Source organism: Martes martes (genome assembly GCF_963455335.1).
Source record: "Martes martes genome assembly, chromosome: 17".
NCBI lineage: Eukaryota > Metazoa > Chordata > Mammalia > Carnivora > Mustelidae > Martes > Martes martes.
The window spans coordinates 42,191,343-42,330,128 of record NC_137905.1 but is presented as its reverse complement, the minus strand read 5'-3'; the positions used below and the strand labels follow the sequence as shown (position 1 = coordinate 42,330,128).

General features: G+C 51.2%; 9 protein-coding genes and 2 long non-coding RNA genes across 17 annotated transcripts; 3 read left to right on the top strand and 8 right to left on the bottom strand.

Moving 5' to 3' along the window:
* Nucleotides 1–12,617: 12,617 nt before the first annotated feature.
* LOC308358353 (free fatty acid receptor 3-like) lies at nt 12,618–13,735 on the bottom strand (the record flags this gene model as incomplete). Its single annotated transcript, XM_080828533.1, is given in 2 exon segments — nt 12,618–12,791; nt 12,794–13,735. Coding segments are annotated over 2 exon segments (1,116 nt in total).
* Nucleotides 13,736–18,064: 4,329 nt separating this feature from the next.
* On the bottom strand, nt 18,065–18,964 carry FFAR1 (free fatty acid receptor 1; the record flags this gene model as incomplete). Its single annotated transcript, XM_080829550.1, has 1 exon — nt 18,065–18,964. The coding sequence occupies one exon, from the start codon at nt 18,962–18,964 to the stop codon at nt 18,065–18,067; it is 900 nt and encodes a 299-aa protein (XP_080685676.1).
* Nucleotides 18,965–22,931: 3,967 nt separating this feature from the next.
* Nucleotides 22,932–32,316, bottom strand: CD22 (CD22 molecule). Its single transcript, XM_080829501.1, has 13 exons — nt 32,256–32,316; nt 31,646–32,023; nt 29,962–30,279; nt 28,580–28,846; nt 28,198–28,461; nt 26,923–27,180; nt 26,457–26,720; nt 26,112–26,375; nt 24,871–24,967; nt 24,642–24,717; nt 24,349–24,473; nt 24,056–24,140; nt 22,932–23,742 (listed from the first exon to the last, which is right to left on the bottom strand). The coding sequence occupies exons 1-13, from the start codon at nt 32,287–32,289 to the stop codon at nt 23,611–23,613; spliced, it is 2,562 nt and encodes an 853-aa protein (XP_080685627.1). The 5' UTR covers nt 32,290–32,316; the 3' UTR covers nt 22,932–23,610.
* A 15,482-nt stretch (nt 32,317–47,798) lies between these two features.
* On the bottom strand, nt 47,799–59,029 carry MAG (myelin associated glycoprotein; the record flags this gene model as incomplete). Of its 3 annotated transcripts, XM_080829411.1 has the most annotated exons (10): nt 47,799–48,315; nt 49,273–49,372; nt 50,136–50,232; nt 50,597–50,884; nt 54,950–55,210; nt 56,380–56,637; nt 56,745–56,862; nt 56,989–57,041; nt 58,430–58,798; nt 58,984–59,029. In XM_080829411.1, the coding sequence occupies 10 exons, from the start codon at nt 59,027–59,029 to the stop codon at nt 48,151–48,153; spliced, it is 1,755 nt and encodes a 584-aa protein (XP_080685537.1). In that variant the 3' UTR covers nt 47,799–48,150. The 3 variants fall into 3 exon arrangements, with proteins under 3 accessions (XP_080685537.1, XP_080685535.1, XP_080685536.1); XM_080829409.1 differs by having other exon boundaries at nt 56,745–57,041; XM_080829410.1 differs by having other exon boundaries at nt 47,805–48,315; nt 49,279–49,372; nt 56,745–57,041.
* A 5,570-nt stretch (nt 59,030–64,599) lies between these two features.
* Nucleotides 64,600–67,665, bottom strand: HAMP (hepcidin antimicrobial peptide). Its single transcript, XM_080827868.1, has 3 exons — nt 65,963–67,665; nt 64,898–64,957; nt 64,600–64,813 (listed from the first exon to the last, which is right to left on the bottom strand). The coding sequence occupies exons 1-3, from the start codon at nt 66,050–66,052 to the stop codon at nt 64,712–64,714; spliced, it is 252 nt and encodes an 83-aa protein (XP_080683994.1). The 5' UTR covers nt 66,053–67,665; the 3' UTR covers nt 64,600–64,711.
* A 538-nt stretch (nt 67,666–68,203) lies between these two features.
* Nucleotides 68,204–78,474, bottom strand: USF2 (upstream transcription factor 2, c-fos interacting). 3 transcript variants are annotated; one of them, XM_080827866.1, is made up of 10 exons: nt 77,926–78,474; nt 77,609–77,655; nt 77,382–77,500; nt 77,046–77,246; nt 76,480–76,630; nt 76,268–76,355; nt 75,934–75,992; nt 69,252–69,346; nt 68,957–69,085; nt 68,204–68,850 (listed from the first exon to the last, which is right to left on the bottom strand). In XM_080827866.1, the coding sequence occupies exons 1-10, from the start codon at nt 77,985–77,987 to the stop codon at nt 68,761–68,763; spliced, it is 1,041 nt and encodes a 346-aa protein (XP_080683992.1). In that variant the 5' UTR covers nt 77,988–78,474; the 3' UTR covers nt 68,204–68,760. The 3 variants fall into 3 exon arrangements, with proteins under 3 accessions (XP_080683992.1, XP_080683991.1, XP_080683993.1); XM_080827865.1 differs by having other exon boundaries at nt 77,127–77,246; nt 77,926–78,326; XM_080827867.1 differs by lacking the exon at nt 77,046–77,246 and having other exon boundaries at nt 77,926–78,100.
* Nucleotides 78,475–79,174: 700 nt separating this feature from the next.
* Nucleotides 79,175–93,217, bottom strand: LSR (lipolysis stimulated lipoprotein receptor). Of its 2 annotated transcripts, XM_080828923.1 has the most exons (10): nt 92,807–93,203; nt 91,282–91,626; nt 86,262–86,381; nt 84,104–84,160; nt 83,433–83,579; nt 80,733–80,894; nt 80,521–80,580; nt 80,292–80,423; nt 79,407–80,035; nt 79,175–79,314 (listed from the first exon to the last, which is right to left on the bottom strand). In XM_080828923.1, the coding sequence occupies exons 1-10, from the start codon at nt 92,913–92,915 to the stop codon at nt 79,279–79,281; spliced, it is 1,797 nt and encodes a 598-aa protein (XP_080685049.1). In that variant the 5' UTR covers nt 92,916–93,203; the 3' UTR covers nt 79,175–79,278. The 2 variants fall into 2 exon arrangements, with proteins under 2 accessions (XP_080685049.1, XP_080685050.1); XM_080828924.1 differs by lacking the exon at nt 84,104–84,160 and having other exon boundaries at nt 92,807–93,217.
* A 4,713-nt stretch (nt 93,218–97,930) lies between these two features.
* LOC308358352 (protein FAM187B-like) lies at nt 97,931–98,647 on the top strand (the record flags this gene model as incomplete). Its single annotated transcript, XM_080828532.1, has 1 exon — nt 97,931–98,647. One exon carries the CDS (start codon nt 97,931–97,933, stop codon nt 98,645–98,647), a length of 717 nt encoding a protein of 238 aa, XP_080684658.1.
* A 15,650-nt stretch (nt 98,648–114,297) lies between these two features.
* Nucleotides 114,298–117,810, top strand: FAM187B (family with sequence similarity 187 member B; the record flags this gene model as incomplete). Its single annotated transcript, XM_080828440.1, has 2 exons — nt 114,298–115,013; nt 117,423–117,810. The coding sequence occupies exons 1-2, from the start codon at nt 114,301–114,303 to the stop codon at nt 117,808–117,810; spliced, it is 1,101 nt and encodes a 366-aa protein (XP_080684566.1). The 5' UTR covers nt 114,298–114,300.
* A 9,097-nt stretch (nt 117,811–126,907) lies between these two features.
* Nucleotides 126,908–129,279, bottom strand: LOC308358225. Its single transcript, XR_013968305.1, has 3 exons — nt 129,070–129,279; nt 128,152–128,584; nt 126,908–127,303 (listed from the first exon to the last, which is right to left on the bottom strand). It is a non-coding gene; the product is annotated as an uncharacterized lncRNA (long non-coding RNA).
* On the top strand, nt 128,272–129,789 carry LOC308358226. 2 transcript variants are annotated; one of them, XR_013968306.1, is made up of 2 exons: nt 128,272–128,482; nt 129,358–129,789. It is a non-coding gene; the product is annotated as an uncharacterized lncRNA (long non-coding RNA). The 2 variants fall into 2 exon arrangements; XR_013968307.1 differs by having other exon boundaries at nt 128,296–128,482; nt 129,179–129,789.
* Nucleotides 129,790–138,786: the final 8,997 nt, after the last annotated feature.

Below are 138,786 nucleotides of genomic sequence, written 5' to 3'. Positions count from 1 at the left end.
CTGCCGAATGTCCCAAGAGCTCCCAGGAGCCCTCTAATTTGGTAAAAATCCCATGCCTGCTTTTGCGGGGGTGGGGGTGGGGTGTCTGGTGACCAGTCCAGGGAGACACAGAGCAATCTGATTGCTTGTTAAAGTCACTGCTGCTGATTCTGTGTGACAGGTTCATCGGCCATCACTCAGAGCTCTCTGTGGGAGTGATTATTCTGGTAGTCACCCTTTGGGGTCATGTTGTCTACCTCCTATCATTGGGAGAAGTGGTAGTGTCCAAGGGCACGTGCTGGCTCCACTCGGAGGGTAGGTATTGAGACTCCCACAGGTGTCTCCTGGGTCATTTCTGAATGGCCTGTCTTGCTCACATTTCTACATTTCTCAGGGATAACACACTCCATTTTCTTAGAGAAAACCCTCCACCTGTTTTTAATGCCTGAGATTTGAGAACATTTAACCCCTCCCAGCTCCCAGGGTGGGGACAGGGAGGCCTGACTGTGTGAAATGATTTATCCTGTTATCCCAGCTAACCTCACAATGGCCTTGTGAGTTTTCAGGCAACTGAAATTTCTGTGCCCTATTCTCTCTTCTAACTTGGTCACAAGCAAGGTAGTGAGTGTTCTTCCACCATTATTATTCTTTTAATTTAAAAAATGACATAATAGGAGCAGCGCCTGGGTGACTCAGTGGGTTAAGCCTCTGCCTTCGGCTCAGGTCATGATCTCAGGGTCCTGGGATTGAGCCCTGAATCTGGCTCTCTGCTCAGTGGGGAGCCTGCTTCCCCCTCTGCCTCTCTCCTTACTTGTGATCTCTGTCTGTCAAATAAATAAAATCTTTTTTTAAAAATGGCATAATAATGTGAGAATATATCCTTACTGTAAGAGAATTCAACAATACAGAAGTGAAATGTGAAATGCTACTTCCCTTCTTCCTGACACTTCTTCCTTTCCAGAAGCAATCTCTCATCGGTTTATACCCATATATGTACATATATAAACGTGTAGTTTTAAAAAGTGCATAGATGGAGTAATACCATACATATTGCTCTGAAACTTCATTTTTCACTATTTACTATGCCTGGTGACCTTCCATGTCATCATAGTTTCCAGTGCTTTTGTTATGACAAACAGGGCTGCAGTGAATATCGGGTATAACAGACGGGTACATCCGTCTGTCTTTTTATCTGTCTGTCTATCTATGTAAATGTGTGTGAGAGTATTTGGGTTAGATGGATTTTTAGATATGTAATTGATATCGTTACTGAGTCAAAGAGATATTCTTTAAAATTTTTGATAGAGGGGCGCCTGAGTGGTTCAGTCACTTACGCGTCTGCCTTCGGCTCAGGTCATGATTTCGGGGTCCTGGCATGGAGCCCCGCATCGGGCTCCCTGCTCAGTGGGGAGCCTGCTTCTCCCTCTCCTGCTCCCCCTGCTCGTGCTCTCTCTCTCCCTCTCTCTCTCAAATAAATAAATAGATAAAATCTTTAAAAAATAATAAAAGTAAAATTTTTGATAGGTATTTCTGTATTACCTTCCTGAAAATGTTCAGCAATTTACATTCCTACCAACTGGGTATAAAAGTACCCATTTCTGTGTACCTTCTCCAATGTTGGATGTTTTGAATCTTTAATATTCTTTGCTAATGAGATAGGTAAAAATGATGATATCTTTCTGTTATAATGTATTACAGTTGATTACAATGTAATGGATTGCACTGATTGTATTTTGAGGCTTCTTTCTAATTAAGTGATCAAAACCCATTTCAAATCAGTGGGAAGGGACTGGTTATTCAGTTAATTATGCTGGGATAGTTGGAAGAGTTTGGAAGAGTGGCAATTAGACAACAAAAGTAAAATCCAGGTGTATTAAAGGTCAATTATGTCTTTAAAGACTATAGAAGTTATATTAAGGTATTAATTAAGTTGTGTAGAAGGTATTATATGAGATCATTTTTAAGCCCTGTAAATGAGAAGGCTTTTTTTCTAGCATGACATAAATGTAGAAGTCTTAGAAGAAATGATAAATTTTAGCACATAAAAATATAAAGCTCTGGGGGTACCTGGGTGGCTCAGTTGGTTAAGCGGCCTACTCTTGATTTCTGCTCAGGTCATGATCCTAGGGTCCTGAGATCAAGCCCCACATCAGGCTCTGCACACAGCAGGGAGTCTGCATCAGGATTCTCTCTCCCTCTGCCCCCTCCCTGTTTGCACCGTGTGTGTAAGCTTTCTCTCTCTAAAATAAATAAATAAATCTTTAAAAAATATATAAAGCTATGGAAAAAGTTATGAACAAACTGAAAGACACACTTTCTACATATATAACTGATAAAGGGTTTGTATGCAGACTCAAAGATATGCAAGTATCCCACAAAGTATATAAGAAAAAGGCAACTCTATGAAGAAATATACATCCATGTTTTCAATATGCAAATATTGGCTACCTTAATTTTTACCCAAGAAATTAAAGTTAAATTAGTTCTGAATGGATGTTTAATTTTATGCATCAGCTTGGCTTGGGCGCAGTGGCCATATATTTGGTCAGCTGTTATTCCAGATGTTTCTCTGAGGATGTTTTTGAATGAGATTTACATTTAAATTCTTAGACTTTGAGTAAAGCAGATTTCTCTCCATAATGTGGGTGGGTCTCATCCAATCAGTTGAAGACCTGAATCGAAAGATGACCTTCCCTGAGTCAGAGGGAATTCTCCAGCAGACTGCCTTCAGATTTCAGTTGCAACCTTGACTCCTGACTCTCAGCAAAGACTGCCTTTGGACTTGAATTGAACTACAACCCTTTGGACCTGAGCCTCCAGCCTGCCAGCCTCCTCCATCAGATTTGGGGCTCACAAATCACCATAATCACATGAGCCAATTTCTGAAATAAATCTCTTTCTATGTATACACACATTCTACTGGTTCTTTCTCTGGATCACCCTAATACACTGAGTTACTACATCTTAAATGTCAACTTAAAGGGACTCCTGGATAGCTCAGTTGGTTAACTGTCTGACTCTGTATCAGCTCAGGTCTTGATCTTGGGGTTATGAATTTGAGTCCCTATGTTGGGCTCCACCCTGGGTATGGAGCCTAATTAAAAAAATTAAATGTCAACTTAAAAAAATGAAAAAATGGTATTTCCCCTTTTGGCAAGGTTATGAAGTCTCCTACTGATGGTTAAGGAACAGAGAATTGATTCATCTGGAGAAGGTAATTTGTCAATACTTATAAAAAAATCAAATATATATACTATGTAATATTGCAGTACCCCTTAGGAAATGTACAAGTGCACTGGCATTTATGGGAAAGGATGTTCCTTATAGCATTATTTATAATAGTAGAAAATCAGAGATACTTATTATTATTCATTCATTTATTTGTCAAATACCAAATGCCTACTCTGTGCTAGGTACTGTTTGATTGAGGCCAGGCCAGTGCAGCAATGTCAGTGAAGGTGGCCCCCCAGGAACTTAGAAACTCTGAGAGGTGGGGCCGGGTGCCACATGGCCTGGGAGGGGAGAGGAATAACTAGTGGACAATGATCTGATCCAATTAGTGTTCTTCAACCGGCCCTCTGGCTGTGGTGTGGACTTAATGGGGTTAAGGACAAGAAGAAAAACCAGGTTGGAAGCTTCTGTAGTCCAGGTGACAGATAATGGTTGCCGTGCGTTCTGCCGAGGAGCAGATTCATGCAAGACGTGATCTGGAGATAGAAGCAGTAGGACTTGATGATAAATTGCCTGTGGGCTGTAAAGGAGCAGACATCAAGGATGGCTGCCTGCCCACCAGACACCTGTCTAAACGGCCAAAATAGAAACACCACCCCACATGTGCTGCAAGGTTGTGCAGCAACTGGATCTCTCGTATTGCTGGAAGGAATGCAGAATGGCACAGCCACCAACACATAGGCTGAAGGTCTCTTTAAAAGTTAAACATACAATTACCAGATGACTCCGCCGTCCGTCTCCTGGATATCTGACCTCAAGAAATGAAACCTTGAGTCCGCACAGACACCTGTACGTGAACGTTTCAAGCAGCTCTATCCATCACTGCCTTAAACAGCAACCACACCACTGTCCTTCGGCAGGTGTGTGGATGGGCACATCATGGTAGAGCCAGATAATGGAACAAACCGTGATGCTCACAGCAACCGAGGTGTATTTCAAGGACATTGTGCCCAGTGAGAGAAGCCAGTGTCAAAAGGTTAGCCACTGTTTGATTCCATTTAGGTGGCATTTTCGAAAAGATAAAACTACGATAGATCTGTGGTTGTTAAGCGGTCAGGAGCCAGGGGAGGATGTGACTAGAGCAGTTCTTTATCTTGCTTGCAGTGGTGGTTACAGGAATCCATGAGTGTTCAAATTCGCAGAACTGTGGAGTCCTCCCTGAAAAAGTTCCTTTTTATTATACGATCATTTTAAACATAAGAAAAGAAACCTTTAATAATAATTTAAAAAACCGAAGTGATTCCTGGGTTTCTGGCATGGGCAGATAGGTAGATGCTGTTGCTGCTGTCTGTGTTCTTCAGAGACATCTCTCTAACGTGGGGAAGGGGGACAGAGGATGGGGGTGGGGGGAGTGGAGAGGGGCAGGAGGCGCAGCTCTCAGAGCCAGGCTGCTAGGCTGCTGGGGAAAGGGGGTACTTGAAAATACTGAGAATGATTTTAGAAAGTCAGCAGATCTCTGCAACTGTTTGCCAGCTGATCTGGGCAAAGTTATCTCCAAGCTGCACTTGTGGCAAAACGACACTTCCTCCTACTTCTTTCCCCAACCATTCCCAGTAGACGAACCCTCCTCAGCCTCCCCTGCTGCAAAGGCCACAGACTGAATCCAAACCGAGGCGCCAGACCACAACCCTCAGGCTTGTCTCGGGTTCACCACACACAACACAAATGTTAACATTGTATTGGCTTCAGAAAAGGTAAGATCTCAAAACCAGCAGCAACGGCTGGGTTTTCAACTAGAAGAAAGGGAAGGTATGGCAGCCCCAAACGCAAAACCCTTCTTGGCAACAAGACAGAAGTTGAGTTGTGACGAGGGGTGCATTCCCTTGTCAGCCTCGTCCCTGCTACACCCCGTGGGTCTCCAGCACCAAGATAAGAGCCGGTTGCCATTTTCTCACCTGTTTGCACCATGGTTTCGGGCCTTTTCCTGAAATCTGGGTCACCCTCTAGCTGTCACTTCAGCAGAGTGGCACCGTAAAGGCAGAGACCTGCGTGGCTCGTCAAAACGGGGGAGGGTGTATTGCCAACATTATGTACACACATAACATGAAGTGACCCAGAGAGGCAGGGTGATGTGACTTTTGTAACTGTTTTTAGAAAGGCTAAATTTACACACAGTAAAATGCATCCATTTTAAGCATAGAGTTGGATTCGTTTTGACAAATTTAGAAATCTGTGTCACCCCCATCCCAATCAAGTTATAGAATACTTCCATCCCTCTCAAGTGCCACTGAGGCATCTTCCCCTCCCCTCCCATCCCTGGTTCCTGGCAACCATTCATCTGCTTTCTGTCTGTGTAGGAGTTCTGGTACCAATTCTAACCAGGAGTGGGACTGCCCCCCCCCACACCACCAAGCAATTCTCTGGACACTAGCTGGGTGTCTTGTGATTCGACTTAATACTGATGCTGTCTCCCTAGAGGTAATGTCACGTTCCATGGGTTAGGGGGCTTAGTCCTAGAAGACTACCCTCCCCCCACCCCGTCCTTCCCCCGCCATCCCACCTGTCCCATGCCCCACCATCACTCGAGACACCAATTGCTGGTCCAGCTTGTCCACTTGTGCTTCTGACCCAATGGCTGCAGATTGGAGGTTCCCATGACCCCCTTCTAGGGTCCAATTAATTTGCTAGTGTGGCTCGCAGAACTCACAGAAACATTTTACTTGCGAGATCACCCATCTATTGTAAAAGGCTATAACTCAGGAATAGCCGGATGGAAGAGACACACGGGGCAAGCGATGGGATGGGGAAGGGGTGCAGAGCTTCCATGCCCTCTCAGCATGCTGCTCTCCCCAAATCTCGACGTATTCACCAACTGGAAGCACCCCAGTTGCAGTTCTGCACCTCACCCTTTTGAGTTAATATGGAGGCTTCATTATCGAGGCAGGATTGATGAAATCACTAGCCACTGGGATTGATTCAGCCTCCAGCCCCTGTTCCTTCTCCAACCCTCTGATCCCTCAGCTGGTCCCGCTGGCAACCAGTCCCCATCCTTAAGTGGGGGTCCAAGAGTCACCTCAGTATAACAAAAGACCCTTTTGTCACTCTCATCACTTAGGAAATCCCAAGGGTTTTAGGAGCTCTATGACAGGAATGGGCCGCTGGGCAACTAAGACCCTTGGCTGAAGACCAAATCTATTTGTTATTATAAATCACAGTATCAGAGTCAGAGGCTGCATACTGTTACCTAGGTCAGCAGTTCATTACTTTTATTGCCTGGAGGTATTCCGTTGCATGGCTACATCACAGTTTTTAAATTCATTCTCTCCTGATGGACACCTGCACCATTTTCCATTTGGGGCTATGGTGATTAAAGCCACTATGAATATTTGTGTATGGTCTGTGTGCACAGGGTTGCTCTCATCCTCCCGCGTAACACCTGGGAGGACATTGCTGCGTTGTGAGGTCACAAGTAATGCTTCCAAAGCCCGTGTTTTTCTCTTCTCTTCTCCCAGATCCTGACCTGATGCCTTATCAGGCTGGCTGGGGTATGTTGGGAGGGCGTCCAACAGCAGGAACACTGTCAGCACCCTCAACCAGGGCCCAAGCTTGCTGGCCTGTTTGTTTAGTCCACTCTGCAGCGAACTTTCCCATTTATGTGTTCTCCAGCTGACCTTTTGACTCACAGCATATAATTTGATGGTTTTCCAGAGGATGAGCAAACAAGGAGTTATTCCGAAAGAGATTTCTAGGGTGTCAGAAAGATGAAGGTTGTGCTCTGAGCACTGAGAACCACTAGGCAACAATTATTAGAAGGGGGGGGCAGGGACAAGGTAAGCCACAAACTCCTAACCATGCGCACACATTGTTAAGTGGTGAATTAGGCATCCAGGAAGATACCTTGTCATCGTCATGTAGCCATTATGTGTGTGACAGTGACTCCACAGGCAAGAAGACTGCGTAGCTCTCCTGTTCCTAAGAACACTGAGGATATCGTTCATGATCCCCCTACCCCATTCAACCCTCTCTTGTTTCCATGGCAATCTGTGTCCCATAACAAGCATGGGAATTTTTAATCAATAAAAGGAGAAGTGCTTGCAACCCAGACTATCAGTCAGATGATACTCTGCCTCAAAAAAGGTCCCATCCAGTAGGTTTGGGTTTTTTGTCTTGTAATGCTGTGTCCTCACAGACCCAGCCAATCAGCTCCCATAAGCCTTCGAATGAGGGGAGTCCCAACATCTTAGTACCAGAGCTTCTGGACGGGATCCATAAGAAATCTCCCTTGAGTCCAGCTCTGATAGGTAAGATAAACACTAGGGTTTCATAGTTCCTCCAAAGTAAATAGTCAGAATTTAGAAATTCCAGGATCATTAAACAAGTTAGAAGATGAGAAGATGTCACCAAGTGGATTCTAGTAGGACATAGGATGTTTAGATAGAGTCTTGTTTAGAGACAGGCTTAACTGTAACAAATGCATTTGCTACGAGTGAGAGGGACTCTCTGGCTAATAGTGAGTCAGCTATAGGAATGTTTATTGACAACGAGTGTGGAGGTAGGGGTCCCAGCTCAACAAGGCCTTTTTATCCTCCTTTGCCACGCTTAGCTTGTTAGCTTCCTCCCACAAGTTCATGGCCTTGTGGCCCCCAAATAGCTGCCACAGCTCCAAGTATCACATCTTCATGCAAAAGTTTCCAAACCAGGAAGGGGGAGGGCAGCTCCTCACACAGCTATCTCTTTCAGTATGGAGAAAAATCTTTCTCAGACATCCTCCTCCCCCAGCAGACTTCTTACCTTTTGCTGTCTAGAATTGGGTCATTGTGTGTACACTCTGAGAGCAGTCGCCAATAAAGGGGAATGATAGTGTCGTGATTAGTGCCAATGACAATTTAATGCTGGGACTGGAGTTCTGCACCAGGGGATGGTTGGTTGATTTGGTTGTCTAAATTCAGGGAAATGTGTCTAAATTCAGGGAAATCACCTCCCTTCCAAAAACATTTCTGAACCCCATTTCCTCTTCTGCAACATTTTCTCTCCCCTCGCTCCATGCTTCCATGGTGTGTGTGTGGCGGGGGGGGGGGGGTGGTGGCGGTGAGCTCTGTGCACCAACCCATGCCCACCCACTTTCTCAGACTTCATTTCTTCTCTCCCATTCTTTTCTGGAATGTGATCCCAGCATCCTTTTCCCAGATTGCTGGCCGGCATATTGGTTCCTTGATCTCCCTCCATTCAAATGGTTTTTCAGAACTGGCCTTAAAGGGAAGTCAGCAGGCTTCTCATAGACTCTGCAGTTTTAAGGGCTGCAACTACCTATATTGCCTTGGGTTCTTTTTTTTTTTTTTTTTTTTTAAACCAGAGAGGTCATGTCAGAGAGAGGAAGGTAAAAAGTTGAGCACTTTCTCACAGTATTTCACTTTATTTTTTTTCCTCCACAGCAGACTCTGTGTCCCACTTAAAATCCTCATCTCCCAGAATCCATGGCCCGAGGTCTTCCACATTCTCTCACCTTTATTGCTGCTCTGCTTCCTGCTTTGGGTTGAGTTTTGCAACCAGTTTTTCAGAGTCCCAAGCTACTTGCTCACTCCCATCTGTCCTTCACCTCCTTCCTTGCTCCCCCAACCCTGACCAGCACCCAGCTGAGGCAGACTGACCTCTCGGCCCTGCACCACAGCTCCCTTTTACCCTGCCAGGCACATTCACTGGCTGAGAGGCCACTTGCTAGAACAGTGAAAGGCTCTGGTCTCAGGTGGTGTCTTCAACTTAGGAAAAGACAGCGAGTCAGCCTGCCTCACCGTACCATCTTCCCTCTGCTTTCCTGCCTGCCCCCTGCCCTCCTCTGATGGGCACTGGTCGACAGAGAGTTTGAGCTTGTTGCACAACCCTGCAACACTCACCGCCATCAGCCAAGCTGTACTGAACTGTCTCTGCCCGTCTCTCTCTCTTTTTTTCTTTAAAGATTAGTTAGTTAGTTAGTTAGTTGACAGAGAGGGAGAGAGAGAAAGCACGAGCACAGCAGGGGGAGTGGCAGGCAGAGGGAGAGGGAGAAGCAGACTCCCCGCTGGGCAAGGAGCCTGATGTGGGGCTCGATCCCAGAACCCTGAGATCATGACCCGAGTGGAAGGCAACTACTTAGCCGACTGAACCACCCCGGCTCCCCTCTCTGGCAGTTTCTTAATGACTTTGTGAATAGCCTCCCTCAGTTTCTGGTGCACTTGGAAATTTAAAACTTCTGGCCTCCCCTCTGTTCCCTATACGCTGGGACCTGACCTATGGCCCAGGGAACCTGTGGCAGGGATGAGTCATGTCTGTCCTTCCTCCCCTCCTTCTGGGTGGTGCTGCAGGGGGACCCTTCCTACTAGGAAAGAAAATCTCCTCCTCCATCATGGCCATCGATGAGTTCCTTTTGTAAACCTTGAAGAACTTGTTTTTTTAATTAACAAAATTATATTGCTGAGAACCCTTGCTTCCTAAAATCCTGCTGTCAGAAAATTGGCTGTTGGAAATCCGGTCAGTGAAGAACTGAACATCCCCCTTGCTGCTCCGAGAGTCTGAGCGGGAGCGTGTGACTCCGACAAGCAGCCCAGCTTTTCAACCCCCAGAGCTTCAGAACAAGGGTTTTCAGACACAGAATTCTGCCTTTACCTTTTCTTCATATTTTCCAGAAGAACAGGACCCGGAGTCCACTTCTCAGCCCGGACCTGACATTGACCTCTTTGCATACAGGTGTCTTTGCGCTGAGCTTGTCAAGCATTGCTTCACTGAAAGTTCACCCAAATATTCCCCTCACCCCGAATCCTAAAATACCCCTGTCTCTTCTCTGGTGAGGCACCCATGCTTCCTCTGGAATGTGGACTCCTTTGCTCCGGCAGCCTAGTAAACATCACTTCATTGGGCTACAGTTGTGTGAGATGGGCCTTATCACTCTGTGAGGTAAAACCGCTTCTCTAGCTCGTGCATTCTCAGCAGGGCCAACACTGTCCCCCAAAGAGGGGGAAATGAGTCGCAGGGGAGCAATGGTTTGTGGCCTTCCAAACGGCTATACCCATAAACAGGTATCTAGTGTGTGTGTTGTATTAAAATTTCACGGGCAGGGCAGAAGAAGGTGATGGATAGGAAGAAATACCCAACAAGGCTCCTTGAGGGGATGGAGACACAAAAAAGTTTGGGCAACGGTGCTTTAGCTAAATACCGAGTAGCTTTTGGTGTCCACTGTGCGTTGGATGCCCACTTACTGGCTTTCTGTTGTAGCTAGAATTGAGTTCTTCTGACCTCTGTTTTGGGAGAGCCAACCTGGTTTGACCTCTTCCAGCATCTAGAATTTCCACTTCACCCGTGGGGAGTTCTCACGTGCTTGCTCGGCCAGCTGGTGAGAGAGCACGGTGCTCGTCCCGCACACAGATGCTCCCATGCCACCCGTCTGCTGGTCTCATTTCTCTGCCTAGACAGGCACAGGGCAACAGTCGCAGAAGACACCTGCCATTCCCCGAGCACCCCTGTCCCTTGGCTTCCGCAAGATATGGAAAATGCCACCACAGTCCCCTCACCATGGCCCAGACAACCACCCAGCCTCTGACGACTTTTCACTCTCCCCACCCCTAGCCTTTTGCTTACACAGACTGGGAAGGGGTTAGTGCTGGGGGATGGTTGGAAGCAGCAAAGCCCTCAAAGCTGCCTCTTCTTCCTCATTGTAAACCCTGGGAGAGGAGTCAGGTTCCTGTCCTTCGCGGCTCTCTCTAGAACGTGGGATTTCCAATTCCTTTTTGTTCTGAGTTGGGTCCTTGTTACCTATTCTGGAGTCACAGGACTCCATGTCAACCTTTGTTCCCTATCTGGACCATGTAGACTCATGTTTTTATTAAGTTCTTAGCTGTCACCAGGGCTGAGTGCCTTGGGACCGAAGATGAGTCACAGTCAGAGAGACAGCGCATGCCTCCATCTCGGCGCTGAGATGATGTCTCTCCCCTTCCATCTGAAACCCAGCCCTGCCCGCACAGCCAGCTGTGGTTCTCCAGTGACCTTCACCCCAGGAGAAAAGCAGATGCTAAAGACATCCATATTAAAAGCCCTTGCAGTTCTCGGCCCAGCCAGCTGCACACAGTAGGCGCACAACAAATGTTTTTGAACTAGAGCAGAATGAGTACAAACAGGTGCCCGTGTTGCTCTGGTCGCCTTGCTGGTAGAGGAGGCTCTACCCCCACGCTTTCTCATGCACCACCCCTCAGTAGGAAAGAAAAGCTTACTAAATTGTCCCATCTTGATAAAAATAGCTCTTAAGAACATACATCTGCCTTTGAAGTCAACTGTGCTGACTGATAAGCTTTGTTTTTTCGAGTGGGTTTCTAATAATAAGGGAAGAGGACTTAGCAACAGCCGAGCTGCTTTGCATGTCGTTCCAGTTGTCCTCATGGCCTGTTTACATCTGTCCTGGGCAGACTGTCTCGCTGGCTCTGGAAGCCAGACTCGGCCCCCTCTCTGCAGATGACACACAGCTGGAGGCAGAAGAGGAGAGTGGGTGAGGGACGTGGGAGTCGGGGTCAGCTAATTCTGGCCTCCAGGCCTGCTGCAATCACTTACGGACTGTAGGATCTCAGGTAGGAGATTTCAGCTTCTTGGCCCATCCCTTCACCTGCAAGGCGGGAATAATAGTATCTGCTGTGGTTAGTGAGAGGATGGAAGAAGCTAGTGGGCGAGGCCAAGTCCTTCCCATAGAGTAGCTGTTACTTTTATTTCTCCGACGCAGATCCTCTCCTGACATCTAGGGATTTTAGCTCTTTTCCTTCGGAGTCTAGGTGTTTTATGCTTCCGTGCACCAATCCCATTTGGCCTAGATATACCATAAGAAAAAGATAGGGGCCCTTGGGTGGCGGTTGAGCATCCAACTCTTGATTTCTTGATTTCAGCTCAGGTCATGATCTCAGGGTTGTAAGATCAAGCCCTGTGTCAGGCTCTGCACGGGGTGTAGAGCCTGCTTGAGATTCTCTCTTTCTCTCTGCATCCCCGCCCCGCCACCCCACTTGCACATGTATGCATGTTCTCTCTCTCTCAAAAAAAAGGAAAGACCATTCTCTTTTACTTGCTACCAGATTTATTTAGGTAATTTTTCTTCTATTATTTTTCATAAATGTCCCTGAAAATCTGAATTTACTGAACAATGGAAACTTTCTGGAAAAATCCGCATGAGACCAGGATGCTCCCTCAAGCCTGGGGTTTTGTGTACCCACTCTTGACCTGCGAGTATGAGCAGCTCTGAAGGGTGGCTTCTTCTCCATCCTGTCCCAAGCCACCAGGCAGCTCCCTCAGTCTCTGGTCACTGCTCTCAACTCCTCCTCCAGCCACCCTGCTGCCATGGGAGGTCATTTTTCCCCAGAGCATGCTCTCATCCTGACTGTCTCCCAGGGCTCAATCCACAGCGTCAGGGGTGGGGGGCAGAAGGGGAATGGAAAAGGAGGGCAGTTGGGTAAGACCGAGAGCTAGGCTTGGGTGAGCATCCTTGGGGAGGCTGGGTGCCTGCTCCGCCCCAGCTGCATCGACCCCCGGCTCCCCCACCTCACTCCCCAGTCCTGCCTGACTCCAGCTCGGAACTGCCTGGCCACTGCCAGAGTCCGCTCCCTGTTTCCTACGTTGGACAGCTCCCATGGCTGCCCCCCTCCTCATTCTTCTTCAGCTTCGTGCTGCCCTCCTGCTTCCAAGGGCCCCTGCCCGCCGTCAGCCTTCTCAGCAGCTCGTGAAAGTCTGCCTGGAATCCGGATGATGAGAAGTAGTAGACAAGGGGGTCGACACAGGAATTCAGGGTGCTAAGAAGCAGCACATAACTTCTCCACGCCGGGCTTTCACCCTTGATGTAGCCCACGACATGAGACACGTTGTAGGGCCCGAAGCAGACAAGGAAGTTGAGCAGGGTGGCTACCACAAGCCCCACCACCCGCCGCTGCCGTCGGTGGTTGGTTCCCCTGCTGAGCACCCACACCAGGCGGCCGTAGCAGTAGCTGGTGATGAGCAGGGGCACCCCAAAAAGGACCACAGCCATCTCCAGCCTGACGGGGAGGAGGACAGCCAGCTGGTCCTCCTCGAATTCCAAGTAGCAGGTGCTGTTCATAGTCTGGCTGTAGGAGGAGTTCCCTGAGAATTCAGTGACGTAGACCACGCTGCAGTGAGCGCTGGCCAGGAGCCAGCAGGCCCCGCTGACCAGGCTGGCCTGTCCAGGCCTGGGCCGGGCCTTGTACCATAGCGGGTAGGCCACGCTCAGGAAGCGCTCAATGCTTACAGCTGTCAGGAAGAGGGAGGTCAGGTAGATGGTGGTGAAGAAGAGGAATCCAGAGAGGGGGCAGAAGACTAAGGGCAGGGGCCAGCGCATGGCACTGGCGGCCTCCACCATGCGGAATGGCAGGAAGAGCAGCAGGAGCAGGTCGGAGAGGGTCAGGTTGAGCAAGAGCACGTCCACGGCCACCGGGCGCCGCCGCAGCTTGCCCACGAAGATCACCAGGGCCATCATGTTGAGGGGGAGCCCCACGATGAAGGTGAAGAGGTACACGGAGAAGTAGAGCCAGTGATCGCCGGGGAAGAAGGACCATTTCGGACTTGCGCCCATGGTGATGGCCACTGGAGAAAGAGACAGATGGAGGGGACAGGCTCGCGGGTGGGGGGGACTTCATGCCCCGTGCCAGCAGCGTCTCAACCATTGGCAGGGAACAGTGTCCCCCGCCCCTTCCCGCAGCCCCCTCGTGCCCTCTGATGCTTTCTCTAACACTGTCAGCCTGCCTGTCTTCCTGGTCGTACCCTGTTCCCTGTCCCTTTCCACCAAGGGGCCCCCTCCCAAGCCCCTCAGGGCCCCATGCTCACCTGCTTATTTGAGAACTCAGCTGCTCTGCACCCAGCTCTTTGCCAGCTCCTGGAGAACAGTGTAAGTTAGCTATTATCTGGCAGAACTGATAAAGCCCCATGACATCACTCACCGTTGAGCAATCGCACAAAAGATGCGTTTAGCTCCTTTACCAGCTCCCAGCCAGTATGCAAAACGAGGAGCAAATTCCACTACTCTGTGCCTTGCTCTCGGGCTGTCTCGGAGGGGATGCCTGAGACAACCCTGAGCCAACCTCATCTTCCCCTCTCGGATCCCCCACTTGATTCTTATCTGCTTCTCTGGAATGGCAGCCATCTAATTTGCCTTATAAGGGCAGGCAGCCTAAGGCAGGGATGGAGAGCCTGGGGATCTGGAGCCAGTGGCCTGGGTGTGCTGTCGGCTGTCACTGACTCTGTGATTTTGGGCAAGTGACCTAAACTCTGTCTCCGCTTCTCCATCTGCAAAGGAGGGACCATCCCAGTACCAATTTCATAGGGTTGTCGTTAGATGAGAGCATCAATATGTCAAGGGCTGAGAAGGGAACCTGGCGTGTGGTGGTGGGTACCTAACAGATGGTGGCTGCCATCATCCCGGTCACTGGTGTGGGCTTGTCTCCGGGGTGATGGTAATAATGAGAAGACTAATGACGGTAATGATGATTGAGGGGTCACATAATCAGTAGCAGACACTCTGCCCTTGAGGGCATCGCTGTTCTGTCTTCAGGGCTCCTCGGTGGGGAAGTGACTCACTCCAGGCAACGCAGCTTGTTAAGGATCACCCCTGGGGTTCAAACCCCACTTCTGTCCAACTTCAGAGATTATGGGTTTATTCACCCAAATATTTATGGAGTACAGTGAGATAACCCTTTTATGCCTGCTGGAATGGCTATAGGCAGAAAATTGGACAAGGCCAGATGGTTGGCAGGAGGTGAAGGAGTGGGAATCCTCTCATACGTTGCTGGTGAGAACATAAAATGGTAGAGTGACTTCGGAAAGCAGTTTCTTAAAACAGTTAATAGTTTACTGTGTGATCCAGCTCCACCATCAGTATCTGCTTCAGCAGTGTTCACAATAACATTATTCATACTAGCCAGAAAGTAGGAAATCACCCCCTCCCCACCGGTGGTCCATCAGCTGCTGAAAGGATGGCTGTCCCTACGATGGGATGCTATTTGCCCGTGAGATGGAATGAAATACCTATGAGTACTAGAACCCCAAAAACGTGCCAAGTGAAACAAGTGAGACATAAAAGGCCATACACTGTACGTTTCCATTTATATGAAATGTCCAGAACGGGCCAATTTGTATCTATAGAAAATAGATTACTCATTGCCCCAGGGACTTAGGGGGATTAACTGTAAATGACCAGGACGGGGTCTTACTGGGCAGATGAAAGTGTTCTAAGCCGGATGAAAGTGAGAGTTGCCTACCTTAGTAAATTTTCTGAAAAGCATTGATTTATACATTTAAAATGGGTGAATTTTATGAGGTATTGATTTTATCTCAAATAAGTTGTTAAAAATAGTTTTTGCTGTCGTGGGTTTCATGGGAGTGAGATCTCGGGGAATGGAGTGGTCAGAGGGTAATAAAACCTCAGTGGCACAAAGGCAGAGAGCCATGGCAGAAGCACTTAAGGCAAACAGAATGACAGGTGCATGGGCTGACCTGCTGGGAGAACACGTAGAAGCCTTCGGGCTTAAGGGGCAAGGGTCATGAGGTGCTGGTGGCAGATCACGTGGGGCTTCAGGGACCCTAAATTCCACCCTTAGAAGGAGCAGGTACGGGGAGCCTGGGTGGCTCAGTGGGTTAAAGCATCTGCCTTCGGCTCAGGTCATGATCCCAGGGTCCTGGGATCGAGCCCCGTGTCGGACTCTCTGCTCGGTGGGGAGCCTGCTTCCCCCCCCCCCCCGCCTGTCTCTCTGCCTACTTGTGATCTCTGTCAAATAAATAAATAAACAAAATCTTTTGGGGGGGGAAAAAAAAAAAGAAGGAGCAGGTACAATTCTCCAGAAGAAGTGGTCCAGCAGCAGCAGGTGCTCCCAAGCAGTGCGAGAGAGAGCGGTCCCTGGCTTTCTGGGAGGAGGGGAGTGAGGCCACTTGGGCTAGAGGTCAGCTTACACTGAAATTCGTTGGTCTCACCACTCTGCAGGGAGTAACTTGTTTCTCACTTCTGCAGAGCCTCAGGCAAGTTTCGTAACTTCTCTGGCCTGTTTTAGTTATACAACAGGAAATAACGTTTTCCTTGGAAGGTTATTGTGAACATTCATTCATGCAGTAAACATTGAATGAAAGCCTGCTCTGTGCCAAGCTCCCCTCTAGGTGCTGGGAATATATCAGCAAATAAAATGCCTTGCCCTCGTGGACATTTATGCATAAAAAGAAATAGCTTGTATAAATTGGTTCGTGCATGCTGGGTATGTAGCTAGCCTTCCTGTGTCTTATATGTCCGTGGCATTATCGTCTTTAAAGGAACAAGTCAGTTTCCTGCACCTCACCTCATCAGAGCAGATGCCCAGATGTTTGTCTCCTCCATGGCCACTCTCCTCTACCCACTCTCTCACGGGTTGAGGGTGCCACCATTCACCTTTGCAAAGTGGACCACAAGGACAGGCGTTCACCCTGATACCCAGTTTTTCAAATGCCCCTGCCCTTTGGAGGTTCTGCCTTGAAGTATCGCATCCCACATCCACCTTTCCTTGCTGTAGGGCCTTGGGAACATTTCTTCTTTTTTTTAAAAAAATTTTTTTATAGGGGCGCCTGGGTGGCTCAGTGGGTTAAACCTCTGCCTTCCACTCAGGTCATGATCCCTGGGTCCTAGGATCGAGCCCTGCATCGGGCTCTCTGCTCAGCAGGGAGCCTGCTTCCTGCCCCCCTCTCTGCCTGCCTCTCTGCCTACTTGTGATCTCTCTCTCTGTCAAATAAATAAAATCTTTAAAAAAAATTTTTTTTTATAAACATATAATGTATTATTAGCCCCAGGGGTACAGGTCTGCGAATCACCAGGTTTACACACTTCATAGCACTCACCATATCACATACCCTCCCCAATGTCCATAACCCCACCACCCTCTCCCTACCCCCCTGCCCCCAGTCACCCTCACTTTGTTTTGTGACAGTAAGAGTCTCTTATGGTTTGTCCTTGGGAACATTTCTTAACCTGCAAAATGAAGATGGTGATAACACTTGTTCCAGGACTGTAGCTAACTTACATAGTGCCTCTGTACAAATGAGGAAAAGGCACCCCCTCCAGGTGGCAGCACCCTCCACCAGGGTGCACTGCTTGAGGAGTAAGCGGTAACTGTTCAGATTAGAATAACATACTCTTTCCTTCGGATGGAAACAGCCCCATGCCAGGCACATGGCTTGGTGAGCAAAGCTCAGGTTAGAGTCTGATCAATGTTTGCCCCTCTGCCTGGCACGCTCGTGCAGTGAACCACCTGCCCATGTGTACAGCAGCTGCATGGCCATATCAAAGGATTATGTGAAATGGGATACTTTTAAAGTATTCGATGTGGTGACTGTAACGTCTCAGAGACTCTGTTTGTTCATGACTATTTGTGGTGTTGCTAGTATTTTTTTCTCCCTGCTGAGGCAGCTTTTCCTACCAACTTCCCATTCACAGTTCGAATGGTGCCCTCTTGTGAGTTCCAGATGGTATAACAGCATCGGTATCTTGCTCCTGCCTTTTGCTTATTGGGAAATTAAACTGTTCTTTCCAAGGAAATATTTTGGGAGTAGCGTCTCCCAAACTTTATCATCAGAGTGGCATTTCCTCTATATTGGAAGAAAACTTCCGTAGCACTAGCAGGTGGGGCACGAGGAGAAAACGGACAGGTAGAGGTAGGGAGTCATGCTGATGTGTACAGAGGCAAGCTTACCTTCCTGCTGTGACCTAGCTCTCGGCCTCCGTTCTGCCCTCCAGCTGGGATGCAGTCTTCTGCCAGGCTCAGTTCTTTCCATAAGCAGGTCCGAGGATGCTCCCAGGCCAGGCTGCCCTGCAGTTTCTTTGGCTCTGGGCTCCAGGGGCCCAGACAAGCAACCAGCTCTCTTCCACGCCCCTTCTCCCCAGCAGGGGCTACTACTTCTGGGATGTCCCTCCCTTCGTTCTTGCCACACTTGTCACCCTCCCGGTAGCCCCTCCCAAGTAGCCAGTCACCAGCGGGTTGAGCACCACACTCCAAGCCCCTGTGATGAGCCCCAGTTTCCGCCAGCAGCTTCCCATGTTGGGGCGCAGGAAGCCAGCCACATTGGAGGCATTGTAAGGTCCTAAGCAGAGCAGCAGTGTGAGCAGGGCCCCACCGGCCACCCAGGCTGCCCTTAGCTTCCGTCTGTGGCTCAGGCCTGAGCGGACGAGTGCCCGAAGGCAACCCACGTAACAGAAGGCTGTAATGCTCAGGGGCAGGAAGAAGAGCAGGAGAGAGAGGCTGAGGCGAGCGGGGCCTGCTGAGGCTGGGTCCCAGGCCTCCAGGCAGACTGGAGAGCCATTGACTGGCGTGTTGATGCCCAGGGAGCTGGTGGTATTGTCCGTCCAGCCTCCCGGAGCCTCCAACCCAAACACCAGCCCCAGGTGACAGAGGACAAGGGCCCATATGGCCGCACACACCCCCCAGGAATAGCACGGTCTCCGGGCAGCTTGGTAGCCCAGGGGGAAAGCAGCCCCTAGGTAGCGGCCGACGCTCAGGGCAGCCAGGAAGCCCCCGCCGGCATAGAGCGGAGCGAAGTGGGCAAGAGCAAAGGCAGGACAGAGTGGGGCCGGCAGAGGCCAGGCACCCAAGGCCAGGGCCTCCACTGCCTTCAGGGGCAGGGAGGCTGCCAGCAAGAGGTCAGAGCAGCCCAGATGGAGGGCATAGACAAGGCTAGGGGTGAGGCGGAGCCGGGCGTGGGACACGGCACCCCCAATGGCCAGGGCGTTGAGCGGGAAGCCCAGCGCAAAGGCGGCCGCATAGAGGGCAAAGAAGAGCTGCGGGGGCAGGTCCATGGGGCCGGGGCTGGCCTCCACGCTCCTGAGCTCTACTTCCTCCCCGCCCTTGGATAGGCCTGGGGCGAGGTGAGGGGTGGTGCTCAGGGGCTCCTGGGGTCACAGACTGCTCAGGGCGTTAGAAGTCGTCTAGTGGGATGACAGCTATCTCAAGCAGAGAGGCCCATGAGGGAGATGGTGCCAGTAAGCCGGTGAGTCTGGATTCGAAGTGAGGACGGCTCGCCCTCAGTCCTCTGCTTCCTTTCCACCACGTCCTCTCTTAAAACACAATGGAAAGCGTCCCAGTAAAGGAAAAGCCTCTTGATTTCTGAGACTGGGGAGAGAAAGGGTAGAAAATTAGTACGTAGTTGGGCCCCACGGGGTGTGTGTTTTTCCTAGGACGGGAAGTTAGAGTCCTGTGTCCACTCCCCTCCCCCAATTCCCTGGGAAGGGAAGCAGCTGCCCCCCTCCTCCCAACAGGGACAGCTGAGAGTCTGCATAGCAGCCAGTGAGGGTTGCAGGCAACTCCTAGTTGGGGTGGGGGATGGAGGGAATGTCAGGATTTGGGTAAGGTAGAGGCTGTGGCCAAGGGCAGGCACGGGGGGTGGCAGGGCAGAGCCCGAGGGGAAGCCAGGTCCCATCAGGACCAAAGGGAATGAGCTTAGCCAACTTCGGGGGCACCCTAAGTGGGTAAATGGAGGAGTCTGGGGGAATAATCGCCATGGAGAGAGGAGCCACAGAAAGAGGGACTCACCTCTTGGCATTGCCAGATGTCTCTGAGGCTCAGGAGTCCCCCTGGCCGGGCTGAGGGAGGGTGTCCAGGATGGGCAGTGAGCTGGAAAGGAGAGGAGGGCGGGGTGGCAGGCCATTAGCCGGAGGCATCAGCAGCCTGGGTGAGCAGCTAATGGGGCATCTCGAGCAGGAGCTGAGGCAAGGAGGTGAGGGTCCAAACAGATGATGCAAACACAGGAAGGGGACAGGGTGGCAACGAGGGTTTTTCCCCTAGGCAGCAGGAGGAGTGTGTAGCTAGTCCCTTGAAGGAGCAGGGTTGTCGGGGTACGACCAGAACACAGCTCAATCCCACCCCACCCCAGCCCGTTCAGACCTGCTCTGGGCACTGTCTTCTCTCCTCCCGGATGAGCCCATGGGCAGGCCCTGGCTAGTGGGCAGCGCTCACTCATAGATAACAAGCTTGGGTGACCCACACCATGTCCATCTGGTGACTGATGTGGGGATGATGAAGTCATCATTCCAAGGTGTTTTCTCTGTGACAGACTGTGGGCACGTTTTGGGAGGAGAAGGTGTCCCCTCTCCTCTGCCCTCTGGCTCGATGACAGTAGTTTCTGACCCTGCCTTCTGGGGCTGGCAGGAATGGGGAGGAGGACAGACAAAGGATGGGTCTCCTCTGGTGGCACTAAAGTGCCAGGCTTCTCTCTGGGGCACTTGGAGGGACACTGAGCGGCTCTCACTAAAGCACGGACTGTGCGAGACTCCAGCTGCCTGCTTAGATTTCTTCTCAGCCTCTCAGAATTTAGCCGTTGACTGGGGTCACCCTGCCTCTCTAGGAAGACCCGAGTGGGATTTAAAATGGCCACAGCCTGTCTCTATGATTCTGTCTCTCTGTCTCTGACTATGCCTGTCTCTCTCTCTCTCTCTCTCTCTGCCTGTCTTTCTCTCCCTCAAATGGACAACACAGCTTCTCTCTGGACTTTTTTTTGGGTGTGTGTGTGAGTCATCAGGCCACCACGTTCTCCCAGATTCCACGTCACCCAGAATGAGCTAGTGGTTTCCCGAAGTGCTCCCCACCAGGCTTCTGGTGGAGGCAGCAAGGGATTCTCAGCATACCAGCCACGGCCTCCAAAGACATGATTGGATCCCCTTTTTCTGCTTCATTTGCTCAACTGAGTCTTGGTTGCCTCCCTTCCCTGTCCTACATAGGTGGTCCAGCACCTCCCCTGGGCTGTAGAAGAACTTGCCATCTGTGTTTAGTATTTTATCTTTGGAAACTGACAGAACCCAGGCAAATTCAAAAGAAGGGCCATTTCACCTCCTGTAACAAACATTTGGAAGAAGAGAAAAGCAGGGTGTGAGGGGAGACCCTGGATCTTCAAGATCTCTGCCTCAGCCCCATGCCTCTGCTGGCTCAGGTCTCTGCCCAGTGTCACCTCTGCCGAGGGCCTTCCTCAAACCCTCTCCAAATGGACCCCTCCCCCACTCTAGTCTGTCTTCATCTTACGCTGTGTTTATTCCTAGCATTCATGAGCCTGTGATATCAGATTTGCTGGCTCCTCTGCTGGGATGTTGGTCAGTGAGGCCCAAGATTTCTGTCTGCTTTATCCTCTGCTTGTTGTGTCCGTAGTAGGACTCAGTAGGTGAATGAATGCCCGGTTGTCTGGGCCCTGAGAGGGCAGGGAGATCTGGGGCCGTGTGGATTGCTGCCTGGATTCTGGAGGCCCTGGCTTCGGAGCTGTCTGAATTCTGTTGGCCTGTTGACAGCCACATCTCTCGGTCAGTTGGTCACAAAGTAGGTTAATGTCGGCAGCTGGGCTCGAACCGGAGGGCAGGGCACCTGCTGGTTGCCAGGGAGCCCGTGCCAGGCCTCACCAGCTTCAGGGCTGCCTCCAGCTCCGTAGAGGGGAGCATGCCCTAAAACCTTATCGGTACCCTAGACTAGAGGTCCCCACGATGAGGATGATGTCGTTTCTTTTTTGTACCCCCAGCAACTGCTCTATACTGGATGCACTGACAGGTGTTCGGTAAATGTTTGCTGAATACACAGTTGAATGGGTAAATGATCCTGGGCCTCATTCTAGAGAGAGAAAACCTAAACCCTTACCTTCTCCCTGAGACAGTTCTTGCTGTCCCCCCTTCCTCCAGAAATGCTACCTCACACTGGGGACAAAGTGGATCAGTGGGGAAACGAGTGCCTCGTTCTGGCATAATTCCAAGAATGACCAGAACATCGTCTTCTCAGAGAGCAGATTCTGGGCTCAAGCAGACGGGAAGGGAGCTCAGGGGAGGAAGGTGGAATTGGTGCAGTGCCCACCGCGGGCCCAGGAACTTGTGTCCCCTTGATGGATTAACCACGTGTTTCTGCTTTTAAGAATAGGTGGAGAAAGGGGGCGCCTGGGTGGCTCAGAGGGTTAAAGCCTCTGCCTTCGGCTCAGGTCATGATCCTAGGGTCCTGGGATCGAGCCCCGCATCAGGCTCTCTGCTCAGCGGGGAGCCTGCTTCCTCCTCTCTCTCTGCCTGCCTCTCTGTCTACTTGTGATCTCTGTCTGTCAAATAAATAAATAAATAAAAATCTTTAAAAAAAAAAAAAAAAAGAATAGGTGGAGAAAGGTCAAACCTGAACATGGTGGGGAAACTGGGAGGACCGAACTGGAAAGTCCAAATTAGCGAACATGACAGGGAACGGGTAAGTGGGTCAAGAGGGTGGGTCAAGAGGAAAGCGCTGAGGTTTCTCAAGGCAGCTGGCTTTCGAGAAGTTCTTGGGCAATTGTGGGTTGTGACCAAACTTGGCAGCGGGACTTTTGAGAAGAGCTGGGAGTGATGAATCCGGTTCCCCTTCTTACATTCTCCAAGAGTGGCAAACAAGATGGCAATCTGGTTTTTAGGGACGCTGGGCTGTTGTGTTAGGTTTCTGATAAGCGACTCCAGTATACGTCCTCACTTCCTGTCTTGAGCCGCCTGCCCCATAGGTGGCGGCATCTCCATTTTGCAGATGAAGAAACTGAGGCTCAGATGGGCTGGTGAGCTTGTCCAAGATCACTGAGCTTGTTAGCAGAAGCGTCAGGACTCAGACTCGTGCTGGTCTGCCTGTAGGGTCAGTGTACCCTTCGCAACACGACAACGGACTCCCCAGGCTGCTGATTTGACCTTGAGGTTGCCTCGACCGCTTTCCCTTCTCCCCAGATCCCACGAGGCCCTCCTGCATCTCCCCATTCTCACTCTGACCCCACAGACGGGAATCGTTCATGGGTTCTTTGAGGTGGTATCTGAGCCATCTTTATTGTGCAGCTCTGGGTGTGTTACACGTCTGTCCACACCAGTGTGTGTCTCAGCCCACCAGACCCCCATGGGGAGGGGCTGCAGCAGCGTAATGGAATGCCTCGCTGACCTGTGGAGGAGAGCCCAGCTCAGGACAGCCACTCTATCCCTGTGCTTTGCCCCAGAGGCAGAAATTAGGCACAGGACTGGTGAGTGGGGCTTTCAGAGCAGGGGTGAGAGGTCCAAACGGATGGAGAGGGAAAGGAAAAAATATAGTAACAAGCTGACCCCAGCAGGGACGCCGGCCCACTGGGGATGGGGTTTGGGGGTGGCGGCAGGTGGCCAGAAAGGGGCAGGGGGATGTGTACAGTGCAGGATCGGGGTTTAGACGACTTTCCCAGTGGGAAGGAGAGCGGACAAGGAAGGTCTTTGGGAAGGTCAGGGTCACCAGCGTGGAGAAGGAAGCCCATCCCTCGGCCACATACGAAGTTCTGGGCACCGACCGGGGTGTCAGTGATGGTGTGCGTGTGTGCGCGCGCGTGCGTGCGTGTGCTTGGGTGTGGAAGGGAGGCTGTGTGGCTTTGCAGCTGAGCGGCAGGGGCGGGGCCGGCTCCTCGGTCCCCGGTCTCTCCCTCTGGTTTCTCCCTCGGTGCCTCTGCTCCAGCAGGTGTGGCCCCTCAGTGCTTGAGGGTCACGTATTCCACGGCCTCCTGGGCCAGAGGCCGCTCCCCCACCCCGAGATGAACCAGCTCCGAGTAGTGTATCCCCTCATCTTCTGGACTGTCCGGAAGCACGTTCTCATAGTCGCCCTGAGAAAGCCACGTGGTGTGAGGTGGGCCTCACGGCCGCCGGCCTCCCAGTCTGTGTTCCCAGCCTCGCCCCTCCCTGGCTCCTCCTGAGGGTCCAAGAGCCTGAGCCGAAGTCCTCTTGCCCCCACGCCGGCTGCAGTCAGCATCTCGGACTGGGCCGTCCGCCCTGGCTCCCACCACACCTGTGTCTGAGTGACCCCCCCCCCCCACCAGCCCTTGCCACCGCAGAGGCCGCCAAGTCCTTCCCATCTGGGGCTCCCAGCTGAGGCCAGGTCCCCCTGCACCCACTCCTTCCACAGCCCAGTCCCCTTACCACTCGACACTTCTTCAAGACAGAGTAAGTGACGGTGTCATCCGTGTTTGGAGAAGGTCCTTCTGTCTCCAGGGTCCCTGCATCTCTGAAGGAGGGTAGGTGGATGGCCGCGGATGAAGACTGTTGCGGGAACTCCTTCTGTTTCCAACTCCCCTAGCCCCTGAGAGCACCCCAGAGCGGAGCCTGGCTCATGGGCCTGCCGCGAAGAGGGCAGGCAGGACACGAGCCGAGCGGTTCCTCCCACAGCCCTCCCTGGGTTCACGTGTCCCCATCCCGGGACCCTCACTCGGTACCCAGTTCTTGGTGTGTCATTGTCACCGACAGGAAAGCGCAAGGCAGCGTAACTGACGGCATCCTCCATCCCAGGATTGTAGCACCCCAGGGAGTGGGGGTCTTCGGAGAGCGGGGCCCTTCTAACCTGGGAGAGAGACAAGGCCTCAGCTTTCACCACTCCTTTCTCTACCCGAGTCCCCCTCCCCTGGCCTCCGACCCCTGACCTCCCCCTCCATGCTCTGCATCCCCCCTTCCCTTTGTCTCCCCTTGACTTCTGAGTCTGCCCTCCTGGTCATCTTTTTCCATTTCTTACCTTTTGCTTCCTCACAAAGAAGCTCTGGCCACTGGAACTTTCCTGGAGCCCCTGCTGGCTCCGTATCCTCTTCCAGCTAATAAATAAAGCCCCGCTCTGTGAGGACTGGGGAGTGGGGACAGGACCCCTTGCAGTGGGCATGCTGGGGGGGCTCCAGGATGGCCAACCAGAGTCACTCCCGGAAAGGTATCAGGGAGAACAAAGGATGTGGGCCTTGGGAGGAGCTTACCTTCGCTGAAGCTTGACTCCCCAGAACGCCAGGAGGAGGGTGGCCAGGCAGAAGCCCACTCCCACGGCCACTCGCCTGCCGATGGTCTCCGGGCTGTCTGGTGGGGGAAGGAGCGACCGTGAGTTGGGGATACTGCCTCTCTCGGATCATGGCCAGCTCTGCTTTGCAGCATTTGCCCAGGAGGCATCCTCAACTTCTCTGCGTGGCCGCTGTCCTTGCCTGGGCAACTTCTTCATACGCAGGGGCCAAGATATAGAAAAAGGGAGAAGCTGGCCCCTGCCCACTGGGGCCTGGGTGGGGGAAGGGCTAACTCTCAGGAAAGCACCTGTTTTGTGACAGACACAGGCACACACAGGACATGCAGTACAAGCTACAACTTCTTTAGCGGCCGCTTGGCCATACTTATCAGAACTTCTCCTGCAACCGTCTTTCAGTGGGACCAGAGCTGGAGATAGCGCAGGGCTGTGGGGAAGGCATGGGGTGGACAGGGTTTGTCGCTTCTGTGCAGGGGAAGACAATGACAATGCAGCCCTGAGGGGAAAAGGCAGGTCTCCAGGGTGTCTGCAAAATGGAGACCCCAGACACGGGTGTTTATACAATATGTCGCATTTCCAAAGAACCCGTTCAGGCATCCAGCTTTGCAGGCCACGACCCTCTAAATCTAAAGCCGTAGCTCCAAGTTTAATCGGAAAAAGTCAATTAAATATCTTCCCTATTGTTTCCAGACTCTTCATACACCCTGTACACACATGGATATAGCACAGTCTCCGAGTGGTATTGTTAACGTGGGAAAAAAAGAACGTCCAGGACAACGTGTGCGTGTGATGGAGGTTGTATAGACATAGACCTACTTATGGTATTGTGAGTGTACAGAATAGCTCTGTAAGGGAATGCAACCAGCCGCCAGTACTGAAGGCCTTCAGGGAGGGGGTAGAGTCCTTAGGGAGAAAGAAAGGAGAGGTGTCTTTCTACTATTTACTTTTTCATGCTATTTCATTTTACCTTATCTTAAAAAAAATACTGAAATCTCAAGATAAAGATGAGCAGCCTATCAGGGGTGAGACAGAGAAAGAGCCCAGAATGTCTGGCAGGTAGGGGCAGCCCTAGAGGGAACCCTCCTAGAGAGAGTCGGGAGATGTTGCAGACAGGTGAGCCTGTGTGGAGCAGGAAGTGACCTGCTGGGCCACCCCACAGGATGGCGGGGGAGGGGCCAGGGAAGGAGGGGCCAGGAGGAGCCTTACAGTAGACAGTGAGGATGCTGGGGGGCGACTGGACCGTGCCCAGCTGGTTGGTGGCCTCGCACCGGTAGGCGCCTGAGTGCTGGATCTTCACGGGATCCAATCTCAGCATCTGATCATAATGGTGGAGGTTTTGGTTCTTCCAGTCAAACCAGGTGTACTGGAGGACAGGAGGGTTGGCATCGCTCTCACACGTCAGGACGGCCTTCTTCCCCTCCATCACTTGGTCCTTCGGGCTGATGGCCACATGCAGCATCCTTGGTGCATCTATAAGGAGAAGCAAAATCAGGATCCAGGTAGCTGGTCACGGGCTCTTCGGCCTGTCTCCAGCCCCAGCCACGCACTCACACAGCACTTGGAGCGTCCTGGCCTCAGACATGGTCTGACCTATGGAGTTGTTGACAAAGCAGTTGTAATTGGCAGCATCTTCCGGAGAGACGGAGTCGAAGGTCAGTTCTTTTCCTTCCTTTAGAAAGATTCCATTTTTCTTCCAGAAGAAGCGGACATCTCTGGGGCGGCTACTTGAGAAGTTACATTCAAGGCGGACTCGGTCCCCGGAGTGAATCACAGAAGAGGGGATGATCTGCTGGACCCTGACATCCTTGGGGGCATCTGGAGAGCAAGGGCCTCAGGCTGGCCTCTTGGGTCCCTTTCCCTCTTCCTGTCCCCATGATTTCCTCTCCCCTTGGTCCTGAGGCCAGACTCTCAGCCCTTAATTCTCTGTGAAGGTTCCAGCCCCGGCCCCAGTCCCCTCACCCTGAGAGCCCATATCACAGCTGGGCTACCTCTTGGGTCCCCTTGCCCGGTCACTCACACTGGACATCCAGGTTGACAATGGGAGCCCACGAACACCACTGGTTACAGGCTGCACAGGTGATTGGCCTGATGTCCCAGGCAACTTTTTGAATTATCAGCACCTCGTGTGCTTGTTTCGTCTGAGAGCCTTGGAAGTCCCATACATATTGGGTAACTCTGGGATTGCTAGAACTGTAGTTACAGGACAGGGTCACAGTATCTCCTTCTTGAATCCGCGTGGGGTTTTCAATCACCGTGGTTACCTCCTTGGGAGCATCTGGGAGAAAACCAGACGGATGGGCGAGGAAAAGTCTGCTGTCCGGGCTCCCTTTCCCAGTTCCTTCTCCGCCACCCTCCGCCCCAGCATATCCCCTGCATTCACACAATTCCTAAATCAACCAAAGGAAGGCTTGTGCTTCCCTCTTGCATCTGTGTGAGGACCCGAACCCTGGCTGTGGTCTGAGGCGGGGTGACTAGAGCAGAGGTTAAGCAGAGAAGGTGTGGTGTGTGCAAGGCAGAGGCGCCCCGTCTGTGGGTCTCTGCAGGGGCCTGAGGCACAGCGCTAGTCCACCGTAGTACAGGCATTCACTGCAGGGGCGGGGCGGGGGGGAGGGAAAAGCACAACCCTGGAGCCAGATGGGCTGAGAGCTGAGTGATGGTGGGCTGTGGGACTCAATCTGCTCTCCATCAGATGGGGTCCTAAGAGCACCTGACCTGGTAGAGTCCCTGCCAGGGGGAACTGGGATGAAGCCCTCAGAGAGGAGTAAACACACTGGAAATGTGGCTGCTGCTGCTGCTTCACACACCCACTGTCTAGATGTTCAGGGTTCGAGCATCCCCATCAGTCAGTATCTGGCTCAGACTCTGACATCCCAGGGTCCAAGGCTCAAACTTAGGGATTCTCTTGGTCTCGGGCTCGACTGACGGACGAGACTGACTGTGTTAAACAGGGTCTGACCTCTGATGAGAGGCGGTGAGACATTTTGCTCCAGTTCTCGAAAACTTCAGGCCCCCTTCTGGAGCTCCAGCACTAAGTGACACCAAGTTCTCCGCGTCCCTCATGGGCCCTGGCATCTTGCTGTTCATTCATTCAGCAAACATCTACTGAGCACCTGTCACAAGCCAGACCCTGTTCTGGCGCTGGGTATACAACTCGGAACAGTAGTGAGGCACCTGCCCAAGGAGCGTACGTGTCGGGAGACCCCCTGCTTGCCAGGGGGGTCCAGGACTCTCCTTCGCCCCATCGGCCTGCCTCCTTCTCCCGCTAGAACCCAGAGGCCCTGTGACTACTCACACTGGACATCTAACTCAGTCTCCTGGTCAATTTGACTAGGACCAAGTCTGTTTTCTGCCATGCACGAGTACTTCCCAGCTTGGCTGAGGAGGACCGCTGGGATCTGGAAGCTCTTGCTTGTCCTTCCCGGCACTGCCACTCCGTTGTGATACCAGGTGTAATTGGTTGGAGGAGGATTGGCCAGTGACATACAAGTCATCTCTACTTTATTCCCCTCCTTAGCTGGCGAGGAGAAGATCTCAACCCTGGAAGGTTCTGGAGCATCTGCAGAGGCAGAAGAGGGAGGTGAACAGAGGCCACTGTTGCTCACCTCTCCAAGGCCTTGGTTCCACGCCCCGCTAACTCCCTGCCTGCCCCCCCCCCCAGTTCCCAGGAGGCTCACAATACACTTGGAGGACCACTGCATCCGACTGTCCTGAGCCTACATCATTGAAGGCCTCACACTGGTACTTTCCACTCATCTTCTTGGTCACAGAGAACAGAGTTAGCATGGATGTCTTCTGCCCCCTCAGCTGGGTGCCATCTTTGAGCCAGGCTATGTTCCGGGGCTCTGGGTTGCTGCTGATGACCTGGCACGTCATGGTCACAGACTCTCCCTCTGTTACATTGGCTCCTTCGGGACTGACCTCAATCTTCAACTTTGGGACATCTGGAGAAGCAGAGGGGCAGTGGGAGAGGAGGCGGAGGCTTCTCAGGGGGTGCCACGTAGGGGGGAAGTTGCAGGGCTTTGATTCAGATAAAGCAGCGGCCTATACACAGTGGACGAGGGTGGGCGGAACTTGCTGTCCCCCTTGTCAACAAGGGTGGGCTGGTCCAAGCACCTGGTGACCGTCACCAGACTCCTAACCAGTCTCTGCTCTGTGCGCCACCCTATAACCCGTTCCCAGAGTTCTGGTCTCCAGTCAGTCAGCTGTCTTCCTGATCCTGTCAATCAGACTTGGCCACTCCCCTGCTTGAAACCTCTCAGTGGATTCCACACGCAGAATAAAATCCAAAACTGCACTGCAGCCCACGAGGTCTGGCGTTGGCCCTCCTTTCCTACCACTGGGCCCCTTGGACACAGGGCTGAGGCTCTCCGGCCCCTCACTCTGACGCAGGTGCACCAAGCTCCCACCCCCCAGGCCTTTGTCATTCCTCTTTTCTCTCCCTGGAATCTTCTGGCAAATAGCTGCCTGCCTCAGTCTTTCCTTCCACCCAAGTTCACTGTCCTCAGAGAGGCCTCTGTCCCTCCCTCTCTCTGTCCGAGCCCAGCTTTGCTTCCCCCCCAATACACTTATCACTGCCTACCCTTAAGATCGGCATTTCTTTGTTAATCTAGTCATTGTCTGTCTTCCCCAGCTGCAGCGCTAGCTCCTCAGTGGGCAAGAAGAGGCCTGGCACCTAGGAGGCTCGTAGTCAATATTACTGAATGAATGAGTGAAGCACAAACAATGATGTGAAGACATTTCTTACCCCGCAACCCCCACCCAGGGGAAGCAAAAAACCTAACCACATGATCTCAAATTCACATCATAGCTCAAGGATATTATGTTATTCTCTTAGACCAAAGCAGATGCTAAGACGAAGCTGTTCCCCCAAAACACTGGGCCTAAGAACAGGGGTGATGGAGGGACGTAGCCCTGGCGGGACCTTTCCCAACCATGGATGTCCACGGACCCATTACGCGTCCTTCTGTGTCGGTACCCGCTACCCTTGGCACACTCTGAGGTGGAGGAGAAGAGACAAGACCCTCCTCCTTCCCCTGGGGCCCTGGGAAGCACTCACGCTTCACATCTAGCAACACCGTTTCCTTGGAGAGCATCTGTTCTGCTTTGCGGTCCCAGAGCTGGCACGTCAGATTCTTGCCGTGGTACGTCCACTGCGGCTGGAAGGTGAGCTTGCTCTGGGTGGAGATAGTCTTGGTGGTCAGGGAGGTCAAGGTGATGGCACGCCCCTTCAGGGACCCTCCGGGATCCCCTTCCAGGGACCACTGCAGCTGGATGTTGTACCCAGGGCAGGAGAAATTCAGCAAGCAGGTCAGAGTGACTTCCTGGAACTCCTGGATTTCTGGCGGGAGCTGAATTTGAAGTGGAAGTGGGGTCTCTGCAAGAGAGCAGGGGCCAAGCTGGAGGCCTGGGAGACCAGGCGCCTTCCTGCCGGCCTCTCACCCATGGCTATAGATGCCCTGCCCCCAAATAAGCCCTCAGGCCCCCTTGCCAGTCCCTTCCACCTCTCTCTTCAGGCTTGCCTTTCTCTGCTTTGCATCACTTTTGCTCAAGGTCCCGTGATCCCTGCTTCTCCTTAGGAATCCCATTTTTTTTGTTTTGTTTTTTGTTTTGTTTTGTTTTGTTTTTTTTAAAGATTTTATTCATTTATTTGACAGACAGAGGTCACAAGTAGGCAGAGAGGCAGGCACAGAGAGAGAGGGGGAGGAAGCAGGCTCCCTGCTGAGCAGAGAGCCGGATGTGGGGCTCGATCCCAGAACCCTAAGATCATGACCTGAGCCGAAGGCAGAGGCTTAACCCACTGAGCCACCCAGGTGCCCCTAGGAATCCCGTTTTATATTTTATACTTAACCTCGTTCTCTTTCCCTGATGTTTGCTCTCTAAACATTTTCAAGATCGCTCCCCTGCCCTGGGGCAATTTTACCAGGTTTGGTCAACATGCCTTTCCTGGCTCTGATGACAGACCTGCATTTGTCATGGCCTCCGTGCTGGGAGGCATCCAGCATGGCATTCCTTTAGGGAACCCCCGGCTTGGCCACCCCTAGGACTGACGGTCTGAAGCTACATCTCTCATCGCAGTGTAGGGCTGCTCGGCTTAGACCCCTCCAGCCCCTGCACTTGAAGAAACAGGCTGTGGGGCGGAGGTCCCAGGCCTAGGTTTTATTCGTCCCCTACCTGCGTCTCTTCTAGACATGGAGGCCTGATTAGAATGAATTGCCAATATTAAGGCACTGGGAGAATTCACTCAAACCAGATTCCCATCCTCCCTTGAAAAATCAGGCAAGCAGGAGCACCTGGGTTGCTCAGTTGGCTTAAGTATCTGCCTTTGGCTCAGGTTATGATCCCGAGGTCCTGGGATCGAGCCCCGCATCAGGCTTCCTGCTCAGCGGGAAGCCTGCTTCTCCTTCTCCCTCTGCCTACCACCCACCCTGTTTGTCCTCTTGTCTTTCTCCCTCTAATAAATAAATAAAGTCTTAAAAAACAAAGAAAGAAAGAAAAATCAGGCAAACTGGAACCCAGATTCTAGCATGGGTGGGAGCTGAGGGCCAGGTTCGATGCTTGAGGAGAGACAGGTGCTCAGGCTTCGGGCTCCATTGTCTCAGGCTGCCCGGGTCACTCATGGCAGCTCCTGCCTGGCCTCCACAGGCAGCCTGGTTTGCATCCCCTGTCCCAGGAGTTGGGGGTTTCCCACCTCCCTCCTTGCCCGAAACCGAGGCAGAGGCCCCCGCCCCCCAGAACCTTACTAGAGACATTGAGGTCTATTTTCTCCATCCATTTGGAATTCTTCTTTATCATCCTCAGCCCCAGCCAGCCATTGTCTTCTTCCCGTACAGGGTTGATGTGTATGGTGCAGTTGGATCTTTGGTCTCCCAGGAACTGAACCCTGTCCGGGGGATCAGGATGCTTCCAAGGCTTTGTGTTGTTATACAGAATGAGCCCCTCGAAGTTCTTGGTGGCTTCATCATATTTATAGTTTCTGTACACGATCAGTTCTTCCAGCTCATCTTTATTCCCGAAAACTGTGTAGGTACAGGGAATCCAGACGCAGGCCCCCTCCCAGCTGTAGAGAGTGCGGGGGTGCTCAAACCTCCATTTAGATGAGTCAGAGAAGGCCAAGTATTCTGGAACCCACCACAGTGATCAAAAAGCATTATTGAGGGACATAAAGAGCTTTCAAATGAATAATGAATCCCCTCTGAAGATAGAGGGAGAGAGGAAGGTACACAAAGAGAGAAGTGTATACACACACACACACACACACACACGCCCTGCCTGTCCCCACCCTCCCCAACTCTCCTCCTCGTCCAGCTCCCACAGACATCCCAGAACCCGAGCCTAGACCACAGTCCTTACCAAGGAGCAGGAGCGAGGGGCCGAGGAGATGCATGGTGCTGTGTCTAGGCAGGAATCTGGGCCGGGAAGAATTTGTCTTTGAGCCGTCTGGTCACTTACTTCTTTCAGATGACTTTCTCGCTCACCCACCAAGCTCCAACCCCTCTTCCACATGCAAACCAAACCAAACCACATTTGGTTGCATGGCAGGAACTGAATTCTGAATGTTCATGGGGCTTTTTGTGGGCATGCCATGTCTATTGTGTCAGCCTGAGAACTCTGTACAGCGAGCCTGCCTTTCTTCCTAGCCTTCCTTCCTTTCTTCCATCCAACCAACCAACTATCCATCCATTTATCTATCGTTCTTTCCCTCCTTCCTTCCTTCTTTCCATCCATCCATCCTTCCATCCATCCCATCCTTCCTTCCATTCATCCATCTGTCCATCCATTCATAATTTTACAAACTTCCTGCCCAGCTCTCAGTCTTTGAGTGGCACCAGACCACTGGTTGCCTTGAATCCCAGGCCCTGGGCAACTTGAAGTTCACCTTGAGGCAAGTAGTGGAGGGTTTTAGGTAGGGCAGAACCATGCTCAAAACTTGATTTTAAAGACCAAGAACAAAATTACTTTAAAACCAATAATTAAGTGTGATTCCAGGAGAACATTTAGAGGGGTCTAAAAGAACTTAGGAGAATGTGGTCCCACTCAGAGAAGCCCGGTGGCTGGGAAGAAAACATAAATCAACCAGGTGGGGACAGAGGTCATGCTTTGGGTTAAGACAATGACACGCTAGTCCCAGCCGATTGTTGCCAGTGGGGAACATGAGCTCAGCACTGCCTGACCTTCCACTGTTTTAAGAGAAGTAAGAAGCCATATTTTCATGTGAAAGGTCCTGCTTTCAGAAACAAACAAAGAAACATGGTGCTGGCCAAACCCAACCTATTTGTGGGCCAGAAGCAGTCAAGGGCCCCCAGTTTGCAGCCACGACCCGTCTGTCTCTCTTTGAGACATCAGTGAGCTTCTCCACCGCCTTACTAGCCTTTTACATAGAGTTACATTTACAGAGAGTTAAATTTAAGTGCCAATTTGCATGGCTGGGCCCCTCTGTGCTGGTCCCTCTGGAGTTAGCAGGATGTGTGACAGAGTGTGTCTCCGGTCTCAGCACAGACCTGCACCCGTCCCACCTGCGCAGCCAACATTTCCCACGCACCAAGGGCCCCTCACCCCCTCGGGCTGTTCATCTCCTCAGGCTGCGTGGCTCATGTCAGCTGCTGTTGGGGGCCCAGTACCCGGCATGGGGAAAGCGAGGCCGCTTGCCGAGCAGGAAGGGGACCTGTCCCCAGGAGTAGAGGCTGTGCCAGCCTGGGCTGGGCCTAGGTTAGGAGTGAGGACTGTGAACGGGGGCAGACTCTCCAGGCAGAACAGATACCAGCTGTGCGGGCACTAACAGTGCTACACACAAAATCATCTTCAAGGCCACATCCACTTGAGAAAACTTGGGTTAAAAAGGTAAATCAATTCCCAAATGTGGGTCTTTTTGGTCCCTTTCATCAGCTGGGTACACATCATACATGTCCCAGCAAGGGGGCCAGAGTCCAGTCCATTGCCCACGCTTCTTTAGCCACGGGACTGATTTTACTTTTCCTGTGAAAAACTTGGCAAGGTCACAGGGTCAGTGTTTTGAGGGATGCGCTGGAAGTCCCTTTGTGTTTCCACAAGAGCTGTGGCAAGGGCTAGATTCCCTTCTCTGTGGCAAAGACTAGCCTCCAGTAGCTGGACCCTTGCGCTCCCTCTGCCACCAGCCGCCCTCATGGGGGAATGGCTTGAGGACACCAGGACGAGTGGGAGAGAGCACGCCTCAGAGCAGGGCTGTGTGCTCACCCCCAGCAGCTCCAGGCCGTCTCTGGGCCATAAGTGGGACCACAGGCCTGGAACTGGAAGGCTGCTGAGACTAGGCAGGAGGCGGGGGGAAATAGGCATTAGGCACAAAGGCTCAGGATAAGGTCACACTACCCAGATGCCTGGTCTCTCAAAACAGGCCAGTTGAGGACCTTGCCGGATCTCAGAGCCAGCCTCCCCGAGGCCATTCTTCCCTCCCGGGGAATCTGGTGACCCATTTTACTCTCAGAAGCCCATCAGGCCCATCAGGGGCCATGTGCAGAGACAGGGGTCTGTGTCCTGTTAGAACACAGGCAAGAGGGAGGACAACTAGCCACTGTGCTCCCAGGCCTGGCACACAGCAGCTGCTCCACACTGGCTCGCCGAATGCAAAAGAGAGCAAAAATGGTTTTTACCTGTTTCCTCGTGTCTTCCTTCTTCGGGGACCCTGGCCGCATCTGAGAGTGAAAGGGGAAGCACAGTGAAGGATTTTCACCCTCCTCGGCCACACCCCCTGCCCTTCTGTGACTCGCAGGGCGACCAAGAGGCCTGGCGAAGTGGAGAGTTGGGAAAAGAGGGAATGAAGGCCGTGTGGGGGTCAGAGGCAGATTGGAGGGAACAGTCGAGTACCCACGGTCAGTTTTTAGTTTCAGTATATGGAGTTTCTACATCAGATAGTTAGAGCTAGTTCCTCCACAACTTCCTCCCCATCCAGCTCTCAGGAAACAGCTGATAATTCAAGCCAGGCCGTCAGAACTGCCAGCCTGCTCCTAAAAGGCACAAGGCAATCTGAAAATATTTGTAGTTTAGTGCTACCATCCAGTGATTCTCATTCCCATGCTTTTCCTCCAAAGGCAAGAATGGTGGGGCATCTGGTCACTTACCTGGATGCTTCAGCAGCTCCCAAGGGTTGAGGGAAGAGCGCACAGATATCAGGAAGAAGAAAGATAACTTACATGAAGTGTCAGTGAACGGGCAAGTCACGAGACTGGAGCCTTTCTATATGGTCAGGCTTCTAGTCAGTGTCTTGAGACCAGAACCATTCATCAGGCAGAGCCGTCCAGATCCTACAGGGATTTGAATAGGTAAGTCTCTGAGGAATCTGCATCCTGATGTCACCAAGCTCTACTGACTGCCGCCAATGAGGAGAAAAAGGGAAAGGATAGCTTGTTCAAAAAACAGTGATGTTCTAGGAAGGTGTGTTCTTCCCTATTTCTTTTGCTCAGAACGGCTAAACCCCTGGATTTTATAAAACAAGCATAAGAAGACATTGAAAGTTTGAGAGAAGACACACTGGTTAGGAACCTTGGGACCTGAGGAGCGACAGGATGGTGAATTCCCGGGCTTCCGCTGGATACTAAAGAAGCAAGAAACTAGAAGTGCCAATGGGCTCAGACAAAAAGAGTTCAGCAAAACTCTGATCTTCTAGCCAAAGAACCAAGAAAGGGGAAACCCAGAAAGACAGAAGTCTTTCAGGCAGTAACTGCTCTGCCTCAGCTACATATCACAGAAAAACCTGCTGCTTCACTCCCACCCCTGACAGCAAAGGCTGTGTGGGACCCTAGACGTCCAACTTTGCTAGGCCGTAATGAAGAACCCAGGCCAGTCCCCCAAACCACATCTGAGTGGTGCCAGAGGAGGCTGAGTGTGGAGCTGGGCCCTCCATCCCCACTGGATTATTCCTCCCCACAGGGTCGGTGGAGACCACATGGGGAGCCTGAACATCCACACACACACACCCCAGTAGTGATGAGGCACCATTTCCTTACCAGAGTGGTGTAAGAGGAGGTCTAGAGGAGGGTCAGCGCTTTCACCATCACTCAGTGGTCATAAGCCCACCTCCTACTGTGGAATCTACATGGAAGTGATGTGGAAAACAGCAACGGATTGACCCTCCCTCTCCCAGCCAGGGTGGTATTAGCAGATGCATAATGCGGAACCTGGTCTTCTATCCCTGCCTAGCAATGATAAGAAAGCTACACGCGCGCACACACACACGCACACACACACACACCCCAGATGTCAGGAGGGGCTGAGTGGTGAACCTGAACTTCTACCCCCACTTGGCAATAATGCGGCAGTGCCACCATTCATTTCACTGGAGCAGTGCCAGGGGAGGCTTGCTAAAGCATAGTTTTGTTTTTTTTTATTTAAGATTTTATTTTTTTATTTGACAGAGACACAGCAAGAGAGGGAACACTAGCAAAGGAAGTGGGAGAGGGAGAACCAGGCTTCCTGCTGAGCAGAGAGCCCAATGTGGGGCTTGATCCCAGGACCCTGGGATCATGACCCGAGCCAAAGGCAGACACTTAACGACTGAGCCACCCAGGCGCCCCTAAATAGCACAAATTTAAATAAGATCCAGTCCCATAAATAATACCCCAAATGTCCAGGTTTCAATTGTAAATCACTTGACATACTAAGAACCAGGAAGTTCTCAAACTGAATGTGGGAATATAATCAACAGACACAAACACCAAGATGACACAGATGTTGGAATTATCTGACAAAGATTTTAAAGCAGCCATTATAAAAATGCTTCAGTGAGCAATTACAAACATACTTGAAACAAGTGAAAAAATAGAAAGTGTCAGCAAAGAAAGAAGATATAAAGAAGAATCAAAAGGAAATTTTAGAACTAAAAAAATACAACAAGTGTAATAAAAACCTTAATGAATGGGCTCTACAGCAGAATGGGGATTATAGAAATAACACCCGTGAAAAGGGACATAGAACAACAGGATTTAACCAATTTGAACAGGAGAGAGAAAATAAACTAAAAAAAAATAAATGAACAGAGCCTCAGGGGCATGTGTGGCTAGTGTGACAGAAGATCTAACATTAAAGTCATTGGAGTCTCAGAAGGAGAGGAGAAAGAGGGTGAGGCTGAGAAAACATTTGAAGAACTAATATCCCTCATTTGATGAAACAAACAAACCAACCCATACATCAGATTCAAGAAGCTGAATTAATCTCAAACAAGATAAACCCAAAGAAATCTATGACAAGACACATAATAGTCAATATGTATGTAGGGATAGAAACAAAAACTTAAAATTTTTGAAAATTTTAAAATTTAAAAATTCTGAAATAATTAAAATCTTGTAGAGTATATTCTTTAACTACAATGGAATCAAACTAGAAATCAATAACAGGAAAATCTCCAAAGAGTTGGAAACTAAACAGCACAATTCTAAATAATCTATGGGTCAAAGAGGAAATCTCAAGAGAAATGTAAAAAAAAACAAACATTGAACTGAAAGAAAATGAAAATAGAACTTATCAAACTTTGTGAGGCACAGCTAAGTTCAGGAGGGAAATTTATAGCATTGAATGCTTGCATTAAAAGACGAAAAGCTTCAGGAGCACCTGCTTAAGTAGGCTCAGTAGGTTAAGCTTCTGAATCTTGATTTCAGTTCAAGTCATGATCTCAGGGTCATGGTATCGAACCCACGTCAGGCTCCACACTCATCAGGGAGTTTGCTTCAGATTCTCTCTCTCTAACCTCTCCCTTTGCCCCTCCTCCGGCTCGCATGCTCTCTCTCAAATAAATAAATCTTTTTAAAAAAGAAGAAGAAGAAAAGCCTCAAATGAACAATATAAGTTTCCATCTCTAGAAGCTAGGAAATAGGAGAAAAATAAACCCAAAGCAAGCATAAGGAAGGAAACAATAAATACAAAGGAAGAAATCAATGAAACAGAAAACAGAGAAATAATAGAGATAATTAGATGTCTATTTCATGAAAAGACCAATAAAGCTAACAAATCTCTAGTAAGGCTGACAAAAAAAGAGAGAAGACAAATTGTTAACATCAATTCATCATGACAGGTCCTGCAGACATCAAAAAGATAATAAGGGAATACTATGAACAAGTCTATGCACATAAATTCCAAAATAAAGATTAAATGGATCAATTCCTCAAAAAATAAAAACTACCACAACTCACCAAATGTCAATTGGGTAATTTTTGTGTTTTTTAAAGATTTTGTTTATTTATTTGAGAGAGAAAAAACACAAGCAGGGCAGAGGGAGAGGAACAAGCAGATTCCCAGCTGAGCAGAAAACCTAATGCGGGGCTTGATCCCAGAACCCCAGGATCATGACCTGAGCCAAAGGCAGATGGATTACCAACAGAGCCATCCAGGTGCCCCTCAGTTAGGTAATTTGAATAGCCCTGTAACTACTGAGATCATTTAAAACGTGGGAAAAAAATCTCCAGGCACAGATGGCTTTACTGGAGAATTCAAGCTAATGTTTGAAGAAGTAACACCAATTCAACATAATCTCTTCCAGAAAATAAGAGAGGGAACACTTCTTAACTCATTCTCTGAAGCCAGGATTACCCTGATACAAACAAATAAACAAATATAAAAGACAAAACAGTATAAAGGAAAACTACAGACCAATATTCCTCATGAATATGGGGGACAAAAAATTTTACCAAAATACTAGCAGATAGAATTCAGCAATATATGAAAAGAATTATACACTATGACCAAGTGACTATTATTCCAGGGATGCAAGGCTGATTCACTATTTGAAAATCAAACAATGTAATATGTTAATAGGATAAAAAAGAAAAATCAGATGATCATATAAATTGTTGTAGGAAAAAAACACTTGACAAAATTCAACACCCGTTTATGAAAAGAACTCTCTGGAAACCAGGAATAGAGAGGAAATTCCTCAACTTGACCATCCATAACTAACCTTTAAAAAAAAAAAAAACCGAAGGTGATATGTCAACACTGAAAGACTGAATACTTTCCCCCCTCAGATTGGGACCAAGGCAAGGATGCCCACTGTCACCACTCTACTCAGTATAGTATTGGAAGTTTAGCCAGGTTACAGAATACACGATCAACACACAAATTAGTCACTTTTTAAATATTGACAATGAGCGCATGAAAGCTGAAATGTAAAATACAATTCCATTTATAATGGCTTTTTAAAAAGAAGTAATTAGGGACGCCTGGGTGGTTCAGTTGGTTAAGCGTCTGCCTTCGGCTCAGGTCATGATCCCAGCGTCCTGGGATCGAGTCCCACATCGGGCTCCTTGCTCGGCGGGGAGCCTGCTTCTCCGTCTGCCTCTGCCTACCACTCTGTCTGCCTGTGCTTGCTCTCTCTCTCTCTAACAAATGAATAAATTAAAAAATAATTAAAAAGAAATAATTAGATGTAATAAATTTAACCTAACCTATATAAGACTTGTATACTGAAAATGACAAAACAATGCTGAAACAATAAAAGAAGACCTAAATAAATACCAGATTCATGAACTGGAAGACTAAATACAATAAAGATGTCAATTCTCCCAAAGTTGACAAGCAGATTTTATGCAACTACTTTCAAAATCACAGCAAACATTTGTGTAGCTATAGACAAGATTACTCTGAAGTTTATATAGAAAGAGAACTAGAATAGAATATTTTTTAAAAGATTTATTTATTTATTTTAGAGAAAGAACATGTGCATGAGCAGGGGAGAGGCAGAGGGAGAGAATCCTCAAGCAGACTCACTGCTGAGCATGGAGCCTGATAGGGGGCTCGATCCCAGGACCCTGAGATCATGACTTGAGCTGAAATCAAGAGTCAGTCACTCAACTGACTGAGCCACCGAAGTGCCCCTAGATAGAACATTTCTGAAGAAGAATAAAGGGGTGGTCACTGTACCCTGATTTCAAAGCTTATTTTAAAGTACATCCAGTAATCAAAACTGTGTGGTACTGGTGGGGGGAATAAATACATAGGTCAGCTGAATGAACTAGAACACAAATGTGGCCAACTAATTTTTTTATAAAGAAGCAAAAGGAATCCAGTGGAAGAAATGTAAGTCTTTTCAACAAATGTTGCTGGAGCAATTGGCTATATCCATAAGCAAAACATGAACCTCAACCCAAACCTCACACTTTATACAAAAAGGAGTTCAAAGTGTGAATTACAGATTTGTGTACAAAACATCAAACTATAAAACTTTTAGAAGGTAACATGGGGGAAATCTTTGGGAACAGGACCTGATGAAGCATTCCTAGACATGACACCAAAAGCATAACCCCAAAAATCTATAAATTGAACTTCATCAAAATTAAAAATTTGTGGGGTTTTTGTTTTGTTTTGTTTTGTTTTGCTCTGTAAAAGACCTTGTTAAGACAATGAAAGACCAACTACAGACTGGAAGAGAATATGTGCATATCTAGAATGCATATATATAAAGAACCCTCAAAACTCAACATTAAAAAAAAATCAATCAAATTAGAAGATGGTGTTAATCCTAAAAATAAACCAGGAAGTTGTTTTACCGGAAAAAAATTAGTTTATTCGGGAATAACAGAATTGCAGTGTACAAGCAAGCTATGGTAAAACCACAGGCAAATGCAACGAACAAAGGAGAGGAATGTTATTTTATGGACAAGGAAGAAGTTAAAAGGAGTTGTTGGGAACAAAAGTCTGTTGGAGAAAAACACAAGTCCAGGGTGATAAGTGTTTCTCATTGGATGAGGTGCAGTGGTAGTTGATTTCTTATAGGAGGTGAAATGTGCATCTTTTCTCTACTTGGGGCCTGTAAATTGAGGATTCTTACCTGTTGAGAATTCTTCTTTTGGGGTTTGTAGTTAACCATGCTTCATGTAATTGACATTGAGTTGTATGGCTCCCCCTTTCAATTTCCCCTTCTAGCCTCCCTGCTCCGTTTTAGTGAGGTTTTTCTTCAATAATTTTCACAATGGGCGAAAGACATGAGGACACATTTCCATGAAGATGATATATATAGATGGAAAATAATCATATAAAAAGATGTTCAGGGACGCCTGGGTGGCTCAGTTGGTTGAGCAGCTGCCTTCGGCTCAGGTCATGATCCCAGCATTCTGGGATCGAGTCCCACATCGGGCTCCTTTCTCGGCAGGGAGCCTGCTTCTCCCTCCGCCTCCGTCTGCCAGGGCTCACTCTCTCTCTCTCTCTCTCTCTGACAAATAAATAAATAAAATCTTAAAAAAAAAAAAAGATGTTCACACTGGGTGTTGAATGCGACTGATGAATCACTGAATTCTACCCCTGAAACTAATAATAAAAAATAAATAAATAAAAAGATGTTCAACAATCACTAGCCTTTAGAGAAATGCAAATTATGACCACAATGAGGTAATAGTACCACACACCTATTATTGTTAGACAGCTAAAATAAAAAACAGTGGCAATATAAAATGCTGGAAAGGATGTGCAGTAACTGAATCTTTTATATATTGCTGGTAGGAGTGTAAAATTCTCCACCCACTTTGGAAAACAATCTCAAAACAGTTCCTCAGAAGGTTAAATGTAGAATTACCGTATAACTCTGCACTTCCACTCCTAGGTATATGCCCAAGAGAAAAACATAACCATCCAGATATTTGAACACAAATGTGCATAGTGGCGTTATTCATAAAAGGCAAAAAGTAGGAACAGCCCAGGTGTCCTTCAAATGATGAATGGGTAAAGAAAACGTGGTAAATCCACATAATAAAATTTTTGGCAATAAAAAGAAATAAAGTACTGATAGATACTACCACACAGCTGAACATGGAAACATTAAGTGAAAGAAGCTGATCACAAAAGACCACATATTGTGCGATTCCATTTATATGAAATGTCTAGAAAAGGAAAATGTATAGAGATGCAAAGTAGATTTAATGATTGCCTAGAGCTGGGGTGGGGGTCCTGGGAGGAAATGGGAGGTGACTGCTAATGCGCATGGGTTTATTTTGGGGGTGATGAAATGTTTTAAAATTGATTGTGGTTGGAGGTGCCTGACTGGCTCAGTCAGTAGAATATGAGACTCTTGCTCTCCAGCTCATGAGTTTGAGCCCCACGTGTGGCTTGGAGTTTATTTAAAATAAAACATTTTAAAATTGATTGTGTTGATGCTTGCACAACTCTGTGAATATAAACCACTGTGAACATAAAACCACTGAAGTGTACACTTTAAGTAAGTGGATTGTATGGGCAATTAGAAAACAGGCAAAAGTCTTGAAGAGACATTTCACCAAAGGGGATACACAGATGGCTAATAAATACATAAAGAGATGATCAACATCACTAGCCATCAGTGAAATGCAAATCAAGACCGTGGTAAGATATCACTACATAGATAGCTATTAGAACAGCCAAAATAAAAAACTAATGGCAATACCACGTTATTAGTGACAGATACAGTGAAACTGGATCATGTATACATTGCTGCTAAGAATATAAATGGTACAGCCACTCCGGAACATTAGGTTGTGGGTTTTTTGAAAAATGAACAAAATACATCTACCATATGACTCATCAATTGCATCCCTAGGTATTTATCCCCCCAAAATGAAAACTTATGTCCACATACAAACCTTTACACAATTGTTCACAGCAGCTTTATTAGTAATAGCCAAAAACTGGCAACAACCACCATGTCCCTTAGTAAGTGAAGAGTTAAATTGTGATCCATCCATACCATGGGGTAGCAGGAGCAGGGCACAATATTGAAAATGATTCTGAAGGGCATTATACTAAGAAAAAAAAAAGTCAACCTCAAAAGGTCATGCACCATATGATTCCTTTTATGTAACATTCCTGAAATGACAAAATGATAGAGATGGAAAACAGATTGCTGGTTGCCAGGGGCAAAAGGAAGTAGGTTTTACTACAAGGAAAAGCCTTGTAGTAAGGGACTAATTCTGGATCTTGCTGGCAATGATAGTCACATACATCTAGACATGTGATCAAAGGACTTGGAACTGTACCCACACTGTACTAATGCCACACTCCTGGTTTTCATACTGTACTATCATTGTGTAAGACATGGACACACCAGAACTCTATTCTATCTGTACAACTTCCTGTGAATCTATAATTATTTCGAAATTAAAAGTACTATTTTTGCAACTTCCTGTGATTCTATAATTATTTCGAAATCAATAGTTAAAATCCCCAGCAATCTCAATGGGGACTCCAGCTGGGGAACAGGGTCCCAAAGGTCTCTGACAGGAGACCCACTTGGGACTTAAATCCCTGATCATCACCTAGAAGGAGGGCCTGACGCCTCTGCTGGCATAACTCCAGGCATTGCTCAGTCTTCTAACAAGAGGAAACTGAGCAATAGGCTCACAGATGCGCCTTGATTTCTGGAGGCCAAGGGCTAATGGAGGAGGCCAGGGTGGAAGCAGGACTCTGTAACTTTGGTGTCTTTACTCATTCTTCCATCTTTTCCTCCAAAGAGGTAGATGGTCTCCATTTTGGGTGACCAATCGTTCTAAAATACTTTCTGCAATCGGTGATTCCTTCCTGTTGATGATTCTTCCACTGAGGCCTGTAATTGACAATTCTTCCTGTAATTGACATTGGATGGTATGCCTACTCTTCTATGGTGGGTGACCACCATTTTGGGTGACATGCCCTCCCACTGGGGAAGCAGTGGAACCAGGCAACTAGGTGCCCCCTGTGAGCCATGTGACCCCTCTGAGCCCCCTCCCCAGGACACAATTTGAACCCAAGAGATGGGTTCAAATCCCAGTCCTGCCAGTAACAGCCATGACATCCCTCAGTTTCCCTTCTAAGAGAGATGATGGGATTGGATATTGGCAGGATTGACCTGGTAGGTATGCCATGAGAAATCATGAGCACAGCAAGTCCTTTGCATGGTGGCTGTCGTGGAATACGTGCTCTGTCACAGTGAGCTATTAGTATTATGGACATCGTCCCTTGTTCAGCTTGAACAACATTCCATGGTAACGTTGAGTCACACACCTCTGGCTACTTGGCCCTAGCCTGGGCTTGACGGAGAGACCCTATTGTTTCCCTCCCATTCCCCAGGGAAGATACTCCAGGCGGACCAGCCTCTGCGGTGGGATCTTCTGCTTGACTGCCGCCTTGTCTGTGAGGCCCATGAGGGTGAGCTTGTCTCCCATCCAGGGAGCAGGCCGGAGTTGGAAACCAGGAGGGTAGGGGAGAGAGAAGCTTGGCTGCTCCTGAGCAGTGCTGTGAGTCTCCTGTCCTGGCCCAGGGGGAGGCTTTGGAATAGCCCGCCCTGGCCTGGAGCCCTTTCATCATGAGGATAAGAGAGCTGCCTGCCGCAGACACTGTCCTCAGGATGGGATTGGGGGCCACCAATGGCTTGTCTCAGCCAGGGGGCACCTGGGAGGTTGGTGGGAGAAGAGGGAAAGGAGATCCATGTTGTCATGACCCTGGCCTGGTGCCCAGGCATCCTCCCTCCTACATGGGGTGGCCTGTCCCTGCTGACACGAGACCTGCTCACCTCTACTCGAGCCCAGACAGATGTCCTCTCGTGCACCTGTCCCCATCTCTCTGAGGCACTGTACCATGGGTTCTGACTCTTCCTCAGCTCATCATTTCCCAAGGGAGAGGTGCCAGCAGACTTTTCCTACTGATGGGGCGGGAGTAGAGCACACTTGTATTCTCCACGATCTTGTTCCTTCCACTATCTTTGGCAGCTGAGGAAGTGGCTATCTTGGACTCCTTCTTTTTCTCCCCTCCAGCTTTAGCAAGCTCCATCAGTTCCTCTTACGAAAGAGGTCCTGACCTGTCCCCTCTCACCATCTCCACTTCCTCTCTCTTGGCCTTCTTTTTTTTTTTTTTAAGATTTTATTTATTTATTTGACAGATAAGTAGGCAGAGAGGCAGGCAGAGACAGAGAGAGGAGGAAGCAGGCTCCCCACTGAGCAGAGAGCCCGATGCGGGGCTCGATCCCAGGACCCTGGACCATGACCTGAGCTGCAGGTAGAGATTTTAACCCACTGAGCCACCCAGGCACCCCTCTCTTGGCCTTCTGAGCTCTCTGCCTGCACCTGCTGAGCAGCTATGCTCATTATCCCCACAGCTACAAGCAGGGTCCTAGAAACCTCAGCTCCTCCGAAACATTCCTGCATGTAGCATCGTCCATGACAGCCCAGTTCGCTCTGAGTAAAAGCCTGAGTCCTAACCTACAGGGCCTTCTGTGATCAGGCACCCTTGGGCAACTGCCCTGCTTACCAGCCCCCTCCAGGCATGCTGGTTCCCTCCCTGTTCCTGAGCATATCAAGTACCTTCCCACCATGGGCCTTTGCACCTAATCTTGGCTTTTCCCTGGATCTACATTCCCCAGAAATGGACAGAATTCCCTCCCTCGCTTCCTTCCGCTCTCTACTCAAATGCTCTCAACTCTTTCTAAAACAGCAGCCTTGCCCAGCGCTTTCCGTTCTCTCCTGCTTAATTTCCTTCTTAGCACGCTCACTATCTGACCAACACTTGTTTACCTGATTGTCATCTGTCCGTTCCACAGAATGTCGGCTCCACAAGGTCAGAGAGTGTTTCTTCTTGGTCCCTGTGATAGCCCTAGAGCCCAGCATAGTCCTGGCACAGAGTAGGTGCTCAGTAAACATGTTTTGCTGGAACAGATGAATTCTGGGGGAGTCCAGGAGAGGGGTGGAATGTGATACCCCTGAATTTTGGTCCTCCTTGTGTGTCATCACCAAAAGTTCGTCCCTCCTATGAGATGGTCTTTGCCTCAGATCACTTCATTTTTCCTAAACTTTAGAGGTTTGCCTATGACCTTCAGGACTTTTGTCCTGTCTGTGAAACTTTATTTCATACATCTCTTTAATTCAGTCACTTGACTGATTTTTAAGCTTAGTCTCCTCCTTAGCTTTTATTTAAAAAAAAAAAAATCACCCATTTGGCATGCTGGTATCCTTTTGTTCTGGTAAGTGCTGAGTTGAACATACGTATTCAGGTAAAAGTTGCTCTGCCCTCCTCCCGGGATCAGCGAGCTCATCAGCATGGTGCTCGGGTGGTGCTTTGGGCAGCACAGGGTTACCAGAGTCTCTCATTATTGACACTGCTCTGCTCCTCAGGGCGAAGTCCTTAGGAGCATTCCTCCCAGGCCAGACCTGCTGGAGCCAGGGTCTGTTGTCAGAAGACAGGTGTGTCAGGGCGGGGTCCCCATGCGTGTGCGCAGGAGATCCGGTGGGGACTGCTCCCGTAGCTGCTGGGCAGCCCCTACTAGGCTCTGCCCAATGTGGACCACTGCTTGGCCTTATTTTCAGTGCCTGAAATTTTGCCAAATATGTTCCCACTTAGAGCCTTCACACACAGTGTCCCTGTGGGATTTCCTGTCAGTGGGACACCTCCCTGGCTCCTGAGACCCCCAGACACACCTCCATTCTGTGCTCTGAAAGCCCCCCTTGCCCTGGTCCCGGGAGCAGGTGTCACGGGTTGCAGTCGGGCGTTGTGCATGAAGTCCTTGATTCAATGTCTTCCTCTCTACAGAATAGAGTCCCGCCAGGAAAGAGCCTGGGCAGGCCTTGGGGTCGGTCCCCTCCTGGCTGCTCCCAGCCCCGCTAGCACCCACAGCTCTTGTCCTGCAAGTCGACCTCCCATTCCAGCCGAGGTGGCCTCACCGCCTTCCCTGCCCACGTGGTTTGGTGAGTCCTGCGCTCAGTCTCCACTGTGGCCTCTGTGGTATCCTCGGCCCTCTTCAAAAACCGGGGGAAAAGCCCTGTTCAGGAGCCGCTCTCACACGGCAACTCTACTCTCAGGGTCCCCTCAGTGCTCTCAGGCCAGTGAGCTCAGGTGCTTCTCACCAAGACGTCGGGGCGCACGGTGGGAGAGCTCTGGGCTCTGGGCTCTGGGCTCAAGTCGGGGCTGTGCAGTTACCACCTGGAGGACCTCAGCTTTTCTAGGTTCTCGAACATCCGTGCATCAGAATCACCTGGAGGACTTGTCAAAACGAGTTTTGGGTTCCTGCCGTCTGGCCTGGGACCTTGAGAAGGGGCCTTTCCTTCTTTCTTTTTTTTTTTTTTTTTAAGATTTTATTTATTTATTTGAGAGAGAGCACACATGAGCGGCGGGGGTGGGGGGAAGAGGAAGAGGGAGAAGCAGACTCCTCACCGAGCAGGGAGCCTAACGTGGGGCTCAATTCCAGGACTCTGAGATCATGACCTGAGCTGAAGGCAGACACTTAACCGACTAAGCCACCCAGGCGCCCAAGAATGTGCCTTTCTAACAAGTTCCCAGTTGATATGGATGCTACTGGTGTGGGACCCCACTTTGAGAGCCATTGTCATGCTAGTTAGGGAAGGGAAGTGGAGATTAATAATGTAGATCAGGTAGAACCATGGGACACATAACAACTCTTAGTTATTAATATCATTCATACCAGAGAGTCTGGCCCTGTTCGGATTACCAACAGGGCTTAGGGTAAAGAGAAGAATGGAGTCCAGGGCCTGGCCACTCTGTTTCCTAGCTCTGGGGCCCTCGGAAAATCCCCTAGCTTCTCTGAGCCCCAGTGTCATCTTCGCAGCCTTGTCCCGTTCCTTCCCCCAGATGGCCTGAGCTTCCTGAAGGGGCTCCGTACACAGCTGGTGCCTACTTAATGTTTCTTAAACCAAAAAAAGTAAAGTTGGGAAGGCTGGGCCTGTGAAATATGGCATGAATGTGAGGGATGGCAGCCAAATCAGCACAGGCTCAGGAAACACCCCGACCGGCAGGGGGCGTGAGGGGATGTGAGTGAGTGAAGGGGCCAGACCCAGCCCACAGCTGCCAGCTCAGGGTGGTGGCCTTGGGCTCAGGGCTAGAATTCCTGGGCCTTTGTCCCCGCACAGGACCTCGAAGAGGGCAAGGAGAGGGGTGGCAGGCTTCCCTAGGATGGATCAGGAACCATCAGGATCCAGACAAGTGGTTGGCTTCATGGCATTTATTTCGCGTCCCTCTGTACAGGCCCTGGGGCCGGGTGTGGGGGCAGGAGACCAGGCAGGGGGTAGCAATAAATAACATGGACGGACAGACGGAGCTCCCCTCCGGACAGATGAGGTTAAAGGAGGTTAGAGAGGAGCCACAGTGTGGGGTGGGTGCTGGCAGGGCCGGGGACAGCTGGGAAGGAGGGGAGGCCAGGCCCCCAGGACCTCACTGTCACCTGCCCCCTTCCTTTACGGCCCCAGCCCCCACCACTCTGGGGAGCAAGGGAGCCCATAACCAGTAGGGGCCAGTGAGGGTCCTGAGGGAGGGGTGGCCGCACAGGCGGCCCCCAGCTCCCTCACTTGACACGGATTTCAGCATACTCGGCCAGCTCCTCCGTCAGGGTGTAGCTGTCCTTGGTGGGTCGTTTGCCCAGGTCCGAGTGAGAATAGCTCAGGTCCAGCTCTGGGGGCTCCCCGCGAAGGCCCAGCAGCCTCCTCTCAGATCCCAGTCGCTTCTCACTCTGCAAACAGAAAGAGCCCAATAGAAGGGTCTGGTTCCACCTTTTCCAGAGCCAACAGCTGCAATCACATTCACCCCCACAGCTCCAGAGTCAAGTCCCAAAGCTCCATGTAGACTCCTTTCTCAAGGCCCGCCAGTGCAGCCTGGGGCCTTTGCCCATGCTGGTGCCCCCATGCACGACAGCCTCTTCATTGCTAAGCCTGAGAGTCACCCACAAATTCAGTGTGTCCAGGAAGACCTCTTCAACATAAGGATTTGGGGGACAGGCGTCTTGTCAGATTAAAGTCACCCAGTTTGGATCCTGCCTTTCCAAATGTGTAAGTGTCTGGTTCCATACGATCTTCCCCCATGTTTGGGTTTGGGGTGACTTCCCTCCTCAGTCTGGGAGATCCTGCAGGGGTGATTTCGGCTTCCCTGTCCTGTGCTCCACCCCACCCCCACCCCTACATGGGGCCTTTGGACACAGACATGGGACAGTGGCCACAGACAGAAGGAAGCAGCAACAGGACAGAATAGACAAGGCCAGGAGAGCTGGGCAGGGCCAGACTTAGCCAGGGAACATCCTGGACACCTGACGAGAACGCACACACATGCACGCCAACCCCGAGGCCCCACAAGGGCCCAGAGGTGGGCACACTGAGGTCCCTGGATCCTACCTCCTGGGATGCTCATTCCAGGGTAGAGACCTCTCTGGACTATTGGAGAAGGAAATGCAGTCATAGACCCGGGTGGGGAGGAGGGGGCTGCCCTCTGCTGAGCCCCTCAGCCCCCATCCCAGCCTCAGCCTGAGCACCCCTCCCAGCCTGGGTGCAGCCCGCCCTCCACGCTTCCTCCTTTTCCCTTCTGAAGGGGCCAGCCTCCCCACTGTCCCTTGGCCTCCCAGACCCTCCCAGGCCCTCAGGGTCCCCGGCACCCAGGTTTTCCAGCCAGTCTGGAGCCACAGGACTCTGGCCCTCACCTCATATTTGTCTGGCGCCCCAGAGATACGGAAGTCGCTGCTGAACAGAACCGGGGGGTTGTCTCCCGCCGAGAAGCTGGGGCTCTCTGTCACGTTCTTTCTGCAGGGCAGGACACATCAGCCCCAGCAGGAGTCCCAGGCCTCCCTCTCCGCTCCCTTTCTGCACCCCATCTACCTGAGGAGTTTGGCTCAACAGAGCCCAGGGCTCTCTAAGACGGCGTAGATGGCCCTTCAGAATGACCAGCCTCTTCCTGTCCCCTGTGCCCATCCCTCCATCAGGTTCCTGGCCTCTGCAACTTTTGGGGACCCCAGCTTAGTTTCTTGGGGTTCTTCTCATGTGCTCTGGCTCTGTCCTCCCCTCTTGCTGCCAGGACGTGGAGCAGAAGGATGAATTTGTTTTCAGGGAAACTGATGTGTGTGCCACAAGGAGGGAGAATAGCAGAGTTGTTGTGGGGGGTGTTCTGGGGAGTGTCCTTTTGCCAGAGATGATGTGTGTAATCACCCAGGCCCTGGAACCGACGGTGACCGGCCCCGTGGCTATGAGCCAGGGATTGCTGGCTCTCCCCACTGCACTGGAGCATGTGCAGGAGGGTTCCTAGAGGGCAAGGGGCTGTGGCCACAGAACGTGGGGACCGGGTAACCAACAGGGCAAAGTGCCCGGCCCGGGCACTGGCCCACCCCGAAATGCTAACAGGAGCCTCTCTCCTCCATGCAGCCAAACATGCACAGAGCAGAATCGCCATCCCGCACATAGACAGGGCTGCCCTCGCTTAGCCACCTGCTACCTCTAAGTGATCCCTCCCTACCTCCCCAGGCCCGGGAGAGTCCCCAACCCCCCAGATGAGCCCTGGAAAGCCACTCACTTTCTGCGTGTCTGGGTGATGTAGCAGACGATGGCAATTAGGATGGCAAAGGCTACCACGGCTCCCACGGGGCCGATCTTGGCCCACATCAGGCGGTCTGAGGACAGAAGACCCGGGCACCTTCAGGAATGCTGGTGGTAGTGAGGACACTTGGGGTCTTGGGAGATGGGCTGGGGCAGAGATGATGGTGAAAGCATTTCCAGAGATGGCACAGCCTTGCACTGCCTGAATGGTCTAGAGGGCTTAGTGGCCAGAGGGTCCGGGAGAGGGCCCATGAAAGCACAGGCAAACCCAGGGCAGCCTCTTCTTACCAACCGGAAAGGGTATCTTTACCACTTGATCCACCTGCGTCGCCCGACCCGCGCTGGGTGGCTGATGGTCAGCCTCGGGGAGGGAAGCCTGGATCCAAGAGAAGCCCCCTCCACCCCTGTGGCTCCCCGCCCCCCGACCACAGCACTCACGGGCTCCCTGGAAAGGCAGCTCCAGGCTCTTGGTGCCGTAGAGGTTGTGGGCCGTGCAAATGACCCGGGGCGGGGCCTGGGCCTGCCCCCGCAGCGTGAGGATGCTGGTGAGCAGGAGGCCACTGCGCTCTGAGTACACAAACTCCCGCTCGGTCTCGTTCACAGTCACGTTGCGTGAGGGCAGCTCGAAGGCCACGGACGGCTCCGGGTTGGATTTCACCACGCACAGGCACTGCACCGTGTCCCGGGCTGCTGCACAGTGGGACTCCAGGAGGATCATGGGGGCAACTGCAGGAGCAAGAAGGACCAGGACTCAGGGGACTGGGGCCAACCAGAGGCTGAGCCTCAGGGGACTCCGTGGCGGAGCAGGTGGTAGCTGTCTCGGAGACGAGCTGCATTTCCCCCTTGGCACTACCTCTGGCCCCCTCTCTTTGTTCACCTTGTCAAACAAATGAGATCACGAGCCTCCCTGCTCAAAACCCTCCTTCCGTTGCCCCCAGGTCACTGACAATGATACCCAAATTCTTTCCCTGGCTTGGCAAGGCCCCGCGGGACCCAGCCGCACGGGTCTTCTCTTGCCCTGGCTCCTGACCTGTCACACTGGCCTCCTCGGTCTTTCTAAAGCTCATGGAGCTTCTTCCCAGCTCAGGGACTTGGACATTCTCCCTCACCCTGGAACACTCCCCTAACACCTGCTGAACTCAGTCCCTCCCTCTGTGCCCGGGGCTCTACTCAGATGATATCTTCTCTGACCACTCACGGAAATTGTGCCTCGCTTCACTAACCATTCGCTCCCCGTCCTGCTTGGGTTTTGCTCCCCAGCACTTATCCCTACCCATGTGAGATACACACATGGCTGGGCTCTTGCTGCCGTCAAGACCGGTTCTCGCTCTGCCTACTCTCCATCCCCACCCTTAGAACCCGCCTTTCACATAGTGGAGCTCTGCGAAGACTGGCATGGGCTACTGAATCCTGCTGGCTCCCCTCCCTGGCCACCTGCAGATGCCCCTGCTGACTCCCTCGAGCCCCCTTGCACCCTGACTGTCCCTCTGTCCTGGGCTCTTCCACTGCCACCGGCACCAACCCCCACCCTCCACCCAAGGTCATTGTGCTGAGCTTTCCTTTGCTGCCGTTTGTATTACAAAAATGGTACTGGTCTGGGTTTTGTGGGGGATTTCTGGGGGGGGGGTGTTGGTTTCTTTCATTTTCTAAAATATGATAATATAATAGAACATCCAATGTTGTGGTTCAAAACTATGTTCTCTCCCCTCCTGAAGAATCCAGCACTGGAGTCTGCTCACTCTAGACTGAGGTCTGGTTCTCAGTTCTGACCAGAACCCACCTGCACATGGCCAAAAGACCCTCGGGCCACCTACCCCCACTTACTTCCAGTTTCCGGTAAAAAAAAGAATATACAAGTAACAGGGACTGGCCAGGGAGTCACGTGACCTGATTCACGCTCGAGATGGTTCCAGTTGGAACCTCAGTGTGTACTTGCATCTAAATCTAGTAATTTAAAAATATATAGCCCGAAATCTGTACAGGCAAACATGCACTATGCCCTGTTGTAGTGTTAACGAATTAACACCCCGCAGAATAATAACAAACCCGAGCCAACAGCTGTTACATTTTTTTAGAAACCCTTTCATTCAAGACCGAACCCCTCTGCCCCGGGGACAGCGTCCGCCCTCAACCCCTTGCCACCACCCTGCCTCCAGGTGCTCAGTATCTCCGCAGCTTTGCAGGCAGCCGGGGAGACCTGGGGAACCCTGACTGACCCTATACAAACTCCCAGTCCCACAAAGAATGGGGAGTTTGGGGTGCGACATTTACTGGCCCTCATCAGGCCATTTGGCTTTTTAACATCCTTCCCAAGGATTCAGGATGCGATAAACGGAACCATTCCAGCAGGGGGAGCACGTGAGCAAAGCCTTGGTCGCAGGAACTCTGGGAGGGCTGGGAGCCTGGAGTCCAAGGGAGAGATTAGTGGGAAATGATTTGCGGAGCAAAGAGGTGGTGTCAGGCACTGTGGGCATTCGGCATAACTTCCAGACTCTTCACAGCCTTCTTTGGAGTCAGCTATGGTTATCATATACCCGTTTTTCAGTGGAGAGGCTCCGCAAAAGTGAAGTCACTTGTCTGGGATCATGCCGCTGCACGATGGAGACATCAGCTCTGTCTGGTGCTGGACACCAGCTCACACTTCGGTTTCCTTCTTAAACTGGGATGAAGAACAGTCCCTCACAATCATGTTGTGATGAAACCAAAACAGGTCAGCGTGCGCTGAGGGCTCAGACTAGTCCCCTGCGTGCGAGCACTCAGTAGAGGCGAGAGCCTTGCCGCATGTCCCTCACCATGCGGGGCCCCAGCTCAATGGGTCAGAAGGACGCCCCGCTCTAGGAGCACCTGCCATTGTCAGTGGGCACCAAATCCCTTGTACGAGGGGACATGGACTTCAGGGACAGAGAGGAGCCCGAGGGATGCCATGGCCAGAAGCCTGAAGCCGCCCTGCCATAGGGCACGCCTGTGACCCAGGCCTGGGTGAAGCTGGCAGGGCTCAGCAGAGGGGGCGAGGGCCGGTGGGGGGGCACAGCTGCTCCTCGGCTCCAGCAGGCTGAAGGTCTTCCACTCCAAATCCGTTGGTTTGTTTCCAAAAAGAAGCCTGATTAAGTAAGTCCTTGGGCACCTCGGGCTGCAGAGCAGCAAAGCAGCCAGAGGTTTAAGAGCTGGGCCAGAGAAAAGTCCAGAAGACTCCTGGCTCTGACCGACCCTCCGAGCTGCATTGTCTTGGGGGATTCTGACCTCTGTCTTCTGCTCCGTCAAAGAGGGGATGATGATAACGTGTACCTGCCTCACAGGGTGACTACACGGGCTCAGGAGAAGAACACTGCAGGGCTCGGGGTCCTGCCCAGAGGAGACCATGAATGACCGTTTGCTGCCACCCCTCTCACTGTCCAGGAGAGCCTGTGACTCCAATGTACGTGAGACCCTACGGTGTTCGGGCTCAGGGGTTTCCACCCGATTCTCAGGGGGCTCTCTGAACCTCTGACTTATGAGGCCACTGGCTTGGGGTGTGACAGGGAAAAGGGGTGTAGCAGAAAGAGGAAGCTAGCCCAGGAGGGCGAGGATGGAGAAAGCAGAGCACCCCACAACGCATGATTGCCTTGGGTACTGCGAGCGAGCAGGGGCTGGGAGGGAGCGTGCCCGGGAGTGAAAGGTTAGCACAGCGGTGCGTGGCCACCCCTTTGCCTTGGAAGGTGGCACTCGAAATAGCCTGTCTCTGCCACATACTGATTATCACCACATTCAGAGTACTGAGTCCAGGTGGTACTCACTACCTTCTGGCAAACCTGGGAGTAGGGACCACTGGAGGTAGAATAACGGAGGCAGGGATTGGTCAGGTCTGGAAACTAGTGCCAGAAACCAGGCAGGAGCTGAAGAGGAAGCAGGGGAGAGGGCCACATGGGGGTGACATTCCAGAGGGAGCTGCTGCAGGAGAGGGAGTGGAAACCACTCGCCAGGGGCTACAGCCCTGCACAGCGGCGGGGGGTGGGGGTGGGGTGGGGGTGTTGGCGGTGTCATCGGTGAAGAGGGTGGGACAGCTGCTGGTTGCCAGTGGAATGATAAGCTTCATTTCCAAGACTTCAAGCTTTCTACGTACATCCCTCCCATCTCATTTCTCTGGCTAAACTCCACCTGTTCGTCAACTTGGTGTCCTCTTGGTCCTCTCCCCCATGTTCCCCACAGTCACGCTGCCCTTGGCACATAGCAACAGCTCGATCAGTGTATTCTGATGTAATGACAGGATGAGGTCAACTACGGCGGAACACTGGAGCCAGACTGTCTGGATGTGAACCGTTCTCTGGCTGTGTGACCTTGGGTAATGGCATAACCTCTCTGGGCCTCCGTTTGCTTCTCTGGAAACTGGAGACAGTAACAGAACCTCCCTCCTGGGAATGTCATGTGGTTGAAATGAGTGGGTCCCCTTACAAAGCTTCCAGCAGTGCCTGGTACATAGCAATGCAACACAAGGGTTAGATGTCCTGGTTATTGGTGATTGCAAAGGGGGCAGAGGCCACAGGATCCAGAAATCTCCTTGGTCAAAAGCGCACCCCAGGATGTGGAAACACAGTACTCTCAGGTGGAACTTTCAGTGTGTTGCTGTGGATTCAGCTTCCCTACCTTGCCCATTCTCATCTGCTGGGGCAAAGCTGACCCTTGGCTGGATGCGTGGATGCTTCCCAGCAATCCAGACGCCCCCACTGAACCACCCACCGAGGCGGGGAATGAGGAAGGACATGAAGTCCAGCCCGCTCCCAGCAGGACAAGGGGAGAGGAGCGGGCGGTACTCACACTCCACGGACAGGTTGAAGGTGGTGGCCCTCTGGCCATACTGGTTCTCAGCCACACACCAGTACTCTCCGTCATCCTCCGGAGTGACGGCAGGCAGCTCAAGCTGCAGCTCGCTCTCGTAGATGACCGTGGCCAGAATCTGCTTCTCCTTGAAGATGGTGAGAATAGGATCCGGGTTGCTCTGTGTGGAGCACAAGATGGAGACCGTCTCCCCCTCCACAGCCACCATCGTCCCGTTCACCATCGGCTTCCGGGGTGCATCTGGGAGGGGCAGGACGGCGGGGGGAGCGATGGTCAGAAGCCAAGGGTGCCTCTTCTGCCAGCCAACTCCCATCCCTGATGTGACTCCATATACCCCAATCTGAGCACACCAGCTCCGATGGTTCAGATAATCCCAGTCTGGCTGTCCTATTTGTAAGAACAGGGGCTCTGCGGCCACCCGCTGTGCTCGAATCCCAGCTCCACCCCTTCCCAGCTATGCGTGGACCCATGTCCTAACCTCTCGGGGCCTCATTTCTCTTATCTGCAAAATGAGCTTAATAATAGTCCCAACCTCACAAGAGTCGCGGAGAACCTAAATGACAGGAGCCGTGTTAGCCTGAGCAAGGTGAGATGAAGATTCCCAACCACGTGAGTGGACACTGTGTTAGTAAATAAATGTAGTTGGCAAGACGGGGACATGGGCTTTGGAGAAAAACAAACATGGTGATGGGAAATCAGGGTAGTTGGAGTTTTAACTAGGACGGTGAGGGAGGGCTTCCCCGAGAAGAGAAGAGGAGGGTCGGAGTTAGCCGTGGGGATGTCCGGGGGAAGAGTATTTGTGGAAGGCCCTCAGAAACTGCTGAGTGGATGCTGGCGGCAGCTCTCATTATTATTATCCACAGGCCTGGGCATTTTGCCTCAATAAATATTTGTGAATGAGTGAATGAATGAATGACCTCTCCTTGGTTCCTAACAAAGAACCCTATCTGACCAGCCGGTCCCGCGGGGGACTCTAGAACATAACACAGTGCCAGCGAGGGGCTGGGTGAGGTCTGGGGTCCCTTGTCCCTTTGCCTGCAACTGCAACGGGGCTCATTGGGAAATGCGGATTTCCAGGGCCCAGATCCACTCCGGACCAGGCAAGGCTGGTCGGAGTTTCACCGGCATTCCTGGGCGGCAGGGACCCATCTGTATTCCCACCTCGCCCTGGGGAGGAGAGTGGTGCGCAGTAGGTGTTCATCTGATGCTTGTGGGACGCAGGAGGGAACGCCTTGACCTGCGGCCCTCCACTCCACCTTGGCCTCCACCTTGGCGGTGGTCTGGTGGGCCCGCCCCCGCCCCAGCTCCCACCTCCGCTCCCGCCCAGCTCTGCCGTTGCCGCGCGGGTTTCCCCTCCTCTGTCCTTCCCCTCCTCTGTCCAGCCAGTGCCGGACGCGGGGGCCACTCACACATGACGCTGAGCCCCACGGTGCCGTTGTCCTGGCCGTAGGCGTTCTCTGCCAGGCAGGCGTAGACGCCGTCCTCCGCGGCGGTCACCTCTTCCAGATCCAGGAACAGGCTTTCTGCCACCGCCTCCCGGAGCACCGTGCCGTCCCTCATCCAGGTCAGCAGCGGCAGCGGGTTGCTGTCCGCCCCGCAGAGCAGGCTGACGTGCGAGCCCTCGATGGCCTCCACGGAGGCGTTCATTTCCACGATCACCGGGGGGTCTAAGGCCCGCGACAAGAGGAGGGGGCGGGGGTCAGCGGGCTCCGGCCGCAGACCGCGCCCCCGGCCCTGCCCCCCGCCCCTCCCCCCGCCCCATCCCCAGGCTCACACTTGACGTCCAGGCTGGCGTAGCCCTCGAACTGCAGGGTGGTGTTGGGGAAGGAGGCCTGGCAGCCCAGCCGGTGGCCGTTGGCCTCCCTAGTGGGCACGAAGTGTAGCAGCGACACCTGCACCCAGGTGCCCTCGTCCTCGCGCAGCCGACCCAGCACGGTGGGCTCTCCCAGCCCTTCGTGGCCCAGCCAGCTCAGCTCCGGGCGCAGCTCCGGGCAGTTGTCCGGCACCATGCAGCTCACCTCCACTTCGGAGCCTGCCACCACCTCCGGGGGAACCACGATGTTGGGGGTGTCTAGATGGGGTGGGGGGAGGAACAGAAGGGTCGAGGAAGCGTTCTTGGTTCGCGGTCTCCTCCCCAGCAGAATTCCCTACAACCTTCTCTCTTCCTGGATACCCTTCACCAGGAGGCCCTCCTCACCCGACCACAGACGTGTAATAATGAAAATAACAGTATACTGGGCTGAATACTTGACAGTGGTTCCCTTGCCAGTCCTTCCAGACAAGCTAGAAGGTGGGTAACGTTATTTTGCTCAGTTTTTAGATGATGAAACTGGGGCCACATCTAGTGTGGAGTAGAACTGAGCTTCAAACTCACTCTGGCTTCATCCTCAAGAAATTTCTCTCCTTTCCCATGTCTGCTTTGGTTTATTTTCCTGTCACATATGTGAGTGTGCACGTGTGTGCGTGTGTGTGTGTGTGTGTGATGTCTTGGAGATCTATGTCTGGCTGTGCCAGTGGGATCTCTTTCTGCATTGGGGCTGTGATCTGGCTCATGAGAACTCCATGCAGATGGGGAACCCGAATCTAGGGGCTCCATGCTATAGGGCCTCTTGGAAACTGGGCGGCGTGCCCTGCTCTGATTGGCAAATCTGGCCCAGAACTGCGTGCTCTTTGGCCTAAATTTAGGATTTGTTTTTAAAAATCAGAATCAGCAGCCAATGTTTAGGAATTAGGAGATTGCACAGAAAAACATGCAGTTCTGGTTTCTCTTAAAAATTCAGACTGTCGGGGCACCTGGGTGGCTCAGTTGGTTAAGCAACTGCCTTCGGCTCAGGTCATGATCCTGGAGTCCCAGGATCAAGTCCCACATCAGGCCCTCTGCTCATCAGGGAGCCAGCTTCTCCCTCCGCCCCTCACCCCTTTCATGCTCTCTCTCTCTCACTCTCTCTCTCTCTCAAATAAATAAAATCTTTAAAAAAAAAATTCAGACTGTCTGAGAGCAGTATGTCCGCGCTGTCCCCCAGCACTGGTCACCCAGAGCCAGGCGCAGCTCGGAGCACCCCATAAGGATTCACTCATTGAGCTATAAGTGCTAGTCTTATCCCCATCTTACAGAGAAGGAAAACAAGGTCCAGAGACATTAAGTAACGTGCCCATAGTCACCCAGATAACCCAGGGATCTGGAGGCCTTACCTCTAACCCCTGGGTCCCACTGCTTTTCTTTCAGTTGTTTTTAGAAGAAGAGGAAGAACCCTCATTTTTTCCTCTGAGTGCAGCAAGACTGTTTGGGGGCCCTGCTTTGTCTGTTTCTCTCATCTTCCTCCTCTGTGTGGGTGTGGGGGTGTGCACCCCCAGCCAGACTGAGAAACCCCAGGCCTGGCCATCCCCAACCTCCCTGGAAAGACAGCAGAGACTTGGTGCCACCCCCGCCCTCCACGCACACGCGCTCTGGGGACTCACTGATGATATCCAGAACACTGTGCTCCGAGAAGGTGTACTGGTTGTAGCCCCCTAGGTCCCCGCGGAAGTAGTACTTGCCGCCCAGCTCCGGGCTGAGGCTGCTGAGCAGAAGGGTGCAGTTACGCAGGCCAAGGTCCCCCAGGAGGCGGCTGCGGCCCTGGAAACTCTCGTGCACGACTTGGGTTCGAGACTTGAAGACCACCGGGGGGTAGTTTTTTGGGTAGGGGCTGTTGAAGTACCAGACGCCATGCACCACAGCTGGCCGCAGCTCGTCGGGGAAGTCGAAGCGGCAGGGGATGGAGACACACGTGCCCTCGAAGGCAGAGATGGATGAGGGCATCCAGGCACCCCAGTGACCACCGCGAGAGGCTATGGGCAAGCAGGACCACTGAGGTGGAGCGACATGTCCTTCCCAGGTCATCACGCCCCACCCCTCAATGCACACAACTCCTATCACCTTCCACCACCCCCTGGAGGCTGCAGGGACCCACAGAAACAGCCCCAGCCCGCTCAGAGGCCAAGGCCCCAGGATCCCCTGCACCCCTAGTCCTTACCTGAAATCATAATCCAAAACAGAGGCAGGGTTGTGAGGAAAATCATTTTGTCCAGCAAGTGAGCGACAGCTGGAGAGGGGAGAGGAGAGCACTAAAGGCGCCGGGAAGAAGTGAAGGGTGCCCCTCCCTGGCAAGGTTTCAGGAGGGGCCTGTTCAGAAGTTGGCTACTGCTGGTATCATTATTTGGAATTACAAATATTTCTAATGTATTGACCATGCACCAGTCCCTAATGCTTAACTTCGCTGTATTAATTCATTTGGTCTCTTTGAGAAAGTGGCAGTTAGAACCCGCATTTTATAGCTGCGGTCCAGAGAGGTTAAAGAATTTGCCCAAGGCCACACAGCTGGTAAGTGGCAGAGCTGGGATTCAAACCCCATCTGCCTAGCTCCAGGTCTGCACACTTAGCCACTACTTCATAATGACATGCGGATAATTATCTTCATCGCCATCGTGCCCCCCCGGGGCATCTCCAGAAAGTAGGGACAGAACCAGGGCTGGACCGGCTGCAGGAAGCAGGGGAAACCAGGGGGAAAGAGAAGTTGGAACCCTGCCCCTCACCTCAGTCTCCCTGAGTTGGGAACGCCTTCGGGTCTCACTTGAAGCTGTCAGCCAGCCAACCTGGAATGAGAGCCAGACAGGTGTAGCCCCGGCCAGCCGCCCTCTCTCTGCGTCCGCTCTGAGTGGTGGCCCGCTGTGAGGCTGCGCACGTGGTCTCCGCTGCCTGGGGATGCTGCAGACGCTCCCACACAGCCTGGAAGCTACTCTGTAGTCATGGCCCGCCCGCCCCAAGTTGTGATGGCGAAGAACTTTGGGGAGGAAGGGGGAGCAGCAGCGCATTGGGGTGGGGGGTGAAGCAGGCCGTGTGGTGAGTGGGGTGAGGGAGCAGATGTCCCACGGCTGAGGGCTGGGGGTGGCGGGCAGGGACCCAGCCCATCAATGACTGGGTTTCACAGCATCAGCATTCCCAACATGCCGCGGGAATTCCTGCCGCCCTCTCCCACCCCACAGATGGCCCCTGCTGTCCCCACCCTCAACGGAGGCCAGGGCCCGGTACAAAAGAACCCTGTTCCCTCAGGGTCAGGGTGCCTCATCCTGGGGGGCTTCTAGAGGTAGGTGGGATGAAAGAAGAGTCGGGTGGTCCTGGCTGGGCTCGGAACAGGGCCAGGAAGGACCCTGGGGTTGGGACTTTGTGAGTCACTGGCACCCGGCTGCTCTGTGGGTCGCCCCAGGGTCAAAGCCATGGTTTCAAGTGGCTGCCTTGCCTGGCCTTCACCGCCCTCTTCCCACGGACACGGACGCATGCACAGTCAGACACATGCAAATGCCGGTCTGAAATGTGACAGATCTAGACCCAACCAGAAGGAACAGGCTCACACAATAGCTATGCAGGCACACACCCGGGCAGGGCAGCGAGCCCCCTGCACCCACAGACTGCCTCACACACACAGTCCGGAGGCCCCCCGCACTGCCCTGCCTCCCACCCCCACACTGCGGGGATGACATGGGCACGCAGGGACACACGTGCTCACAAAGACGCACAGACCCGCACACACACACACCAGGGGGTGGCTGAGGACAGACCCACCCGGATGCAGGCTGATAGGCACACTGTGACAGGAAGGGACGGGGGCCCTGCGAGGGCCGGTTACAGGGCCTGGGCACACCTGGGACGCAAGCAGGCAAACCACCTGTTCGTAATGGGGGCAAAGACTGGTTCTTGTCTTAGCTGTTAGGGTGAGCTGTGACTCTCTGAGGGGCCACAGTTCATAAATACATACACTGTACGTCTATGGTCGTAAAATTTCATGGTGGGAATGGGAATAGGAAAAAGAGCTCTAAAATTGTGTCCTAGTGGGATATAATGAAAACAAGGCTGAGGAACGCTGATGTAGATGGAGGCTCACCCAGGGAAGGTGCATGCGTGCACACGTGTGCGTGCACACACACACACTCACACACACATACCTGTCATGTGCCCCGATGCTAATACGGCCTCACTCGCAGCTCTCTGTCCCCACAGCTCTCCGTCCCTGCCCCCCTCACAGATGGCAGGATCCCTACCCATCCCTCTGCTCCTCTTCCAGCCCCAGACCACCGTCCCCCCCAGGCTGCCCCAAATTCAGGAGCCCCAGGGCAGCTATTCCTGCAGACCCCAGGGATGCTGAGAAGACCCCTAGGTTCTTCCTCTCTGTGGTTCCTTCCCTAAGCCCGGTCACTGTCCCTGCCACAGTCCCAGCCCATTCCTTCAGCTGTCCTGAGCAGCACCCTGCCCCATCCTAAACTAGTGGCAGCTCCCGGTGACCATCGGTGGCCCAGAGCACCTTGCCTCTCACGTGCTTCTGGGCCCCCTTTGCCCCACCCTCTCAGCCCCAGTCCTCCGTTCTCCACCCCGCCGCCGGCCCCTCTCGGCTGAGTACTCACTTGGATGTTCTTGCTTCTGCCCCTCTGCTCCACCAGCCCCGCTCGCAGTCCCCTGGCCTCCCAGGGTCCGGGCCCCCACTTGCAAGCCCGTCCCCTCCCCCCGGGTGCCAGGGGCCGCCTGCCTCCAGGGCCCAGCTCCTCCCTGCCCCCGAGGGAGGGGGGCACAAAGGGGCCCTTGTCACCACTGCTGGAACTGGGCAGCCTGACGCCTGGGTTCTACTAGCTCCTTCCTGGAGGGGATGGGGGGAGGCAGCCTCGCTCGCTCTCCCTCCTCCATCACTGTGCACCCTGGTCCTGGGTCCCTGGGAGTTTCTTCTAGTATCTCTGGAAGTCTCAGGCTAAGAAACAAAAGCATGGTTCTCAGTGTCTAGAGAATCTTGGTGGCCGGGACAGGTATGACCTCAGTCCAAAGAGGCCACCGAGGGGGTGAGCAGGAGAGAGGACCTGCCCACTCTTGGCTTCAGCGTCACCTCCATCCTCTCTTGAATCACGTCCCTGGACCACGTTTGGTGCCCACATCCTGGTCTCTTTTCCAGACTCTTCTTGCCATCAGAAATGACCTTATGCATTGATTGTCTCCTCTCACGAGAACATGATCTCCAAGAAGATAAGGGCTTCGCTGATTGATTTCTAACCTGTTTGTAGAATGGCTCCTGGCAGCAGGCTAAGCTTCATAACCACAGTGTGGGTGCACATATTGTTCCTCAAATAGCCAGCGGCACCTTCTGACTAGACACGTGTGCGTTTGCTCCTTCCTCCTGGACAGGCCTCCCCACCCCATCCCGCACCCCACTCTGCCACGGGCCACAGCCCTGAACATCGATTAGGCTCTCAGCCCAGATGCCACTTCTTCTGGAGCCTGCCCTGCCCCTCTCACCATGCCAAGCCCCTCCATTCAAATGCTGCCCTCTCCTTCCACAGCCCTCTGTGCGTTTGCCGACCGCACTCCGGGCGCCCTCCTTCCCCACTAGTATGGGAGCCCCCAGAGGGCTGCGTTTCTGCCTGTCTGTCTGCTTCACCCTCTGTCCCCTAGAACAGTGCCTGGTGCTCAGGGGGGCTTATGGAGCACGATGCTTAACAGATTCCCGACAGATTCCCTCCCCCCAGCTCAACTCTTCCCCTTGGTCTTGACCTTTGCAAGGTGCTCACGTGTGGGGGCAGTGGAGGGAGCCATGGTACTGTGACTAAGTGTAGTAATGGTTTGACCATGAGCTGCTCAGTCACATTGGGGTATCTTCTGTCCTTTAGGCCAGAGTGGTTTTCGGGGAGTTGGGGGGGGGGTGTCCTTTCTCCCAGGGGAGAACCCAGCCGGGGTGGGGAGGGTGAGGGGCAGGGAAATCCCTCAGACCCAAGCATGTGGAGTCAGAGAAGGCTAGATGGAGGGGGAGGGGGAGTGCCACCCCCACCTCAGGCTTCATGATGTCAGACTCTGCCCGTGCCTTTCCCAGACAGGGACAAAGGCTCATTGAGAGCAGGGTGGGGCTCGAACGCCTGGGTCCTAGAGAAGAGAGGGCCCTGGTGCCTGGGCTTTGGAGGAGGTCACTGAGATCCTGGGGTACTCCTATGTCACAGCCTTCAACCTCAACGCCAGCCCCCTTGGAGTCATGGGCCTGCACAGTTTGGGGGTCCATCCCCTCTCTAGGTGTGAACCGTAGGCTGTCCCTGGGGGAAGGACACACAGGCCAGTGTGGGGCAACTGTCACTGAAATCTGCAATCCCAGGTCCCCAGGTCCCAGGAGGATGGGGTACTGGAGGGCCTGTGCCTGGCCAAAGGGGGAGCCACTGCTCCCATCCAGCCGAGCCTTCGAAACCAGGCAGATGTAACAGACTGGGTGGCTTACAAAACAGAATTTATGGTCTCATGGGGCTGGAGGCCATGGTCTGACATCGAGGTTGGCAGGGTTGGTCCTTCTGAATGCTGGGGGTCGGGGAAGGATCTGTTCTAGGCTCCTCAGCTCAGCTTCTAGATGACGGTCTTCTCCCTGCAGACAGGTCTCTGAGTCCAAATCCCTGCTTTTTACAAGGACAGCAGTCCTCTTGGATCAGAGCCCAACCTACTGACCTCATTTTAACTTGACTATTTCTATAAAGACCCTCCCTCCAAATCAGGTCACAGTCGGAGGTACTGGGTGTTAGGGCCTCCACATTTAAATTTGGGAGGGTGGGGGACACACAGTTCAACTCATAACTCATGAGCAGCGACACGGCCCGATGAGCTGAATGCTGAAGACTCTTCTAGCTCTTTGGGTGTGACAAGCCCATCTCCCCGTCCCTCTCACGGTCTAACCCAGGCCTCCCCATCGGTATTCCACACTGGGGCCAAATAGCCAAGGCCGTTTATCGCCATGCTAGCGCGGACGTTTTCTTAGGCGCTGAGAAGACAGTGAAATGCATTGTCTCTGTTTCTGTCAAAAGTGGGGAAATGGGATACATTGAGAGGGACATGGTTTCAAGAAGAACGGGAGGGAACGGAGCCCCTTGGGGAGGTGAGCAGTCTTCTCCCGCGTGTCTCGCAGGACAGTATGTCCTTACTGAGCGGGTGCCCCTTACCGTGGTCCTCTGAAACCCAGCCAGCACCCCTCACTCGGTCACTATGCCTGCCCGGAAAGCCAGTGGTTCTCACACTTTTTGGTGTCAGGACCCCTTTCTACTCCGCAAAATTATCGAGGACCCCCCCCCCCGAAATTTTGTTTCCGGGGGTTCTCTCTCTAGCTGCTCCATGTCTCCGAAGTCTTAGAAACGGAGACCGGGATATTGGGAGAGCACAAGGCACACGGGCACACAGCCCGTTCCTGTCGGAGTGATGACGTGGATCCCATGTCACAGAGCCTGTCGACCTGCGACGGGAGTGACAAAGGCACATGACATTCTACTGGTTTCCACCTGGCGGAGCCCTGCTGGGGGTTCCCCGGACCTTACTTTGAGAACCCTTGTGAGGACGCTGAATTTGCTACCCTTGTTTCAAGAAGGCTTCAGGGAGAGGACACCTGGTTTGACTTCCAGCCCCTGCTGTTGCAACATAGGTTTTAGGTCTTCTGAAGAGGGGAAGGAGGGGAAGCGCAGGAAACAGATCTCCTTCGCCAAACCTCAGTGCCGACCCCGGTAGCCACCAACCCCGCACACCTGGACCAGACAGGGGACAGAAGCCTCTGGCATAGGCCTCGGGCAGGAAGAAAAGACAACAGACACTCAAGTGTGGAAAACAACAGACGGAACCATTTTATTCCAAGTCTGGTCACAGAGGGTTGGAGGGTGAGGCAGATAAATACGAGGGGCAGGGAGGATGGGGGGCGGGCCGGGGAGGCTCTATGTCTTGCAGCAAAACCCACACTTTAATGGCTTACAGCAGTTGCAGCAGAACAGGCAGATGGGGAAGTGGGTGTCTCGCCTCAGCCTCAGGAGCGTGGGCTGTGGGGAAGAAGGGAGAGTGAGCGGACCTTGGGCCCAGGCAAGGGCTGGGGAGGCCCGGAAGGGGGTTGCAGGTGCTCTTACCGTCCAGCCAGCCTCGGCTTCGGCTGTGTCCTGGGCTTGCAGGGCTGTAAGCTGTCTTGTCTGCGGGAGCAGAAGGGGTGGTGAGGATGGCCAGGGCCCAGCGGAGCTCTCACACTTGCCCCTACACACCAGCTCCTCCCCAGGGGTCGGTGTCCTGGGGCTCCGCGGGTATCTTAGGAGCTGCCCCATGGTCCGGCCTTTTCTCCCCCGTGCTCACACAGCTCTTCCCATAGACGCCCCAGATCTGTCTCCTCTCTCCACAGCTACTCTCCTTGGGAACGTCGCCCTCCCTGACTTGCTGCCACCCCCACCTGGAACAAGTCTTCCTGGGTCTCGCCCCATAATTGTTCCCCGTGCCTCATCAGTCAGCTTAAAGGCCTGGGGGGCTCCCCTGGCACGTGGAGCAAAGTCCGTATTTCCACAGTTGTCCCCAAGACTCGGCACGTCCGCTCCTCCATCTCCTCCCCAAGTACCGTCCCCTTCACTCATGACACCTTCTGATCCTTGGGGACGTTCGCCACACTTGCCCTCTCCCAGGCCTTTGCTTGCTGTCCCTTTCTCTTTTCCTCCCAGTCCTAGGTCAAATTTCTTTTTCTCACCATATAGCCCCGCTTCACCGCCAGCCCTTCATCCCGTCTGAAGTCCTCCCCGGACCCCTCCTGGTCCCTCTAGTATCATCATCATTTTCCGTTATCCATGAAGAGCATTTACCAAGACACAATGATCTCATTTATGTTTTGATGGTTCAGGGACTAATTCCCCAACTGGGATGTAAGCTCTGCAAGAGGAAAACTCTACCTTGTTCACAGTGCGCTCCCCACTGTCCAGAATGGGGCTTAGCACCGAGCAGGCACGCCGTTCGCCGTGGAATTCGTCTTGGGCCTCCAGTCCCTGATACTCAGGCCCCCCGCTGTGTACTTTGGGCACCTCCCCGTCCCCCCTTGCCCTGCTGTGAGCTCTGCCCCATGCTGAGGGGTCTCCAGCTGCCCTCGGCACTGCCCCCCCAAGGGCCTGGCTCTCCAGTGGTCTCGATCGCTGAGCTGGACCCAGGCCCTGTGGACTCACCTGGTGCGGAAGAACCGAGCCACTGGCCAGACTGGCCAGGAGGAGGAACAGGAGGCAGGCAGCCGGGATCCGCGTGCTCAGTGCCATCATGCCGTCTGTCTGGCTGTTCTTTTGTCCTGCTGTTAGGTTCAGGACCGGCTGTGGTGTCTGGTCTCCCGTTTCAGTGGCTTTTATGGGTGCTTCTGGAGGAGGCGGGGGTGCTAAGCGCCCCCCCCCCCGCCCCTTTTGTCCTAACTCATTTCCAAGAAGGTGGTGGCGCCGGCAAGACGGGAGATAAGCGGGAACAGAGTGACAGGGAACAGTGTTATGTCACCCTTAGCAGAGGTGTGTCTGGGGGTGGGACAGACGGGCCACCTGGGAAACACTTTCCCTGACAGGGCATCACCCGGTTGACCTCAGAAAAAGAATTTCCCCCTTTGACCCAGAAGTTGAACGGGTCGATGAGCAGGAGTGAAGTGACCTCCTATTCCCCACCCTTTCTCGATGTCCTCATCCCCTGGGAGGCTGGCCGTCACTTACAGGCCACCCCGAGGGTGCCCAGTGTAATTCCTACTGCTTCAGGCTCCCCCTCTCACAGGGCACAGATCCCAGCAGGAAACACTGTGCAGCCAGACGCACAAGTTTGTGTCGGCACAAGCCCCCAGCGTGCGGGTGGTCTCCTGAGTATCAGAAATTCTTTGGAACTTCTGCCCATAGGAGCCGACAGTATTCGTTAGTTGCTAACACTGGACGCCGCCTCCTTTATGCCAGATGTACTGACCCACGTCCGAGCCATCTGTCCTCCGAGCAGCTCCTGCCGGCCCTGTGCTGGGCTCTGCTCTGCATTCAGGGACCCCAGCTGCCTCCTTCGCCACTAATCCCCCAAGGCCTGGCTGCCCAGACCCTGCTCCCTCTTAGCACAGTGCCCACCTGGACTGTCATCTTCACTTTCTAGAAGGAGCTGCAGGAAGAGATGGGGGCACTGCTCAAGCTCCCCTGGTCGGAGGCCAGGGCTAGGGTTAGAGCTAGGCTAGAGCTAGGGTTCCAGCCTGAGCTGCCTGACTCGGGGGCCTGTGTTCTCACCATTTGGCTCTCCTGTCTCCCCTCAAGCACAGGAGGGCACAGGGGAACGTGCTAGACTGGGCCCGCCCTGGCACTGGAAATCCAGCAGCGGTGGGAGTATTTCAACCCCAGACATCAGCTGACTCTATAAACCTGGGCCTTTTTTCTTGAGAGCCAGTTCTCCAGCAGGTCACTGATGGAGAGAGGAGGCAGGTGGCCTGCCCTGGCAACCTCACGCCCATCCACTCTGAGCTGTCTCTGGGTGCATGTAGTCCAGGAAACCACAAACCCTGATTCCAAAAACAGGCCTCTGGCCCACTGCCTCCCTGACTCACTTGGGGACCACCCAGGCAGGGTCAGCTCCAGCCTAAGGGCCTGTGGGTGATACTGCCAAGGAACGAACACTCCTCCCAGCCCTGACCTGCTTGCCAACGCCCACTCAAAACCACAGAAGTTGGGGGGAGTGGGGTCTGGGAAGTGCAGGCCACCCCCTGCGCCAAACATCTTCACTCTAACGGCCTCAGTCAGAGGGGTAAAGGGAGACAGAGCCCGTCAGGGGGCAGACCAGTTGGGAGCATTTGGGATGGGGAGCTGGGCCAGATGAGCAGGAGGCCCGGCCTCCGTCCTGAGGGTTGCGTGGGGCTGCGCTGCACACTCAGCCCCGGGGAGATGCAGCAGCATCCCCCAGCAGCCCCAGGCAGCACAACATCGCAGCTGAGGCCAGGTTTCATCACTAGCCGGGGCAGGGGTCACAGTGCAGGCGCCAGAGCCACGGGATGAGGCGACAGGCTGCCGGGCCAAGCCCGGCTTCCTGGCCATCTGCCCTTCCTGGGGGTGGGGGGCTCAAGGCCAGCCTCCACCATTGGCTGGTGCAGAGGGGAGGGCTTCAACCCTTAAGGGCAGGGTCAGAAGCCAGTGCTGTTTTTAGTAACAGATGACAGGAGAGACCCCAGCCTCTCCTCCGAAAACATGAGACACGTCCTTGACCCTAGTGCCCCACGCCCCCACACCACATATGCGCACCTGGAGCCTCAAAGGGGATAGTCCTTAATCTCTCCACCCATCTGACTAACCGACAGACCGACAGACTGGGGTCCACAGCCGCACACACCGAGGCCATGCTCCCGGAGTTGCCTTTGCAGAGCTCTGCATGACCGGCAGGCTCCCTCCCCACACCTGAGATGGACAGAGACACAGACAGACAAGGCGGGGCCACATGGGGCCAGTTTATTGCAGTTAAATACCTCTCTCTCTCTCTATTTTTTTTCGTCCACTTTTCCATAAAGAAAATTAAAACACACACACACACTCAAAGGGGAGCAGGGATCCAGAAACAAGAGGTGGGGTGGGACATGGCCTCCCTGCGTAGGTCCAGGCCCCGGGGATGGCCCCCTCAAGGCTCCCCTCCTTCCCTAAAGCACCCTGTCTCAGTACCTCTAGAGACCAAGGAGGCAGCGGGATATGGCAGGGTCTCTGTCCTCGTCCCTTGTGCCTCCAGGCGAGACCACTAGAAGTGCTGGGGCTTCATGGGGGCCGGAGAAGGGAGACAGACAGAAGGGGGAGGGTGGATATCGTTTCCCAAGTTGAGGAGAGCAGTGGGTGCTTATCCACAGAAATGCATTATTTCTCCCCGTTTTGTTAAAAATCTACTATAAAAAAACGCAGCTGGGGGAGGGGCGTCTGTCCCTCTCTGTGCTAAGGGCTGGGGAAGGGGCGGCAGTGGCCGGAGGGGCCCCCGCCGCGCAGTAGGGTGGGTGTCACTGCCGCGCGCTCTCGCCCACCATCTCCAGGTTGTGCTGCTGCAGCTGGGCACGGAGCACGGCGTTCTCGTTCTTCAGCTCCTCGATCTGGCACACATGACACGACAGGGGACCCGCCAGGGGACGAGGAGCCAGGGCTGGCTCCCCACACCTGGGCTGGCTCCGCCCCGGCCCCGCCCATCGCGCCCCTCACCTGCTGCCTCAGGAGCTCATTGTCCATCTGCAGCCGCTCGGCCTCCTTGAAGGTCTCCTGCATGCGCTGGTTGGTCTGGCGCAGCTCCCGGATGTAGTCGCAGGCCTTTGACAGGATCCCTCCTTTACTCTGGGGGGTGGGCAAGGGCGCCAGTGAGCGCCGCCCGCCAGCTGGCCCTGGATGGTGCCTGCCCAAGCCCAGGGGCCAGGCCAGGCTGACCTTCTCGAAGGGGCAGGGCCCCATCCCAGGCGGTATGGGGGTCTGGAGGGCCAGGGTAGGAGCGGGGGGCACCTACCGCTCCCGTCTTGCTGTTGTCTGCGTTACAGTCTGGAATGATTTTGGAAAGTTGGACGATCCAGTTGTTGATCTTGTCCCTCCGCCTCCGCTCCACTGCAAGAGGTAAGAGGAGCATCGGCGGCCGGGCTCCCAGAACCTTCCTGTGTGCCAGGCGCTCTCCCACCAGTGCAGACCTGGACAGCCCAGCAGCGCCCAGACGCAGGCACCTGCGCCCCGTGTCCCGCTGCTTCTCCAGAGGAACAAGGTCTTGGCCTCAGGGCCACGCACACACCTTTAGGGCAGAATCAACAGCTGGGGACGGCGGGTTCATTTTGTTGACCAGCCTGGCATATTTTAAAAATCGGAGCCAACATTTAAATTAATGTTATGTGAAATTAAATTTAAATTAAATTTAAATTTTAAATTAAATGTAATAATTGGCATCTTCTGGAAAATGGGAGTTGTGGCTTGTGTTCTTGGGAGGCTGGAACGAGCCAGGGCCCCTTTCCACAGGACCCCCGCGGCCCCATCTGCTCCCCCCACGGCCTCTGCCTTCCATTTTTCAGTCCTCAGGCCTTCCTCGAGCTTTGGGCTCCCCAAGTTTGTTTTTCCTTTATCTTTAAAATCACAGTCTGACCACATCTCGCCCCTAGCTAAAATCCCTCTCCAGAGCCCGGGCAGCAACTCCCAGGCTGCCCAGGCTGGCACTTGTGGCTCTCGGGGGCCTGGCCCCACCAGGCACTGGGTCCCCCAAGAGCAATGTGAACTCTACCTTGAAGGCCAGGGCTGACAGGCCAATTGAAGACGACTTCTGAAAAATCCAGACTTGTGATTTAATTCTCTAACACTCAGCAATCTCACCCAAACTCTGTCAGCCGACCTGAGTGGCAGGTACCCCATCCAGATGGGGCACGTGCCTTCCCTCCGGCTTCTCACTGGGCTCACGTCACAGCCTTACGGGACAGCTACTTGGGGTCGGCCTTCACTGGCGCCTCACACCAGGGTTCAGGGGCCACAGAAGCAAAGTTGGGCTAGAATCTTCCTCACTCAAGTGTAGGACACTCAAGCGCAGTCCTACGCGCTGGTGTGGACACACCCAAGAAGGCCCAGTCACCTTCCCCAACCATCACACGCCCTCCTCCTCCCTCCTGCCAGGACAGCTCGGGGAAAGACGCCGCCTATAGGTGGGATGTGCAAAGCGAGGCAAAGGAGTATCTTCTCAGGACTGGGCAGTGCTGGCGGGGGTTGCCAGAAGGGGTCTGGGCGAGAGTGAAAAGGCAGGGTGGGCCAGAATCACACCCCTCACTCCTCATGGGCTCTGAGGCCGGTCCCCGCCGTTGACCCCGCTGTTCTCACAAAGAACATGCCTGGTTGCTCATCGGCTAATCCCATGCTGGCTGCTGGCACTTGGCTCTGCCTGCCCATCGAAAGTCCCCTCCCACGTCCAGGTTCCCCCTGCTCCAGCCTGGATTATGACACCCTCCTCCAGGGACTCTCTTCCACCCTGGTCCCTCTTCCTCCCTTGCTCTCCAGGACTCCACTTCAGCCACCGGTCGCCCTGGGGTGAGTGTGCAATGCCCAGGTCCCATCACCGGTGGGGAGAGTTGCAGCTCCCCACGGAGGATGGCCACGTCCTACAGCCTGGGAACTGTGTGGCTAAATACGTCAGTAGAACCAAGAGTCTGCCCGGGCCTGGCGGCGCTGGCCACCCCATCCCTGAATAGAGCAGTGCGCTCTATGTCCAGGGTTCAGCAGAGGAACGCAACAGCGGACGGCCTCTCGGCTTCCTGCTCTCCCCTTATGCGGTCTGGCATTCTCAAGCCCAGGAACCAGGCTTCCTACCTTGGATTCCTCCCTTCCAGCCAGCAGAGGGCAGGGGTGTGGGGGTGGGGGGCAGACACATCTTCTCCAGTTTGCATTCACTTTAAACTTACTGCCTGCCTGGGGCGCCTGGGAGGCTCAGCGTCTGACTCATGGTTTCGGCTCAGGTCACAATATCAAAGGTTGTGGGATTGAGCCCCAGGTCGTGCTTGTAATCAGCAGGGAGTCTGCTTGAGATTCTCTCCCTTTGCCCCCCCCCCCAAATAAATAAAATAAAAATAAAAAAAAACCAAAAAACCCAAAACCAAAAAACCTTTCTGCCTGCCTGACGGTGTGCAGGGGGGCACCCTGCAAGCCCGGAGTCTGCAGCGGACTCCGGCTCCGCCCCACTGGTGCTCGCGGCACCCCATGCGATGCGTGTGAACGGGGGACACGGATACTGCTGGCGTGTTAAGACTGAAGGTTGCACCACGTGAATGAGGGCATGCCAGGGTGAACCAATGCTTTCTGCATGGCGCTGGGGCGTGGTGGGCCTTCAGAGAAAGACTTGGAGAGGGCACATTTGGGCTGGTTCTGAAAGGAGGGGCATCAGGCAGACAGCGTGGGACATGCAGAAATGGACGGATATACTCTGGGGGGGCAGCTGGGGGTGGGAAAGGCCAGGCTGTGAAGGCTTCGAATGCCGTGCTGATGGGCCCAGGCCCTTTCACCGAGCAGGTAGTGCGGTGGGTAGGCCTGTGGCTGGGGAAGACCATCCTGGCACATTTGAAACAAGATGACCAGTTAAGACCAAGGCCATGTCTATTCCAGAGACAAGCTTCAGTTACACCCATAGGATACTGAAAACTAGCCAGAAGCGAAATCTTCCAGGAGAGGGGAGAAACGGACAAACTCACAGACAAGCTTAGAGACGTTAATGTTCCTCTCTCAGTAACAGAGAGAACAAGCAGACAAAAAAGTCAGGATAGAAAACCTGACAAATGGGGCATCTAGGTGGCTCAGTGGGTTAAACCTCTGCCTTCGGCTCAGGTCATGATCCCAGGGTCCTGGGATCGAGCCCCACATCGGGCTCTCTGCTCAGCAGGGAGCCTGCTTCCTCCTCTCTCTCTTGGCCTGCCTCTCTGCCTACTTGTCATCTCTCTCTCTCCGTCAAATAAATAAATAAAATCTTAAAAAAAAAAAAAAAAGAAAAGAAAAAAAACCTGACGAGTGTTAATCAATTTGAGCTGGCCGACTCCGAGGGAGCACTCCACACTGTGGTAGAGACACACATTCTCTCCAAGCACACGTGGAAACTTTCACAACACAGACCATATTCAGGGCCATAAAACGAGTCTCAACAAATCTCAAAGGACCGACATTATATACTAGGAGTGCGTTTCCGATCAGAACAGAACTAAATTAAAAATCAGTGACGAGAAAGTATCCCGAAAAGCCACAAACGTTCCGAAATTAAGCAATGTACTTCTAAATAACCCAGGGGTCAAAGAAGAAATCATTAGAAAATTGGAAAAGTATTTTAACTGAATGATGATGAAAACCAATATATCCAAAGGGATTCGGCTGAAGCAGCACTGGAGTGAAATTTGCAACTAGAAAGGCTTGTGCTGGGAAAAAAGAAAGGTTTAAATCATCTTGAAAGGCTAGGGAAAAAACTCCAAGCTAATTATGCCCAAAGTAAGTAGATGGAACAAATTAGCAACATTGAGAGGAGAAACTAATGAAATAGAAAAAGCAATCCCACCCGGCATTTGAAAATCAGATTTCACATAAAGATCTAGACTTCTGGCTCCTCAGAGGTCCCTGGCGACAGTGGGCCCAAATTCTGACCCGGCTGCAATGGGCTGGCCCCACAGGCTCCAGTTCCCCACGAGGCTTGGAGATGGGCTCCGACGGTCCCAAGAAACAGGGGCAAAGAGGGAGAAAAGGAGAAAGAGAAGCCGATTTGAGGTCTACTTCAGCACAGAATCTTGGGATTTGTGGATGTGAGGGAAGGAGCCCAGGCAGAGTGGAGCGTGGCCCTGACTTTCGGTGCTGGCTTGGGTAATTCCAACAGGGGTGTCTTTTCCCTCTGGAAAAGGAAATGTTGCATGGGAGCCTTCGGGGGTAGGGGTGGTGGGGCGGACTTTGTTTTGGACAAGCTAAGTTATGAGGTGTCTCAAGGACACCCAGGTATGAAGATTTTGAAGGGGTAGTTCAAATTATGGCTCTGGAGTTCAGAAGAGAAGAATGGAATAGAAACAGCTTTGCACACAGCCAGGGGCCAGGGCGACGGGGAGCCCTGGGAGGACTCCCCTTGTCCGAATCACTCTTTTCTGGAGCAATGATGAATGCCTACAACTGGGGACAGGTTTGGGGGATGCTGACCATCCCAAAGGCTTCAATTCTCCTGAGGCCAACGGAAGACAGGCCAGACCTCTAGGGACACCAACAGTCAAAGCAGTTTCCAGCCTTGCCCAATGGGAAGAATCACACGGGTAACTTGTTCAAATCCAAGCTCCTGGGCCTTCCTGTGACTTACTCGTTCTGAACCTTGAGAGGACATCCCTGGAGATCGTGACTGTTAACAAGCTTCCCGGAGCTACTGGGAGGCTCTGCTCTCAGCAGACCGGGAGGGAAAAGCAGAGTGCAGGAAAATGAGAGTGCCCAGAGTGGCGAGGAACATTCCCGAAAGGGGAACAGGCAGGGTCAGAGGCTTGGAGCACAGACAGGAAAGGAAGCCAGTGGATTTGGCAATGAGGTCGTCACGGGTGACCTCAGACGGACCTCTTTTGGTAGAGGAATGAGCCGGATGGCCCAGGGTCTGGGGAGGACGGGCAGAAGATGGGTCAAAGACATGTGCAGGTTGGGAGCCAAGAGAATGGGATGCAGCACGAGTGGAAGGACAAGGTTATGAGAAAGACTGCTGAGCGCTTTTTGCAGGATGAGAAAGATTCAAGACTTTGCAGGTGAGAGACAGAGCGTGCAGAGCAGGGTGGAGGGGACCCCCGAGTCACAGGCTGCAGCCTTACCAGGTGGCGCACTGTGCGGCCACAGGCTTGCGTGTCTGCAGCGGCAGAACTGGCCATGAGCATCAGGGCAAGTCGAGCCAAGGCCATTTCACACACAACTCAACAGGTGCAGGGACTGAGAAGCAGCCCGACGTCACAGAGCCAGTAAGTAGCCGGGCCAGGACTGTGTGGGTAGCCTACTAGAGGCCCCTCAAACACACTGCGCCCCAAAACCAAGCTCGGACCCTCCCCACTTCCCTTCCAACCAACCTGACGCCACAGCGAAACCCTGATTCTCCAGTCTTGGAATCGTCTGCCCCACGCACTCCCCTACTTCATGCCCTGTCCTGTCTCAGGCTGACAGCTACAGTCACTGCCTCTGATGTCCCAGCCTCTGGTGTCCTGTAACCTCCGTACACAGACCCCTCTGCTGGCTTCCCCTCTGACTAGAATAAAAACTACGGAGTAGGGATGCTGTTCTTACAAGGCCCCGCGTGACCTGGCCAGCCCTCCCGCATCGCCATCAACTTCCTCTTTCCTTCTCTGAATTCCACTCCTCTTCAAACACACCCAGTCTGCTCTGGCTCGGGCCTGGGGGTCTGCACTTGCTCACCCCTCTGCCTGGGACTCTTCCTCAGGGACCTGGCTGGCCCGTTCAGGCCTCTGCTCCAACGTCACGTCTCAGAGAGGCCCACGGAGCGCCCTGCTGCTATCACTCCCCAGCTTCTCGTGGGGCCTTATCTCCTCCTGGGGACCTACATGACCTCACATCACACCACAGCCTTGTGTAATCTGTCTCTCTCACCAGGAGGAACACTGTGAGAGCCAAGACCTCGTTTGTTCTATCACCCCCAGGACCCGAGGGCCTAAAAGCCAGGCAGATATGGGGTACAGATGTATTAGAGGCTGAGCCCAGCAAGCTGCTCGGGTCATAGCTGGAAAGGCCCAAAGCTGGCTGGACACCTTCAGGACTCTCAAGGCCACACCCTGACATTTAACGCTTGCCTTAGTCCTCCTTGGTCCCCCACCCCCAAGCACTTCACAACCTCTGTCTCAGCACTCCCACCCCCAAGCACTTCACAACCTCTGTCTCAGCACTCCCCGAAGCAGCCTCATCCCATTCTGCCTTCCCTCCAGCCGGTGCTCTCCTCTGCCTGACAGGTTCCCCCAAACGCCAGCTCTCTGTGAAAAACACCACCTCCTTGATACCTCAGACTAGGCTCCAGACCGGTCCAGGGTGCACACTGCCCAGCATAGATGCTAACTTCAGGGAACACTCGCGGAGGGATGACTGTCTAGGCATAGTGCTCCCCTGGACATGCATGCTACCATGACGGGGAGGAGGGAACACGGCGGAGCACTAAGAGACAGTATTAAGAACCAAAATGAACCAAAATGACCTCAAGGTGGGATCCGGTGTTTAACGGAAGGACTTGACGCACCAGCCTTGGCCAGCCAGGGGCACAGCTTCTGGGAGCTGCAATCTCTGACGTGCTCCCCAGCAGACCAGAGCTGCTTCTAGAAGTTAGGTGGGCAGGGGAACAGGGGAAACTGACAGACAAGAGCACGACAGCTGCCACATGGGAAGGTGAGTCCTAGGGAAACCAAAGCAAACCGACTTTTCAAGAGAGGCAGGAAATCCACAGGTAAACATGCAATCTGCCACTTAAGACGCTGACCGTGAGTTCAAGGTCACTAGCCAGCACGAAAAAACAAACTCCAGTTCATACCTCCTGCCTATCTGTTCCTGACAACGAACTGCTACCTGTTTCTACATTTCCAGTATTCACCAAACACGTCTTAAGCACTCATGGCGTGCTGGCGATCTATGACACAAAGGACCAGGCCTGGTGGTGCCTGTGGGGCCCAGAAACTCCACCCGGACTGTACCTTCGTTGTGCTGGGCCCTCCTTCTTTCATCCCGTGGTGTTCTGGTTCCGTCAATTTTCCTAGAAGAGGAAAAAGATGAGCACGGGTTCTTTCAGGTCCCATTTGTCTACACATCTATTAAGCAGTCAGATTTAAAAATTATTCCTGCAAAGTGAACTCCAGTGTAAAAAAGAGGGAAAATGCTAATTCCCTTGCTTACCCTCAAGAAGCAAAAACAGACTAGAAAATATACTGACTGCTTGTTGTGTGCACAACTGTCTGGCTCCCATTCCAGAAAACCTTCCCTTCCTTTGGCCCCCTGACACCAGCCGCTCCTGGGGTCCCCTGCACGTACGGGGAGTAGGGGTGTGTCCGGGGTGCAATCGTCCTCTGCGTTCCTGTCTGAAGCACGTCTTGTGGCGTCATCATGACATAGAACTGGCCTGCAGGGAAAGCAGGGGTTAGTGCGAAAACTGGAGGGGAGGGGCACTTAGAAACAGCTGGGGGGGGCTTCCCTCCCTGCTAGCCTGCTGCCTCCCCTGCCTTCCGCCCTGGCCCTTCCTTTACCTCCGGCCTGCAAGCTCTGGTCTGTGGTCTGTACGGACACAGCTGTGGTATCTCCCACACTGGATGCTGGGAAATAGGCAAACCGGGCCTCCCCACTGACAGCCTCAGCTGCCGGGCTGCCGCCATTGCTGAAGGGATTTTGGATTACCGCCTGGGGAGTAGGAGGACACAGAGGCCACCCTTAGCCATCTTTGTTCCAATCCATCCCCTTCTTGCCATGTTGGACGTTCCCCATGCCCTCAGGACCATGGGAAACCCCTCTGTGTGTGCCACTCTGCCTTGTCTCCTAGCCCGGGTACTGAGCACAGGCCCAGCAATCATTTGACAGCATGATCCACTCTCACATCTAGGAGACTTCCCTGTTACCATCATCCCCATTTTAAGGAAAGAAAAAATGGTATTTCAAAGCTCTTGACCCAAGTTTCACCTCGAAGAACTGGGATCTGACCCACCCTGCCTGATGGTCTAAAGGTAGCATCAGTGTGCCACCTGCCCCACCCTCTGGGGATTCCCAAGAACAGCATCAGTGTCCCCTCTCCATCCCCCCAGGGCTTGTGGGCACCTACCAGTGGGAAGGGCGCTGCGGGACCTGGGGGCACAGAGGCAGCAGTGGGGCCAGGACGCTGGGATGCCCCATCCACACCCACCTGGGTCACAGCCTGCTGCCCCCCCGCAAAGGCAGCCGTAGACACGACGCTGACGGCGCCAGCCGTGTCTCCCTGGCCATCCAGCTGACCATCAGTCACCTGGACTACGCGGTACGTCACCTGCAGGGGGCGGCAGAGCAGCGAGATCGGCTCTGGGGTCCCGGCCGGGGCCAGGTCTGAGCCCCTCCCAGCTCGCCGGTCGGACCCTCGGCTCAACCCTCCACTTGCCCGCGGGCTCCCGGCCCGCAGCTTCACCTGTCCTCCATTATTCTCTGTGCGGAACTGGTACTGGATGTTGTGGTCGCCAAACGCCGCCTGCTGGACGCTGGCGATGGCCACCGCCGTCTGCTCCTCCGCCCCAGGGCCGTCCCCGCCTGCGGTCGAAGGGGGGGGGGGCATGGTCAGTGGTCACGCGGCCAAGGCGCCCCCAGTCCCCTCCCCGGGCGCAGGCCGCGGCCCCGGTGAGACCCGCGAGCACTCACCTTCCTGCAGCTCGACGCCCTCCTCTGCCTCGGGTCCCTTGTCGTGACTGCGGGGAACACGGGAAGAAGAGGGGGTCAGGGCCGCCCGCGCCCCCGCCCCTTTGCCCAGGTGCACGGCCCCCGTCCCGCCCGGCCGAGTCTGGAGCTAGGGCACCGCTAGGACCCGGGGCCGAGGGTATTAGCGCGGGTCCCCCCTCCCTCGCAGCCTCCATTTTGAGCTGGGCCCAGCGGCCGCTCGGGATCATGGCGGCCCCGGCGCCAGGCCGAAGGGCCGGGGCCAGGGCGCGCGGGGGCACGGACCGGTCGGGCACTCTTACCTGGCGGCGGCAGCAGCGGTGGCCGAGGCAGCGGGATCCAGACCCGGGTCCAGCATGTCCATGGGGGGGGTGGGGGCGGGGGGGGCGCGGGGCCCGGGGGGGGAGGGGAGGGGAGGGGAGGGAGGGGAGGGGGCGGGCGGCCGGGGGGGGGCCCCGAGCCCGGCGCTCACGCCGCGCGGCAGGAGGGGACGGAGGAGACACGGGAGCCGCTCGCGCTGATCACGGGGACAAACAGTGGGGTCATGTGAGGAGGAGATGCCGCCGCCGCCGCCGCCGCCGCTGCTCCTCCTGCAGCCGCCGCCGCCGCCTCCGCCTGCCCGCCCGCCGGCTCCCGGCGGCTCTCGGCTCCGGGACGCGGCGCAGCCGCCCCCCGCCCGCTGCACGCGGCCCTCGGGCCTCCTTCCTTGAGCAGCGGCCGCTGCCGCCGCGACTTTTTTTTTAACCCGGCCCGCCCTGGATGGCTGCCGCCTCTCCCCTGGATCTCCGGCTCGCGCGTCCGCCGCCCGGCCTGGCCCAGTCCGGCGGCGGATCGCTGCTGCAGCCGCCGCTGCTTTCTATTTTTTCCCCCTTTTTTTTCCTCCTTTACTTGAGCTGCGCGCGCGCGGCGGCGGCGGCGGCGGCGGCGGCGGCGCGAGCCCGGGGCCGACGCGCGCGGGGGGAGGGCAGCCCCCGGGGAGCGCGCGCGCTGTGTGTCTCCGATGGCGGGCGGGCGCGCGCGGGCCCGGGTCTCGGCGGGGCGCGAGGTCGCCGTCGCCGCCTCCGCGGCCGCCCGGCACCCGCCGGCGGGCCGCCCGAGTGGAACGCGGGCCCGGATAGAACGCCGGGGGACCCGGAGGAGGGGCTCTGGTCGCCGGGGACGAGGCAGGCTGCGGGGTTTGGAAACAGTAAAGTAGGTCGGAGTTGGGGGGAGGTGAACCGGGTTGAAGGGGAGAGGAGCGCGCACGCGCGCTCCCGGCGGCCGATCGGGGGTGCGCGAAGGCGGAGGTCCGGGGCGCATGCGCACGTCCGGGCGGGGCCGGGGCGCGCACGCAGGGCCGGGCGGAGTCAGCGTGGGGCACGTACTCCTGGCCCGGGGAGGAAGGCAAAGCCGGTCCTTTCCTCCTGGCCCAGGATGCAAGTCCTGGGAGAAAGCGGGACACGCGGCCTTTTGCAGACTCGCAGGCATGCAACGCGCACACATAGACACACAGACACAGCAGCTGCCGGGCTACCCACCTCGCGCAGCAAAAGAAACACCTCCCTCTAGACACAGGCTTTGTGATCGAAAGTTTTATTAGTCTTAAGAAGGCAGATCATCAATAAGTCTCTCAAATTAAAAAAAAAAAGTACAAAAGGTACATACAAAACGTGAGATCAGACGATTAAGCTTTCCCGACTCAGGGCCAAGTTCTGCAAGGGAGAAAGAAAATGGGTGTGAGCAGGGGAGGACTGGAGGAGAGGATCCAGGAAGGGTCTTAAAGCAGGAAGGGTTGTTCACTCACCTTTTTAAGCCTCCTTTCCCGTGACGCCTGGGAGTCCGTCTCAGAGTAAGGGGGAGGTGCTGGAGGGTAGTAGGGCTCCTCCTCATTTTCCTCCCTGTAAGGTCTCCTTCTCTCAGCTGGCCCCTTTTTTCTCAAGGCCTCTTCCAGTAGCCGCCCATCATACTGGGGGTCCCCAGACCTGGGGCCATCCTCCCGAGGGTCCCGGGACCGGTGGTGGCGGGACCTAGGGTCAGCATGAGGGCGGTCTCTAGATCTGAAGTCATCATAGTGGGGATCCCGGGAGTGTGGAAATTCCCTTGGGTCATCTTGATCATAGAGGTCATCTCGGCTTCGGCTTCTGGGCGGTCCATAGGCTTGACCTCTCCTCCCCCTACTTGGGGGAGACCTCCTCCCAGATTCAGCAGAGCCCGGCCGGGTGAGGTCATCCAGAGCATCCACAGATCGGGCACGGGGCCGCCCGGCCCCCCAACCACTCCCTGGCCGCTCTACAGGGGGTTCTTGCTCCCACCGTCTGGGACTCCGAGGGGAGTGACGACCCCATTCCTCATCCCGGATTGGGGTAAGGGCAGGGCCTCGGGAAGGCCGGGATCTCCAGTCGTCCTCGTGGAGGGAGGTGACTTCACTCATGGCTGTAGGGAAGGGGGATATCACTGACTGCTGGGAGGTCCGGAACTCCAGGGCCCAGGAGAGTCACCCACTTGGCTCATATTCTTTCTAGGGGGCCCTGGACTTCTCTTCTTTAAATGTTGACATGCAGGGTGTTGTACACTTCTCACTGTGGCCACGGTAGGAAAGGAGGTACTATGTCCAGGATTTGCAGCAAGCATACCTGGAGCTGCTCCCTCCTTACTCAGAAACCCCTCAAACCACAAGGCTCCCACTCACCCCGCTCTACACGGCCATTGGCAGCACCAGGTCGAGAAGGGTCAAAGTTGGCCAGCTCTTTCTCCATGTAGTACAGGACCCTCATGGAGTCGTCCTGCTGGCTGGCCTGAATTCTGTAGCCACTGCGGACTTCTAAGGACATGAGATGGAGGTGATCAGTTTAGGAGGAGATGCTGACCCAGCCCCCTCCCATAAAAACACATCCAACCTTGTAACAATCGGTTCTCACCAGAGGTCACACTGCTGTCTGTGTCACGAAGCAGGGGTACCTGGGAGCTGTGGCCGCCAACTGGGGAAATTTGACTGTCAGTGGCTGCCTGCATGGAGCAAAGCCCTCCAGACCCAGCCTCCAATCCCCTTTCTTCTGGCTCCACGCCCCTTAGTGCCCAAATGCCCAGCCTACCCCTGCCCCAGCCCCTTCCCGGCTCCCTGAGGCCTCACCTGAGCTGTTCCTGTCAAAGTCGCCAGGGTACCCATTGTAGACCGGGCCCATGGGAATCATGGCTGGTGGGGGCGGGGTCTTGGCAGGGGAGAGGTGAGCATAGGTGCTGGGGGCGTAGATGCTTGGAACACCTGAGGTGGCTGCTTTGCCTGCAGCATACACTGGGGAGGACACACAGTATGAGAAGGCAGCTGCGAGCCATGCCGCCCTTTGCTCTGTTAGAGTGTCAGGAGGGCCATGTGCCTGCACCTTCCTCCCAACCCCTGAGCCATGGGGCTTCCCTAGGCACTTGGATTGGTTTCTGGAGGGTTCCTGAGACTCAGGCCATCGACTTCATTGAATCCACACCTTGTTTGTGTTTCTTCACACAGTTTTTAGGCAGAGGGGGTTGCACACCAGCAGCCCACGGCCCCATCTGGCTAGCTACTATGCTTGTTTGACTGTATGATGGTTTGTCCTCGTTTGATGAGGTTTTATTGAAAATCCCAGCTCTCTAGCCACCCCATCAGGAGAGGTGGCCACCCTGGGCCCGAGTTCTTACAGAGCAATAGGGAGCAAAGATGCCCCTTTAGAGAAAGCCCACGTGCTGGACCCTCTAACCAGATTCTAGTATTCCCCTTTGGCAGCTGGGCCACCATTCCAGAAAATGCATCATCTGGGCAGGGGAATCCCATGCCCACTCCCCTCTCATGGCAACTGGGTTCTCCAGGCCCAGATGCAGTGGGAGTCATTCTGAGGCAAAAGCGTGGGAGCCTCAGGGTTCACTCCCTGCGGCCAAGCAGCCCAGGCAACTCCTCAAAGTACCTCTAGTGTTTCCAACCCCGGGCCACACCCACTCCCAGCCCGCCCCCGCCTGCTAGGCTTGACAGCTCAAGGGCAAATCCTCCTTGCCGTCTTCCTCCCCATAAGAGGCAGGGTTCAGGTGGCTGCTCTCCTGTCAAAGTCACTAGGCCTGACGGAGCAGGTCGCTTCCTCCTTGGGATCGTGACAGGGAGATGGGAGTCCGGGGAAGCTACTTCCTGATTCAATTTGGAAGCAGGAGGCTCAGGGCTCAGCAGCCCCAGGAGGGGCCCCTCAGGAGTTCAGGGGAGCTGGCATTTTATAAGCTGTGGGAGTTGCTGTTCCCATCTGCCTCAGCAGGGCTGTGGCCCTGGCAAAAGTAACAGGGCAGGGAGTTAATGGGTCCTCTGTTTGAGGTATCAGGTTCTCTGGATGGAAGGAGCATGGCCTTGGTACAGACACTGGACATCCCGGGCCCAGCCTTAATCAGTGGGGTAACTGCAAACTTGGTTGCAGATCCCCCTCCTGGGGTGGGGGGTGGGGGGTGGGGGTCCCTCCACACCTGTGATTGAGACCAGCGCCCACCGCCTGAGGCTGAAGCCCTCAACTAGAAAGGACAAGAGACACAGGAGGGCCAGCATCTGCCTCCAGAGGGTAGTGGATTTTTCCCAGGGCAGCAACACTTGGCGGGACGGGGCTGTCCACTGGGGTGTTCAATGCTCAGGAAATTAGCCAGTATGGATCGAGCGGTGGCCCTGTGCTGGGTGCTCACACACCGTCCTCCTTTAATGCTCACACCGCCACATGGGAACCCTATAAAGAAGGAAACCATCTCGGAGAGGGAGCTCTGCTTGTCTGAGGTCACGCGGTAACTGAGGCATGGCTCTGATGTGCTTCCTGGCCCTTGGTCACGACCAGCACTGACAGCAACGTGGCCAACAGCTTGAGGGTGCGGAGCACTTATGCTGGCCGAGCCATGCACTGAGTGCCGGACACACGAGAGGAAGTCACTGCCTAGGCTTCCCAGTGGGGAACACACCCAGCCAGGCCTCCAGCCTCCACCTGCCCAAGCCAACGACGGCTGCCTGGGATTTCACCCTGAAAGCCTCTTGGACTGAGCAGAGTTGTGGCCCTGCTCGGGCACTCTGGGAGGAACTGGCAACAAAGCCATCCCTGAGGAGGGGAAGTGGGGACAGTGGCAAGAGGGAGACCCCCCCTTCTCCTTTGCTTCCCCCTTCCCTGTTCTGTTTGTTCTTTCCCCTTCATCCCCGGTCCCGCTTCACCCCCAGCCCCCAGGCACCTACTCTGATATGCTAGAGATGTCCTTAGACCAGGGTGCTTGTGTGGATGTGGGATTTTAAGATTGTATAAATTATATTAGTGTTGTAAACCTTGTTTTCTTACCTTTTCCATTTAAGAGTTTATTTTTAAACGGAGCTTTACTGGGGCGCCTGGGTGGCTCAGTCAGTTAAGCACCTGCCTTCTGCTCAGGTCATGATCCCGGGGTCCTGGGTTGGAGGTCCCCCGGCCTCAGGTTTCCTGCTCAGCAGGGAGTCTGCTTCTCCCTCTTCTTCGGCCCATCCCGCCCCCACTCCTCTCTCTCAAATAAATAAGGAAAAGAGAAAAAAAAAAGGAGCTGTACTTCCCAGTGAATGATGTTGTATACTATTTGATAATTTCTCACCATGTGCATAAATGGTGCTTTCAGAACACCTCAAAATAAGTGAAAGTTTAAAATGAATGCAAAGTTGGAAATGGTCACCTAAGACAGCAGATCCTCCTTGGCCTCTTTCTCCCAAGCTTCTCACCCCATACCCTCCAGACCGATGGCACTGCCCCGGGAAGCCAGTGCATGGCGGCCTCCTGCCCCAGAACGCAAGGGGGAGGCGGGCGGAGGTGGGCACGTGAGGGGCACTTACGGGCTTCTGGGCAGCAGCACTTGTCCGGGCAGCAAGGGCACCTGACGTAGCAGCAGCAGGTGTGGGGGCAGCACTGACACCAGCAGATGCCCAGGAGGAGGAAGACGAGGAACACAGCCAAGCAGACCACGACCACGAACAGCCAGTCTGCAGAGAGAGGGGAGAACAGGCCCTGAGCAGGAAGCCTGGGAGGGAACAGGGACATGGGGGACGCAGAGTCAGGGGAAGGGCAAGGTGATTCTTGAAGCTTCCTGGGAAAGCTGCGACCCCTGCTGGATTCTCCGGCCAAGTGCAGGGGCCACGGCAGTAGAGAGGAAACTGCCCCCCCCCCCCCCCACACCCAGGCCAGCCCTGGATTCAGGGAACCCGCAAGCATGGGGCTTCTCCGGCCAGGCAGAAAACCAGAGGTGACCTGGCTGGAGCAAGAACAGGACATAGCTGACAGGAGGGACAGAGAGCCAGCTGCCCGGATCCCACCCTCTAGAAGAGCACCGCAGGCACCAGTCAACAGGAGCCCCCTGTCTACACCCCAGGCCCCTTTGCAGCCAGCCCAGCCCACCCCAAACCCCAGAGCCAGGTCACTAGAGGCCACAGAGTTGGAGTCAGGTGGGGTTAGTGGGGGTCCACACAGCGTGCGGGGTTTAGGATGGGGGGAGGGCTCCACCCCGTACCTTCCATAGGCCCCGCCTGAAAACCAGGTAAGAGCTCTGCCACCCCCGAGGTCCTGCCTGGAGGGACAAAAGAGAGACAGATTATGCTGGCAAGGGCCAGCCCAGCCCACCCCTATCCTGAAGCCACATTCCAGGCTCTTCAGGGTGAAGGTCTGTCCTGAAGTGCGGGTGGGGGGGTGGCCTAGGAGGGTCCTAGCACATGGTTCCTTCCCCTCCCTGCTCTCGACCATGTAGGTACTGTTTTGCAGAAGGCTTCCAGCCCATAATTCACCCACTCTCTCATGCCATGGGGAATTCTGTCACCCCAAAGTGTTCCAGAACACATCCCGCGGGTTCTGAAGGTTCAACCTCAAGTGTGGGCACCCCATCTTCTCCACATACACGGGTCCTATCACCCCCAAGGGCTCCATCTCCCAGGAGAGGGCTAGTCCTGTTCCATCAGGCAGGGTAGGCACAGTGCCCTAGGACCCATGAGTGTTTTCGTTTTATTTCAAAATCTGAAGGAGAAAAATAGCAATATCGAATCTATAATAACGAGTGGTCTTGGCAGCAATGCAATCACAAAACATCTGATTTTTTAACACGAGGGAAGAGGCCCATGAAGGCAGAAGTGCTGACAGCCCATACAAGTCAGTGTGGCCCTGAGTTCCAGCTCATTTCATGCATTATGTCCCCCGCACAAATTCCACGGCCCAACTAGGGCCTCCCCTTAAGTGCCCCCAGTTCTCTGCATCCCATGAGCGTTGTATCATGGGGACACCCGGCTCTACACCTGCAAAGCTCTCGCCAGCAGGGCTCACCTCTCTGCGCCACCTGTCCCTGGTTCTAGCATGCAACGCAGGGGCTCCCAAAGCGCCTTCCTGCCCAGGAGGACAAGACCACTTTCAGAGGAACACCAGGTCCCATTTGCCTTTTTCTCGCTGCTTCTCCCATGGGTGTTCCAGAGGCTCTGTGAGGAGGGGTGATCTCGTTGCTCTGATGAGAGTGGATTGTGTGCTCGCGTGCCTTGTGCTTTAGAAATCGCCTGCTCAGGGCGCCTGGGTAGCTTAGTTGGTTAAGCAACTGCCTTTGGCTCAGGTCATGGTCCCGGAGTGAGATCAAGTACCGCATCGGGCTCCCAGCTCCACGGGGAGTCTGCTTCTCCCTCTAACCTTCTCCTCTCTCAAGCTCTCTCACTGTCTCTCTCTCAAATAAATAAAATCTTAAAAAAAAAAAAAATCGCCTGCTCTCCATTTGTAACGTTAAGCAACTATCAACATCCACAAAAATGTATACACAAACTCTTTGAGATCCTCAAGAATTTTTTACGGTGTTAAGCAGGTCTTGACACTGCGTTTTGGGAACTGCTGATGTAGGCTGTGCGTCGGGCCACACATGGAGTCCTCCAGGGCCCTGCTGCATGCGTTCTGTCACCCACCCACGAGCTCTGTCGTGACCAGAACACCCTGGTGCACGCCCCCCACCGTCATGTGTGCTCATTCACACATGCGTTTCCTTGCATCATGCGTGTGATGATGGCAACGTACAGCCCAGCAGCGCCCATACAGCACGCGTCACCCAAGACCATATGTGTTGGCTGAGAACAGAGCATCTGGCTAATGGCAGCATCCCAGCCACATGGGGCAGCGGGGCTCAAGGCGGGGCAGGGCTGCTGGTGGTGTCCCACCCTGCCTTTCAGCATGTGGCAGTGGCCTCACCGTGTCAGCCACACAATGCCAACCCTGTGGGGCAGAGGGTGAGGTTCCTGAGTTTGGCCAGGGACGCGGGTAAGCTGCGGCCCCCAGGATGGGGCATGGAGAGGGTCCAGCCTCCCCTCAGTGAGACCCACCATCTTCCCTCCCCACTCACTGCCAATTACCTCTGAAAAATTGGGGATTTTTATTAAAAAAGGAGCCTGGGGAGAGGGAGAGTCTCCCAATTCTCTCCACTCTCAGCTTGGCTCTGGCTTATCTGACAGGTTGGAGGGAAGGCTCCCTGCCTGGGGTGCAGGGCAGAGAAGCCCCAGTGACTGGTGGTGCCGTGAGAGGAGAGCAAAGCAGGCGACAGAGTGCAGCGAGTAAGCGGAAGGGCAGAGGGCAGACATACAGAGGTGCCTGAAGAAGGGGCCCTGATCCCATTGCCAACCCCTTCCCAGGCCCTTGCGGCCCAACCCACTCACCCAAGACGATGAGCTCTGCATAGGCTTCATTGTTCCCCTGGAGGTCCTGGGCCGAGACCACGGAGCAGTAATACACACCACTGTCCCCCCAACCTGTCTGGTCAAAGGTCAGGTCAGCATCTGCAACAGGAGAGGGGTGAGGACACCTCAAGGGAGAGGACTGGAGCCTCCCCACGAGCACATCAGGAAGGAACGGGGCAGGAGAGTGAGGCTGCAGATGGACGGAGGAGCATTCAATGGTTTGTACCAAGGGCGGGCTACTTTTTAGGCTCGGTTGTAAACACTTGCTTAATACAGGGTGTTTCAGCAAGTCTGTGAGGTGAGTCCTGTTACCTTTCCTGTCTTGTAGATGAGAAAAGAGGTCTGGCAAGATGACCTAATCCGCCCCAGCAGAGAATCCTGAATGGGGTTGATCTAGAGCCTGGGCGGCAGACCTAGAGCCATCGTCGTACCCCTTCTCACAGCAAAGCTAACTCCCCCAACACGAACCACCCCAGAGATCGGTGTAGCCCCCAGGGCAAGGGGCCTGGGTGGTGAGGCAGACATAAACAGGCCAGATTCCAGAACCAGGTGCTGCCCAGGCATGGGAAAGAGTGGCTGTGAGAGGGAGCCGAGGGCCGCCCCAGTTCCCGAGTCGTCAGCCCCACATTCCAGGTCAGGCCCAGGGCTTGGGACGCTCAGGCGGGTGAGGAGCCTATCAATTAGGGCAGTAATGAAAGTCAGCACATCCGGTTTCCTCTCTGCTCCTCAGGCCCTAATTAGTTAAATCCCTCCGGCCACCCACTCATGTGGGAGTGGGTGGGACCACGGGCGACTGCAGACGGGAACAGGCCCAGGTGAGCACCCCCAGAGCTCCCCAGCTGCTCTTGCTCCCCGGCTCCGGCTGACCTGCCTCCCTCCCAGCCCCTCGCACCCACCGCCCTTCCCCACAGGAACTGGGTGCGCCTCTATCTGCACCGCACCGCACCCACCAGGCACCAGTCCGTTGCTGAGGGAATGAAAAAACGAGAGCCTTCTTCCTTCTTCGAAAGACCTCAGGTCTATAGAAAAAACTTCTTGGGGCACCTGGGTGGGTCAGTCAGTTAAGCATCGGACTCTTTATTTCGATTCAGGTTGTGATCTCAGGGTCCTGAGATCAAGACCCAGTCAGGCTGCACGCTCAGCAGGGAGTCTGCTTGAGATGCGCACGGGCTCGCGCGCGCTCTCTCTCTCTCTCTCGCTATGCCCCTCCCCCCCCCCACTTTTTCTAAAAGAAAAAAAAAGAAGAAAGGAAAAAGAAAAACCCTCTGCCAATGTCTTCCTCCACCATTCCAAGCATCTAACCCCAGCCGGCAAGGCCCCGGCAAGATCTGGCCACTGGTTACCACACCGGCCTCAAGCCTGTTGTCCTTTGCTCACCAGACTCCAGATACACCGGCCTCCTCACTGTCCCCCAAGATGCTGGGCCCACACCTGCCAGGGCTCGTGCTACTCCCTCTGGCCGGCACTGGGTTCCCAGATGCTCACAGGCCTGTTCCTTCCTACAAGCATAACCCCCACCCAACTGCTGAACTGCGTCCACCGGCGGAGGGGCTGACCTCCCACCCAGGAGAATGCGGGCCCCACGCAAGCAGAATCTGGTCTCTCTCGGCCAGTGCCGAGCCCCCCGTGCTTGACACGGAGACCTTGGCCAGGACCTGGAAGTAGACCCCTTCCCTCTTCATGCTCCCCTTCCTTCACTCTTGCCGCCTGTTCCAGCATTCTGGACACATACGTGGCTATATTCAAACAGGCACCTGACACACTCATTCAATATTCAATGTGTAATTCCCGAATGCAGCCTACGTTCCCGGCAGTATCCGAGGCACCTGGTGGTGTACTAGAGAACAACGGTTCTTGAAGTCTGATCTATGGCCCCCGGGGTCCCCCCAGATCTTTTCGGAGCATCCTTGAGGTCAAAGTTATTATCATAATAATACTAAGATGTCATCTGCCTTTTTCACGGACACTCTCATGAGTGGGCCCTGAAGTCTTCCAGAGCCTAGTGTGTGCTGTCACCATGAGCTGAATGCAGGAGCAGCTTCGAGAATCCACCTTTTCCTATTCAGGCAGATTTGAAGGAGACGTGCAAAAACAGAAAGCTGAGGCAATGCCATACTTTTCATTGAGGTGTTTTGCTGTGTTCTGGAAAATAGGGTTATTTTTTTCATAAAAAGCATGTAATTTATGTCAACCTATAATGAGTTTGTTATTGTCATGTTGGATATTTTTCAAACTTCTCTCAGTTCGCTAGTTATAAAAACAAGGTTCTTGGAAGAATTTAAGAGAGAGAAAAAAATAAAAGGGTAGAGATCCCCCTCCCCCCCCCCCGACGCATTTGAGAAGCTGACATAAATCCCTGTTCTTACAGAGCTCAGATCCTAACTGGGAGAGAAAGACAAATAAAAAATGTCAACAGATCACATATCACATGGTGATAAGCAGTATGGAGAAAACCGATCGGGGAAGGCAGACAGAAAGTCCCAGAGCGGAGCGGGGAGTTATACAAATTTCAGGGGGTGCTGGGAGAAACCTTCGTGCTAAGGTGACCTTCCAAGGAGCCGTGAAGGGGCGGAGGACGATTCCCCTCTGCGTCACACATCCAGCCACTGAGTACTGAGCTGTCCCTGCGCTGGGTCCCCCACCCATGCACTCCTTCATCGAACCCTCATACAACATAGAACCACATGCTCCCCAATCTTTCTGCTTCTCCATAACACCCCGTCGGCCCATCGATTTTCCACCTATATCCTTAAGTCAGACTCCAACCACATCTCTCCCCAAAGCTCGGGAGCAGGTCCCTGCGCAGTGCTGAGGACTTTGATGGGAACCCCCTGCTCCTGCAAAAGTTCAGAGGCCAGGAGATGAAATCTGGGCTCCAGGCCTCTGTGTGTTTTGTTTGGCCTGCATAATGTTTGCGAAACCCACACAAAATATGGCCTTCCAGCTTCTTTGATCAATTCTAAGGCCTGGGCCCACCTCCTTCCTGCAAGGCACACCCTGTTCCTGGCCTATGTCTGGTCCTGACATCACTTGGGCTGGGCATTGCCCTCATTGTTTCAGGTGCCAGGAGAAGATGCCGGGCCTTCTTCACAGCCCTGGGTCTCTGCTTCCTTATCTGCATAGAGCAGAGGCAGCCCTCATCTCAGGGGTCCCAGGAGCCCCCAGCAGCCTGGCGAGGCAGAAGCATTCCGGTGCTCCACGTCACCCAGAGCAGGGACGAATGGAGGGGTAGCAGGAGCCATCCTGGGCCAATGGACACTGAGCATGAGCACCAATATAGTTTGCCTAGGACAGCTTTTGGTTAAAACCTGGACAGATGGTGACCCAGGAATACTAGAAGGAGGTCCACTTTTCTCCATCCTCAAAGCTGAAATGCAGGAAGCTCTCGCGGCTCCCAGGCTTCCTGACAGGACATACACACAATGGATATTTACAAATTATGACCCGTATCAAATACAAGAGCACTTCAAGGCAGCTTGATCACCCAAAGCTGGGGGCCTCTGGAACATGGAGAGTCTATTGCCAGGAGAGCCTGAGGGTCACTCTGGAATTTTAGACTCAGCAGAGGAGGCACGATTTCAGCCAGTCTTCAAGGGCACTCTCGGTTTTTCAGGTTGTCCTGACCAGGCTGCTGGGCCGTCATGCCTGTCCAGGCCCGAGAGGGCACAGGGCTCTAGGAGAGGGGCCTCTACAGGTTGAATACCCAAGAAGCTCTCTGACCACCGAACAGCAGGATGCTTTGGGCTGAGCTGCTCAGGAAAATTCAGGACAAGCAGGTCCAGTCCCTCCCCCAAACACGACTAAAAGGCTGGGTCCCTGGAAGCCTGCCTTTCGTCCACTGTCTCTAGACGGAGTGAGGGAGTGTGCTCCACGGCCTGCCTGGTCCCTTGGGGTCTGCAAAGGGCCGCTCCCTTCCCCGCCCAAGATTAATACTCTAATCCCAGTGAAAGGCTAAATCCATTAAGTGGGTTGAGGGTTCATCACTCGCCCAGTGCAACCCATCACCTTCCTCAAGATTCTTTAGGGTCTGGTCCTTCTAAAATCACATTCCTGAGAGATCTGGAAGTGTGCACCCTGGAGTCATCATTCCACATAGCACCTGGTCCTAGCTGGCTTCCTTGGTAGCACTCCGTCCTCCCTGAAACTCTCTCTTCATCTGCCTGCCACACTAGAATGTCACCTTCTTGGGGGCAGGGACCTTGGCTGTCTTGATCACCACATACATCCCTAGCACCAAAGCTCCTGACACTTAGGAGATGCTGGATAAATACCAGAAGAATGAATGAACAACTCCCCACCTCCCCCTTCGTCCCAGTGGGCACTTATTAACTCTCAGCGTTACAGCTAAGTTCATGGCTTCTGAGGTCTGCCTGGGTTCAAATCCCAGCTCTAGCCCCGTCCTACCTGTGTGCCTAGACAGCCACTTAACTTAGAATCCTAGCTCTGTTCCTAGCTTTGCGACCCGGCACAAGTCGCTTTACCTCTCTAGACCTCTATAAAATGACAAGAGAATCTACTCACACAATTACTGTGTGGCCTAACCTGGATGAGAGCCTGGCCCATAGGAGGCCCTTTTTAAGTTGTTCCTTACATAAATTTTACTTCTTGGTGCTGGTATTCCTATTATTAGAGAACCCCTCCTTCTCTTCATTACCCAATTTTATGTTCCAAGCACCTGACAGCGTGTGTTATATTGTTCGCCTCCCCGCCTGGAATGCAAGCTCCAGGAGGGAGGGGATTTGATGAATGTGTCTACTGCTCTATTTCCAGCTTCAAAGAGCGCCTGCCTATCTTAGGTGCTCAACAAATCTTTGCTGTTCAATAAAGCATAGATGCATGAATGGATGGATGGAAGGAAGGATCCCTCCCTTCGTCAATCCTTTCAGGCACTGGTGCTCAAGAGCTGCCCGTTGGGGACACCAGGCAAGGGCACAAGGGAGCCAGCACCACCACCCCAGCAAGCCCCGCCCCTCCCGACCCCCTGCCCCGCCCAACATACTTCCTGTAATGGTGATCCTCCGGCCCTGGTAGTAGTCTCCCAGGGTCACGGCATTGCCCTGCTTGGTGGCCACAACCCTGACAGTGCGCACGCTGTCCTGGCATTCCACATAGGGGTTGTAGCCTGGGTTACCCGCTGCCAGCTGGGCATTGAGCTGACTGTCAGCACTGGCCGGGGAGAAGGCATCGGCGATGCGGTCCCGGCAGAAAGACTTGTACTTCCAGATGACGATGGGTGCTGTAGGGGTCGTGGTCATTTGGTAGGTGCAGGGCAGGGTCACGGGCTGGAATAGGATCACCACGTGGTAGGGGTCTGACACAGTCACCTGGATGGCGCTGGCCGGGGCTGAGGGCGAGAAGAGAGTTACCAGGGCCTCTGCGAGCTGCAGCAGGAATGAGTGTCGCCCGCTTGACATTTACAAGTGTAATGGCTTTACAGAATGCCTAGCACACATTGTTTCTTAATCCCTGGAACCGGAGAGGTAAGCTCCGATAATCGTGCCCATTTTTTAGACCCATGGGGCTAAAGTGGCAAGTACAAGGTCACACAGCCTGATTTCTTGGAACATCCCGTCCATCCTTCCCAGAGTGTGGCCTCTGAACCCAGCTCCCTCTTCCCTTAGCCATTCTTTCATGAAAAGGACCTCCCTCTGTGGCCCGCACAGGAAGGCACAAATGACCACCACAAAGCCGCCCACACTCAAGGCCCAAACGCAAAAACAACCAGTACAAGTCCCAAGTTATGCGGGGCTTTGCGGATGGGGTGCGGTGGTGGGCGCGGAATTGTGGAGTTGTTTCACTGAACTGTTTTGCCATGGAGTAGGTAAAGCTCCCATAATGCTCCAGCAGCGTCTCACCTCATCCTCCCCAAAGCCATCTCAAAGGAACACAACAAAAGTGCTTGGGGAGAGATAAAGTCCCCTCCACACCCCCATCCAAACAAACAAACACCCGAGCCAGGTGAAAACTTGCCAACAGGATGGTTTCACCCCATACGTCCATCCCATCAGACCCTTAAGCAGATACTTCGGGACATGGGTGGGGCTGGGGGCTGGGGACTCCCCAGTTCTACACCCACCTGAGGCCTGGGCATGGTTTCTTGAACTCTCTCTCCAGGAAACGTCTGATCCAGCCCTCGAGTACCCGCTCCCCGCTACCCCAAGACTTAGAAATCTTGGGGTGCGCCCAAGTCCCCATCCCGGCCTTGCTCAGTGATCGGATGGTTCTTCACCCCTATACCACAAAGGGTCCTATTCTCCTTGCCGCTCCAGGGTTCGCGGTCCAGGGAGTTTCACTTCCTGCTATCTCTGAACAAGGGCGGGGGAGCGCTCCCTGACTCCAATGGGGACTTTCCCTCCCTCTGGCACCCAAGGGATTTCCCGAGACCCTGGGGATCAGGAAATCCGAATCTCGGCTCTCCCCCTGCCCCAGCTCTTCAGCCAGCTCGGCGGTGTAGAACTCCATCCATCCCCCTTCTATAGTGCCCTCCCGCAGTTCCGCCGCACCAGAAGCCCCGCTCTCCGTACCTGTGCACAAGGTGGTGAGAAGGAGCCACACGAAAAAGGCCGCGCCCCAGCCCTGAAAGGCCGGGTTGGGGCCCATCCACCTAAAAAGCCCGCGGGCCACCGGCGCCATCGCCGCCGTCTGGGCGCGTCCGGCCCGCGCGTCCCCTACTTGGTACCGAGAGGGTAGGGGGCGCGGCGCGCACCAAGGCTGGGAGGGGTGCGTGCTCCTCCCCTTCCCGCTTCCGTTCCTTGTCCCTATTCCAAGACCACTCTGCCCTGTTCCAGGACTTTAATGAGAGGAAATAACGTGGATGAGGAGCACTCTTCCAGCTTTCGGGGAGAAACTTGCCTGACCCATTGTGGCTCTCCGAGCCATTCCACCCCCTGCGCACTCTTGGGAATGGATCGACCCAGGTACACTGGTGAGAGCAGAGGGCTGGGCCAGGGGGTGGGCGGCGGGGAGGGGCTCCTCCACCTCCCTCCCCGGAAGTGGGCTGACCCAGGTGCGCTCCGGCCCCAAGGGTCGGAACCAAGTGACCAGCCGGCCGGGAGGGCGCGTGCAGACTTGGTATCCTGTCCCGCCCTCTCCTTCCCCGGGTGAGCCGAGCAGAGTGTAATTCACGGGAACCGAGGCCCTACTGGGGTGATTCACCTGTTGAGGAGGGCGGGTCCCTCCTTGCACCTGTCTCCGCTCTCTCCGCACCCCTCTCCCCGGCTGGCGATGGACCCGCCTAGGTACACCCTGCGGGGAGGGGCGAGTCTAAGCGAGCTTTGGGCTGGGAGAGGCTCCCGTCCGGGGGGCACCGAGTTGACACGGACGTCTAGTGCCTTCCACTTAGAGGACTTGCAAGAACCGACTGAAGTTTCCAGAAAGGAAGCTCTGCCCTCTTAGGGACGCCGGAGGGGAATCAGGCCCAGGAAAAGTTGAAATTCTCTTTCGGAAGTTTTCCCCGCCTTCCCCCGCCCCTTCTCTAGTCGCGGTTCAGCCCCCGGGCAACTCTCGCTTTGGGCGCTTTGGTACTTAAAGGGGCTGAGTGGAGGCGCGTAAGTAGGGAGAGGTTTCCGCGTAAGGATTGCCGGGGCCCGGGCCACCTGCACCCTAGGGCGGGGCCTGTCGAGGGCCGGAACGCGGGGCGTTCAGCGGGGCTCTTCTGCCCCCCGAAGGCGGCGAGAAGAAGCGCCTCCTGGGAAGCCTTAGGCGCCTTTTCTGAGAGACTCCCTGGAGGTCGCGAACTGGCCACTGGTGGCCGGTGCAGTGCCCAGGGATGCTTTATTCGGCTGCATCCTGTTAGAATTCAGGTCAGATCACGTACATCTGTTCCATACCTTCCTGCGGTGGCTCCCCTTTCCAGAAGAAACCAAACTACAGTGGCCTGAGCCCTCTCTCACCGCCCCTCCTTTCCCTCTCCTGTTCTCTCAACTTCGGCCACGCTGGCGCCCGCCCCCCACCCCCGCCTGGTTCTGGAATGTCTGTTCCCCTTACTACTCCCTCTGCCCGCACACCCTTCCTGCAAGTGGCCATATGACCTTCCATCTCCTTTAGAGCTTTACCTAAAGGTCATTTCTTCTAAAATGTCAACTCTTTCGCGTGCCTCCCTCACCTCTTTTGTGTGTGTGTGTGTGTGTGTGTGTTAAAATACACATACCTTCATACTTACCATTTTAGCCACTTGTAAGTGCACAATTCAGTGGCATTTTTAATTACATTCACAGCCTTACCTACTCCTCCCCTATATTAATTCTATCAATTTAACAATAACTCCCCATTTCCACCTGCACCAGCCCTTGATAACCTCTTTTCTACTTCCTTTACCAAGTTGCCTAATCTGAGTACCCCAAATAAGTGGAAAGATGTAACATTTGTTATGTCTGGCTGTAGAGAGCAAAATGGAGTCTCTCGTGTCAAGCAGAAGTGTCAAGTGATGTCAAGTGTCAAGTGATGACTCAAACAGGGAAGGTACCACAGCTAGGGGATACTCCCAGGACCGATGTCAGCTGACACCCCAGAACTGATAAGGAACAGAACCAGAGAAGGTCTGTAAAGACCCAAAACTGATTCAATCCCTTTGAAAAGGGAAGGATTTTGGCCAGTAATCTCTCAGACTCTTCAGACCTGACCCCTTTATGTCTGACCACTTTAAAAAGGCAGCTGCCCCCCCCCCCGAAGGCTCTGCCCGATTGATCTCTGAACAGAACCAGGATCATCTTCCGTATGTCCCTTACATTCTGTTCACTCTTCAGTCTCCTTTTCCTTCTGTTCCTCAGACTCAATACTTTCAGTTATCCTTCTTCAAGTTCACTGATTGTGTCTTCTGTCTCCTCACATCTGTTCTGAACTGCTTGAATGGATTTTTCATCTCAGTAGTTGTATTTTTCAGCTCTGGAATTTCTGGTTGGGTTTTTTTTTTTATATAGTTTCTACATTTCCGGTGATATTTTCATTCCATTCATGCATCATTTTCCTGTCTCTCACCATATCTTCTCAAGCTCCTTGAGCATGTTAAGACTATTTAAGTCTTTGTCTGGTATGTCTACCACCTGGGCTTCCTCAGGGATATTTTTTCCTTTGAATGAGCCATACTTTTCTGTTTCTTTATACTTTATGATTTTTTGTTGTTGTTGTCAAAAATAGACATTTGAATCTTATAATGTGGTAACTCTGGAAATCATATTTCCCCTCCCCTCCCCAGGGCTTGCTAGCTGTATTTGTTTTTGTAAGGTAACTCTATGCTGGGAATCTGCCTTTTTTCCCTGGGCTCATGCAATGACTTTCTAAGTTCCCCTACATTATGTATGGTTGCTTACAAATCTCCTAATCCCTAAATGTCTGGCTTCCAAAAGGGGGAAAAGTGGGAGAAAACCCAGAGGCTGTCCCTTTAAATCTCCTGGGAGCTGCTTCAGCCAATGAGGGTCAAACCAATGGTGGTCTGCTTCTGCATCTGCACTTCTGTGATCAGAGGTAGTAATATGCAACCAGAATATAGAACCCCGATATTTAGAGGACAAGGTCAACACTGGGTGATCACTTTATTTACAAAATCTCATCAAATCTTCATAAGTGCCTTTTGGAGCCAGTACTATTAAAATCCCTATTTTGAAAATGAGGAAACCAGTTCCCAAAGAGAAAGCCATTTGATCAGGATTCCATTGCAGGAAGAGACTTCACTGCAGTTCTTTAAATGTCTGAGAAAGAGAAAAAACAGCCTCTTATAGCTGGGAGACGACCCGACACTAATAACAGTGTCAGTGTTCCTAGAAGCTAGCCTAGAACTTACATCTAGATCATATTATGCTGTTGAACATAAACAATTCCACAGCACACCAACATCACACAAAGCCTCTCTGTGACTATTGTGACAAAGATGAGATCAATCTATAATCATGTCTGAAAAGACAAGACAAGAACATGGTCCAAGCCACAAAATACCAAATGTTCCCCTCTCCCAGGTCACATGAGTGACTACTGCCTTAGCTGCATTCTTCTCAGCTTCTAGATAACATAGAATTACTCTCACCAAACAAGCATTCTCTTCTACATCTCTCCTATATACAAAGCCCTGATTTTGTTTGTCTTCAATGATTTCTGTAGTCAGAGAAGTTCATACCTCCCCAGTCCTAGAGACACAATCTGATTGTTAAGCCAATCATGGAAATTCTATTTTCTCTTGGAGATTGGTGTGGGTTTGTACACGGGACCTAATCCTGACCAATGAGACTTTAGGAGATCTGATGGGATAATTTTGGAAATGATCTCAACTTTATGATATAAAAGAACACTCCTCTTAGTAAACATCAACTGCAGTAATCATTACCGATTTCCTTTTGCCAAAGGTTTCCTGGGCGTGTAGAATTCTGTTTCCTTTGTTGGGTTGGTAGATTGGTGGTGGTGCCCTGTAACTGTTTCTGGCCAGTGGTTTGTGAGCAAGTGACAACTGTCATTTAAGGCCAGAACATTTAATGGTAGACACGAAATCCTACAGATCTCTCTTTCTTCCTCCTCTGGCATGAAACTAGAAATGTTTGAGATGGCTTTGCTCCATTATCCTGGTTCCCTGAGTGATTATAATGCTAACCCGCCATGGACAAGGAGCTTGAGTGAGAAATAAACATTTGTTTTTGCAAGTCATTGAGATTTGGGTAAGTTTGCTATAGAGGCAAATAGACTATCTTGAGTGATACAGAAATCAGTGTCAGGAGTGACATGCTGCTGTAACCAAAAATAAAAATGCATGGCATTGGCTTTGACACAGAGCAAAGGGAACAAGAAAATGTCTTTGAAAGCAGCAGGATGGAGACTGTTGCCTGAGATACTTTTAAAGGCAAAATAATATACTTCATGAACTTGCAGCTTTGAGGGAAGCAGTTGGAATACAGAATAGGAGTGAAAATTCACTAAAATTGGCCAAAAATTGGGAAGACCTCTGAGAGACAAAATCCAATTAGCACTCAGATTCTGCCAAGGATAAAATCAAGGGTACAGCCCAAATTAAATCATTATTAACCATTGTTAAAATCTCTGAATGAATGAAGATACTCCTGGAAAATCCTTAAGATACTCCCAGGTAGGCAAAAGGGCTCAGTGAGAGAGAGATGGAGAATATGGCTCTCCACAGATGCCTGATACAGTGTTTCTGCAATGACAGAGAAAGAGAAGGGGGGAGAGATGGGGAACATCTTGAGCCAAACTGCGGATGTGGGTTTTTGCAATGGAGTTGGCTGGAGGCTTTTAAGAATCCTTAGATCCCAAACTTTGGAAGGCAGGGAGAAGGCCAAAAACACTGCTCATGAGGGAAGGAAGACACCTCTCTCAACGCCACCTCAGATGCAGCCAAGGTCAGTAATGGAAAAAGAGATCTCTCTCTGGAGATGGGAGATAATGAGCACAGGGACCAAAGACTTAGAAAACACCTCCAACCCACCTCCATGAGCTGATCCGGTGCTATGCTAATGAAGCAGTCCTTCCCAGTTATGAGACAGGAGGACCTTGCTGTATTTCTTCAGTGGATGGTACAAACCAGTGATTTCTGTGTCTCCAGAAAGTGCGGCAGGACCAGGTTTCATTCCACTCAGGGCTGAAGCCTGAGTTCTGTGGGTGACGTCATAATGTCCAGGGTGGTTCCCAGCATGCTTTTGTAGCAGGCTACCATGTTGGCCCCCCTGTGGCTGCTTAGCCTTTCTCTCCCCACTCTGTGGGCAGAGATATTAATCAGATGTTCCTATAAGAGTCTCTGCCAGCAGGCCCTAGTCTCGGGCAATGATGTTGTTCTGCAGTGTGACTATCCCAAGGCACTCTGGTACTTCTCTTCCATTCTGGGGGAAGATCCCTTCCTGCTCTCCTCTGTGCCGAACATAAAGAAACTTCCTGGGGGCAGCCTTCAACTGACCAACCCGCAGCCCTCCCAGACAGGCCTCTATCACTGCCAGGACAGTGACAATGCCCTTGTGGTAGAGTACGAGATTGACTTCCAAGATGTCAGCACCCTGCACATCACCCACAGAGGCCTGGGCCAGAAGCCCCTGCAGAATGAGACCCTGAGTCTGGGTGGTCGTGTGCTCGTCTTTACTCACTGGGAGCCCTGGCAGGACTGTAACCGCTGCGGGGAGCCTGGAGAGCGGAAACGGCTGGGCTACTGCTACATCGAGGAGCCCCAGGAAAAAGCCATGCCGTGCTGGCTCTACCTGAGAGGGGAAAAGACTCACTCCAGCCGTCTGCGGACTGAACTGCAGGTGGAAGCCTGTCTTGCACCCTGCGACCATGTCAAGGAAACCAACCAGCCATACTTCATCTTTGACATTTACCCGTTGGGCAAGTTGACCAACAACATGTGGCTTACCTGCCCCTTGGCCTCCATCTACAGGTGATCGGACCAGGGCATCAGCCCTGCTTTGACCCTCGCCCAGGCTCTGTCTCCTGTGCCCCCCGGGGCAGGGGTTCGCCTTCCAAAGGAAACGCAGGCTCTGTCTCCCAGCCCATAAGCATTCATGGTCAGTCTGTCCAGGAAGGGGTCTCTTCACTGGCTTGTCCAGAGGTTCATTCAGTAGGAACTGCTTGTGTCCATTCGGAGCCGGACCGTGGGCAGGTGGTGCCGGGGACACAGCGGGGACCGGAAAGGTTGAGCCTCTGCCCTCCTAGGCGCCTGATATTCAGGAGTGACCAAATGTAAAACCTTGGCTTTGGTCATTCATGCCAACATCATCACTAGTGTTGTTTCTGTGTCCTCACTGGACTCTGACGGATACGATTTGTCTGTCCGTCCTTGCACCGATGTCACAGCATTTTTATTACTATACCTTTATAAAAAGTCATGATATCTGGTAGTATAGATTTTCCAGCTTTGTTCTTCAGGATTGTCTTGATTATTCTTGACCTTTTGTATAAATATTCTGGAATCAGTTTGTAGTTTCCATCCCCCCCAAATCCTATTTTTTAATAAATTGGAACTTCGTTGAATCTAAAGATAAATTTGGGTAGAATCAATATATTACAATATGCAGATTTCTAATCCACAAACATCATAAATATTCCCATTATGTAAGCTTTGTTTAATTTCTCCCGGTAATGTATAGTTATTAATATAGAGATCTTACGTATATTTTATTATATTTATTCCTGAGTAATTGATTTTTCATGTTATCACAAATTGTCTTTTTTTATGGCTATTTTATATGGTTTAATAAGTTGGTACATGAAATAAAATAATCCAAGGTTATAAACAGTGTTTTGACTATTGACAAAATTTTAATATACCTGATATTAAAATCCAATTCAAGTCATAGACATATATTATAAATACCACACACACATAATATATATTATACATAGTATTATAATAAAATATATGTTATTATATTATATGTTATATATTATATTATGTTGTACACCTGAAACTAATATAATGTTACATTATATTAGTAATTTGACATTTTGATTTTAACATTAAACATAATTTGACGAAATGACTTTAACATTTCAACTAATTGAAATATGGCATTATATACGTTTCAGGTATACAATGTAATGATTCAAGATTTCTATACACTGTGAAATAATCACTACAATAAGTCTAATTACCACCATCACTGTACAAAATTACAAAAAATCTTTTCTTTTCGTAAGAACTTTTAAGATTTACTCTTTTAAAAGCTTTCAAATATGCAACAAAATATTATTGACCTTTGTCAGCATGTTGTGCATTACATCTCCATTTATTTATTTTATAACTGGAAGTTTGTATCCCTTGACTCCCTTCACCCACTCCACCCACCCCTCAACCTTCCTCCCCTCTGCCAACCAACCATTTGTTCTTCATATCTATTTTGTTTGTTCATTTGCTTAGTTTTTATCTTATTTTTATTTTTTTTAAGATTTTATTCATTTATTTGACAGAGAGAGAGATCACAAGTAGGCAGAGAGGCAGGCAGAGGAAGGGGGATGAAGCAGGCTCCCTGCTGAGCAGAGAACCTGATGCGGGGCTCGATCCCTGGACCCTGAGATCATGACCTGAGCCAAAGGCAGAGGCTTAACCCACTGAGACACCCAGGCGCCCCTACACTATGTCTTCTTTATCCATTCATCCACTGATGGGCCTTTAGGTTGTTTCTGTATCTTGGCCATTGTAAATAAAGCTGCAGTGAACGTAAGGCTACATATATCTTTTCAAATTAGTGTTTTCATTTCCTTCAGATAAGTTCCCAGGGTGGAACTTCTGGTTCATATGGTAGCTCTATTTTTCATTTTTTTGATGAACATTCATACTGTTTTCCATTGTGGCTGCACCAGTTTGCATTCCTACCAACAGTGCACAAGGGTTGCTTTCTCTGTACATTCTCACCACCACGTACCTCTTCTTATCTTTTAAATAATAACCATTCTAACAGGTGTAATGTGATATCTCATTGTGGGTTGGATTTGAATTTCGCTGATAATGAGTGATGTTGAGGCTCTGCCTGTTCGTGTGCCTGTTGGCAATATGTATGTCGTCTTTGGAAAAAGGTCTATTCAGATGCTCTGTCCAGTTTTAAATTGGGTTATTTGGGGTTTTTTGGTTTGGGTTTTTGGGTTTTTTTGTTTTATTGTTGTTTGTTTGTTTTTGCTATTGTTATTGAGTTGCATAAGTTCTTTATATATTTTGGATATTAACCCCTTATTGGAAAAATATTTTTCAAATATTTTCTCCTATTCCGTAGGTTGCCTTTTCATCTTGTTGATGGTTTTCTTTGCTGTATAGAGCATTTTAGCTTAACATAGTCCCACTTGTTTATTTTTACTTTTGTTGCCTTTTGTTTTTGGAGTCAAATCCAAAGATTTGTTGCCAAGACCAATGTCAAAAAGCTAAATGCCTATATTTTCTTCTAGGAGTTTTATGGTTTCAGGTCCTATACTTGGGTTTTTAATCCATTCAAGTTAATTTTTGTGTATCATGTAACATAGGGGTCTAGCTTCATTCTTTTGCATGTAGCTGTCCAGTTTTTTCCAACAATATTTATTAAAGAGACTGTCCTTTCATCATTTTCTATTCCTTTTTTAAGTTTTTTTATTTTGATGAAGTCCAATTTATCAGCTTCTCCCCCCCCTTTTTTTTTAAGATTTCATTTATTTATTTGACAGAAAGAGAGAGCACAAGCAGGGGGAGCTGCAGGCAGAGGGAGAGGGAGAAGCAGACTCCCCACCGAGCAAGAAGCCCAATGCAGGGACCCTGGGACCATGACCTGAACCGAAAGCAAATGTCTAACTGACTGAAACACCCAGGTACCCCTCCTTATTATATATTCTTGATCCTTTGTCATAAATTGATTAACCATATACATGTGAGTTTATTTCTGGGCTCTCTGTCCTATTCTGGTGATCTATGTGTCTATTTTTGCCGATACCACACTATTTTGATTATGATAGTAGTATAGTTTGAAATCAGGGAGTGTGATGCCTCCAGCTTTGTTCTTTCTCAAGATTGCTTTGGTTATTTGGGGCCTTAAGGGTTCCACACAAATTTTAGAATTATTTGTTCTATTTCTGTAAAAATGCCATTGGAATTTTGATAGGGATTACCTTGAATCTATAGATTGCTTTGGGTAATATGGACATTTTAATAATATTAATTCTTCTAATCCATGAGCACAGAATATCTTTCTATTTTTTGGTGTCTCCTTCAGTTTCTTTCATCGGTGACTTAGAGTTTTCAGTGTACAAGTTTTTCACCTCCTAGGTTAAATTTATTCCTAGATATTTTCTTTTTGATGCAAATGTAAATGGGGTCATCTTCTTAATTTCTCCAATAATAGTTAATGTATAGAAAGGCGACTGATTCTTGTACATTGATTTTGTACCTGACAACTTTACTGGATTTGTTTATTTTAGTAGTTTTTTGGTGGAGTACTTATGGTTTTGTATATATAAAACCATATTATCCACAAACCGTGATAGTTTTACTTCTTCCTTTCCAAGTTGGATGTCTTCTTTCTTTTTCTTGTCTAATTGCTTTGTCTAGGATTTCCAGTACTATGTTGAATAAAAGTGGGGAGAGTGGGCATCTTTGTCTTCTTCCTGATCTTAGAGGAAAAGCTTTCAGCTTTTTACCATTGAGTATAATGTTAACTGTAGGTGTGTCATATATGGTCTTTGTTATGTTGAGGTACATTCTCTCTATTCACATTTTGAGAATTTTTATCACAAATGGATGTTGAAGTTTGTCAAATGCTTTTTCTGTATCTACTGAGATAATCATATGACTTTTATCCTTCATTTTGTTAATGTGGTGCATTGCATTGGTTGATTTGTGGATGTTGAATCATCTTTGCATCCCTAGAATAGATCTCACTCTATTATGGTTTATGATCCTTTTAATGTATTGTTGAATTTCTTGAGGATTTTTGCATCTGTGTTCATCGGATTAGCCTGTAATTAATTTTCCCTTTCTTCCTTTCCTTTTCTTTCCTTTCTCATTTCCTTTCCTTCCTTCTTCCCTTCCCTCTCTCCTCCTCCTTCCTCCTCCCTCCCCTCATTCTTCTTCTAAAAATAAGTTTGGAAGCATTCCTTCCTCTTGAAATGTTTGTGAGAGTTGAGAAGGCTAAGTATTAAATCTTCTTTGAATGTTTTGTGGAATTCACCAGCAAAACTGTCTGGTCCTGGACTTTTGTTTTTTTGGAGGTTTTAGGTAACTGATTTAATCTCCATACTAGTAACCAGTCTTTTGGGATTTTCTGTTTCTTTATGATCCGGTCTTGGAAGATTTTATATTGCTAGAAATTTATCTGCTTCCACTTGGTTTTCCAATTTGTTGGCATATAATTGTACACAGTAGCCTCTCATGATCCTTTATATATAAACTTTAAAGATTTATTCATTTATTTTAAAGAGAGAGAATGTGTACAAGTGGGACAGGCTGAGGGACAGGGGCAGAGAATCTCCAGCAGACTCCACACTGGATGTGGATCCCCAGGTGGGGCTCATTCTCACAACCCTGAGATGATTACCTGAGCCAAAACCAAGAGTCAGATGCTTAACTGACTATACCACCCAGGTGTCCCATGATCCTTTACATTTTTGTGATATCAGTTGTAACGTCTCCTTTTACATTTCTGATTTATTTACTTGAGGCCTTTCACTTTTTTTAGTGAGTCTAGCTTAAGGTTTGTCAATTTTGGTTTATCTTTTCAAAGAATCAGCTCTTAGTTATGTTGTCTTTTCCACTGTCTTTTTAGTTTCCATTTCATTTCTTTGCTGCCCTGAACTTTATTATTTCCTTCCTTCTACTAACTTTGGGTTTCATTTGATCTTTTTAAGTAAAGTTAGATTGCTTATTTGAGATTTTTCTTTTTTTCTTGAGGTAGACTTGTATCACTATGCACTTCTGTCTTAGAACTGCTTTTTCTATATCCCATAGATTTTGCTATGTTGTAGTCCCATTTTCTTTTGTCCCAAGGTGTTTTTTATTTCTCCTTTCATTTTTTCATTGATGCACTAATTCTTCAGTACCATGTTGTTTAATCTCTACATATTTGTGATTTTTTTTCCAGTTCTCCTCTTATAATTGATCTCTAGCTTCCTACTATCGTAGTTGGAAAAGGTGCCTGATATGATTTCAGTCCTCTAATTTATTGAGACTTGCTTTGTGGCCTAACGTTTAATCTATCCTAGAGAATGTTCCATGTGCACTTAAGAAGAATGTGTACTCTACTGCTTTGGATGGAATGTTCTGTTATATATCTATCAAGTCCATCTTGTCTAATGTGTCATTTAATGTTGATGTTTCCTTATTGATTTTCTGTCTGGATCATCAATCCATTGATGTAAGTAGCATATTAAAGTCCCCTACTATTGTTTTACTGTCAGTTTCTCCCTGTTAATATTTGCTTTATATATTTAGGTGCTCCTGTATTGAGTGCATTAATATTTACAGATGTTATATCTTGTTGTATTGAACTCTTTATCATTATGTAATGTCCATCTTTCTCTTTTATTGCAGTCTTTTAAAAAATATTTTATTTATTTATTTGAGAGAGAAAACACAAACATGGAGGGGAGGACAGAGGGAGAGGGAGAAGCACACTCCCTGCTGAGCAGGGAGCCCAACACAGGGCTTGATCCCAGGACCTTCGGATCATGACCTGAGCTGAAGGCAGATGCTTATCCAGCTGAGCCACCCATGTGTCACAGTCTTTATTTTAAAATCTATTTTGTCTGATATAAGTATAGCTACCAGCCTTTTGTTTGTTTGTTTTCATTTGCATGAAACATCTTTTTTATCCCCTCTCTTTTAGTTTGTGTGTAACTTTACATCTGAAGTGAGTCTCTTGTAAGTAGCATATAAATGGGTCTGGATTTTCTTCTTTTTTTTAATCCATGCAGCCACTCTATGTCTTTCTTTCTTTCTTTCTTTCTTCCTTTCTTTCTTTCTTTCTTTCTTTTTTTAAGAGACAGAGAGAGAGAGAGAGGGGGGGAGGGGCAGAAAGAGAGGGAGAGAGAATCTTAAGCAGGCTCCACACCCAGTGCAGAACCCAGCACAGGGTTTGATCTCACAACCCTGAATCATGACCTGAGCTGAAATCAAGAGTCAGATGCTTAACTGACTGAGCCACTCAGGTACCCCCTACAACTTTCAACTGGAGAAGTTAGTTCATTTAATGATTTAAAGTTATTATTGATAGATATATACTTATTCTCATTTTGTTAATTGTTTTCTGGCTCTTTTGTAGTTCCTCTCTGTTCCTTGCTCTCTTCCTGTGTTGTTTGACGACTTTCTTTAGTGTTATGATTAGAATCCTTTCTCATCTTTTGTGTTTTTGCTTTGTGATTACCATGAGCTTCATATATAATGGCCTATATATATAATAGTCTATGTTAAGGTGATAGCAAGCTAAGTTGAACACATTTTTAAAAATTTTTTAAGATTTATTTATTTGAGAAAGAGAAAGCACATACAGGGAGAGAGAGAGAGAGGCAGACTCCCCGCTGAGCAGGGAGCCTGATGCGGGACTTGATCCCAGGACACTGGGATCATGACCTGAGCCAAAAGCAGATGCTTAACTGACTGAGTCACCCAGGTGCCCCAGTTGAACACATTCTAGAATTCTGCATTTTTACTTCCATTTTGTTTTTGATATCACATTCTACATCTTTTTATTTTTGTGTGTCCCTTAACTAATTATTATGAGTAGAGTTATTTTTGCTAATTTTGTCTTTTAACCTTCATACTAACTTTGTAATTAATCCACTATGTTATAGATAGATGGATAGATAGATAGATATCTCTTTACCAGTGAGAATTTTACTTTCATTTGTTTCATGTTACTAATTAGTGCCCTTTCTTTCCAGCATAAGGACTTTTTTTAAAAAACATTTCTCATAAGGCTGGTTTAGTGGCAATGAGCTTCTTTAACTCCTGCTTGTCTGGAAAACTCTTTTTTCCTCTCCTTCAGTTCTAAATGATAACATTCCCAGGTAGAGTATTCTTGGTTGGAAGTTTTTTCATTTCAGCATTTTGAATATATTACACCAATATTGCACCAATATATTACACCAATATTGCAATATTTCTGCTGAAAAATCTGCTGATGATCTTATGGGGGGGGTCCCATTGTATGTAACACGTTGTTTTTTTCTCACTGCTTTTAAGATTCTCTCTTTAACTTTTGAAATTTTAGTTATAAATATGTCTTCATATGGATCTCTTTGAGGTTATCTTTTTTTTGGAACTTTCTGGGATTCAGCCATTATTTCCTTCAGATAAACTTTCTTCTCCCTTCTCTCTCTCTTCTCCTTCTGAGACTCCTATAATGTGAATGTCATTCTGTTTGATATTGTCTTATAGGTCCCTTGAACTATCTTTACTTTTCAAAATTCTTTTTTTCTTTTTGCTGCTCTGTCTGTGTGAGTTCCACTGCCCTGTCTTCCAGATCACTGATCCTTTCTTCTGTTTTATCTAATCTGCTGTTGACTCTTTCTAACCCGATAGTATATTTTCAGCTCAGTTATTGTTTACAGTTCTGTGGCTTCTGTTTGGTACTTTCTTAGATTTTATTTATTATTAATTTTGGTTGAAGTTCTCACTGTGTTCACCCATTCTTCTCCTGAGTATCTTTATGACCATTACTCTGAACACTTACTCTATCAGGTATTTTAATTATCTCCATTTTCTTTTTTTTCTGAAGTCTTATCTTGTTCCTTCATTTGGAAGAAACTCTTCTGTTTCCTCATCTAGCTCAGCTATTTGTGTTTGTATCTAAGTATTAGGTAAAACAGCTACGTCTCCCAGTCTTGAAAAAATGACCTTGTGTAGGAGATGAACTTTTACCATTCAACCTTGTCCTAGTTCTTGGTTTTCTCTCATACCTTTGTGATTGTCCAAGCAATCTGCCTTATTCTCAGTAGGTCCCAGTTGTTGAGTGTGTGCCAAGACCTGTCAGAGTGTCAAAGGAAGGAATCTCAGTCAGCACCTAGTTTCTGGCTGATTGGAAGACGGACCCTCTGGCAATAGCTTTTAAATTAGGCAAATTTATATAGTCCTATGGGGCTGCAATTGTAAACCCTGCTGGCCTCTTGACTAGGTGATCTACAGGTGTCCCTTGTGTTAGAATAGTGAAAATCGAGGCTCCAGGTGGGTATATAAGCTCCTTTCTGGGAAGTAACAGTGAACTGTAGTGAGACCAAGGGAGAGCACATAGTTGGTGTCCCTTGGTCTACATTCCCTGAAAACCCCTTCATAGCTTCTAGATGTGTGGGAAACTAGAAGCCTGGCCCTCAGGCTAAAACTCTAGGATGAGTAAATAGGTCTTTTTCACAGGAAGACTGCATTGTGTTTCAGTCTGCTGTCTGTGGAGTGCCCTGGGGATAGTAGCCTCCCAAGAACTGTCTCTCCAATTTGTTTCAGTCCCCTGAGACCCAGAAACACAAACCCTCACACACACACACACACCCTAACCAGCCACCAGGACTAGGCAATCAAGGGGAATCCCCTGTGTCAACTGTGTGTAGCTGCTAGCTTTCATGAGACAGGCAGAGTGCACAGTACTGGGGGCACTTTTCAGCTCGGGCAGGGTTGCAGGTGAGTGGCTGTTACCTTTGGAGGGGCAGCTAGAGAGAAAAATTGTATCTTTTAAATTTCATCTTCTAATTGTTTGTTGTTGGTCTATAAAAATATATTTGGCATTTTTAAAAAGATTTCATTTATTTATTTGTCAGAGAGAGAGTACAAGCAGGGGAAGCAGCAGGCAGAGGGAGAAGCAGGCTCCCTGCTGAGCAAGGAGCCCAATGCAGGACTCGATCCCAGGACCCTGGGATCATGACCTGAGCTGAAGGCAGACGCTTAACTGACTGAGCCACCCAGGCGTCCCTATATTCGGTATTTGTATATGACCTTGTATCAAATTGTTTTGCTAAATTCACTTACATCCAGTAAAATGCTGAGTGGAGAACCTTATGACAGACATGCTATGTTGTTCTTAATATTTTACTAGTAAATATAATACTGCTTTAGGTTTTTAGTAGAAAAACTATCAGATTAATAAAATTTCCTTTTATCGCTAGTTTTCTAAAAGTTTTGATCCACGAATGAGTGTTGAATTTTATCAAATGCATTTTCTGCATCTACTGAGATGATAATATGGGTTTTCTCCTTTATTATGTTAATATGGTGAATCACATTTATTGTATTCATATGTAAACCCAGCCCCGCCTTCCTGGGATAAACCCAATGGGATCATGATATTTATTCTTTTTGTTTATCATTGGAGGAAGTTTGCTAATATTTTGTTTAGGATATTGTGCCCTTGTTCATGAAAGATATTGGCCTGATATTTTCCTTAGTTGTAATAACCTTATACGGTTTTGGTATTAAGGTGATGCAGGCCTCACAGAAGTTTGGAAGTGTTTCGTCTTTTTATATTTCTGGAAAGATTTTGAAATATTGATGCCATTTCTTAATTGTTAAGAAATTTTTGGAAGAATTCAGTGGTAAAGTTTTTTGGCATTAGACAGTTGTTTTGTGCATAGCTTTTTAATTACACATTCAATTTCTTTCATTGTAAATATGGAACAGTTCAGATTTTTTACTTGTGCCAGTGCTATTAAGCTTTTCAATAAATGTATCCATTTTTAAAAAAGATTTTATTTACCTGTTCAAGACAGAGAGAAAGAGAGAGCAAGAATGAGCACAAGCAGGGTGAAGGGCAGAGGGAGAAGCAGACTCCCCACTGAGCAGGGAGCCTGATGTAGGACTCAATCCCTAGACATGGGATCATGACCCAAGATGAAGGTAGACACTTAACAAACTGAGCCACCCAGGCATCCTTGAATTTTTGTAAGTTTTGGTCAAAAGTTGTTTTCAATATCATCTGATTATCTTTTTATGCCTGTAAGATATATAGCAGTATCTCTTTTTTCATTACTAGTATTCGTTGTTTGGGCCTTCTTCCTGCTTTTTTCCTTGATTCGTCTTGCTAGGTCTTTATCAGTCTTATTCATCTTTTAAAGAACCAGCTTTTCATTTATTGGTTTTATTTATTATAGTTTTGTTTTCTCTCTAATTGATTACTGGTATTTGAGATACTTGCTTAGATCTCTAGTTTTTATCCTTTCCCTCCCCCCTCAAAATATGTATTTAGGCTGGAAATTTCCCCCCTTGCATCCTACAAGTTTTGATGTTAAATATCTTATGTTAGTTAAAAATACTTTATATTTTCAATAGTGATTTCTCTTTTGATCTATTAGTTATTTAAATATTTCACTGTATAAGTATCACATATCTAGTGATGTTCTTGTTATCTTATTGTCATTTGTGTCTAACTTAATTCTGCTGACCTAGAATGTGATTCTCTTCCTTTAACATTTATTGAGATTTGTTTTATGACCTAGAACCTGGTTACTTTTGGCAAATATTTCATATGAATATGAAAAAAAGTATGCTCTGAAGTTGAGCACAGTGTTCTATATTTATAAGGTCAAATTTATATCATATAGCTCAAATCTTCTATATCTTTACTAAATTTTTTGATTGTTACATTGTGGATTTCTTTATTTTAAAATTTAGTTACTATAAGGTTTTGCTTTATATATTTTTAGGTTCACACAAACTTAAGATCATTATAACTTCTTATTGGAGTAAACCATCTTATAAAATGTCTCCTGTAATCTCTATTAATACTTTCAGCCTTTGTATCTACTTTCTGTTACCAGTATAGCTACTACACCAGTTTTCTTTTATTTAGTGTTTGAATGTTATTTTCCCATGTCTTTACTTTCAACTTTTATTTTTTACTTAAGATGAATCTCTTAAAAAGTATGTATTTAGATTTTTGTTTTGGTATTCAGTCTGAAAATCTTTGCCTTTTATTTTTTTTAAGTATTTTATTTATTTATTTGATAGAGACATAGTGAGAAAGGGAATACAAGCAGAGGGAGAGGGAGAAGCAGGGTCCCCACTGAGCAGGGAGCCTGATGTGGGGCTCGATCCCAGGACCCTGGGATCATGACCTGAGCTGAAGGCAGACGCTTAATGACTGAGCCATCCAGGTGCCCCTAAAATCTTTGCTTTTTAATTGGAGTATTTAGTTCATTTACATTTAATGTAACTACTGATACAGTTGGGTTTAAGCTTATCACCGTCCTCTTTTGAGGACCCATTTTGAGTTTATTTGGGGGGTGGCATAAGAAAGTTGTCCAGTTTCATTATTTTTTAAAGTTTTTTATTTATTTAACAGAGAGAGAGAAAGAGAGAGAGCGTGAGTGCATAAGCAGGGTGAGTGGCAGGCAGAAGAAGAGTAAGACTACCTGCATGTCCAGTTTCATTCTTTTGCATGTAACTGACTAGTTTTCCCAATACCATTTTTGAAGAATCTGTCTTTTCCCTATTGGATATTTTTCCCTGCTTTGTTGAAGATTAATTGATCATATAGTTGTGGGTTTATTTGGGGGTTTTCTTTTCTGTTCACCATGATCAAATAGGATTTGTTCCTTGGATGAAAGAGTGGTCCAATATCTGCAAATCGATCAACACGATATATATCACATTAATTAGAGAAAGTATAAAAGCCAGTAGATGCGGAAAAAAGCATTTGACAACATCCAACATCCATTCATGATAAAAGCCCTCAACAAAGGCCATATATGAAAAACCCATGGTGAACTTCATATTCTGTGGGGAAAAATTGAGAGCTTTCCCCCTAAGGTCAGCAACAAGACAAGGATGTCCACTCTCACTACTTTTATTCAACATAGTACTGGATTCGCCAAGTATATTTTTTCACCAGATATTTTTTAATTATCCCATCTCCCCCTCTATTAGCTTATTAGATATGCATTCTTTTTATTTTCTCTAGAGATTACAAAATCAATTCTCACTCATTAGAACATAATATGAATTTGTACTTGCACCATTTCCTAGATAATGTAGACCTTATAACTCTTTAGCTCCCTTTGTTCCCCTTCCATCTATTGTGTTCTTGATCAAGTATTTTTATTTTAAATATATTTTAAACCCCACAAGACATTATTTTTAAACACTCTAGATATTCATTTAATTTTACCCACATATTTACTGTTTGGTAGTTTTCATTCCTCCATTACCTTGCTTCCATTTTCCTGCTGCCTGGAGAATTCTCTTTAGTACTACTTTTAGTGTGCTCTGCTGTGGTAAATCCTCTTAGTTTTTGTCTGAAAATACCTTTATTTTTTGTCTCTGTCTTTAAAGGATATTTTCACTGTGGCATATAGAAGTCTACATGTAGGATTCTAGCTTGGCAATCATTTCCTTTCAGTGCTTTGAAAATGTCATTCCATTGTCTTCTAGCTTCCATGACTTATTTGAATATCATTTTATTTATTTTTTAAGATTTACTTATTTGTTTTAGAGAGAGAGAGAAAGAGAAAGAGAGAGCACTCAAGGGGAGGGGCAGAGGGAGAGTGAGAGAAGCAGACTCTCTGCAGAGTGCAGAGTCTGGTGTGGGGCTCAGTCCTATGACCCTGAGATCATGACTGAGCTGAAACCAAGAGCTAGACACCTAACAGGCTGAGCCACCCAGGCACCCCCATCATTTCTTTTTAAAAGTCAATGTAGGATCATGACCTCAGGTCTTGATCTCAGGGTGCTAAGTTCAAGCTCTGCATTGGGCTCCATGCTGGGTGTGGAGCCTACTTAATAATCATAATGATGATGATGATAATAATAATTTTTAAAAGTCACTGTAGGGTCTTATGATTGTTACTTTGAAAACATGTATCTTTTTCCTCTCTGGCCATTTTTATTATTTCCTCTTTGGTTTGTAGCAGCATTTTCTTATAAAATGTCTAGGTATGGCTTCATTTATATTTATCCTGCACAGGTTTTGAAGGCCATCTTGAATTTGTTGCTTGATGTCTTTCATCAGTTTTGGAAACTTTTCATTTGGTGTCTTAAAATATTACTGATGTTCCTGTCTCTCCTTTACTTCTAAGTCTCCATTTACATGAATGGTAGAAATTTTCACCATGTCTTATATGTCTCTTACACTCTTTTCTATGTTTTCTTATCTTTTATTTTTTTGCATGCTTCAGTATAGATATTTTTCTGTGGGCCCATCTTTCTTTTCCTTGATCCTCTTTTCTGTTGTGTCTAATAGCTTGCTCCCCCTTCTAGTGAATTCTCAATTTCAGAAATTTTATTTTTTAGTTCTAGTATTTCCATTTGATTCTTCTATATAGGTTCAAAATCCTCATCTTGTCGTCTCCGGGACACATTAGTCACAGTTACCTTAGAGTCTGTAGTTGTTGTTAGCGAGAGTATTAATGTGATATTAGCTTCTCAATTGTAGCAGTAAACAGAAACCTCACCCACACTATTTAAAGAATAGCAGGGAATCTGGATTCTCATACGAAATCTCTTGGATTTTACATGTTGGTCACTGATTTAAATATTCTAGAAACATCCTAGAGAGACCAATGAAAACATTTATCCAGGCTGGATCTAGCCAATTTGTTGCTTCTCACTTAGAAGATATGAAAATCGGAAGTGGGGTAATCGCACAGGGTCCCAATAGCCCTGTTTACCTGTTTAGAAAAGAGTCCTGGATGGAGGGGAGTAAGGGAGGGAGGCAGATGGAAGGGAGGCATCAGAAGTATAGATGTTAATATGTTTCAGGTAGAGGAACTTTATAAGGTCCTGGGAAGCAGACAAACACTCCAGATGGTTTTAATAGATGTGAGGACAGAGGGGATGTGTGGCCCACTCCTGGGGTGAAGGTGGCAGCAAAAGGCCATAGAAGAAGTTCCAGAGCCTAAGCATAGAGCTTATCCCAAACACAGCCTGTAGAGGTCCCCACATGGGACAGGGACACGACTAAGAGAGCCCCCAGCCACAGGAGCCAGGGAGAGAGGGAGGCAGGATGTCTTAGCAAAGACCTAAGTGAACCTCTGGCCTCACCCCTTGTCCACTACCCCTTAGTCACTCTGACTTCTATGCCCTTGAAATATGGTAGCTGTATCAGGGGTTTGGGAATCTTCTTCTTGGGATTATTCTTCCTTCAAATATCCACACGGCCCTTTATCTCACTTTATTCAAGTGTTTGTGAAACTTCACCCCTTCCACGAGTGCTCAGACACGCCTGATCCCACTCCCTAAAATAGCTCACACCCACACACCAACCCTTTACTTCCCATTCCCATTTCCTTGCTCTCTTATCTTTAGCAACTAGTGGGCAATCCTTACTATTCAAGGACCCATACCTGTGAATTCACTCACTCACTAAAATTCACTGGTAGCCCCCAGATCAACACCCACCGTGGTTTTGTAGTCATGTGCAGAGATGCACGGGGTGCTGAAAGCATTGAGCCCCCTACCGGTGCACACTCCCAGCGGAGATCCAACACCATGACACCGCCTTCTGGTTCCAGCTCTCCTACCATTAAAAGTATCCTTTTCATGGCCTGTTTAGCACCACTTTTTGTTGTTGTTGCATTTTTGTACTTTTTGTTGATTCTGCTATTTAAAATGGCTCCTGGGCGGAGCTGAAGGCTGGCCAGTATCCCTAAGCACAAGACGGCTGCGACGTGTCTTGTGAAGCAAACAGGTGTCTCAGATAAGCTTTATTCAGCCATGAGTTAAAAGCGCTGTGGGTTACAAGTTCAATGTTAATGAGTTAACAAGATATATTAAATGAGAGGTCTTTAAAGAAAATACGCATAAAGTAAGGCTATGTATTGAGCGGTTGACAAAAATGTAATGACCAAAGGCTGGTAGGAACTTAAGCCTGCATTTCTCCTGGGAACAGTGTTTCAGTATTTGCTAATTCAGCAACTTTATAGAACAGTTATAACTGCCATGAATAAGGAGAATCTACTGTATCTGATCTTATGTATTATATATTTGCTTATCATCTATCTCTAGAGGGTAAGTCCGAAGGAGGAAGAGGCTTTGTCCAACCAGCTCAGAGCTGCGATTAGAATAATGGCCAGCGACAGGCCTTCAGTAAACATTTGTGAAATGAGTCAGTGATGGCGGGGCAAGCCCACACAATCATTATTTTTAATTTCAGGGCTGAGAAGGAGTTTAGGAAAGGATTTGGGAAGGAGACACCTGAGAAAAATATTTATTTGTTTAAAATGAATTGAATCAGGCAGCTATCTGTGGAAAGAGTCTGGGACCAGTGCGTGCCAAGGTCCTGAGGCAGGTGTAGCCTTTTGCTTGGTAACCAGAGAGGAAATACTCACCTCTCCACGCCCACCACTCAGAATTGGGCCCAGAACATAGTCAGTGTTTGAGGGGAATGCGTCCAATGCTCACATGTGATATTTGAATGCCAAACCAGGGGATGGTAGAGAAAACCCTGAAGAGACAAATTAAGTTTCTTCCTATCCCAGCAGGGTAGAGGACTTAGAATAGAGATGAAAAAGCATTGTTACACTGTCACAAATCAAATGGGGATTGTGACCTCACACACCCATGTGCTGGACCCCAGGACACCTCCCCCTCGCTGAGGCCTGGGTTTCAGGGGTGACTTAACAGTGGCCAGGGGAGTGCCCTGCCCGCTGACTCCAGTCCCAGTCCATCATGCTCGCCACCCTGTGGCTGCTTCTCAGCCTCGCCATCCCTGTGCTGGGCTTCCACACGACCTTCAGCTGTCCCAACGAGAAGTCATGCCAGAAAGCCCTCCTCTCCGACAATGACATCTTTCTGCCCTGCAACTCTTCTGGGGCACACTGGTACTTCTTCTTCCTGCAAGACAAGGCCAGCTGGTCCAATAAAGTCTCTAGCGTTTCCAACATAGAAATCATACCCGGGACCGGCATTCTCATCCGAGACCCGGCGCCCTCCCAGACGGGCTTCTACCACTGCCAGGACAGGAACGGCATCCCAGTGGTGCAGTACGAGATTGACTTCCAGGATGTCAGCACCTTACACATCACCCACAGAGGTCTGGGCCAGAAGCCCCTGCAGAATGAGACCCTGAGTCTGGGTGGCGAGGAACTCATCTTCACCCGCTGGGAGCCCTGGCAGGACTGTAACCGCTGCGGGGAGCCCGGGGAGCGGAAGCGGCTGGGCTACTGCTACATCAAGGAGCCGCTACAGGAGCCCACGCCGTGCTGGCTCTATCTGGGGGATCTGAAGCTGTGGTCCAGTCGCATGCGGCCAGAGATGCAGGTGGAGGCCTGCCAGGTCCCATGCAAAATATCCACGGTGGATTTCATCACCTTCGACAACTTCGAGATCAGGGAGGATTTGGGGTCCGTGTGGCTCACCTGCCCCCTGGGATCTATCTACAGGTGACTCCGAGGGGGGCCATTTAAGAGAGGGGGGCAACTACAGCCCAGAAGGGTGCAGTCCTTGCCCAAGGGGAGCCGTGGTGACCCTAAATCCTACACACTTGACCGTGGGGATCCCCCCCACCCTTTGTCCCCACGGGCCTGTGACAGCCCCTCCCTTGGGGGGAGCCCAAGCAAACTCTTGGGGCCTCTGCAGCCACCTGCTCTGTCAAATACGGTCCCACCCGTCCCTCTGGTATTCTCTTCCTTATTCCCGCTGTGGCTGCACTTCTTCTCTTTCCCACTCTCTTGCCTCCCTTCCTCTTTTTTTTCTCCTCCTTTAAGTATAAAAGTAGCACGTAGTCTCTGCCAAGACCCCACAGCTCAGGAAAGGGCACCCGCCCCTGCTTTCTAGCCTGGGACACCTGCTCCGTGTCATTTGCCAGACAAGCAGTTCCCGAGTGCCAGTCGTTGGGAACCCCAGAGAAGAACCGAGAGAGGTGGGGCGCCTGGGCAGCTCGTTCGGTCAAGCATCCAACTCTTCATCTCGCCCAGGTCTTGATCTCAGGGTCATGAGTTCAAGCCCCACATTGGGTATGGAGCTGGGTATGGAGCCCACTTTATTTTTTTTTTTTAAAGATCTTTTCATTTATTCATTTGGGAGAGAGAGACACAGAGAGAGCACAAGCAGGGGGAGCAGCAGAGGAAGAGCGAGAATCAGGCTGCCTGCTAAACTAGGAGCCCGATGTGGGACTTGATCCCAGGACCTGGAGATTGTGACCGAGCCAAAAGCAGATGTCTAACCCTCTGAGCCACCCAGGCACCGCAGGTGGAGTCTACTTTAAAAAAAAAAAAAAAAGAAAGAAAAGAAAAGAAAAAAAAGAATCAAGAGAGGTCCCTGAGATTTCAAGGGCTGCCCCGTCTCTAAGGAGCTGGGTAGAGTGGCATTCCATGGAAGGTTTATGTCTTGGACTCTGGATTCAGCCAGGCCTGGTCTCCATACTTCCCAGCTGTGTGCTTTGGGGCCTGTGGCTTCTCTCTGGGCCTCAGGCTCCCCGTCTGTTGAATGGGGGTTGGATGAGTTTCCTCGGGCTTTCCACTGGGTGGCTTAAAACACCTGAAATGTATTCTCTCACAGTTTCGGAGGCCAGAAGTCCAAAGTCGAAGCGTCCCCCGGGCCCCACGCCCTCTGAGATGCTGGGTGAAACCCGTCCTTGCTTCCTCCTCGCTTCTGGGAGTGGTGGGCAATCCTGGGCCTTCCTTAGCTTGTAACCACGTCCCTGAACTGCCCGTCACCACTTGGCCTTTTCCCGGTGTGTTTGTGTCTGTGTCTCCTCCTTTTCTTTAAAGGACGCAGGTCCTATTGGATTTAGAGCCTGGGGACACTTCCGTCAGACCCCATCTTAACTGATCACATCCGCAACAACCCGATTTCCCAATAAGGTCACATTCCGAGGTCACATTCCGAGGTTTAGAACACACACTTGGTGAGGACACTCCCCAGGTCAGTCCGGAGGTCTTGTGGGACCCTGGCCTCATGGGGTCATTGTGATGTCCATAAAGGTACTTACAGCAGTGTCTGAGGAAAGTTCCACACTCTCAGAGGTGTTAGCTTTTCCTCGTAGGATTATTGGCCTCGTCAATATTGTCGGTTGAGTGCTCCTTCTCTTCCCCAGCCACGATGGCTGTGATACGGGCCTGATCCGCGTGTTCGCTTACATGGTTCCACTGAGGGCTTATAAGCCAAATGCTGTTCTTGGTACCGGGGATCAGGGGAGACCAAAACTGGGAAAAATTCCTGCCCTCATGGAGCCATGAACAATCGCATGAATAAAACATACAGTATTCTATGTGGCAGTGGTTAAGGGCCGGGAGGGGAGATGGGAGTGGAGGAGAGGATCGGTTTAAACACAGAGGGCAGGGAAGTCATCTGAGAAGTTGCCGAGACTGAAAGGAGGTGAGGGAGACCTGGGTGCTGAGGGAGATCGCTCCTGGTGGAGGGAGGGGCAGAGGCCCTGAGACAGGTTGGGGCCCAGCCTGCTGGAGGTCCACCTGGGAGGCCAGTGCAGCTGGGGCAGAGTGAGAGAGAGAGGGAGAGCAGAGAAAATGAGGCCAGGCAGGGAGAGCAGGGGTGGGGCGTGGGGGGCAATCCCATAGGCAAGTGTTCTGGCTCATTTCTCCAAACAGCCCTGTGAAACAGGTAAAATCTTTACATCCCCAGTTTTCAGATGACAACGTGGAGGCTCAAAAAGCTAGGGACCTATGTCCCTGGCCCATTTAGGGCAGGAGGATAGGGCTCTGAGCTCCCTGCCAGCCGGGCCCTGCTTTCCCCCAGCACTCCTGAGGGGGTGCCCGTCTCCACATCCTGTCCCGACCTCTGTCCCCCACGCAGCCCCGGGCTGCTGCAGCTCACCTTGTCCTCCTTTGCAGGCCCATCCTCTGGGAAGTCAACGACATCCCCCTGACCTGGCAGGGCCAGCTCTCCAACCAGGTCCTGAGCAGCATTCTGGAACCCACCAGCGGTGGCAGGCAGCTTCAGGTCTTCGAGCCGGCCATTTACAAGTGCTTCGTGAAGCAGGAGCTCATGGCTCGCTTCAACCCCAGGCCCTTTCCGGATGTGCCGGAGACCCTCCAGCAAGAGGAAGCCGGACCACAGCTGGAGTCAAGGGAGGCCCGGAAGGGGAAAGCCAGGTCTGTCCTCAAGGGGCTCAAGCTAATGCTGCTGGTAGGCATCGTTCTGGGCCTGCTCGGCCTGCTGCTCAAGCTCTGCCACCCTTCCCAGCACAAAAGAAGCGACCAGGTGCTGCTGGTGAAATAAAGCGAGCCCCCGGGGCCCAGGACGCCTGGTCTCCCGCGTCCTCATCCCCGGAACGGTCCTTCCCACGGCAGCCGGGGCGTGGGCCTGGGCAGGGGCACGAGACAGACCCACAGCTACAGCCAAGGCCGCGTCTTCCCTGTCCCGGGTCGTGCTCCGTTAATTCATTAGCGATCTCCATCCCACAGATGGGGAAGCCGAGGCAAAACTACTGTCTAGAGACTGGCGGGGGCTGAGGGCTCTGGTCTCCAGTGTGAACTCAGGTTGCCAGGCTCACGTCTTGTGTTCCTCCCGCGGGGAGGGAGGGATGGAATGAGACCATGTGCAGGGCGAGTCTCTGGGAGTTGGTAAACTGTCGCCACCTTCCTGACTGCATTCCCACAAGGACAGGGGCTGAGATGGAACTGGGGCGGGGAGCCCCGAGACTCTGCAGATCTGCTCCAGGCTGCTTGCTGCCTTTCCATGCCTTTTTTTCCATGCCTTTCGCCTGCCCCCACTCTGCCCCCGCTGTGCCTAGGGCCTTTGGGCTTAACCATCTCTCTCCAAGGCAGAGGGTGCTGCCAGGGGAGTGGCCCAGGGCCGCTGGATACGTGTCACCCTTCCTGGCTCTTGCAGGGCAGAGAGCCCCTTCAGGCCCCTGAGAAGGAGAGACAGACCCCTCTACCAGGACAAGGCGCCGGGCCTGGCCCAGCTGGCCCACGGGAATCACCAAGCCTGGCTGTTCCCAGAAATTATATACGCTGTTCAGCAGAGTACAAGAGTGAGAAATCAAATATTAATGCCTTGTAAAATTCATGGCCTTGAGAGTCCATTGTGAAGCCACGACAGGACAAATCTGAAACTTCCAGAACAGAACTTCTGCCCCTGAGTAGAGGGCAGAGCTCACTCCTCACTTACCAGACACTGTTGCCAAAACACTTAAGGCTTCATGCGGTGCCCAGAGACACAAAGATTCCTGCAGAATGGGGGGACATTTGTGGAGAACTAAACGGGGTCCATCGGGAAGCAGAGGCAGAGAATCACAAAGACGGGAATGAGAAATATTTGTGAACTTTCTGGCAGGATCGGAAATCGCACCCTTCATGAACATTATGTCCTCACGGCCTCCCAGGAGGCTGGGGTTCCTATGAACCTGGTCTTGTAGTTGAGAATATCAGTGTAGAGGGGGTTCAAGCGCCCGGCCTGAGGTCACACGGTGAACTTGGGAGGAGGCCTCTGGGCCGCTCCCAACCAGCTCCCCAGAAACCCCCAGTGTCCTCACCCACAGGGGCACATTGTGTGGTATCTGGGGGCAGAGGAACCGGAGCCGAGAACAGGCCTGTCCACACAGCCTAGAAGTTCACAAACCACAGCCTAGGCAGTCGGTGACCCGCCATGACAGGCAGACCCTCAGGTGATCCCAGCGACTGTCGCCTCCTGGCCTCTGTGACTTGTTTCCAATCATATCCCTCTTCCCATTGTGAAGGTATCAGAATGTCAGGCCTGGATTAGATCATGTCACGTAAGACTGTGTCTTCACCTGCGGGAGCGAGGGGGGCCTGCAGGCCGGACGAGGTCCGCGGCCATGTTGAGCATGTCTGCTTGGTGGGGACCGTGAGCTGCCTCTGGGAGTGGCAAGTGGTCTTTTGGACCTGAGGCCGCAAGGCAGTGAACTCTGCCAACCACCTGAAGGAGGTCGGAAGCGGGTTCTCAGTCAAGCATCCGGATGAGAACACAGCCCGACCAACATTTCCATTGCAGCCTTGGGAGGCCCTGAGCAGTGGACCCAGTCCAGCCACTCTGGATTCCTGACCCGCAGACACCGGGGTGTCACGCATGCATGTTATTTTAAGCCACTGAATGTCTGGTAATTTGTTATGCCGTGGTAGGCAACCAAGACACCCCCCACCCATTGCCCCAAGCCCACCCTGAGGTCCTCTGTAGCTTTAGCAGTTACGCAGATGGTCCCTTGCGCCAGGCATGGGCCAGGCTGACAGCAGAGCGCTTGGTGCCCCTGGGAGCCACCTGTACCCAGAAGGCACGGGAGTGGGAGCTCCGAGTCCAGGCCACATTCTACACATTCCCTCCGAGGGTCCTCAGTGACATTGAGCTTCCAGCAGGTGCAGCAGTGAGCGGCTCCGTAAGGCGCTGTGGACTGGGTTAGCCCCTTCCCGGCCTTGCTCTCCCTCCCTTCTGCTCCCCGAGATTAGATTCTTCGAATATTTTCTCCCCCCAGCATTCCCTCTCCTCCCCCAGGACTCCAAAGATATGGACGTCAGAGCTGTTGTTGTCCCCCCGGGCCCCTGGGACTGTTGATTTTCCTCCCATCTTCTCTGCTTTGCGGGCCAGAGAACGTCTATCCTCTCTCAAGTTTGCTGACACCTTCCTATGTCATCTCCCTTCTGCCCCTCAGTCTGTCCGGTGAGCCGTTTACTTGGGTTAATGTATTTTGTAGTTCTCAAATTTCCATCTGATGGTTCATACCTACCTCCTGCCTCCTCGTTGATATTTTCTATTTTCATATTTGCTTTTGGGGGACTCCGAGCTGAGATGCCAGGGTTGCTAAAGCGGTGGCCTGCCTGAGCCAAGCAGAAACCATGCACGAGGGGCAAGGCCTGGAGGGGGCTGTGGCAGTCGGTGTAGGAGTTTTTATACTAGTGGGGACTGGGGGGCTGGGGCCATGCCAGAAAATTCTAGCTGATTTCCACCAGGCACAAATGCAGGCCTCTCATTCCTCCGAGAGCTTCTCATGCTTCTTGAAACTGAGATATCTGAGCGAAGCTGTTTCAACTCATAAAAACTGGCTCAGAAATGTTTTCAAACACAGCCCCAGCCAAATAAAACACATCAGCCCACAGGTGTTAGTCTGTGGACTCTTGCTTCAACCTTTATCAGGGTCAACTGGACATTTATGTTTTCAATTATTCATTCAATAAATATTTATGAGCTGGAGTCGCTAGGGACAGCTTCTCTCAAGAGGTGACATTTCGGATGAGCTCAGATGAGCCTTGAACAATGAGAAAGAGCCAGATAAGTAGGGGTCTCGAGGCGGTGGGTATTGGGTTCCTATAGCTACTATAACAAATGACCACCAACGGAATGGCTTGAAACAACATGGATGTACAGTTGTACACTTGGAGGTCAGAAGACCAAAATGGGTCTGATTTGGGTCTTGACTGAGTCTAAAATCAAGGTGTCAGCAGGGCTGGATTCCTCTGGAGGCTCAAGGCAGGGAATCCTATGCTCGCCCCTCCAGCTCCTTCACAAGTCCTCCAACCTCAAAGCCAACAGCGGGGCCTTTTCAGATCTCTGTGCCTGACTCTCTGACCAACGATTCCAGGGTCACATCTCCTTCTTCGACTCTTTGACTCTCCTGCTTCCCTCTTACAAGTCTTACAAGGACTTTCAGGATTACATCGGGCCCACCCAATAATCCAAATAATGTCCCTATCCCAAGATCCTGACCTTGATCATACCTGCAAAGTCCCCTCCACCATGTAAGTAACATTTTTCACAGATGCAGGGGTTTGGAGCAGAACCCTTTGAGGAGCTGTCATTCAGCCGGTCCCAAGTGGTTCTGGGCAGAGGCAGTGTGTATGAAGGCTCCAGAGTGGGTATCTACTTGGTGGATGGGGCTGACTGGGGCAGGGAGGACAAGAGGGAGGGAGCACAGCCAGATCCTGTAGGGCCAGGTAGGCCAGGGCTTTGGATTCTGTCTGAAGTGAGATGGGAGCCACGGGAGGCTTTTGAGCAGTGGAGACCTTTGATCTGATGTCCAATTAAAAAGGTGATTCTGGGGGGTGCCCAGGTGGCTCAGTGGGTTAAGGCCTCTGCCTTCAGCCCAGGTCATGATCTCAGGGTCCTGGAATCGAGCCCCACATCTGGCTTTCTGCTCAGCAGGGAGCCTGCTTCCCCTTCTTTCTCTCTCTCTCTCTCTGCCTGCCTCTCTGCTTGTGATCTCTGTCTGCCAAATAAATAAAATCTTTAAGAAAAAAAAAAGTGATTCTGGGGCTACTGGGTGGCTCAGTCATTAAGTACCTGCCTTGGGCTCAGATCATGATCCTGGGGTCCTGGGATCGAGCCCCACATTGGGCTCCCTGCTCGGCGGGAAGCCTGCTTCTCCTTCTCCCCCCCCCCCCGCCCCCGCTTGTGTTCCCTCTCTGACTGTCTCTCTCTGTCAAATAAATAAAATCCTTAAAAAAATAAAAAAATAAAAAGGTGATTCTGGCAACATAGAGATCCTGATGGGTAAGGATGGGGAGTGGCAGCCACTCTCCATTCGGTCAACTGGGCAATGAGAAGCTTCCATCACCCAGTGAGAGAAGCAGTGAGGCCAGCCCTCGCCACCTCTTCCCCCCACCTCCGAGTGCCGTGGAAGGCACCACATGCCCCATATTCCATTTTTAACCATCCTGTTTTGCCCCGTCATTGTTATATTGTTTTTTTTTAACTTGTTGATTTTTTTAAAAAAAGATTTCATTTCTTTATTTGCCGGAGAGTGAGAGAGAGTGCACACAAGCCGGGGGAACAGCAGAGGGAGAGGGAGAAACAGATTCCCTGCTGAGCAGAGAGCCCGATGTGGGACTTGATTCCAGGACCCTGGGATCATGACCTGAGCCAAAGGCAGAGGCTTAACCAGCTGAGCCACCCAGTCGTCCCTCCTTGTCCTCTTGTAATTTTAAGACTTTTTTTTTTTTTTGGAGCAGTTTGAGGCTCACAGCAAAATCGAGGAAGGGACAGAGATGGCCTCTACTTCCCCTCCCCACTCATTATCAACATCTGGTGAATGCCCAGCCTCCCCATCACCCACACCTGCCACCTGAGGGGTGCATCTCTCACAATCCATGAGTCTGCATGGGCACAGCAGTATCACCCGAAGTCCCCGGTTCACACTAGTGTTCGCTCTCAATGTGTACATTCTTTTTTTTTTTTTTTTTTACTACCTCTGACGTGTTTATTTTTTATTTTTTTTCCCATCTCTCACATTTTATTATTTTTTTAAATTTTTTTATTTTAATAAACATATAATGTATTTTTATCCCCAGGGGTACAGGTCTGTGAATCGTCAGGTTTACACATTTCACAGCACTCATCATAGCCCATACCCTCGATGTGTACATTCTATGGATTTGGATAAATGTATGCATCATTGTAGTATCAAACAGAGTCATTTTGCCACCCTAAAGACCCTCTGTGCTCCACCATTCATCCCTGTCTCCCAGCTAACTCTTGGCAACCACTCATTTTTACCCCCTCTCCAGACTTTCCCTTCTCTGGAATGTCATACAGGTGGAATCGTAGAGTGCGGCACATTTTCCGACTGACTGCTTTCACTTCGACCTATGCATGTAAATTTCCTCCACGTCTTCTCATGGCTTTTGCTGACTCGTTTCCTTTTAGCCCTGAATCATCTTCCATTGTCTGAATCTACCACTGTTAATCCATTCTCCTATGGAAGGACATCTTGTTTGCTTCCAAGTGTTGGCACTTACAAAGAGAGCTGCTGTGAACATCCGTGTGCAGGTTTTTGTATGAACCTAAGTTTTCAACTCCTTTGCGGAAATACCAAGGAGTGCAGTTGCTGCTGTATGGCGAGAGTTTGTTTAGTTTTGTAAGAAATTGACAAACCATATTCCAAGATGACTGTGCGGTTCTCCATTCCCACCAGCAATAAATAGGAGATCCTGGTGTTCCACAACCTCACCAACATTTTTTGGTGTCTGTGTCCCAGATTTTCGCCATTCTGATAGGTGTGATGTGGTATCTCATTGTTTTAATTTGCATTTCCCTAATGCAATGACCGCTGACCCTCTTTTCATCTGCTTATTTGTCATCTGTGTATTGTCTTTGGTGAGGTGTTTTCCATCATATTTTTTTTTTAATTCTGAGGCTTACTTTTTAAAAAAATATAATTACTAATAAATGAACTCCAGTGTTCGGGCTACAGCCCCTCCCATCTGCTAGAGAAAAAAAGGAGAATGGAGAAAGTATTCCCCTTTCTTTTTTTCTGACACTGCAGAAACACAGAAAAAGCTGCCCTTAGCCTACGTGTCCCCTTACTGTACAATTTTGAATGTGCTTCCTTCACATGGACACAGCCTCATAGGAGTGTACTAGGTTGGTGAGTCAGGCACAGAGTGGATCCCGACCTGCCCCCTGGGCTGGCCACACTGCCCAGTGCTGACCTACACAACTCCACAGGGTAACCCTGAATACAGACACCTTCTGTGTTTTGAAATTGCCTTTGCAAATATTACTTCTATTAGAGGAATCCTGTAAGTCATTCTGTAATTCAGGATAGGCTAGGCTTTGCTATAGTAACAAAGAAACCCCAGAATAAGTATAAAGTGTTATTTCTGGCTCACATTATGATCAGATGCAGCTCAGGGCTTCCTTAAAGCAGTGACTTAGAGGGTACAGGCTGCCCTCTGGAGCATGGTTTCCACGGTCACCACAGAAGGGACAGAAAGAACTGGAATCAGGTATGGATGTTCAGACCAGGCTTACAAGAGTCGTTCATTTTGTCCACATTTCACTGGCCAGAACCTATTCACACAGCCCCTACCTAACTTCAAAGGAAGCTTGGAAACCTGGCCTTCTGTGTCCCCAGGAGGAGGAGGTAAACTGGTTTGCATCTGGCCCGTTATTGCCACAATCCAGGCTTCAGAGATTGTGGCCGTGGCTTCTGAAGCAATTTTAACCCCTAAAAAAATCTGTAATTCTGACTCCTTATACTAATTGGTTGACCTGAAGGGAACATTTAAGTTGACATTTCTGAATTCCTAAAACTCATATATACTGCTCAATTTTTTTTTTTGTTCAGAGATAAAAAGATTATTTCTTATCTTTAGATAAAAATTAAGTTTTTAGCCTGCGGCAGTCTTGGGAGACACAGTTTCAGGGGGCCCACATCCTTCCACAGCGGCTCAGGGCACCCCTCATTAGCCTTCACGAGAGTCCCTGGCCATGCTCTCCCTGAATGCTCAAGCAAATCCAGGACACCCTACATCTGCCTAAAGCCCCAGCAATGGCCATTCCTTGGTCCTAGAATCAGACCGACTACCTTCACGGCCTACCATGCCCACACCAATGGGCCACTACACACTTCCCATCTTTCCTTATGGTGTATGTCACCCCCTCTCTGGCTCCAGCCAAACTGGCTGCCTTTTACCCTCCTCCCCAGGCTGTGGGCACCTTCTAGAAAGCCCTTTCTTTCCCCCTCCTCTTCATTAGACCCTCATATTGTTCAGGCCTCAGGTCAGGCATCCTTGCCCTCCTGGAAGCCTCCCCACCATATTTACATGTTCAGAATGGTCCCTAGCGCTGTTCACCAAATCTCCCTGGCTGGCCACCTTCCAACAGGGTGGGATGGTGCCGTTGGCTTCCTTGAGGCCATGCAACCATCTCTGGCCAATGAGATGCAGGCGGAAGTAATCCAAGTCACTTCCAAGCTAGAGCACTTAATTCCAGAGCGAGATGCTCTCGAGTCCTCTTTCCTCTGTGCAGAACCCACAGTACTTGAGATGGAGGCTGTTCTGCCAGCCCTGGGTTGTGATGTGAGCAGAGTTCCAGCTAACCCACAACACATTAGTAAGAAATAAACATTTCGGGGCGCCTGGGTGGCTCAGTTGGCTAAGCACCTGCCTTCAACTCAGGTCATGATCCCAGGGTCCTGGGATCGAGTCCCTCATTGGGTTTCCTGCTCAGCAGGAAGGCTGCTTCTCCCTTTCCCACTCCCCCTGCTTGTGTTTCCTCTCTGGCTGTCTCTCCCTGTCAAATAAATAAACAAAATCTTTAAAAAAGAAAAAAAGAGAAATAAACATTTGTTGCCCCAAGCCATAAGACAGGGGATGTTTGTTCCCACAGCATAACCCAGCCTCTCCTGACTGACACACTTTCCTTCCAAAACACTTGTCACTTTCACAGTTTTTCACTTCTTTTGTCCCTGGTGGGTTAATAGTTTTCTTTACCCACTGAACTGAGAGCTCCAAGAAGACAGGGATATTTCTGGTGTGGTTTCCTCACTGTACCTCCTGCTCGTGAAACAGCTGGAACACAGTTAAGAGCTCTATTAATGTAAGTCTGCTGATCTCAGGAAGAAATGAATGAGCAATCAGCCTGAGAGGTAGGTACAACTCTCTCTATTTTACAGGGAGGCGATGGAAGCTCAGAAGGGCTGCCTTGGTTGCCCAGGGTCACATGGCAGTAAATGGCAGAGATTGGTCAGAACCAGTGTCTGAGTCTAGAACCTGTAACTGTTGTGTAGCTACTTTTTCTGGATGGCCTCAGGGGCCAAAGACACCTCTACTCAAGGGTTTCAGCCCTACCTCTGAGGAATGTCTCTATGTTGGTGACACTAAAGGATAAAAGGCATGGGTATCTATGGGCCATGGGTCTTCTTTGGAATAATCCACAGCTGGCCAGACAAGACAGGGAGATTCAAAGGGTGGGAGGTGGTCAGCTGTCTCTCTATCCTTCCGTTTCCCTCCCAACTTCCATTAATTGAGTGCTCACTCTCCGCCAGGACCTGCGCCAAAAGCTTTAGGATCATGAGCTCATGGTCTTCTCAAGACACATCCCAGGTGATTTTTATTTTTCATAGGAGGACACTGAGGGTCAGAATGATAAATCTACTCACCTATTGATACAAACAGTCTATCAGTTATGGCGGCTAAATAAAGCACCCTCCCAAATCAGGGATTTCGAATAGAAAGGATTTATGCTTACAAGTCTGGAGAGGATTCACGGTTCTCTGCTCAGCAGTGGGCTGGGCTGGCTCTCCGGTGTTGGCTGAGGTGTCTTCCGTGGGCATGAGTCGGCTGGCCAGGCTGGAGCAGATGCCATCAGCTGGGGCACCTGGGCTCTCCGTGCGGTCTCTCATCCTCCAGGAGTGTGAGCCAGGCTTGTCCGCAAGCTGGTGGCAGGGCTCCAAGAAAGGGAACAGAAGCTGCAAACCCTCTTGAGGCCCAGGCTGAGGCCGCACTGGACCCGGGATGGGGCAGTGCGGGTGTGGCTTGCCATGCACCTTAAAGGCGAGGTTTTGGGAAGTCGCCTGGGCAAGGCTGGTTTAGACAAGCTGTATCTGTTATCTCCCGCTGCATAAGAAACCACCCCAAGTGCAATGGTTTGACACAACAGTCATTTATTTCTCTCTCCTTTCTGTAGGGTGGGGACACAGGCTGAGCTCAGCTGGGTAGTTCTTCAGATCTTGGCTGGCCTCGTTCATGCCTCTGTGGTCAGCTTTGAGCAGCTGGATGGCTCTGCTTCCAAGGGTTGGGTGGCAGTTGCCTGGGAAGCCTTCAGTCTCCTACCCTCCAGCAGTCTAGCCTGGACGTGTCCACAAGGTCGCGGCAAGGTCCAAGAGAGCCAGCGGAAGCTGCACAGGCTTCCTGAAGCCTAAGCTTGGAACCAGCACAGTATCACTTTGTCCATGGCCAAAGGAAGTGACAAGGTCAGCCCAGATTCAAAGGGTGGGGAAATAGACTCATCTCTTGATGGCAAGAGTAGCAAAGTCACACTGTAAGGAGGGACATAGGGAGTGAAGGACTGCATCCCCTCTGTACTCACTTTATCAGAGGCAGTAAGGAACACAGCTGGGATTCTAACCCAGGAAGAGGATGCTAACTCATCTGTATCACTTCTGTTCCTTTCCTTAGCTTCCCTTCTCCTCAGATGTCTTCCCTATCTGTAATTTGAGCCCCTAGTAGCCTTCTGTATTAGTCAGAACCCATGGGGCTGCAAGTAACAGACATCCAGGCAAAGGTGCTTAAGCTAACAAGGAGTGTACTGGCTCTTGGAATGGAAAAGTCCAAGAGTAGGTCTGGCTTCAGGCACAGTTAGATCCAGGTGCACATGAGTGATGAGGCTGGGAGTTGAACCCAACCAGGCTGCTCCAGAGTCCTTGCTCATAACCACTTCACAAAAAATAGCAAGCCCTAGTCTGAGCAGATACTCTGTGCCTGACACTGTTTGGAGCATCAGGAGATAACGATGATAGTAATAGTAATAATAATACCCATTTAATAATTTAAACCTTCCAGCCACCCTATGGGGTAGGCATTGCTATTATGTTCATTTTGCAGATGGGGAAACTGAGGCACTGATGGGGTAAATATGCCTAAGGTCACACGTGGAGCAGCTAGGAACTGAACCCAGATGGTGGAGTCCAGAATTTGTATCTTCTGCCCCCAGGGTCTCCCTCCTGAGCCAGGAATGAGGTCAGCCTCTGAGAAGTTCGTGAAGAAAGACGGAGGGAGGCCCCAGGACAGCCCAGTCTTTCCCCTCGCTGTGTCTGCCTCTCCCTGCTCTCCCCTCCACCCGCCGCCTGGCACAGCCTTCCCAGAACCCACTTGTGAACAGACTGACCTAATGCAGGCTGGGCCAGAGGGCTGAGTCCAGGCAAACAGGCAGGGGCCGGGCCTGAGTCACCCGGCGGGGCTTGCCAGGGCCCAGAGTGGCGGCGTGAGCCTGTGCCAAGGAGGGCGTGGGCTCGTCGAGACGACACCTGGTGCCACTGGGCAGCTGGAGCTCCTCCTGAGCCCACGACCTTGACACCCCTTAGATCTCTGCAAAACAATCCTTGCCCACCACCCTGACGGGAAACCTGGGCAAGATGCCAAGTCATTTTTAATGCATTTATGAGAAACCAAACATGCCTATTTATAGCCTTTTGATTTGTCAGCCAACTGAGAACTGGGTAAGTGTAATGACATCCCGTGAGCGGAATCCAGGCGTGGCTGCCCGCCCCTCAGCAAAGACAGCAAGCTTGCTTCGTGGGCTCATCAGCCTCTCATGCAACCTGTGGGCAAGGGGAGACGGAGGTTCAGCGGGGGAAGGTCAGGTGCTCATCTCCTCAGCTGGGACGCGGCAGGGCTGGAAAGAGATCCAGGATCCGACTCGGCAGACCTCCTCGGCTGCGTGGTCAGGACCCTGCCATCCACCCCCCAAAGGACAAAGCTCTTTGTCCAGTTGTTCGTGGGAATCTTTGGGAACACTCCACCTGCTTCCCGTTTCTTCTTCTGCACCCCACTTCCCACCTCACTTCCTTCCTCGTGAATGTGAACATGTTTTCCTCTTTCTTGTTTCTCTTTCCTGCTCTCTTGCCCCCTTCCTCCTCCCTCCCTCCTCCCTCCTCCTTCCCTCCCTCCCTCCTTCCTTCCCTCCCTCCCTCCTTCCTTCCCTCCCTCCCTCCTTCCTTCCCTCCCTCCCTCCTTCCTTCCCTCCCTCCTTTCTTTCCTCCCTCCCTCCCTCTCCTTCTATCAAGGCAATAATCACAGCGCTCACAACATCTGGCATTAGAGAGGCTCCGTTGTGCCCCGACTTCTCCCCACACGGAAGCTCCCCGGCCTCAGTGGATTCTCTAACAGATGCCCAAATTATCGCCATTTTCCAGATGGAGGCCGGTGCCCGGTGGCTCCTCCACGCTGTGTTCCCCCCGGCCACCAGCGCTCTCAGCACTTGTGCACAGACCTTGTGGCTCCCGCCGCTGAGACTGAAGCGAGGGCACCGGAAATGAGTCAGGTAGCTGTCCACCCGTGGGGAGCTGCTGTTTGACTTGGCATTTGTCTCCAGGGGTCCTTTGGGGCCGCCACGTCACGTGGGAGTCTCCAGGACAACGGCCTTTCCTGGGATCTCCGCGCCCCGTGCCTCCGTGTCCCCTCCTCGTCCTTGTTGTTGGGAGGATCGAGTCAGCTGAGGCCATGACGTGCCTCACTGGCCCTGAGGCGTGAAAGACCAAACTTTCCCCGGAGATAAGGCCCAACTGCGTTCAAAACAGCTGCCACGGGTGCCAGCACGTCTGTGCAGGGTCGTGGGGACCTACGGCTAACCGCCGGGCACCCGCCTCTCCTGCACGCAGGCCCCCTCCCTGTCCCTGTTCCCGTAGCCTACGGGTGAAAACCCTCTGGCTCCCCCCCCGACGGGAGAACATGGCCTTGAGACTTCCATCCACTATCTTCCCAGGTTGACAGCTCCCGGCATAAAGCAACCTTTCTTTTCCCGCCATCGCTTGTCTCTCAAGTATTGATTTTCGGGGGGCAAACAGCCGCAGAACCCGAGTTTGGAAACAGTTCTCGGTCCTGTAACGCTCAAAACAGCGCCTGGCCTGGAGCACAGGCTTTGGTGCTATTGTCTTCCACGGTGGCTTTGGAGAGCTGGCTTGTCGTCCCGACGGGTCCCCCGTGGGTGTGCCTGCGTGGACCACCCCGGCCTCCAGCCTCTGGCCTCATGCTCCACCCACAGCCTGAAACCTCCGTCGTGGGCTTGGATCATGCAGACCCGCATCCCACATACCCTCACTGGATGGGCCCGCTGGCGTCCGTGGGCCATGCAGACGCTTGGGACCCCAGGAGCGGAGCCTGCCAGGCTCCCAGATTCATGGCTTCGGCCCTCCTTTCCTGCTGCAGCCACAGCACCGGCCACCCCGGGGTCGCCCCCCCCACTTCCTCCAGAGGCAGGCAGCTGTCACGGCTGCTCCACACCCTTCCGTCACAGTCTCCCCATCTCTTTACAAGATGTTGATGCCACTGGGTTTTGATTCATCGGTGTTACCCACAAAGCCCTTCCCCGTTGACTTCCTGCCCCGCCCCTGGGGGGGGTTGGTGTGAGGATTTGATTGACCCCAGCGCCTCCCCTGACACCAAGCTAATGTCACCCCTCCCTGGGCCTCAGCTTCCACATCCATAAGTGAGAACAACCAAGAACAGGTGGATGAATTCCCCTAAAGCCCTTGGAGCAGAGCCTGGACGGAGCTAAGGGCAGGTGTTGGCTCTTGTTCTGACGATTACCACTATCACCACTTTTGGTTTCTCTCTTAGTTATCTCTGTAACTCTCCATCTCAGGCAGATCTCCATGTCTCCTTCTGGCCTTTCCCCTCCCTCAGCCTAGATCTAGATGGTGGGACTGTGGGCAAGGACCACACCCTCGGGGGTGCCCCCCGCAGGAGAGAAGGGCCTGCTGGGCTGTCACCAAGAAAGATCCATAGGCCTCTCCTCCTCCCCTCCAACCACCAACATTGAAGTAAGAGAATTTCCTAAAAAAAAAAAAAGATTTTATTTACTGATTTATTTGAGAGACAGAGAGAGACTGTGCAGGGGGAGGGGCATGGGGGGAGGGAGAGGGACAAGCAGACTCCCCGCTGAGTGCGGAGCCCCAACCAGGAACCCCTAAGCTGAAATCAAGAGTACATGGTTTAATGACTGAGCCACCCGGGGGGCCCCTGAGTTAGAACTGTCCAACCTACAAAGAAAGTGAATGAATTTTAGCATAACCCCCAGGTACCTGTCATCTAGATTCCACGATCGTTAACGTTTTCCTCCGTTTGCTTTATCACATACCCATCAGCCCGCCTCTGTTCATTCATCAACCGTATGATTTCTTCATTGGATTTTTAAATGAGTTCAAGTGAAGGATTTTAAAGCTGACATCAGCACTTTAAACTCCTAAACATTTCAGCATGTACACATCACTAACTGGGATTTGAGGTCTGCAGTTCTTTTTTGAGGTAAAATTTGGATACGATGAAATGTACGTATCTTAAATGGATGTTGCTGAGTTTCCACTGGTGCACACACACGTCCCGATTCAGGGAAAGAACAGTTCCATCACCCCACGAAGTTACCCTGCCCAGGTAATCCCTGCCCCACTGCCCAAGGCAATCATGGTTCTGATATTTTTCTACTGTTGATATTTTTCTACTGTCCCTGTTGAATTATCAGGGTTGATGACATGTGTGCTCTGGGAGTAACCTTAGCTAAATGTTACGAGTTGGTGGCTAGAGTTAAAAAACAAAAACAAAAACAATTACTGAGCCCTTCTGCAGAATACAGAAACCATAATCACTATGATGCCAGCAGTGACAGAGCCTGGAGGGAATGAGGGAGCTCTCGTGCGGACAGCCAGGACCATGCCTGGCGAGGGCAGTGGTCTGAGCACTGCATGGGCCATACTGTTGAAGTTCTCTTGCTGTCTCCTGTGCATCCCTCGCTCTGGGAGGATCACGTAGGATGCTCCTGGCTGCAAGTAAGGGAAGAAGAGTTGCCAAATATCTTTAAAAAGACAAAGGCTTTTATTATTTTGCAAAACAACGAATCTCACCAAGATAGAGATGTTCTACAAGGTCATTGCATTTCTCATGGACTAAGAGTCCTTGCATGTGGGGAGTTCCTCCCTCAAGGTGGCAACATGGCTGCTACAGTTCCAGCCATCATTTCCTACAGATGCAAAACATTACAACCTTACAGTTCCTTATGCTAAAATCTTGCTCTGCCCATTTTCCTCCTCTGTTTTAAGTGTTTGACCTCTCTGATTTCACTCTTGGTACTTACAGGCTCTTCTAAGTGCTGGTTGAAGAAACTGCAGAAAGATAAGTAGAAAACTGATCTTTCTTTGCAGCTGTAGAAAATCAGACACTCCTCAGCATCATAAAATTCCTCTTGCAAATACTCTATCAAGCAACCTTTAACCTTCCAAATTCTGTAATTCTCATCTGTCTTACTTAATAATTTGTTGCCCTGGGAATAATACTTAGATTGTCATATAGATTGTGACAAGGCTAAATATTTGTGAGGTTTTTTTCTTTGTTAAACCAGTCAAGTGTGATTGGCACCACCTTTTTTTTCTCGCACATGGATGGAGGGGAAAACCAGACACAGAGTCTGTCATGATTCTGCTTCAGATGAAGAGTTTGAGAAAGTCGAATCCAAGGTCAGTTAGTACCTCCTCACATGGCTGCACTTTCTGTGGGAGGCACAAAAGGGAAGTTTCTTCCCCTTGCATTACTTTTTAAGAGCAAAATCATTTTACCCCAGGAACCCCCACATGTGAGGCTAAGTCTGCTGGGAAGTGGTTAGTCACAGGTTCTTCCAGAACCAGTCACTGACCAGGAGATGAGAGAACTATGACTGGCTTACATACTTTCCCTGGACACATGGATGGAGCTAACAAAAACAAGCTAATAAAATCAGGACTCAACCCACCCAGAAGAGGGAAGGAAAATGGATTTGCATATTAATAATGCAGACTCCCAGTTCCTGCTGCTGGTCCCGTGGCTGCTTTTGTAAGTCACCCCATGTCTGGGCTCACGCTTGGATTCTGCTTTTTTTGTCTCAGTTTGAGCGAACCACTCAGGCTTTGTAGAAAAGGAGCCTCTAGAGGGGGTGTGGCTTCTGAGTGAGGGAAGTGCCTGCCCACATCCCTTGGGGGGGCAGGGGAAGTACCTAAGCTTGGCTGCAGGCATATCTTCAAGACTTTGTTACCAATTAGACTGTCTACTGCTACTGAAACCCAAACTAGCTTAAGCACAAAGGGAATGTACTGGTTCTTACAATGGAAAAATCGGGGGAGTTGGATTGCAGGTATGGCTGAATCCAGGTGCTCAAACAATTCACTCAGGACTGTGCATCGCTCCTTCTTTTACCTTTTCTGCCCTCAATATCAATTTCATTTTCAGGCAGGTCCTCTCCTCCCCCAGCAGCTCCAACCTTGCTGCCCACCAGGTGAGCAACCAGGGTAGGAACAAAGCTTAGCTTTTCAGGAGCTTCAGCAAAAGTCCTGCAGCTTTCTCATTGGCTTTACCTGGATGATGTGCTCATTTCTGAAGTGGGGGAACATGGCTGACACAAACAAATCACGCAGACAAAGAGAAGGGAAGGATGGTTCCCAAAAGAAAATGAGAAGGGCATATTTATCTCTTGCATAGAGAGAGAGACAGCCCCAGGAGCACCACCCTATCCTGTTTCATCATGAAGCGCAGTACAGTCACTCACAGGGTGATAAGCGGCTAAATTAGCTGGGGGTGGTCAGAGAAGGCATCTCAGAAGAGGTGCCACGGGAGGCAGAGCCCGGCAGGATAAAAGACTGTTTCAGGCAGAGGAACCTGTGAAAGCAAAAGACTTGCAGCAAATCCACATTTGATGGACACGTGGACAGAGGAATTAATGAATGGACGCCCGCAGGCGGGACTGCAGGCTGTGTTCCGGTTCAGAAGAAGCCCATGAGCCCTGTGGTAATGGGGGAGCTGGGGTTGGGCTGTAGCTCTTGCAGGGGAAGTAGACAGCGCAGACTGCCCGAGTGGAGAGAGGGGAGAGGTATTTGGACTTGGGAGCCAGGAGGAGAAGTTGGCACTGAACCCTGCCTTGGAGACCATGCCCCGCATCCCTCCCTCCACTCCTTAAGGCTCCTATGGCTGCCTAGAAACCCCCTCCCCTTCCGAAGCTTGCCCTCCCCCACTTCTCCACAGCCTCTCCCCCCCCCCACCTTCTCATTCTCACTTCTTTTTCTCAGTTCCTCAAACACACCTAACTTGTTCCCATATTGAGGCCTTTATACTTGCTGTTCCCTCCACCTGAAATACCCTTCCCCAAGAACTCTGCAAGCCTGAGCCCTCAGGTCTCAGCCAAGTCCCCTTCTCCGAGCAGCCCTCCCTGACCATCCCAACGGCACTCCCTGCCCCCTGCACCACGACCCCTTCCCAGTCACGTCGCTCTGCTTTACTTTCTTTCCTTGAGGTTTTCATGTTTTCGAGGCTGCTGCAGTCACAGCTGTCACCCCAGTGCCCAGCACAAACCCTGGCCACAGAAGCTGGCTCTCCCCTCCCTGAGCACCTGCTCAGAGGGTTCAAGGTTCAGCTATGCTCCCTGTCTGCTCTTTCCAATGTGGTGGTGCCTTCTCTGTGCCTCGATTCCCTCCTCTGTAAGGGGGGCATAACAACAGACATGCCCTCTGAAGACAACCATCTAAGGCATACGGAGCCCCTGGAGCTCAGCTCACATAGGTGCCCTATAAGGGTCAGCCACTATGGTCTCATTCTTACCACCCTAGGGTCATCGTGAAATCTTTGGGAGGGAGCTGGGCACCACGGTCACTTGTATATGACTCTCCAGGGCTCACATTCCAGCCATGACTGTGGCTTCCTGGCTGTGTGACCCTGTCCAAGGGATCTCTCTCTCTTCTGGAGCTGTTTCTCTCTAGGAAATGAGCTTTGCTGCCGCACCACCATGCTCTCTGCTTTCCATCATGGATGCGCACCCAAGCAGGCACACACAGCTGTGGGGCGGGTATAATGAACTCATGCAGATAAAAGTGTCTAGTGCAACAAAGACAGCAAACGGAAAGTGATTTACAATGTAATTTGTTCAGCCAGCTACAATCTAGAGAGGGTTCATGGCAGGACATGGGACTCCACCGATGGCCTGGGTCTGGCTTTATCTCCAATCCTCCCCTAACCCTTACCTCCATTCTTAAGGGCCAGCTAGGGATTGTCCCCTGCATGTAGAGAGGATTGGAACAGCAAGCAGCAGCCTCATCATGCTCCCTGCCCTGCTCATGCTGTCACCAGGTGGGGGCAGCCAGATCGAAAAGGGTCCCATGACTCTGGGATGAACACTTATAACCAGGGTCATTGTTGGGGAGTGGGAGGAGAGATAGACCAGAATAGAAGTTCCCTGCCCCCAAGCCAGACACCTTCCTATCCCTCTATCTATCTATCATCTCTCAGAGCTCAGCAGACTTAACCCTTTGGTCCCTGAGGTCTTGGGAAAGCTGGATTGTTGTTGGTTTTTTTTAACTTGATACTTTTTTTCCCCAGAAACTGGTAATATGTGCACCAAAAACATGAAGTCTGATATAGCATTCTTGCTTTTGAAAAAAATTTCAAGTAAGGACATGGAAAACAAAACAAGTCTACTAAATGAAAAAGCATTGTTATCTGATCAAAAAATGGACAAAAGACCTGAACAGACATCTCAGCAAAGAAAATATACAGACAGCAAATAAGCCTGTAAAAAGATGTTCAACACCATACATCATCAGAGAACTAAATATGAGAAACCGCTGCATACCTATTAGAATGGCCAAAATTCAGAACACGGACATCACCAAATGCTGACAAGGACATGGAGCACCAGGAACTCTCGCTCATTGCTGCTAGGAACGCAAAATGATATGGCCACTTTGGAAGACACTTTGTTAGTTTCCAACAAAACTAAACCTGCTCTTACTACACAATCCAGCAACTGCAGGCCTTGGTGTTTACCCAGAGGAGGTAAAAACTGTGTCCACATGAAAATCAGCACTGATGTTTATGACAGCTTTATTTATAACTACCCAAACTTGGAGACAACTAAGATGTTTTTCAGTAGGTGACTGGTTCAGTAAACCATGGTACAACCAGACAATGGAATATTAGACAGCAATAAAAAGCAGAGCACCCAGGATTTTAGGACAGTGAAACTACTCTGTATGATATGACACTGATGGGTATATGTCATACGTTTATCCAAACCCACAGGATGTACACTACCAAGAGTGAACTCTAATGTAAGCTAATGTAAACTCTAATGTCGGCTCTTTGGGTGATAACAATGTGTCATTGCAGGTTCAATTATAATAAATGGACCACTGTGGCAGGAGACGTTAATAACAGGGAGACTGTGTCTGTGTGGGGATGGGGATTTTATGGGGGAATCTCTGTACTTTTCACCCAATTTTGCTGCAAACCTAAAATTGCTTTAAAAATAACATTTATTGATTTTTTTAAAAAAAAAGCATTGCTTTTAATCTCAGTGGTTTTCAAACTTTCTTGACGCTAAAGAGTCACTTTACATCACAAGTCAGGATGAACACATGCTCACAAAAGAAATTTCCCAAAACAATACTTCCTGACAGCCCAGGACAAATCCTGGTATTCTGAAATTTGTCTTCTCTTTTACTCAATTTAAAAGATGCTTGTCATGTCCTTCTAAATTGATCTCATGAACTACTAATGAGTCACTACTCACAGTCCGCAAAGCTTTAATTATAGGCAGGAAAGGATGCTTTAACACTAGGAAAAAGTGGGACCCAAAGAATATTCCTTTATGGTAAATACGTTTTGTTTAATGAAAGCATCATAGTTTTGTTTTTCTTTTTTTAAATCTGCAGTGGACTGATGAGAGTGTGCTATGAAGAAGCACAAATAGGGGAAGCTATATCCGTGGGATTAATTTCATTCATTCATTCATTCATTCACTCACTTATTCAACAAACCTGTTGCTGGGTGCTGGGATGTCAGCAGCAGTGGGGTTCTGGAGCTGGCTCATACCGGCCGGCAGGAGTCAGGGGTTAAAATGTTCAGCACTTTTGGTTGAAATCACATTGATGGCTTGAGACGGGCCGCACGAATCATGAAGAGCCATCAATCAGAGTCCCCCCGCCCCATACACACACTTTACCCCTTTGAAAATTAATATAGGGGAACCCCAGGAAAGTCCAGTGGGAGGTTGGAAAGGGAAACCGAACCAGTCCTGTCAATGACAGGAAGAACTGTCAATTACAGACCCCAGGGGATAATCCCCAAGGGAAAAAAGGATCAACTGTAAGCCCTAAGAGGAGAAGTCATTGAATCTTCTGCAAGACATTGACAACTCAGCTACTCAGCCGATGAGGAACCACCAGCAGCCTGGACTCTTGCTTTTCTCCGACAGACCTCCATTCAGAACAACCGCTCCCAGCTTCCTCCTCCTCCATGAAATAGTATTCCTCTCCTTTGTTCTCCGGACTTGCCTATAGGTTTGCCATTGTTTGCGTATTCCAAACTGCAATCTCTGTTATTCCCAAAGAAACCCATTTTTGCTGGTAAGACAACTGACTTTTACTTTTAAGATTAACACCCCATAGCTGCTTGTTACACATTCATGAGCACGACTGTGCTGGTCAGTCCTCCGTGTGGACAGAGTTTATGTTCTAAAAGGGAGGGAACAGTTCACGGAAATAACCACAAAAGTAAGTGTAAACATGTAAATGCTGTGAAGTAACAGTAGAGGAATCCACAAGAGCGTATGATACCAGGGGCTCCAAGAGGGCTTTTCAGAGGACGTGAAATCGGAGCAGAGACTTGGAGGATGAGAGGATTTAACTAGATAAAGATTGCAAGGAAGAGTGTTTCAGGAAGAAGGAATAGCATGTGCAAATGCCTTGTGCCAAGAAAGAGAAGGGCCAAGGGGAGAGCAAGCGGAAGCAAGGTGGGAGGCGGGGAGATGTGTCTGCAGGTGGGGGCAGCCCAAGCAAGGTCTGTGACAGGGCGAGGCGTTTGGGTTTGATCCTAAGCACAAGACACACAGGGCTCCTCCCACGGCGTGTGATGGGATGTTCCTGGAAATGCCTTCTTTCACGCTTTCTCCCATCAGACTCTAGGAATGAGACGTACAGTACAGATTGTAAGCAGCTGTGGGGCAGAGACGACCATTCCATCTCTTCGGCATGTGCCTCTGGTTAATGATGCAGACTGGGGTTTTAAGAGTCAACCTCGGGCAGGTCGGATGAGTCCACGATGCGAGAAAACAGACCTGGAGAGCTCAGCATTTCACTGGTGCAAGGGAGGGTGGGTTGGCCTGATGTTCCTTAAAAACGATGAAGGGAGGAGCTTGTCGCCCCACACATGGAATATATTTTGAGGGCGGCCAGAACAGCCTGCAGGCAGCAGTGGAAGAAACCACAGTTGGTGACAGAGAAGATACAGGGCACAGGCAGCTGCTTCAGTACCACAGGTCTTGGCGTATGGGGATAGAGGGCAGAGTGAGAGGGCTTCTTTATACATCGTTGTTACAGCAGTCATAAAGGGGTTCTTTTTTTTTTTTAAAAAAAGATTTTATTTATTTATTTGACAAAGAGAGATCACAAGTAGGCAGAGAGGCAGGCAGAGAGAGAGAGAGAGGAGGAAGCAGGCTCCCTGCCGAGCAGAAAGCCCGAGGCAGAACTGGATCCCAGGACCCTGAGATCATGACCTGAGCAGAAGCCAGATCCTTAACCCACTGAGCCACCCACGCGCCCATAAAGGGGTTCTTGTAAGGGGGCAGCTAGCCTGTCCCCGTGTGGTCGGGATAACACCTTTCAGTTTCCCACTCCTGGGGAGTCCTCTCCGTCTGCTGTCACAGAACAATTGTCATTCCTTTCCCACTGATGCCTCGTGTTTGTTATGTAACTGGTAAGTGGCCGTCTAAGCTGCACCACACCTAAAACATGGG

Coding starts and splice junctions, on each gene's coding strand:
- USF2 (XM_080827866.1), bottom strand. CDS start 77,987: ATGGACATGCTGGACCCGGGTCTGGATCCCGCTGCCTCGGCCACCGCT. Junction 77,656..77,925: donor ACCGCTGCTGCCGCCGCCAG/GTAAGAGTGCCC, acceptor TGTTCCCCGCAG/TCACGACAAGGGACCCGAGG. Junction 68,851..68,956: donor ATGAGCTCCTGAGGCAGCAG/GTGAGGGGCGCG, acceptor CATGTGTGCCAG/ATCGAGGAGCTGAAGAACGA.
- LSR (XM_080828923.1), bottom strand. CDS start 92,915: ATGGCGCCGGTGGCCCGCGGGCTTTTTAGGTGGATGGGCCCCAACCCG. Junction 86,382..91,281: donor GAGGATCACCATTACAGGAA/GTATGTTGGGCG, acceptor CTCCTGTTGCAG/ATGCTGACCTGACCTTTGAC. Junction 83,580..84,103: donor TCAGGCGGGGCCTATGGAAG/GTACGGGGTGGA, acceptor CTCTCTCTGCAG/ACTGGCTGTTCGTGGTCGTG.
- HAMP (XM_080827868.1), bottom strand. CDS start 66,052: ATGATGGCACTGAGCACGCGGATCCCGGCTGCCTGCCTCCTGTTCCTC. Junction 64,958..65,962: donor GCTCGGTTCTTCCGCACCAG/GTGAGTCCACAG, acceptor CTGCTCCCGCAG/ACAAGACAGCTTACAGCCCT. Junction 64,814..64,897: donor AAGCCGAGGCTGGCTGGACG/GTAAGAGCACCT, acceptor TCTTCCCCACAG/CCCACGCTCCTGAGGCTGAG.
- CD22 (XM_080829501.1), bottom strand. CDS start 32,289: ATGCATCTCCTCGGCCCCTCGCTCCTGCTCCTTG. Junction 27,181..28,197: donor GACTGAGTTAGATGTCCAGT/GTGAGTAGTCAC, acceptor GTTTTCTCCCAG/ATGCTCCCAAGGAGGTAACC. Junction 26,376..26,456: donor CAGGACGCTCCAAGTGCTGT/GTGAGTGCGTGG, acceptor TTCTCCTTATAG/ATGCACCAAGGATGCTGCAT.